A 110785-nucleotide genomic window follows, 5' to 3' on the forward strand; every position below is an offset into this window, starting at 1 on the left:
TTTGAGGCCGATGACATTCATGTAACCAAGGTCAATTTTTTTGCATGAGTAGTCTAGTTGTTTTCAATATTTTCCAAGCTAGCAGTGGCATCCACTAAGCCTCTTTCAAACAAACACTAGTAAGCGTGCTTTTAAATTCTATAAATCGTTTCCAGACGAAGTGTAGCCAGTGTGCATGTGTGTCAGTGTGTGCATGCACGCTCGTGAGGGGTGTGTCACGAAGCTGACGCGAACGTGTAAAATCGAAGCGTGCCACGCGCACAAACCTCTTTGATGATGATCTTCCCGTTCAGGTGAAGGGTGCTGTTGTTCACCATGCTCACTATGGCCACGCCTAAATTGCACCGAATACCGAAGGAGATGCAGAACCCGAGGCCGCTCATTATGGCGATGATGTAGCGGCGTGGAAGTCCAAAGCACGTGCAGTCGCACAAAGGTGTCTGTTTCTCGTTGATCTGAGCAGGCCGTCCATCCTCGGTCAGTTCGATGTTCTCGCCAGGTTTTTGTCGCTTTTCTATCACTCTGCATCAGTCAGAAGAGAACCGTCAGACGACTACAGTCCAGAAGAACCAACTAATAGGAATCTCATCCACCTTTATTATTAGGCTACTTAAGACAATTGAGATCAAGTGAATCAAGATTTTATTTTGACATATAACTCAATTTGGATTCCCATTTGAATTCCCCACTAGTAGCCTAATTTGCACGGAAAAATTAAGACAATAGTCATTAAAATGTCTTACAGAAATTCTATTTATTTTTCAACGCAAGGATTTTTATGTAAACTCCACATAGGTTTCGTGTGCTGCTGTAAAACACACTACCGCATTGCAGCATCCCTTCACCTTCATCTTATATACATTCACATAGGATTAAGGTCCACTGATATTCACGAACTTCACTAACACTTTATTAATATTATTAGGCTATACCAGAGTCATAAGCAGAGTTATTTGCGTACAGTTATTTACAAGAAAATCAAAATACACATTGTGTCGAGACAAATTCTAAAACTTAATGTGCATCAAATTGTAGTTTATATGTATTTGTTACAAAAATAATGAATTTTATTTAAAGGAGTTGATTTTTATTAACAAGTGGGAGTAAAATGGTTTTTATTTTGTGATCTTTTGTATATGTTAAATGCATTAAACGCAAATTAATTGCACTATAATTGTCAATTCGGTTTGTAATCTCAGAAGACAAATAAGAGACGATGTACCAATATTTTGGAAAATACTCAGAGACGGTCTATAGGCCTAAGCAAACGAAAAAAAAAAACATTAATAGTTGTACTCTGGAGAAAATGTAGGCCTATTTTTATTTCGAAATAACAATTCGTTAAGGCTTGCGAAGCGGTGTTTTTTTCCCCCGGTTATTTTATTTTTTTATTTATTTCTCATATATTTCAAAGATATCTATCTATTTGTATTACGAGACACACAAAAATAATGACTTGATATAAAAGAGCATCAATCAACGTGAAATAATTATGTACAACCCGATTTTTTTTTCATGTGATTTTAATCGTGGTCTTTTTTGCAGGTCTTGCGGGAATACGCAAATTGTCTCTAAAAAGGAATCGGCACTGAAGGGAATCCTCTAGCTTAACGATTACTATTCAATTATAAATGCATTTTAGTAGTCGAATTACAATGACAAACTTCAAAGATATGAAAACTCGCATGCTTCCATCCCCTCCTCCCAAGATTATGCAGAATTACATAATTTTCTTCACGTCTCCATGAGGCGAGACGCCAAAACCGACTGGGGAATCTCTTCACTGTAAATACACGAAACTAGCTGCATATTTGTGATTTTTCTGTTCTTTTATAGCAATAGTTGGCGTATTTATCGATCTAGCCACAACATACAACAAATGTATTATTTTTACGTGAATTATTCAATTTTATAATGTTAAAACATCCTACTTATACAAGTGTCCAAGTGTCTTCCCCGCTAGTTGCTTCAGTCCCTCTTTGCTGGGTATAACACCAGGCTCCCTCGGAGTCTCCATGTCCAAATATGATGCTCCCTCGGTTTCCCCCGGTAGTGTTAAAGTACCATGTCACAGTGTGAGATGACAGAGCACCGGACCGATACCCAGCGGATCAATGATTGAGTAAGACAGATGAGGAAAATTCACGACGGTGGTCACAGAGCGAAGATAATCCGCCTACACAAGAGGGATATCAGAAGGGGTCTGGCTCTGTCTACTCATAATTATAAAGTCATAAACTGACCCGCGCGCTATAAGAGCACGCGACGACATCTCAGATTTGAGTCAACGAATTAATGTAAAAAAAATAAGTTTTTAAAACCTAGGTATGGTTAAATAAGAGCAAAAATGAAAAGCTCTGTCACTTTTTCGATGCAGAGTGCCAGTGAAATAGCTTTAGGAGGGATGTGAATGGCGTTCAGCACCAAGGTCACCGACAGTCTAGCGCTGGATCCCTCCCGTCAGAGTGCCACTGCTTTGGGAGGGGTTAGAGAGGGCGGAAAATCTTCACATCCCATTCACATTTTCTCCAATTTTGTCCTCAGATGATCTGAATTATGTTCCACGTGCGGCAAATGAGAGTTTTTCGGTGCGTCTATAAAGGGCACTTGATCTGACATTCGAAGTCTCTACATTTGTGTTTTTACACCTATTGCTTGTTTTCCATCAAAGACCGTGCAAGCCTCCTGGGGGCGGTGCTATGGAAACTGAACGTGGGGTGTTTCCCCCTCCAAGTGTGTGTGTGTGCTGGTGTGAAAGAAAGAGAATTAATAATTCATACATAGCCTACCTCGTAGCCCCCCTCCCTCTTTTCTATCCTTCAGAGCAAAAAAAAAACTGCTATTGTATGTACAGTCATTTTTATTCAAGTCAGTTTTTAACGGTTGAAGATAATTAAAGGGGTATGCTGAATGCGCATTTTTATAAGATAATTTATATTATCGTATTTATTATTTTAGCATCCTGCTAAATCACAGACCACTTTATAGGAGTAAATCAGTGCAGTTGCAACGCTTTGCGCTCTTAAAAGCTTTACACAACAGGTAGTTTGAGAGCGCTTAGTGAAGCGCACGCGCCATCGTGTGTTCATTCACAGTATTTGCAGAGGACGCCCAACAAGTATAGTATACTTAAATCACTTTATTTTGGCACGTTCTCGCTTTTATAAGATTGATTAATGATTATTCATGAACTAACTTTTTTCCACACGGTTTCATGCAACTCATTCTGTAAACATTTGTAGACTAAATAAAAAGTCGACAAAACGAAACAAAAAACACCCGTATACACATACATCATGACAGCAGTTAAGGCAATGCATGTGACATGTTCTTATTTGGACACAAATATATCTTAAACTAGGTGAATAACTTTTTAAATATTTTATCATGAATAGACTGTAACATTTAACTTTGGGGTACATTTATAACACATTTATAACACAATTTTGAATAAAACTTTGTATACAAGTATATCAACACAATATTCAGAAAATGTCTGTAAACTGTATTTGTATCCATGAAACAATGATGAATAACAGCAAAAAAAAAAAAAAAAAAAAATCACTTGACAAGCTTAAAATACATATGTATAGAATGTATAACATTTGTGAAATGAAATGAACAGGTATGGCTCACAAAATGAGTAGTTCAATTGATAAGTCACTTTAAAAGCCTTTGGCCTTGACGTATGGGAATCTCTGAAAGACTGTTTCACTGAATTAATTTGTCCCAGCAGTTCTGTAATATCAAATGAAGTTATCAGGGTGGATATCGAAGTCCCCGATTCATGGGGAAATGATCACAAAAATCCAAACTAATCCTTTTTGCACAAGTGCATTTTGCAGAAATTAGTTACAGAGAAATAGCATGATGAAAAAGACTAGTGTTCTCCTAGTTACGATTACAGATGAGTGCTAATGTTCATTTAGCATCAGATATGTGGTACGTGCAAACCTTGACAGACTCTTGCAGAACAAGGTGATGAATAAAGGCTTGAGTTTCTGATTTTTGTAGTATCAGAAAACATAGCAAGTCATTATAGTGCTTAATCTGGTCAAATCAATCCTTCCAACCAGATAATAAATCAGTTATATGTTAACTCTTGAGCAATAAATACATCCTTAAAGAAAATCAACAATAGTAAAAAAAAAAAAAAAAAAAAAGATTCATTATATTTTAATATGACACCGACCAAAATATGTGGGTGGCAAGGTACAGCATTAATTAAAAATAATAATAAAATATAAACATTATAAGGAACAAGATGATGTAAGCGCTACAGAAATGATGATATTGTGTGATAGCTATTCAGCTATCAGTGTGTTTCATAAGAGAAAATATCCACTGGACAACAGCATATATTAACTTAAACTGCACATGCCCACAAAAAATGTTTGAAAAAAAAAAAAAGACAACACACTGTCTACATGTATCTCTTTCACAGTCAGACATACAGGGGGAAACAAAAAAATGCAGATTACTTAAAAAAAAAAAAAAAAAAATTATAACAGCAACAAGCTGGACAGACATAAATGCTTATTGCCTTCTTAAAATGTTCAGTTTTTTAATGGTCATAAATGATTATTCATATAAGTTGAATTCACAGCAGCTTGCTTCGAAGGCAACCTGAGGAACAGCAGGCTGTATTCCAGAGGGGTCGGCCACGAAATCTCGGTGATCTGTCTGCAAGCCTTTCTCCTTTGTAAAAGTGCAGTTATGTAAGTGCACTCCAGACATTAGAGAGAAACAGAGGAAAGCGGTAATGTTTTTCCACAAACCTCAAGCAGAAAAGAGACTTTTAGGCGTGTAGGACTTTATAAAAGTTCTGGCAGTTGTTTGGATGTGGGCAGGCGGTTCTTTGCAATAAATGTATGAAGTAGGGCTGCACAATTAATTTAAATTTAATTGCAAAGGCGATAAATCGATAAATCTGGCAATTGTCATGCGTATCTTTCATTGAAGCACAGTTTTGTGACCAGCAGTAAATCTCCAACCAAAGGCCAGAGGGCGCTCCCACGCCGAGACTCCAAACACACCTGGCAGAGAAACCCAGGAAATCCTTATAGAGGTGGCTGAATAAACAGAAGATTAAACTGCTTTCATTAATTCAGCGTGACTAATAAACACAAGACTATGGCAATATATGGTATATCTGAGTTTGTCATATTATAATTTTTATTATAATAATGTATACAATAATGCAATGCTAATTGTCATAGCCTTTATCACTGCTTAGAATACTATGAAATATGTTGCGTGCCCTATTCTGTGTAAGAAACCACATCATGCAAAGAAGTATTTATTTCAAACACTCAATTGACGTTATGAAGTGGGTTTGGAGTAAAAATATGTTATTAAATGTGGTATTTTCACATCCTTTCAGATGGAGTTGCATTTACTACACAGAGCCGTAGTTCACTGACAAGCTACACAAAAATTGCAAAACGATTTCTTTGATTTCATAATCGCCCGATTAAATAATCTGTGATTATTAGCATGATTTTTTGTAGCTTGTCAGTGAACTACAGCTATGTGTAGTAAATGCTGCTCCATCTGAAAGTATATGATGGATATTTACTACTAATCCCATAACCCGCTTTACTGACCCGCTTTAAGATATGCATGACAATAACATTCGATTAATCATACAACCCTAGTATGAAGGTTTCCTGAAGATTCAATTCCTCCATGCTTTGCAGGATATAGTATATGTGAGTAGTCCTGAGGGTTCAGGTATATTCAAATACATTCAGTGAGCACCTGGTGTTTACTTGGACTAGAGGGCAGCAGTGAGGCTGTTTCTGTGGACAGACAGAAACTCTGGCTCAGCTGCATCTTGAGTTTCTCCACTTCGTAGTTGTGCAGGTATTCCTGAACCAGAAAGCGTTCACGCTTTATACGGGCCTTTACTTCTGCTGGCACATCTGGAATCAGCCATGCCACGAAGAATTTCACCACAAATACAACATGCTGAGAAAGAAGAGGAAACAGAGGAACAGTCACTGTGTGCACTGAACTAAGTTTCCACATCTAAATTTCTCAAACTGTAATAAAATTATAGTTATTTTGAATTTCCCTGCATATTCCACTATGTTATCTCTCCGTTTCCTAAATTGAAATTAGAAGCACACGATGTTATGCAAATTTCATACTTCCATGATGATGATGAAGGCTAGTTTAGCAGCCAAGATGTGCCAGAACTGCATGGTGTGCGTGTACTGGTTCTCATGCCCAGGTGGGTATCTGTAGTCCCGATACCTGGAGAAAAAAATCTGTTAATTTACATCGATGTGTAGTCCTAATACAGACGATAATTCTCACCAGGCGGTCACACACCTGCATGTTGTGATGGTAGAGCTGTTAAACCATGATGGGTTTTCTCCAGCTTCAGGTAGGTTATCTTCAGGGATCTGAGAGATGTTGTAAAAGGAGAGGCTGTTGGTGATGTAACCCCTCATGGTGGCCTCTCTGCCTGGGTGGTAGGTGTACAGATAGACCAGGCGAGGAATCATATCTGAGGTGAATGCCATGATGAAAGCCTCAAGTGCAAATGAGAAAGAAATAACAATAGATTTTAAGTATGGTGGAAATAGTGTTTTGATTTGATCAAGCAATCTTGTTAATGTATCTTTCCTTTTGTTAATGTTGTTTATATTAGTTAACTAAATTGAGAATGAAGTTAAATGCCACATCCAGTTTTACACAAGACAGTAAGGAAAGCAGAACAAAACCCTTTGCATTTACATTTGTGACCACGGACAAGATGGCCACCACATTAAGGATCTCTTCCCATGCTCCAATGTTGCGAGCCTTCGCTGCCACTGGCCTTCTGAACTGTGTAGTAAACTTCCAAGCATCCACTCGCACCTCCAGGATGTTGTTGAAGAGGGCGAGAAGAGGAGCCAGTGGAAAAGAGGCTACGAATAGTGTAATGAAGCCAAACTGGATCACTGTAAAACACACAGGAAACAACTGGTTTAATTGATAAGGTACTTATAAATGCTCACCTCTCCCACTGCGCCCATCGCACCGCCTACGCCGCTCGTCCCCCGGGAGACCCCCCAGGATAACTTCCGGCCAGAGCCGTGACTTCCGGCACCAGAAAACTATTCCGGTGAGCCAGCTTTTTGCAGAACTTTTTTGAATAAATGTTCTATGCACTTCGCCTTGCAGCCCCGCACCTTCACCACCGAGGAATCCAAAGTGGCATTTACGCTCACGCTACTGTCGGGCAAGGCCGCCCTATGGGGGACGGCGGTGTGGGAAAATCAACATCCGTGTTGCGCCTCGTTCCACACCCTCTCGGAGGAGATGAGGAGGGTATTTGATCGAGCCGCGGCCGGCAGGGAGGCCGCTCACCAGCTCTCTGACCTTCGTCAAGGTACATCTTCAGTCACGGACTACTCCATCGAATTCCGTACCCTGGCGGCCGCGTGCCAGTGGAACGAGGCAGCGCAGTGGGATCGATTCCTGCATTGGTTATCGACCGTGTGCAAAAGGAGATCTACCTCCTCGAGCTGCCCCCCACACTTAATGGACTAATAGACTTGGCCTTACAAGTTGATGCACGGATTAATCGCCTGGGTCGCCAGCCCAGTCCTACGCGCCATACCATCTCTCCAGTTAGGGGGCGCTCAAGTCGAGAGAACGCGGTCGGTCCCGTTGACGACCACGAGCCCATGCAGGTGGGTAGAGCTCGGCTGTCCCGGAGGGAGAGGGAACGGCGGAGGTCCCAAGGACTATGTTTATACTGTGGAGGCTCGGAACACAACATCTCCTCATGCCCGGTAAAAGAGTCAGCCCGGTAGTAAACTTGAGGCTACTATCGGGTGGGATCTCCGCTGGGAAGTCCTCATCAACATCATCGACCCTCCTTCCGGTAAAACTGCAGTGGAAGAATCACTCTCACGACTGTCACGCCCTTCTGGACTCCGGAGCTGAAGGTAACTTCATCGATTCATTCCTCGCACATCACCTGAACATTCCTGTCCGGCCTATGTCTCTCCCCATCCAGGTCACCGCACTGAACGGCCAGGAACTGCCTCACTTCACACACCACACAGAACCCATCACACTACTCACTTCTGGCAATCATCGCGAAACTCTATCCTTTTTTTTCATGGACTCCCCTGTTGCTCCCATTGTGTTAGGTCACCCCTGGTTAACTAAAAATAGTCCACGAGTGGAGTGGGGTTCCAACACAGTCACATTGTGGAGTGAAAGTTGTCATGAGTCTTGTCTGGTTTCTGCTTGTCCTGTTGTCCCTGTTTCTGTCTTTCAGAAGGAGAACATGGTATTGCCAAACGTGCCCGCAGAGTATCTGGACCTGAAGGAAGTGTTCAGTAAGTCCCGTGCTGCTTCTCTTCCTCTTCATCGTTCCTATGACTGTGCCATAGATTTAGTGCCAGGTAAGTCTCCGCCTAAGGGCAAGTTATACTCTCTTTCTATTCCTGAGAGGGAGGCCATGGAGAAATACATTTCTGGTTCCTTAGCATCTGGGTTCATTTGTCCTTCCTCTTCTCCAGCGGGGGTGGGATTCTTTTTTGTGGGTAAGAAGGATGGTTCTCTGCGACCTTCCATTGATTACCGAGAGCTGAATAACATCACGATAAAGAACACCTATCCATTACCACTCATGTCTTCAGCTTTCGAGAGGTTACAGGGAGCATCTGTATTCACAAAATTGGATTTACGTAATGCTTATCATTTGGTCCGCATCAGGAAGGGGGATGAATGGAAAACCGCCTTTAATACACCCAGGGGGCACTTTGAATACTTGGTGATGCCGTTCGAGCTCTCCAACTCCAAGCACTAATTAATGACGTGTTGAGAGATATGGTAGATCAGTTTATATATGTTTACCTGGATGACATACTGATTTTTTTTAATCTCTCCAGGAACACGTTCAACACGTCAGACGAGTGCTCCAGAGGTTACTTGAGAATGGGCTTTTTGTCAAGGTGGAGAAATGCGTATTCCATGCACAGTCTGTCCCCTTCCTAGGGTATATCGTCTCGTCCGAGGGAATACTTATGGACCCTGACAAGATTAAGGCTGTGATAGAGTGGCCATCTCCAGATTCCCGTAAGGCCCTACAGCGGTTTCTGGGGTTTGTCAATTTCTATCGGCGTTTCATTCGCAATTTCAGCCAACTAGCCTCACCTCTGACAACCTTGACCTCTCCCAGTACTCCGTTCAGATGGTTGGACGCAGCTGAGGCTGCGTTCACTAACCTCAAGAGTCGCTTCGTTTCGGCTCCCATCCTTGTGGCCCCTGATCCCACACGGCAGTTCGTGGTGGAGGTTGACGCGTCAGAGGTGGGGGTAGGAGCAGTGTTGTACCAACGTGTGGTTTTGGACGATAAGGTACATACTTGCGCGTTTTTTTCTCATCGATTATCTCCTGCTGAATGTAATTATGACATTGGTAACAGAGAGTTGTTGACCGTCGAATTAGCGTTAGAGGAGTGGCGTCACTGGTTGGAAGGCTCAGGGGTACCTTTCATCATTTGGACCGATCATAAGAATTTAGAGTACATTAGAACTGCCAAAAGACTCAATTCCAGGCAGGCTTGGTGGGCACTTTTTTTCGGTCGTTTTGAGTTTACTTTATCGTACCGCCCGGGTTCCAAAAATGTCAAACTCGATTCTTTATCACGTCTTTTTGATCCCTCCGCCCGCCCAGTGACTTTCGATTAATCAGTGACCGCCCAGTGACCGAGTGTATTTTACCTGAGAAATTAGTGGTCTCAGCACTCGTATGGGAGGTTAAGTCGAAGGTCAAGACGGTCTTATAAGGGGAAACGCCTCCGTCCGGTTGTCCACCGAATCGTTTATTTGTGCCGGAGGAGTTAAGGTCCGAGGTCGTCCAGTGGGGCCATTGTTCTAATGTGGCTTGTCACCCAGGGATAAGTCGAACTAATGGGTTGGTTAAACAACAATTCTGGTGGCCACGTATGGCTCATGACGTCCGCGATTTTGTTTTGGCTTGCTCAGTTTGCGCCAGTGGTAAGTCATCTAACCGGCCTCCTGATGGGCTTCTTCAACCGCTGTCTGTCCCTTCGAGACCCTGGTCCCACATCGCTCTAGATTTTGTTACCGCCCTCCCGCCCTCTAAATGACGGTCGTTTTGACTGTAGTGGACCGATTCTCGAAGGCGGCACATTTCATTCCCTTGCCCAAATTACCGACAGCCAAGGAGACAGCGGTCACTGTCCTAGATCACGTCTTTCGGCTTCATGGCCTCCCGGTAGACGTGATTTCTGACAGGGGATCTCAATTTATATCCAAATTTTGGAAAGAGTTTTGTAAATTGCTAGGAGCGTCAGTTAGCTTGTCTTCGGGTTATCATCCCCAAAGTAACGGACAATCTGAGCGAGCCAACCAAGATTTAGAGAGGACGTTGCGATGTTTGGTCTCCAAGAATCCTTCTTCCTGGAGTCAACAACTCTCTATGGTGGAGTACGCCCACAATTCATTGCCAGTGTCAGCTATGGGCCTTTCTCCGTTTCAGTGTAGTTTAGGTTACCAGCCACCAGTCTTTCCCAGTCTGGAATCTGAAGTCGCGGTCCCCTCCGCTCACACGTTTGCCCGCGAGACTCTGCTCCGGATGAGGGAGCGCACTAAGGCTAAGGCCGATCGCCACCGGTCAAAGCCTCCCGTTAACGTCATGGGTCAAAAGGTGTGGCTTTCTACTAGTAACATTCCTCTGCAATCCGTTTCTAATAAATTAGCTCCCAAATTTATTGGCCCGTTTACTATCACCAAGATCATTAGTCCGGTGACAGTCCGCCTCAAACTACCTCCTGCGTACAGGAGAATACTCCCCGCCTTTCATGTATCCAAAATTAAACCCGTGTTTTATGCACGTATTAATCCGCCTACTCCGGTTTCCCCGCTGCCACGTCTCGTAGATGGGGAACCGACTTATTCGGTAAATTGTATTCTGGACTCGAGACGGAGGGGACGAGGATTCCAGTACCTGGTGGACTGGGAAGGTTACGGTCCGGAGGAGAGGAGTTGGGTACCTGCTAGGGACATATTTGATCACTCCCTTATTGATGACTACAATCAGCAGGTAGGCCCTTCTGGGAACTCCAAGAGGAGTTCTTAGATGGGGGGGTACTGTCACGGTTGGTAAACCGTGATCTCTGGGTTTTTGCACTTTGTGGTGAAGTCTGTGTGTTTCGCGTCGGCACTGATTAGTTTGTGGGCGTCTCCGTTAATTGTCATCAGCAGCAGCTGTCACTCATTACACTCCCTATATATTGGCTTGTCTCACGTCTTGTGTTTGTGAGAACGTTGTTTAATGTCGCTTCCTCTGTCTGTTGGCTTCAGTGTTGTATGCGTTTGGATGTCCGTGTTTTCCCCGGAACCTCATCCCCTCTCCGCACTTTCACTCAGCAACAAAGACTTACCTTCGGCTCTATTCCCCACAGTTCCTGTGCCATCCTCTCCTGCTGCCTTCTCACCGTCATCACCCGGATTCCTCACCACCATCTTGGATTGTCGTCTTCTCAGTTTTCTGGTGCCTTTGTACTCCTGTTTGTTTATTTACTTTTATTAAATTGCTATACTCGCTATTGTTTCCAGTCCTTCATTCACCCAGTCGTCACACATATGCTCACCAAGCCAGCGTTTATAAAAAAAATAAAAAATAAATCAAAACAGCAAATCTGTTTATATATATATACATATATATATATACATATATATACATATATATTTTATTAATTTCAGTGACTGTGAGCTGAATTTTCAGAAGCCATTACTCCAGTCTTCAGTGTCACGTGATCGTCTATGCTAATTAGGTGCTGAAGAATCATAACTTGTTTTGTGGTAAAAATGGTAGTTGTACTGCTTAATATTTTTATGGCAACCACAAATCTATTTTTCAGAATCCTACTGATGTATAAAGTTAAAAGAAGAACAGCTTTTCATTTCAAATGGAAAGGTTTGTAACAATAAAAGTCTTCACTGTCATCAGTGTAATGCATCTTTAAAGAATAAAAGTATTACAATTCTTAAAAAAAACAAACACTTTGAACAGGAGTGTATTATAAAATGCAATTTGATTTAGAACAACTACATAGGCTATCTAAATGAATTATATAATTAATTGTTTTGGTATATGAACACCAAATAGCTCCAACATGTATAATGGAGTAAAATCATACCCATCTCCAGATACTCATAGAAGAGTCCAAACTGGCTGAAGTTCTGTAGATCGTGGTCCTGCTCCCATCTACTGTATGTACTTTCTGGATGACTTCGCCCTTTCCTGCTGCCCCACCAGTTTCTGAGAAGTCTGTGACACAGGAATTTGTGTGTGTGTGAGTGTTTTTTAGATATAAATAGTGCCTAAAGGACAATTACTAAAAAACATTACTGATATGATATGCTTAGAGGTCAAAGTTCAATGTAAAGCTTACGGCAGCAGAGCCTCTTGGACGTTCCCAACCATTTGTTTTCCAGCCATGACGATAAGCAGCTGTGTGGTCAGCTCAATCAGACAGCCCCCAGGGGCACACTAAATATAAAATGCAAATCGTCATGTTAGAGCTACTTATTCTGACATTCAACAGAAAGAACATTATGTTCTCTGAAATACTGATATTTCAGATGGTCTCACCTCTTCATTTCTCAGCTTGCTCCACTTTCCAAACATATAAGTGTAGTTTCCCGGATAACCCACAAACTTCCCTTTAAAGAAGGCAACATAGAAACAGGAGGAGTAGTAGTTCACAAACTGGAACATAAACATCTTCATGGTCAGCTTGTTCTCATACTCCAGATGGGTCTTGGGGATTTCTGAGAGTAAAAATAAATAAATAAATAAATAAGAGCAAGACAGTAAAGGATTTTCAATACAAAACAAAATAAGGATGAGCAAATACGTGAGGCATAATGTATGGTCAAATGGTCATTATCAGAAAATAAATGCACATGGTTTTGTGTTTTTGCAATGACAATCTGTACACTATCCAGCCTTTTACATAGGTACTAATAAGTGGACACATTACTTTTTTAATAAACTATATTAACTACTGAAACTATAAACTTTATAAACCATTTTCAAGAGATTTAAATGTAGTTTACATGTCAAACAAACTCAATGAGACATGTCTTAACTCTAATTTCTTGTGTGAAGTGAGGAAGCGGTTTTCGCTCACCCATATCAGTAATCCAAATGGCCACTTGCTCATAGAGGAAGTTGAGGATGAGGATAATGACAAAGTTGATGCAGGAAGCAGTGACAGAGGTGGCAAGTTGAGGGGTGATGAGAGATCCCACCAGCTGGATCTTACTGGTGGGGCTGTCCTTCATGACACTGGCAAACGCTGCATAAACCGCTAATCTATAAGCGATTACTCCCATTATACAGGCCACTATCAGACACGTCTGACAAGACACAAAGAGAGGGAAGGACTTAAACCACAACTGATCTTTGATTTAGCAAAGTGTAAGAAATTGGTTGCCAGGGACAAAAGGTCAAATTTACAGTTTAAAAGGACCAGAGGTGGAAAGTAACGAATTACATTTACTCGCGTTACTGTAATTGAGTAGCTTTTTTGTGTACTTCTACTTTTTTAAGTATTTTTTTTAATCTGTAATTTTACTTTTACTTAAGTATATTTTGTTTGAAGTATTGTACTTCGCTACATTTTAAAACACATTAATTACTGAGTAAAAAAAAAAATCGCTCCCTGGAAGGTATGGCAAACTGGCGCTAAAATCACAAGAAAGATGCAGACGGACAAAACAGGCGTTAGTGGTGCAGACACCGCTGAAAACGAAACCCCGTCATATTCTGAAGTTGAACTCAAGGAAATGAAGTGAACCCCTGGCCATATGTATGCTCTATTATGCTGTGTATGCTGTGCTTGCCTAGGGAGACCAAACTAGCAGTTTATAAAATCTCGACAAGACATCAACCCCACGTAAGCATATAGAGGTGAGCTAAATAATTGCGTCATTGCATTGGTGCTTAAAATGATGCTTTGACATTTTAGCAAGAGGTTTTGCACAAATTAGCCAAAAAGATTGGTGCGGAGTGTGCGATATATATTGTCTGCGATAATATCATAATTGTTGTTTTAATGATGTACGCGCGCATTTAGAGTGTTCTTTCACTGTGTGATTCAGTCTGTTGAAATGCATTTAGAATGAAATCAATCAAAATCATTTAGAATCAAAATCACACAAAGAATGCTGTCTTTTCCTCTAAAAATCATAATCACACACACACACACACACACACACACACACACACACATATATATATATATATATATATATATATATATATATATATATATATATATATATATATATAGATCAGTGGGGATTTCTTTAAGACTGCAAGGGAAGCTCAGCTTCCCCTCTAATGTAAAAAAAACCCAACGGTCAAATATATACTATTGTGTATTATGTATTGTGTTAATCAGCTACATGTCGGCTGACTCGATTTTCTTCTCATACATTCCCGTAGCGTCACAGTGCATTTCCCTGTTGAAGCCGAGCGTCCACTGACTTCAATGGGGCTGCTTTGAACAGTTTTTTTCAGTGCTCCGAAGCTAGACGGTCATTGGATAAATGCTGCGATTATGTCCCGCCCACGGACGCTCAGCGTCTCTGGAGGTGAATGAAGACTGGGCTTCCGCGTGATGATTGGAGGATCTGTCGATCTCCTTTTGACTGACAGCGGTCTGCACCATAAGAAGTCGGCGAAGCTGTTTCACGCTCAGTCCCATGATCGCGGATTTCTCAAGTGTATTCGAAAGACAAACTGCGGCAATATTTCTTGATATTTGTAAAATGCAGAACCACCACAAAATTAAATTGGTAACTAAGACAGATTGAAAATGTGCGCGCGCACACACACACATACACACACACACACACACACACACACACACACACACACACACACACACACACACACACACACACACTATAGCCATCTAGTGGTTAAAGTGATTTATTACAATTTTTAAACTGAATTTCCCCAAAAATGGGCAAAAATCTTACATTAAACCTTATAAAATTATCCATGGTATCCCCATGTATGAAAGTTAGAAATCTGGGTCTTTTATGAAGTGAATTTTACCTGAAATGCTTTTTTCTTTTTTTGTAAAAAAAAAAAAGCCTATTTAAATAAATATTTATTTATTTATAGAAATGTAAAAGATTTAAATCCTCCAAAAACTGTACAAAGTTTAGTAAAAACATAAATGAACAGAGTAAAATTATATTTGTAAAAAATTTAAATATTTTACTATTACAAAATGAAATGTTATTGTCTGGGGTCAAAAAGACCCCGAGTGTCACTACAAATGAAGACCATCAGAGGGTTATAATGTAGGCCGAAAATGAGCTTCCCCTCTTTGAAAGACCAGCAGCCGCCACTGATATATATATATATATATATATATATATATATATATATATATACATATTTTTTTATTTTTTTACAACAGGACAGTAAACTAAGAGACTTGCGTTTTAGACACCATATTGCCATTGTTTTTGCTCTATTTCTACAACAAAAATTTATTCCAAACACAGCCACCAAAGCAAAATTTTGCATCTCTGAGCAACATGACAGTGTTTCGTTTCTGAATGAATCAACTGTTTAAATGATTTGGTTCAATCGCAATGACTCACTTATTAACAGTGACTTGCTGACACATACTGGCCATTTTAATTTCACATTTAAAGTATATTTTGATTTTTTTTTTTTTTATAATTAAGTTTTTATAATTTCAAATGAGTATTCAACATTTTATGTCTGGCATATCAAAACATTATTCATGCATTTGTAACTGCAGGTTAAATGCATTCTTGTCCTGCACTAAACAGTGTAATACATCTAAATGCCACGTCCGATGAAGCTTTTGCATTTCCTCTGTATTGAAAAGATGAGTTTGTTGATACTGATTTGCCAGATAACAGCCCAAATGTCTTATTATTCTAAATAACTGATTCCTTTAATTAAAAACAACTAGTTTGAGATTAATAGACCTATCCCAGGGGTGTCAAACTCAGTTCCTGGAGGGCCATAGCCCTAACCCTGCTCCAGCACACATATCATGTAGTTTTCAAATAAACCTAAATAATTAGATTAGCTGGATCAGGTGTGTTTAATTAGGGTTAAATCTAAACTGTGCAGGACTGTGGCCCTCCAGGAACTGAGTTTGACACCCTTGGTCTGTCCCATTTTTGACTCCCTCCCACTGGTTAAAATGTAACTAAGTAATTTTTACTCTGAGTAAATTTTAAATGAGCTACTTTTTACTTTTACTTGAGTGGATTTTTTAGACTGGTACTTTTACTTGTACTTAAGTAAAATTTCATTAATGTAATGGTACTTTTACTTGAGTAGAATATTTTTGTACTCTTTCCACCTCTGAAAAGGACATACAATAATATCTGGCTGCAGAATGTAACTCGCTAATCATATTAAGCGATAACCTATTCTATATCATACAGCTGCACTGTTTGGCTTACTAACTCACCCAAAAGAGAACCGTTGCTCCAGACAGACAGAATCGGGCACACTTGCTGGGAAAAGGAAGATAAGGCTCCATTTCCTGTTTGCATAAAGATTGTGTTAAGTTCAAGCACTATAATTAGACTAGAGTCTAGAGTTCAACTGCAACTGCAAACTTGGTTAATTATAATGTCAATATTTTTTATAAATAAAAACGAAATAGTAATATTAGTTTTCACTGTATTTTAATCAAATAAAATGCAGCTTTGGCAAAGTTAACATGACATCTAAATATTTTTGCCTTTGTAATCTTTCATCTAAACAATAATTTACTCAAACTTAAAACATGTTGCCTCTAAAATCAGTAAAGCTAAAACAACTATGCATTAACAAAACAAATTATATTTGGACTACTTGAAGTTATATGATATTGTTTAAGTAGCATATCACGACTACGACTGCATGCAATGGTGTTTACTTGAGAAACAAACAACAACAAAAAACTAACATAAATTAGAATTTATTCTGAGAACATCTGTGACATGGAACAATAGTTAAAATGGTTGAATTCCTATCAAAGTCCTGAGAGCAAGATTCCCTTTGCCATGGTTATGATGATATGTTTAATGAAGTGGTAGAAACCGATTCGGGCAGAAGACGACAAATGCAAATATTTACTCAGATCATGCAAATTATTTGAAAGATATCGGGCAGATTCTAAGTCACTTACAGTATCAACACTGACACAGGCTAGGCATGCATTTGAAATCTGAAAAAGCATTATGCCTGAAACATCCTGCTAGTGGGAGCTCTTTGCAGTGCAGATCTTTAACTTTTCAACAATTGATTTATGGGTATTCATTATCTGCTCCTTATGGGCATGTCTTCTCTCATATTATCATTCAACCAGAGCATTTATGAAGAACTAAACCATTCATTTACATACTATTTAAATTGCAATATGGAATTAAATGTTTTACTATTATACTCATGGTTTAGTACTTCTATGACATGATTTTTTTCTATTTGGCTTCTGCCTGTCAACCAAACGTTCCTCAATTCTACCACTAATTCCTTCCACTGTCGATTTCTCAAATATCCCAGACAAACTAACTGGCAAATTCTTTGAACTTAACTTAACCCTTCATTAGGTTTCATGTCATTTATATTTTCTTGCTCAAATAACTCAACCTATTCCCTTCTGGGTTTAAGGGTAGCTTATGGTTTTGATTAGAGTGAGGCTCTAGAATGTTTAAAAAGTGTTGGCTCCATGACAAGCAACTGATGTTGATGCAGGATCATGTGTTTAATCATGCCGTGATGTTTGCAGGTACCTGCGTGATGCGGTTGAGTCTGCGGCCTGTGCATTTCAACTCATACTCTGGCCTGATCTGTAGCTGCTGCTGTTCCTCCTCAAAGTCCACAAGGTCCCACTCATACTCCAGACGGGCCTGCCGCCGCTTCCAGAACTCCAGGAACAAGGTCACTGCAAAGCACCCAGAGAAACAGAGCGGAAGAATTAAGAAATACATTATTTAGGAGCATCACGCTCGCACTTAATACCAATTCTATTTAAACCCTATGGTTTCACACCGATTGTTGTTTTCTTCTTTTACAATGATTTTACCCAAACAAAGTCTTACAAAACTTTAGATGCTAAATAAACCATTTTTAATTTATGAGTACACTGTGCACTGGGCGCAGAAATATTCACACAGTGTTGATTAATCAGATCATTGCATAAGCAGAGCTCATTTTGAGGCCTGTGTGAAATGAATTCGGCGTTCAGTAAATGATAATCAAAATGCACCACTGCCCTCAAGTGATTAAACATACATCTTCAGAAAGCATACACAAATTATTCTGCTTCGTTGTAGATTTATCTAGTAAACTAATTCTGTGACAATATGAATACTAATGAATAAATCCTTCATGCACAGTTGCGAATCTCTCATTAGTCATTAGCTCCCGAGTCTGACTAGTAATATCCTTCTAACCACTAGATGGGGCTATTGAGCTAATATTTTAAACCATAAGAGCGCACTCACCCCAAATACCCATGAAGATGGCAAAGAACACCGTCCCCTCGTTATCAAATAGATGAGATTGCTAAAGAAAAAGAGTAATCATTCTATGATAAATAAAAATCATTATTTATGATTTAAATCGTGAATCTACAATGTTTCTGACCCAGGAGGACAGACACGTTGAGTTGAGTTTCCAGTAGCTGCACTTTTTATCACAGAGTGGACACATGACAATCATCCCACCGATTTCTGGGTCACAGATCTCCTTGCTGGAAACAGGGAGGGGGAGAGCAAAGGAGAGAAATGTTACTGAAATGGAGAAGTGAATATATGACCAAAATCTCAGTTCCCCTGTGACTGCATTACATCAGTATAGTAAGTAGACACACCACGGAAAACCTGGGCACAAATGAACTACTCAGGTTTAACAAAAAAAACACCATACCATGAGCAAGTGATTTAGCTCTAAAAACTAGCTCTAGCTCAAACAAACACATCTAGGCTCCAGAGTCCATCTGTCACATTACAGATTGTATGTGCTCTTTATGGGTTTGCTTGTTATACAAAACAGATTTAAAAAAAAATTAATTAAATTTAATTTAAATTAAAAATTATTTCACATTTTCACTCTTTGTTTCTCGCAATTCTGTGAAAAAGTCAGAAATGCAAGATATAAACTTACAATTCGGACTTGCAATTCCGAGTTGACATCAATGTTCTCAATTTATTTGTCATAATTGTGATTTTTTCTTTTCTCAGAATTGCTATTGAAATCTCAAGGTTACGTCTTTTTCCTCAGATTTCATAATCTCATAATTAATCTCAGTTTATTAATATCACATACAGTTTATCTAGTAATTCTGATTTATTTATTTATATTTTCTAAATTCTCAATTTTTAAAAGAAAGTGTCTAATACCTTGTATATATATAATGTATAATGTATATATAATGTATATATTTTTTTAAGAAACATTTCACTCAAACTATCACCTAACACTTATGAGAGGTTATGACAAAAGAACACAAATATTGCCATTTCATTCAATATAACAATATTAAGTTCAACTGCAAAGACCATTACAATAAAAAAGAAACAACAACTTCCTGTCTAATAGTGGCTTAGCTTTTACAGTTATCAGGCACTGTAATATTGGTTACAAACTGCAAAAGGTTATTAAAAATGCATGTAACCACATAGTTTCAAACCCTGCCAGTGTAACTAACCTTGTGATGTTGTCTTCGTAACTAAGCACACCATAAACAAAACAGATCACTCCCATGACTGCAGCAAAAAACAGCATTTCTGTGTAAAAGCCCAGCCAGGCAAAGTAGATACCAATCTTCTCACCATAGTACTTCCTATGACAAAATACAAACAGGAAATGTGACACTATGGTTTGATATGCTGCTCTAGAAAAGTGAAAATCATTTTCTTCTACTAAGACGTAATCTTGCAATCAGCAGTGTATCAAAGATGCATCTGCTCCAGATTTGATTATTGCATGCATTGTGTCTGCAGAGTCCTCACTTGATCAGGTTGAGCGGTTGCTCTTTGTAGAAGCAGAGGAATCGAGCCCAGTTTTTGTACAGATGATACCTCTCACTCTCACACTGCATGTCTTGTGCCTTCTTCCAGTACTTGCACTGAGGAACAAACAGCAATCAGATGCTGACCAAAGACACACACACTTTTAACATGCAAAGGGACTGTCTTTGAGGTTGGTAAGATTTTTAAAATGTTTTCAAAAGGAGTCTGTTGTGTGGAGTAAGGCTACATTTATTTGATTAAAAGCTCAGTAAAATGCTTTTACTGTGTTATTTTATTACAATTTAAAATAACTATTTTTAATTTTAATATATTTTAAAACGTCATTTAATTCTGTGATGGCAAAGCTGAATTTTAGTTTTTAATTTTGAAGTTTTAACATTTGAATTTCTTTGATGAATGGAAAGTTCAAAAGAACAGTGTTTTAATTTAAAATATTTTTTACAGCGTTTACAGAAATGACTTTACTGTCACTTCTGATAAATGTAAGGCATCCTAAAAGGGATAGTTCACCCAAAAATTTAAATGCTGTCATTCTTCATCAGCAGCACCACACATATGTGAGACTAACACAGAAGAGAAGAAATTGTTGATTAAAGTTGTTATTTTTGTTTTCTTTACACATAAGAATTATTCTCGTAGCTTCATAACATTATAACTGAACCACTGATGACACATGGACCATTTCTTAATGTCCTACTACCTTTCTGGGTCTTGAATGTGTCAATTGCATTGAGGTCTATGCAGGTTCAGAAAGCTCTCGGATTTCATCAAAATATTTAAAATATTTTAAAGGAGTCATGACCCACAATTTTCACTTTTCCACGAGAATCAATGTATGTTATGATTGCCTAACGATTATACACTGGCCGGGAAGCCGATATTTAAAAGTGAAGCGTTTGTTTACCTCAGGGTTTGTAAAATAGCCCACGTGCACGCGCACTCAAATACGAGATTTTGATTTCTTCCCCGTCTTGACGTCAAGACGCGGCAGGATATACCATATATGGACACCGCAGCAGGAAGCTCGCCCTTCCCCTCTCCCCCTCATATTCAGTCGAGAAAGATGCTGGAACGTAGTGCACACGTGAGTTGCTCTGTGGTTGACTGCCAGAATCAACATGTAAATGTGTTTTCTCTACCAAGAACGGACCTAGCTATCAGAGACCAGTGGATTAAATTCATTTTTAATGACGCGGTTCCTTCAACCCTTCCACTGGTTTATCGTTACGTGTTTGTGCTAAACATTGTACGCCGAAATCCTTCACAAATTTGGGGCAATATCAGGCGAAGTTGGCATCGAAGCTCGGGAAAAGCGCCATTCCAACAAAATTCCCTGCAATTGAAACGGTAAGACTGTGTTTTTATTGCTCTACTGTGTGTAACAAACAGCATAACTGCTAATGCGGCTATTGTATGCTGCTATTGCGTCGGTCACTAGACAAATAAACGAAAGACTGGAGGTGAAGTAATTATTTATGTTCCCTGTAAACTGACTGCAAAAACGGACTTTTGACTGCATTATAATGATTTCTTAATTCAGAATATGATCAAGATTGCGTAGGTTGATGTGTTCGGGGAATTTGCCAGTTAATAGTAACATTTAAAGCCCCTTAAATGAACGAAATGACTCGGAAAAAAAGTTTTGTTCATTTTGATGAACGACTTTGAACAAGAGAGTCTGGCGTTGCCAGATTGGGTGTTTTTTCCGCTACATATTAAGGCCGGTTTACGGTGTGTTTTAGGTGGGTTTTCGCCTGGAAGGCTTTATAGAAATCTGGCATCCTACTGAACGAAGTTAAACTGAGAGAGCGTGGCGTTCACAGACACCAGAATGGACGAGTTCACAGTAACTTTCATCAGGCAGTAATGCGGTACGTTCAGTTCATGTTCGCCCAAAATATGAACGAGTTCATGAATTATCGTTCAATGAACGCGTCCAGGCACAACTCTGGCGGGAGTTTTAGCTTCGAGGTATGGGGAATGGCTGCTAACGTACTTTGCAAAAAACAAATGACTGAGATCATCATGAATTCGGTTATTGTTTATTTATTGCCTAATGCTTACATGAGGCCCCGTCTAGTTTGTGTGTGTGTGTGCTCACGTCTTATATTTGTGTGTGTGTGCTGTGCTCACGTCTCATATGAGTAACTTTATGTGTGTAGATAGTTCATATACATGTATGTGTGACTAGTACTTAGTATATATGCAAGCGTGTTTCATATGTGTGCGTGAATGAAGTTTGATTTAAGCCCTAAACGGCGCTGGCCGGGAAACCGGTCACGTTCATTCACAACTTGCGCCATGATGTCAGTTTGTAATGATATGCTAAAGCGTTACCTGCTGTGTCAACCCCCCTCCTTCCTGCAACCAATCAACGCGCCCCTCATTTGCATTATTATAATGACCGTCCACGACAGCCAAAATATCGCATCAGATCTCGCGAGACAATAATGCCTACAGAGATAAGGGTCTGAGGAGCTCTGTGTTTATTTTTTTTCCAATTTTCTTTTTTAGAAGGGCCTGAAAGACTATAATACAGCAGTAGGTATCCAAGGTAATACGAGGGTATGACTCCTTTAATTGGTGCTCTGAAGATGAACAAAGGTCTTATGGATTTGAAATAACCTGAGGGTGAGTAATTAATGACAGTTTTTATTTCTTCAACTATCTCTTTAATGAATACAAGTATTAATTTATTTAAAAAACAATATCTTAGTAATGACCCCAAACCTTTGAACAGAGACAGACAGACAGAGACAGATACAGTAGATTAAAGGACATAAATCTCACACTCACATCATGAAGGGGATATGCTGAGGTGTAGGTGCCATTGTTCAGCAGTCGTTTAATTCCTGTCTTATCTTTCTCTATACGGTCTTCCTTGTAGTAAGGGCAGCGGGTCAGGATGTAATACACTATCCTGTTGCGAGTGGAGGGAGGAAAAAATGTGTCCTTGTCATCAATAAGGAAGAAGTCGACCTTGCTCTTGTCAAAAGGTGCAGTGAAGTAGTCCGGCTCTGGCCTCATGATGTTGTCTGGCAGCCGGAAAGGGTGAGTGAGCCACTCCAGGGGAACTTCTCGAGCTTTGGGAATATCACTCGCTTTAAAGGGCACTTTGATCTTTAGCACATCAGCATAAGTGGCCAACACTTCCCACGGAGCGTGAATCTTCAGATAATACGTCTTACGGTCATCTGACTCCTACAGGGGGAGATATTTTTGAGTGGGGAAGTGTTGTATGTGACTATCAAATGCACAAGATCATATCAAATGACATCCTAAAGTAATGTGCACATATACAGTTGTGTAAAAACTTTATATAAAGTTTATATACCCCTTGAAGAATATGCAAATGTTTATAATTAAAAAAAAAAAAAAGAAATCTAATGAAAATTGCATGTTATTTTTTTTTTGTACTGTCATGAATAAGTTATTTCACATAACAGATGTTTAGATATACTTCACAATAAAAAATAATTGATTTTATAAAAATGACCTCATTCAAAAGTTTAAATACACTTGAATCTTAATACTGTGTGTCATTCCCTGGATGATCCAAGACTGTTTTTTTTTAGTTTTTCATGAGTCCAGCATTGTTCCTGAACAGTTCAACTGCCTGCTGCTCTTCAGAAAAATCCCCCAGATCCTGCACTTTCTTTTGTTTTCCAGCATCCTCTGCATATTCAAACCCTTTCCAAAACTGACTGATTTTGCGATTCATCTTTTCACACTGAGGACAACTGAGGGACAAATATGCAACTATTAGAAAAGGTTCAAATGCTCATCGATGCTCCAGAAGGAAAAACCACGCATTAAGATCAGGGGGTGAAAACGTAGAATTTGAAGATCAGGGTAAATATAAATTCTTACGTGCAACTATCTTCTGTAGCTTCTGAAGGGCGGTACTAAATTTAAAAATATAATATTTAAATTGCAAATCTCCATTCTGTTCAAAAGTTTTCCTCTTTTAATGCATTTTTTTTCCTTCTGGAGGATCAATGAGCATTTGAATATTCTGTAATAGTTGCATATGAGGCATATGAGTTGATGAATGCTGACAATTATTTTATCACGTGTTAACGCAGTTTTTATTATTATTGAAAATCAGTTGCTCACTGGCTCTGAATACACATACAGACAAATCATGGGTCACAGGAGGGGATGCTCCCAATCAAATTATTTCGGCTAAGCATCAGCATTCACAAACCACTGTCCACTGTTATTTTTAACAGAAAAGAATGCAACAAGCTCATAATCATGAATTTATAAGCTGGAAATTGGAAATTTCCGATAGCACGTGAAGCCCCTTTTATCTTTTTTTTAACAGCTTTATATAAAATTATTCTATATTGCACTTAATAAAATAAAAGTGCAATATAGAATTATTTTATATAAAGCCGTCTAAGGTCTAAGCTTTGGAGTGAAAAATTAAATGAAATAAAATATAATAAAAGATGCATAATAAAAGTGCAACAATGAGGGGCATGTGTGTTTCAGAACCTCACCGATTTATCTTCAGTCTCCAGCTCAAGACCAGCCTTCTCCAGGTTAGCTTCAAACTCTCTTCTTCTCTCCTGGAGGAAAAACAACGCACAAAAACATCTGGTGTTTTCAACTATACATTCATTCATGATCTCTTTCTCGTTTTTATTACTACTTAAAGGCACAATATGTAAGATTTTATTATGAAAATATCCAAAAACCACTAGAACAGTGTTATATATTTTGCTGACTTGTGTACTTACATTATCCAATTCCTTACATTATCCTTTCCAGAATGCCAATGACGTCATAACCCCTCGATTTCTGGTTTTGTTTTGTAGAAAACATGGAATCACCAAACACGCTCTCTTATATGTTGTGCGTTTTAATAAACCGGTGCTACCACACGGAGTAGCATTATAACAGAACTTTCCAACAACGTATCTAGTATGATAAAACAGCGCTGATTTTATTCCCCACATATTCACGACCGGAAGGAGCTGAAGCGGCTTTGACAGCTTTCAGCCTTACTCTGCTTCATTCTACTACTTTAATGAATCATTAGCTCATCCATGAACATGATTTCTGACTGAGTCCCGTCAGATTGCATTGGCTGTGGGGATGAAGACAAAAACTTCCATGATTCCACACTCTGCGTCATCAATGTTTGTTTTGAATATGCGCCATCTAGCGGCAAAAAAAATAACATATTGTGCCTTTAAAGGTGCCATGTGCAAAAATTGAGGTAAAAATATACAAAAAATGACCTACACGCATCAAAAGTATGAGAAGAAATAAGGGCGATGATGTCATTAAAAAAATGTCAAGTTATAGTGCTGCAGAGATATCAACCTTAATTAGCAGTAGCATTACTAGCCCCGGCCCGACAGGTGTCGTAATACCAGTTTCGGCCATGGGAGGCGGTATGCGGGCAACATAACCACCAGCCAACCTGCAATACACGAATAACTCGCACGGCTTGTGGGCGTACCTGAACCTGATGTCAATCATGTGGAAAGTACAGCCCACTACTTCATTTCAGTTCAGGGAAGAGAGCAGAAGGATGACTTAAGCCCTTGGCAAGGGACCACCACCCGCTACAGGGAAACAACCGCGCTCGGAATCACAAATCAAATCCGATAAGAAAAGGAGCCGAACCAGAGTAAACATCGGCACTGCTTCCAATCGCTGGAGACAACTGATGGACCTGAAAGAAATGAGGTTCGACACCGAACTTGCAACATTTCTTTTGGATTGGTAAGTTAGATGCTGTTAGTATTTCGCTAGAAGTTTGTTTTATATGTTTGTGTATTTTTTTTCGGGAAGTAATAACATAGAAATGTATCGAAGGCTGTTCTATAAACGTGCTAATGTTAGCGATGGCTAACCGTAGCTGCGTTTGATAATTAGCTAGCTATAACATACCCATTTTTTTATATCATAAGTAACCTGCTCTGTCTAGTCTGTTGGTCTCTGTGTCCTCTTTGCTTCGTGGTTTTTCTGTACGTGAGAAAATTGATGTGTTGCATGAAAGCGTGTGAAAAGAGTCAATTGCGTGTGTCTCACGGTGAATGCTTGAGAGTTGGCAGCTCTGGTTACGTTGGTTGGCGCTAGCTTGGTCAACATCAGCTGTCTGATGTTGACCAATGATGTTGACAGAATGCTGTCTGTCAAATTAATTTAATTCAAATAATGTGTATATATGTCACAAACACGCCAGGTTCCTCCTCCACACAATCACGGCGCACACCCTCACCTGAGTACTAATCATCACCACCTGATCCGCATCACCTATCATCCACCTCAGCACCACAAGAGCCACACAAACGCACTCAGTCATTGTCCGGTCACGTTCGCGACAAGATCATTCCTGCGCTAACTATTAGGACTAACTCCTCTTTACCTTCTCTCCAAGGATAACCTCCGAAGTCTCTTCTTCCGTCTTCTCTCCAAGGATTACCTCCAAGATCCTCCTAAAGACCCCACGGTGCGTGTGTGTGGTACCCTCCTTCCCGGCACGGATCCCAGCACCCATCCACTCCTCACTTCCCGCTCCTCTGCTTGTGTCCATTTAATAAACTACATCTTTCATCTGTTACTCCTCTGTCTCCGAGTGATCCGTAACAGATGACCGGACCAGCACCGAGAGACACAAGCATGAGCCTCACGGATCCCTTCCAGGAATTAGTAGATGCACTCCGCCGTACACTTATGTCAGCACCTGCATCACCACCACCAGCGAGCACTTCCGCGGATCCTATCATCCCTCCTTCACCTGCCGTGCACGCCAGTCCCATGGCACGGCCAGCGCCCTACTCTGGTTCGGCGGAGGAATGCAGCGGATTCTTGCTTCAGTGTTCACTGGTCCTGGAGATGCAACCGCTCTCGTACTCAACGGATCGAGCCAAGGTAGCTTTCATTATCTCCCAGTTACAAGGCAAGGCTTTACAATGGGCAGACTCTCTCTGGACCCAGAATAATCCTGTAACCCAGTCATATTCTAGCTTCATCGAACACTTCCGGGAAGTTTTCGGCAAACCTGCCTGGGACTCCTCTATAGGTGAGAGATTATACAACTTGAAACAAGGGAATATGTCTGTCAATGATTATGCCTTGCAGTTCAGGACTCTGGCGGCCTCTAGTGGATGGAACGAACAGGCCCTTCTCACTACCTATCGCCAAGGATTGGAGTCCAGAGTGCGGTTGCATCTCGCTGCATACGAGGATACCATCGGCCTCGAGCGATTCATCCAGCTGTCCATCCACTTCGCCACTCGTATGCAGTCGTGCTTAGAAGAGCACCAGGGCCAGGCGCATTCCTCCTCTCCGCTCTGCCGGCCAGAGAACGTCAGCTCCCCAGAACCAGCCAGCGGTTCAACCAGCTACCGCCTCACTATGGCGGAGCGTCAAAGACAGCTGGCCCAGAATCTTTGTCTGTACTGTGCAGCTCTGGCGCATACAATAGCTGGGTGCCCCGTCCGTCCTCCTCGTCCCATGGTGAGTGCCATCCTTCCTTCACGATATTCTATGAAACCACTCACCACTGTTGTGACACTTACTGCGGCTGATGTGTCTCTTCCAGTTTCCGCACTCCTCGATTCTGAGTCAGCCGGCAACTTCATCTCCGGCGCCTTCTGCCGTCAACTCAGGCTCCCAACCTCGGCCACGCCGGCCGCTTACCAAATCCACACCATCACCGGCAGGCCGTTAAGCAAGAAGTATGTACGCCACTGCGTGGGTCCAATCTCTCTCCAAACTGGACTCCTTCACCATGAGGACATTCATCTGCTGGTTCTGGAGGATTCCACCACTGACGTCATCCTAGGGCGCCCGTGGTTGGAGCAGCATAACCCGGTGATCTCCTGGAAGGCCGGAGAAATCCTGAAGTGGGGCGAAGCCTGCTTTCAATCCTGTATCTCCGGTCTGAGAGACGTCTGAGAACCCCGAACCCATCCTCCCAGACAAAGTTATTGTTGCCCCTATCACTTGGTCTGCCGAAACCCTACCTCCAGCCGAAACTCCTGCCAACGCTCCGCCGGGTTGCCCACCAGGGCACCAGTACATCCCCAGGACACGTCGCACTCCTCTCATCCACGCCACCCATACATCACTTGGCACTGGTCACCCGGGGGTCAATGAAACCCTCTCGTTGCTACGGGAACACTTCTGGTGGCCCAACATGGCCTCGGATGTCAGAAGGTACGTGAGTGGATGTAACAGCTGCGCCATGTCCAAGAGTCCTCGCCATCTACCATCTGGCAAACTCCATCCTCTGCCCGTCCCCAACCGCCCGTGGTCACACCTGGGAGTGGATTTCATGACCGACCTTCCTCCCTCTGACAATAACACATGTATTCTGATTGTTGTGGATAGACTTTCTAAAGCATGTCGTCTTCTTCCTCTGAAGGGTCTCCCCACTGCCATGGAAACGGCAGAACTGATGTTTAACCATGTCTTCAGGTACTTCGGCATTCCAGAGGACATAGTGTCGGATCGGGGTCCCCAATTCATCTCCCGGGTATGGAAAGCATTTCACTCCCTCCTAGGTGTGGCCATCAGCCTGTCCTCCGGCTACCACCCGCAGTCCAACGGGCAGACGGAAAGGAAGGTCCAGGAGATCGGACGCTTCCTCTGTACCTTCTGTCACGGCCACCAGAACTCCTGGAACCAATTCCTGGGGTGGGCCGAGTACGCACAGAACTCCCTCCGTCAAACCACCACCGGACTCACACCCTTTCAGTGCGTACTCGGCTACCAGCCACCCCTGTTTCCCTGGTCTGGAGAGCCCTCTGACGTTCCCGCGGTCGACTATTGGTTCCGGGAGAGCGACAGGGTCTGGGACGCGGCCCATCACCAACTTCAACGGGCGCTCCGTAGACGCAGGACGGCAGCCGACCTTCGCCGTTCCGAGGCCCCCCAGTACCAACCCGGTCAGAAGGTCTGGCTGTCTACCCGGGACATCCGCCTGCGTCTACCCTGCCGCAAGCTTAGTCCCAGATTCATTGGCCCATTCACTATCACTCAGCAGATCAATCCGGTCACCTACAAACTGCAACTTCCTCCCGAGTACCGGATTGACCCCACATTCCATGTCTCACACCTGAAACCTCACCATCCTTCTGTTCTTCCTTCCACAGAACCTGGCGAGATGGAAGCCCCCCCTCCTCTCCTCCTAGATGACGGCGCAGACTACTCGGTCAAGGACATCCTGGACTCCCGGCGGCGTGGTGGGCAGCTTGAGTACCTAGTGGACTGGGAAGGATACGGTCCAGAGGAACGCTCCTGGGTCCCACGCAACGACATCTTGGACCCCTCCTTGCTGGATACCTTCCACTCAAGACACCCCAACCGACCAGCTCCCAGGGGTAGAGGACGCCCACCACGACGTCGGGGTCCCCGGCCCTCAGGAGCGAGCCCTGGGGAGGGGGGTACTGTCACAAACACGCCAGGTTCCTCCTCCACACAATCACGGCGCACACCCTCACCTGAGTACTAATCATCACCACCTGATCCGCATCACCTATCATCCACCTCAGCACCACAAGAGCCACACAAACGCACTCAGTCATTGTCCGGTCACGTTCGCGACAAGATCATTCCTGCGCTAACTATTAGGACTAACTCCTCTTTACCTTCTCTCCAAGGATAACCTCCGAAGTCTCTTCTTCCGTCTTCTCTCCAAGGATTACCTCCAAGATCCTCCTAAAGACCCCATGGTGCATGTGTGGTACCCTCCTTCCCGGCACGGATCCCAGCACCCATCCACTCCTCACTTCCCGCTCCTCTGCTTGTGTCCATTTAATAAACTACATCTTTCATCTGTTACTCCTCTGTCTCCGAGTGATCCGTAACAATATACAACTCAATGTAATATGAACAAAACGAATATGAACATATTCACTGGTAAAGGTGAAGGGGAGTAGCTTGAAGATGTCATGTTTCAAAATCACTTGACATCACCCAACGTTCCTCTGGAGGCAAAACGACCTCTTATAGCAGCGGTTCTCATTTCCAGTCCTCGCGCCCCACTGCTCTGCATATTTTGCACGTTTCTCTTTGTTAACACACCTGATTCAGATAATAAGCTCGTTAGAAATGAACTCATGTTTTTCAAATGTTCATTGCTCCCTACTCTCTGAGCAGGGGAAATCTGTTGAAGTTTACCTCACATCGAAACATTCATTCACTGATTTGTGCTGTGCAGCGTCTTTAAACATGGACAACTGTGACATCATATACCTCTGTAAATCAATACAATTTAAATTCACGTCTTGCACACTTCAATGCACTTTGATTGGAACATATAGCTACGTTCACTTCGAACTGGAATCATGGCTGAATATCCTGTGATGTCCACTTCGCAGGGCATTTATGTTCGAATAGAACAAATGTCTGAAGCGCTAAGAGAAACATTCAAAATGTGCAGAGCAGTGGGGCGCGAGGACTGCAATTGAGAACCGCTGTCTAATAGGCTTCAGCTATGCTCTAGGGTTGTTGTGAAGGTAGGGGCGGAGCATAGAGACTGCCGTTTCTCGTTTGTTACTCTAGAGTAGACCAATTCACTTTATTGAGGCATACTGCCCCGATCTGGTATGGAATGTGGAGTATGACTTGATTTTTTTGCCAGATATGACAGATGGCACCTTTAAGTCACCTATTAATTTAGCTTTGTCTCTGATAACAGTGTGACATTTTAGGTTCTGAGGGTTGTAAACAATCTTTGAACTGCATCTTTAGAGAAAACTCGTATTTCCCACAAGCACCGGTGACCTATGGCTACCACATCTTATTTTATGGAACACCATCTCAAGCGCGTGACACAAGGGATATGACCTTCATTAAGCAAAGAGCTTGACCACGCATCAACCTCTGCATACAGGAGAAAACAGATCAAACAGGTTCATCAGCAAAACCTTCAGTGTTCTCAGCGATTGACTGAATGAAGGGTCTGGCAAGAGAGAAGTGGTTGACCCCTGCTCTTGTTTTATGCAATCAATTTTTAGCATTCAGTTTATTGTGCAATAGCATCAATCTGACTCTGACTCACTGTTTCTCACTGTGCCTTATGACCCAGCAGACACCTCACCCCATCTCACCACTGCACGCCTACACACAGGTCTCCATCAAACTATTTTTGTACACAATGAGCAATATTAAGCATCAGTCACTGTTTGATAGCTTAACAAGGCCAAGTACAGAACATTTGGAAAGAATGCACACAAATTAGAAATCATCCATCAAAATGCATAATGGGATCATGTTTGTGGAAAACAATCATTAAGAGTAGCAAAAACTGGCATGAGTTTGCATTTTGGTCAATGAGTGTGCACGATCAAGAAAAGCTAGAAACATCAAATTCACTTTCTCTTCTTATGTTAGTTTCATGCGGCTTTGAATTACTGTTATACCATATGTATGTATATACATATATATATAGACGTGCATTAATAAAATGACTATGAAAGTTCTGAATATTAGTTGCATACAGCTTTCTTGTCTCCATCCTTGTCGTCAATGTAGGACAGTACAAAATCGATGCGCCGTACACCATCCCTGAAGTACACAGAGTCCCTGTTCTGTCCAAGCTTGTCAATCTACAAAAGAAAAAGAGATTCCAATCAGAAACAGTCCTTCTTTCATACACAAACACATGAGCATGAAGGTTCAGAGAGTTGACTTGTCACAGTGAGCAAATGAGACGTGATGCATGTGATCTTTTCCAGGTGACGAAACCCCAAATAATGGTGTGAAACAGTAAGTGGATGTGATGCTCATGAAGTGTAGTGCATAAATCACTGTAGTGCTCAGGGTAGTGAACACAGGACAAGAAATTTACTGCTGAGTAAAACATCATCCCACTAGCACTGCAGAAATAGCATCATGACAGCGTGAGAGGCTCCAGGAAGAGCTGCAGCGAGATGTGCAGAAAAACCACAGGTACAGTATGAAGAGAACGGTTACTTCTGCAGACAATGTGAAAACAACACACATATACTTAGCTTCAGTATCGAAATGGGGACATTCCATAGAACTCTGCTGTTTTTATGTACAGCTAGTTTAAAATACCATAACCTAACAGAATTTATTTTGCGTGTGTACAATTATTTTAAAGTTATTTTTTAAACAATAAATAAAAAATGGTGATATATAAATATGAATGAATAAAAACACTTTCAATTACAAGTGTAGTAATATTAGGGCACCTTTCTGAAAATGTTTTAAACTAAGAATTCTAACAATCATATATTCATATTTGATATTTATAAAATTTGATTTTATATATTATTATAAATAAACACTCCAGCCATCCCAGACACAGACAAAAAAAAACAGATACCAAACCTGCTGTCATTAATAAAATTATGCAAATTGGCATAAAACCTCAGATGATTAATACTAGTGCAACGTCAAATGTCATACTTGTGCAAACATGCCTTTGAATTACGTTAGCAAGACGTGCTGTTTTTCACTCTTGCGAGACATACACATACCTGAATACATCATGCATAAAAATCCCACAAGCACAGAGGATGAGAAAATACTAACTGTACCTTCAAAACTGCTGCTCCAGACAGTAAAACAAGCCAAAACAGATAAGTCACAAAAACGGTTGCCTGCTTGACATGTCTTTCTAAGGCCATTCAGAGACTGAACCAGGGAAAGCCACTAAACTAATAAACTGGAGGCACTGTGCAATTTGTGAAGGCATTTTATTGCATTCTACTAATTAAATGTGAGACAGCTGAGAGGAGCACTTATTTTCAAAGAGGCACTTTGTTAATCAGCACTACTGGTCAGGTGGGACCTTTGTATCCTGCTCTGTTAGGAAAAGACATGGACGATTATTGATCACTATTGATGTCAGACTGAAAATCACAGACTTCCAATCAATCTATAAAGCAACAACAAATCACCAAATCCTATTTCCACTACAAGGATTCCTAAGAATATCTAGCTATACAGTTTCACATGATCTACTATGCACTAATTCAAATTAATCTCTATTAAGCTGTATCTCAAGCACTACACATTAGGGTCATCATATCAAGGCCAAGCAGATGAGAAAGCACTGGTCTTGTTGGTCCCAACAGCTGTTAAAGAGTAAAAACAGTGACAAAGGACTGTGTGTGTTGGTGTAGTCCAATATCAATGTGTTTATTATCAATGAAATAATAAAATAAAATTCTAATATTGCCTAAATACACCATGTTATTTTAAGTTATAACAAAAATAAATATTCATTATCGATGTAGCTGTTAGTACTGAACAAATGTAATGTTCATCTCTAAAAGTGTAATGTTTAACATCATTTAAGGTACAGTTTAGTCACTTAAAGCAAACTCTAACAAAGTCAGCAATAATCTCTCTCAGGATCTGATCATGAACAGTGTATCCATACCTCAGTTTGAGCCGTCATAACTTTCATAAAGTGCTTCAGTGGTGAGAGCATTCACAAAATGTCCATGTTGTAAGCAGTTTTAGCATGTGCTAACTGTGAGCTGCACCCTCTCTCACACAGAGACCTCTGATAAGAGCGGGTCACTCCCCCTTACTGCAGACAACTCGGGGACACATGCCTTTGCCTGGAGACTCTCCCATGACGATCTGGTTTATACTGTTCTGGGACTGAGATCACAGCGCTGCTCCAGGGATGGAAATTAACTTTTTTTGTCCACTTTCTTGTTTTTAAATGACAATGTGTAACTGCATGTGAAAATTAATACTACAAGATCTACAATACTTAAGCAGTTTATTTAATCTCAAGTCTCAATGAAATACTGACATTTTCTCTTTCAGTGATGCTCAAAAATGCTGCCTATCCAGGCAGTTTACTAGGTTTTGAAACAGCCGACTCTTGCTGAAGCAGCTCATTCTCTCAACTCCGTAGCCCAACCGGATGATACACTGCACTGTTTTCGTACGCATTAATAATGTTGTATTTAATTCCAAAGGAAAGGATTCACCAGTATTTGTATGTGTAAGTGTTTTTTTTTATTTTTTTTTTGTGGTTGAGGGAACACGTCACTGAAAGAAATCTCGGCTCGCAAACTTTTACACCATTGACAGACGAATGCACAGCGTTTTTAATTCATCGTTTTTACGCGTCTCGTCACGCCAGAGCTGTCAAACATGTGTAGTGATACAATGTTGTTCCTACATAACAACTTACAACCCTCTATGGACACCTTGGCAAATTGAATCACCACTGTCTAGTAATTAATAATAATTTAATTTAATTTAATTATAGAACTTTATAGAATATAGAAATATAGAACTTTAGTAATTAGAAGTAAACTTGATAACCATGTTTGAATGCTTATTAGTCGTTTTAACTGAACATTTCAACTGGACTGGTGGTGGTGCTTTTTTGGTCATTTAGTGTTTCAGTAAAAAAAAAATTTGGGAAAAAACACTTACAAAACTCCTGATAAAATAATAAGAATACGACTCCTACTAATAAAAACTATGAAACACACCAAGGATTACTAAGGATTAATGAGCTGCTGGATTCATGAATATTAATTAGGTTTTGTGTGTTCGCTCGAACTGATTTGCTGAAATCAAAACAGAGATGATAATAGGTGAGCGCCAGCCAATGAGATTACCATTTGCGCATTAACTCCACCCACTACCGGAAAACCCAGCTGTCCTCGTTATTTTGACAGGAAAATACAACAGATAATATTGTTTAAATGTAGCACGTCAATCCCCTCTCTCTCTCTTTCTCTATGTGAGTGTGAGAGAAAGCGACGGCGATTTGTGCTCCTTAACACTAGAGTTTACGGGACATTATACAGGTGCGTTGCGCATCCATTGAGAAAAAAAGCACAGATCGTCTGACGGAGAGTCAGAGAGTGTTCGTGAGTGAAAATATCTGTGCTAAACTTAGCCTTAGCGAGTAAAATCAGATAATTGATTAGCCATTGGATAATATTAGACATCATTTAGTACCCAGAAGGAAGAGATAGTCGCATATGAGAGTGATTTACTCGCAATGTAGAGGGTTGACTTACTAGACACAACGCCGCCGTTTCGAGCCCGGTTTATACCACCTTTCTCCACGGAGCTGCTTCGGATGATATTACACTTTATTGCGTGTTGTACACACACCAGGGATGAAAATTTACTTTTTTTTGTCCACTGGCCGGGTGAAACAGTATGCTATTTTTATTTACCCGCCATGGTGGCCAGTAGGTGAAGCGAGATTACCCGCCACAACACAAAAACACCCGCATTTGGCTGGTGGCGGGTGCTAATTTCCATCGCTGCGCTGCTCGTTGTAAAACTTCATTGAATACGGGGCGGCAGTGGCTCAGTGGTTCATGTAGGTTGTCTACAAACCGGAAGGTTGGTGGTTCAATCCCCGGCTCCACCTGACCAAGTGTCGAGGTGTCCTTGAGCAAGACACCTAACCCCAGCTGCTCCCGACAAGCTGGATGGCGCCTTGAATGGCTGACACCGCAGTCGGTGTGTGAATGGGTGAATGTGAGTCAAATTGTAAAGTGCTTTGGATGGCCATGTGGTCTGTTGAAAGCGCTATATAAATGCAGTCCATTTACAAATGCAGAGCTACAGCTTCAACTCTGGATGCCCCTCATTTAACTGATATCACAAGGGTGACTAATTCCACAACCTTGCAGTTAGACTATTTATTTATTAATTTTTCTGCATCCAAGTTTAGTGAGATAATGAAAAAAAAATGTACCATTGCATCTAGTTTGCCAAAACACTCCTTTATTGCTGGCTGCACTTAAATGAAGAAAAGTATCATTAGCAAAGTGCACCAGCAAGAGATACAGAGCAAAGGCATACTATAATTGCTTGATTAAATGATATGGTTTCATGTAAAATGGCAAAATCAATGCTTAAGACTGAGGAAAGGGAGTACTTTTAATGCTGCAGAACAATGCACTAAAAATGTCCAATGTCCACCTCAGGAACAACAAACTTCTTCACCTTTATAATAAACATTAACATTTTCTTAACATATGCAAGTTTGAATATATTCAATTCAGAGTTCCTTCAGTCATGGAAAACACACATCAAAAAAAGTCATGAAAGCTACTGTCAACTTAAAAATCATATAAACTTCATGTTTATTAAAAGATATATACATTTAATTATGTTCTGTTTTAAAATATCCCTTATAGTAAAACCCATTTTGCAAGCCATAATGAAGTTTGATTTGTGGGTGAAATTATTTTGAGTTGGTTCTTTTCAATGAATTATTCAAAATCATTAACAAAATGGCTTTTAAACATTTTTCTTCAGTAACCACAAATGTCATTTTTGTTCACACATTCATTCATAAAAAAGAGTGGGAACTTTTTTATGTTGCTTTTGGTGTGCATTATAAATGTGTATTAGTGGCTAATCCATCTGACCTGTCTTCAAGAGCTATATACTGGACATTTACAACTTCAAATTGGTCCTACAAAAGCTTTACAAGAGAGATGTGAACATTGGCCAGTATTTGAGAGCAGCGGGGTGGAGTATATTTACACATTTAAACTACAGCAACCACAACCAGAATGTGACCGGTTTACCGCATTACAAAACAGCAGCAATCTGTTGCTTTTTCAGATTTCTGAATGAGATGAAAATATCTTACCTCCCGGTGACCAGGCAGCTGTGTCCCTCGGTCAGAGATGGAGTTAATGCTACCATTATTACCTGCAATAGACAGAGAGGAAATGACATCAGCATCAAAACCACAAATGCAATACAGTCTACAGGAAACATGCCTACCTAGAAGAATACTTCAACACACTCTATAGCTTGTCACTAGGGCAGTACCATTAAAGGGACAATTTTGCACTTTATTTAACCCAGAAGATTCAAAGTAGTACCTTAAAGGTAAACAATTCTACTCTTTAGTACTAGTACTGCCCCAGTGACAAGCTGTTGTAACCTTAAAAGGTAAGCTTATTTCACAGTTTCACAGGCAGTGCATGAAAACAGGAAATATTTGGTTAAGTAAAAATAGGGCTTTTTCAGCACTGTAGTTCCTGCCCACATATACTGTAGCTCATTGTCCAAAAGTGGGGAGTATTAATGTGGATTCAAATGACTAAATTGATTCATTCCACTGTGCTTCAAGAGGCGTATTACATTTTCGGAATCTTTTATTTATTTGTCTCAAACTTAAACAGATTTTATAGCTGCTGAAGTGAAACGTCACACAACACATCATTTGATCAGCAGTACATGTCATTTCTGTCTCTGCTGCCCTTTTGCTCTCTCCCCCACACACTTTGGTAGATATTCCATTGGTTAGCCAGGCAACAACTTTAATGCTGAGCAGTCAGCTTTGTGGGATAAAAGCACTTCCTGTGTGGAACATTGAGGCGTAGTGTCCTCCTTTTATACCAGGATACACACAACACATTGCCTGGCCTCTAGTGCATGATATCACAATTAGTAAATGCTGCCAATCAGAGATAGTTAACACTGAAAATTAGTGCAAGTAAGTATATGTTCCATCATTAACAGATTAGATTAAAGTATCTTGTTCTGTTAATTCGATTGTGGTTTATTAAATTTTTATGTCAATTATGCTGCGTCATTCTTCAAGTATTCAGGAGCAACACTGATATCAATTTAAACAACAAAAGCACAAAGCAACGCAGCATTTCTGATAAAAGTAGCTGTAAACATACACTCATATCCAGCCTTACAGCACAGGCATGAATCTAGACAAGTTGACAAACCGAAGGTTACAGCTATAAGGCAATGGAATGAAATAATGGACAAGGGAATCAACATTTCTTTAGACATCGCTAGCGTTTGGAGCAAGGTTCACATTTTCAAATCTGTGACGCCACAGACAAGCACACTTGTCACAACGTGATCTCTGAAAAATGCTGATGCTAATGCTGAATGATGCTGAATAAAGAATATGAAGCAGAAACACAGAAGAAAAAGAAGCAAAGTGGGGGACGTACAGACAAGCAGCACAAGTAGCTCTGTCCGTACCTGTCTGAAAGGTCCTCCGGTAGCCCGTCAGAACGGCACAGCCATCTTAACCCATGAGATAGATGGGCAGGAGTGTAAAGATAAAAGTAATATTTGAAAACCACACAAGCAACTTACTCTACACGTATTTGTCTAGGGGGAATTATGGGTAACACTTTAACCCAGTGCTGGGAGATACACTGGTTCATGCAGTTTACAGTTCATATAGTTACACAACCGGTATGACTTAAAAAATAAAAAATAAATAAAAGGAAAAGTACCTAAGGAAAAGCAAGGTAAACAGGGCTCTGACTGCCTTCAGAAAAGTTTTGATGTTTTTTTATTTTCATCTTGACTCCATATAAAGCATATTAAAATTAGTTACATAAGAGGAGCATTGCTTTGTTTACAGTGGTAATCAAGGAAAGTAGCCATGTTTCCATCCACCTAGTAGACTGCTGAAGGTCTGGAATCCATGGCAGCTTTTATTTGTCAAGGCTAAAAAGAAAAAGAAAAAAAACACTGGATAGAAATGCCAAGATGCGCATCAATTCTAAAAATGCGAGTCGGATTAATTTATTATCTGGTAAGAAAACATGTGCCTAAGCTACGACAGAAACACTTTTACCAAATAAATTCCCTAATGCGCATTTCTGACCCATAATTTTGACCCATACAATGTATTGTTGCATATTGCTACAATAATATACCTGTCGACTGTTTTGTGGTCCGGGGTCACATTTAGCGAACCTAATAAGGAAATTACAGTTATGTTCTCTTCAACTCACTGAATGGAAATGGTGCTTTATTTGCCAATTTTTTATGCAATATTAACATTTTGCATATAGGTTTAATTTGTAATGGAAGGAAACATAGCTTCTCTATGACTGCTGTTCCATAAGTGCCACCTGCTGTCAGTGAGTGAATTTGCATTCTCATTCATCCTGTTTGCTGTTTTTGTTTTGTGCAGATATGTTTTATGTAGTACATTTTCACAAAGTCAGAATATTCTGTTTTTGCCTAAAAATTGTGAAATTCTACAATCGTATTTACTTATCTTTTTTTTGGATAGTGATTAAAATGTAGTGGTCCTGCAAAAAAATCATGTATTCTGATTCATATGAAGGCCCAAGCAGTGTTAAACTGATATAAACCAGGAAACAACCACAATCAAAAACCAGAAAAATGTGCACTGGTATTGGTCTGGTCTCTATCATTTCCATTCTATAAGAAGACCAATATTTGCTCTGAGCAGAGCCAACAGGTGCTTTGGTCTCGCAGGCTTCCTCTGATCGTGCTATTATGGGTGATGATTAGGCCTACTGGGAAAGAAGGCTTTGATAATGGCACCTTTGTGTAATACTTTGAAGCAGAGAGGGGAAAAGCAGCAGTAGTGTTGATAAAACCTGTCTGAATACAAACCTGCGGCCCCCACAGTCATTTCCTAGTAAACACATCAACAGTTTCACTGAATCCATTTCTTTTGGTTCAGCAGATCGACCGAGATGGGCTGAGCTTGTTCAGCAGATGGGCTGAAAATATATTCACAATTCCTCACGTATCACAAGACTCGCTATAGTAGGACTATAAAGTGAACTGAATTTTTATCAGCTGAATGAATCGAGCTTACATCATTGCACTCTTAATGCATGACAAAACACATCACTCTCAACAGGAAAGTGCATTAGGAAATGCCATAGAATCAGGTCAGATAACACAGAATAGCTATTCCACATTAACAGCAACTAAAAATTACAATTCTAAACCACATCTTGTGTCCAGCACAAAGTCTTTTAAGCTGCACAATAACATAGGAACTGTATCTTTATCAACAGGATGCAATTGTATCTCTGAGGAAATGAGGACTTTACATTCACCACCAAAGTCTTACATAGCAAAGCAAATAATAACTACACTGCCCAGCCCTAATATTAAATATGTAGAATGTTTAATTTTCTTATCTATCCGTTGGTGCTCAAGAGTCATAATTATTTAAAATGATTTCCTTAAAACTGAATGATCCCTTTAAGAGTTTTATTTATGACTTTTACTGGGTCAACTACTTGTTCATACAGTATGGCTATCAAAGTGAAAACTAAATTAAAGAGCCTGTTACCATAGCAACAGCTCTCAATAGCTCTCTTTCTAACTTTCTCCTAGTTACTGACAAGCATAGCCTCACTTGTTGGCTGTTGTCTGGAAGTGGTGTGACAGTTAAACCGTTTTAATTCAGATATGTACTTTTGAGAAAAAAATCTAGTAATTTAAATTTGATTTCAATTGAACTCTGGAAACATTTTAGTAGAGTACCTCTGTTACTAAATGCATCTCTGTTACCTTACAAGAGAGGTCAAGGGAAGGAAACCACTCATGCAAACACACAAAAACAAACATAGCAGGCATGGTGTGACAGGGAGGACTCTGACATCTATTCAGGGTCCACATTGGTGTTGCACGCTCTTAAAAGGATACCATGAGGTCTGCCCTGATAAGAGACTCTGTCTTGTGTGCGACAACCCAGGGTGACAATGCACTGGTAAACACTGAAGAGACAGCAGAGCGATTCACACTGTCAGACACTCTATTATGCAGCCCATTGGAAAAGCAAAAGAGTCAATAAATGTTTTTTCTGTAGAAAAAGTATGTTGACAGAAATAACAAAACTTTGCACTGACTAAACTACTTTCTGAAGATGAGAGCTCAGAATGAGCTCCACCTTTCTTTCCTCTCAATTTTGTCTGTGTTAGCTCACTAGTGGCACTAAAGGGATGATTTCCATAAAGCTGTTTTGAAACATTATACACTGTGAAAAACGCTATACAATTCAAATTGAAGTTGGTCAGCCCATTTCATCTAAAAAAAAATCATAAAGTTGGTTAATTTTTCTATTTTATTTGTATTTTTTTATGTAAAAAATGTTTTTAATTGTTTTGTGAACATTCAATTGGACTTAGAATAATCCATCTCAAGTTGTCCAATGAAGGTTGCTTGACCATTTTTCCAAATTTTGTAAGAGTAATTACCTCTATGTAATTGCATTGTAAAACCACCATTTTCTTTCTTTTATTTTGTTTAACCGCACGCAGTAGCTGTCCTTGTGTCATGGTCCACAACAAATTTTGGTTAAACTAAACAGACGCTATCAGCAACCTCCATATCTCAGCTTTGAGCTTCTTTACTTATCGCTAGATCATATTACAAGGTACATGTAGATATATAAACATTTAGACTTGAAATTTAAGATCAAACGTAGATAAAGATAGCTCAGGTTTCCAAATTAGGAGTCAATTTACAATGGGAAAGTTTGAAGTGTCAACTCTAAAGTCTTTATCTTGGGAAATATAGAGTATATAATCACATTCGAGTTGGACCTAAATTTAAGTCTAAAAAAAATACATTCATGTACTATGAAATATGCTCTAGAGATTATTTGCTCTAGAGTAAAAAGACTATCTGAAACTAAATACAATTACAGTGATGCATAGTCATGATATGCATCCTGCCATAACAATTATTATGATAAGAAGTAATATATTACCAATTATGTCTGCAACAGGAAGTTTTAATTACAGCTAAAATGAAATAATGTGCAATACAGACATTGTTAAGCAGCTATAATGAGCTGGCCTTTAGCTTAGCTGTGGGTTTTAGGTTGATTCTCTAAGAGAAGTTAAAACTGTTTTAGACCTGCTTAAATGTATTTTAGGCCAAGTGCTGCTCTTGTTCATTTTACTGTGAATTAAGCACCTATAAATCAAACTAATATTAAACTCACAAATCTTGTAGTGCACATTTAGCTGTGATTGTAGTGTGCTTGTAGCTTACAGCAGTGATATAAAACATTTCATATAAAAATAACTAACTTGGGAGTTTCAAGGCATTTCAGTGCGAAACATTTCCACATATTAACAAAATACAGTGCAAGTAAAATGTACAGTAGTGCCTAAAGTTTTGAGAATTACATAAATATTGGAAATTGGAAAAGTTGCTGCTTACGTTTTTATAATGGCAATTTGCATATACTCCAGAATGTTATGAAGAGTGATCAGATGAATTGCATAGTCCTTCTTTGCCATGAAAATTAACTTAATCCCAAAAAAACCTTTCCACTGCATTTCATTGCTGTCATTAAAGGACCTGCTGAGATAATTTCAGTAATCGTCTTGTTAACTCAGGTGAGAATGTTGACGAGCACAAGGCTGGAGATCATTATGTCAGGCTGATTATGTAAGGCTGGTTAGAATGGCAAACTTGACATGTTAAAAGGAGGGTGATGCTTGAAATCATTGTTCTTCCATTGTTAACCATGGTGACCTGCAAAGAAACGCGTGCAGTCATCATTGCGTTGCATAAAAATGGCTTCACAGGCAAGGATATTGTGGCTACTAAGATTGCACCTAAATCAACAATTTATAGGATCATCAAGAACTTCAAGGAAAGAGGTTCAATTCTTGTAAAGAAGGCTTCAGGGCGTCCAAGAAAGTCCAGCAAGCGCCAGGATCATCTCCTAAAGAGGATTCAGCTGTGGGATCGGAGTGCCACCAGTGCAGAGCTTGCTCAGGAATGGCAGCAGGCAGGTGTGAGCGCATCTGCACGCACAGTGAGGCCAAGACTTTTGGAAGATGGCCTGGTGTCAAGAAGGGCAGCAAAGAAGCCACTTCTCTCCAAAAAAAAAATAAGGGACAGATTGATCTTCTGCAGAAAGTATAGTGAATGGACTGCTGAGGACTGTGGCAAAGTCATATTCTCAGATTGTTTGGGGCATCTGGAAAAAGGCTTGTCCGGAGAAGAAAAGGTGAGCGCTACCATCAGTCCTGTGTCATGCCAACAGTAAAGCATCCTGACACCATTCATGTGTGGGGTTGCTTCTCATCCAAGGGAGTGGGCTCACTCACAATTCTGCCCAAAAACACAGCCATGAATAAGGAATGGGAGGTCCTGAAAAAGAAGGGCCAACACTGCAAATACTGACTCTTTGCATAAATGTCATGTAATTGTCGATAAAAGCCTTTGAAACGTATGAAGTGCTTGTAATTATATTTCAGTACATCACAGAAACAACTGAAACAAAGATCTAAAAGCAGTTTAGCAGCAAACTTTTTGAAAACTAATATTTATGTAATTCTTAAAACTTTTGGCCATGACTGTATATTCATACAAAACTGTCACTGTAAATCCCTCTGTATTTTCAATCACATGGCAGTGCAGTGCCACAGTCCCAGTCGGGAAGCATAATCAAATTACTATTCAGTGAATCACCTATGAGTACTCAGATTAAACAGTCGCAGTGACAGACAAAGCAGGAGGGATTAGACCGGGGTTCCCCAGAAATATCATCTACTGTAAATGATTTCCAACGAAAAGGCCACTTTCCAAACATTTTAGTTTTTCTCTTTCCTTTCAACCACTCCCTCCTACAGAAAACACATTCATGACACAGGCAAACCCCAGCATCAGTTAGAAGAACTGCAGAGCAAAATAATAATAATAATAATAAGACACTTGGGCATACAAACCCACACACTTATGTGAACACAAGTCGTGGACATAAACATACACCTACATGCCTCACACTTAATCAAAGTCTCTCTCAAACCTAAATGCTTTAACAACCATTACTCAACCTGTGCAACAAAAAGCCTCAGGGTGACAAGAGCCAGGACTGATTCATTTCAGCTCAATAATTCATTTTACATTATTAAAAACAACAAGCCGAGTAATATCGAGTGGGATCAAACTACACTGTTGCATGACACATCTGTCACATCACTAAGTGCAGGATATTCTGTTCAGATAATAATCTATTTAGTTGCCATGCTGAAAAACCAGGAACGATTTCCCAGGCCCCGTGTCAAGGAGCCCCTTAAGGTCCTCTATTGCAAAGCCTACTGTGGGTATCATTCCAGATAAAATAAGGATTTTGCAGATTGTTCAAGCAATATTGTAAAGTCCAGTACAATGTATTACACTATTCCATATTCACTCTTTTTTATATCACATTCTTAAAGGAGAAGCCTTGTGTTTCCTAGTCTAAAAATGTCCCGTGTGCAGAGGAACTGAATAAACTCTAAATGAGTCACAACGACAAGAGACATTTTAACTGATTCAACATAAAGACTGTTTGATTCTCAAGTTTAACTGGGACTGAGGCCAAGCCATGTGGCAAGACAGAGTAACGCGAAAAACGAATTAAAGGGGTGGTCCAAGCTGCTCCCAAAACCGCTATTCATACAAATATACGTACCATAAAATATCACGTTTCTCTGTACTTTTTCTAAATTCGAAGGTCTTGCAGGTAAATGAACACCAGGACTCTTTTCCTGGATTTAAACCTTGTTAAAACACGCTTTCGTAATGCAGGATAGAGCACGATGGCAGGTAACAACAGCCTCTGGGTGTAGACCGTAACTTTTCCATGCCTTGCCATTTCAGGAACTTAGGCTATTTTAGTTTTAGCTCAAAACCGCTTATCTGAATATATGTACTTTGTTTATACTTTTTTATTTTGTTATGGCGAACTGACCGAGCGAACACGTAACAGTGTCTCTTTTTTCCCCATCGTTCTTTGATTCTGTCAGCTTAATGAACGCAGAGGTTAGTTATTGTCCTTTACGCTGACAACAACTCCCAAGATACTGACCTTCTCATTATTGTCATACTGAATAATATTATTGTTACACAGCTGTAGTAACAGTTTCCTTACCTTCAATCTGAGAATCCAGCGTGTTGGTCATTTCTATCAAAGTGGCTTCTTTTGTCTTCCCCGTTATTCTCTTCATGATATGTTCGCTCGTTTCTTTTCTCCCACTGGACAATTAAAAATAATCTGTATGTCAACCAGAATAATCTGCCTTTTTTTTTTGGCTGCCGAAAGGGATTTCCGTCTTCAAGCTTTGGGATGTTGGTAGGGAGAATGTAACGGCTAAACTGTGAATCCCTCGCTCGCTTTCTTCTCCATAACATCAATTACTAGAGGAGCAGCGGCGAGCTGAGAAGACGTGATGATGATGATGTCTTAAAGGGGAGTGGCTTTCCGTCGGCATACTGATATCAAATTCGTGAAAATTATTACCGGGCTCTGAGGTCACGTTCTTTATTTCCTATGTTAAGTCACAGTAGTGCACAGTATATATTTTTGATTAAATGCAAAATTAATCTATAAAAGTATACGCCTCTATTAATTTTTCATGTAAAGGAGACTTAAAGGAGATTATGATTCTTACTATAAGCAGTCCTACATATCATTGCCTCAATAAATTTTTAATGAAAGCACATTAGATCAGGTCGCACGTGCCTTTATCTTAGAGCATTTGCTCCCTCTGCTGGTCATTGAGCAGATAGCAAAACGCCCAATCTCCTATAATACCCAAGGACTTAAAAGGGTATTCTGCCACACTACATTCTTATAAATATGTTCTAAAATAAGTAGTTTTGGGCATCTATGGTTCCATGAAGAATATTTAACATACATGGAACTTTTCCGACCCATTATTTTTTGTTGAATGTTCTTCATGCTAAGAAACAAATGATTATTTTAAGAACTACACTTAATATGTCAAATGAATATGAAATCTTTATTAGTTTACACACCAGTCATTACGCACCACCTATATTTATAAATTTAGGTTGAACAAATAAATATGGTGAAAATGTTTATTATTGTTATTATTATTATTATTACTATGACAAATTAATTAAATTAAGCACATTTATTTTCATATTAAACACCACAACATTAATTTATAACATTAAATTTCGGTGTTCAAATAATTGAAGTATTTATTGAATATTATTTGAATATGTAATAATATATTATATAAACGCATTTAGATGTATATATTTGAACGTAACTTACTATTATATTATATTATATTATATTATATTATATTATATTATATTATATTATATTATATTATATTATATTATATTATATTATATTATATTATATTTGAGAAGAATTGAACGACGCAGCTTATTTCTTTCTTGAAGATAAACTACATTACCCACAAAGCATCTCTTCGTTTAGCATGCGCGTTGACTACAGCTAAAGGTATGCTATTGCTTACGTGAACAGCCAGATACGAGTCAAATAACTTGAGTAATCTTCAAAATATGGAAGCTATATTTAAATAATTTAGTTATCGAAAATTTTGTAAGGTCTAAGCGCGTTTTGAGTTTCTTTAGATCACGTTAATTATCACAGCTAACGTTAGGCGGATTACGTTAGCTGCTTGCGTTAGCTTTTAACGTGCGTGATCAGATTATGTTTCTGTGCTCTTGACATTTCATTCAAGTCATGATTTATTTTGTTAAAATTCCTGTATTTTGCTAATTTCTTTAATTTAATAAGCAAGCAGACATACAAAGAGAGATGTTGAATTTGTTTCATACACGCTTAGGAAGAAGAGGACCGCCTCAAGAGGCCACAGCTTTGATCAGGACTCTGGACTCAGCGATTTTAGCTAAAATGAACATATCGCAGTACGTGTGAGTCTACAAGCCCAGTAAGATACCTGCATGCACCCATGTGTCGTTCCACACGTATAACAAATCCTCTGCTTTATTCAGAGAATTGCCATTATGAAGCAAACAAACGTCTTCATATTAAAGAAACAGCGTCACAAGATCTGTAAAAATATCCATTTTAATTATTATTAATGTATTGGAATACCTGTGCTAAATACATGTAACGTGTTGGCATATTTAATAGGTGAAGATCTCACTGCCTGTTTTTCATTCTGGTTTTTACAGGTGTCTCAAGATCCTTTCGGTGAGCGAGGAGTTCTTCATCTATGCTTTTCTTCCGTTTGTCAGTTTATCTTTCATGAGTTGGTAAAAAAATAAAAATAATAATAAAGTTCAAGATCACCATTCTGTTTAGTTTATGAGCACTAGTGTTATGTGCAGTCAATACTTTACATTTACTTTGTTACTCTTGGAGAAACTGTCTGGAGATTCAGGTTTAGTGCATCACTAAGCAAGTATTACATCATTTCTTTTATCTTCAGATCTCTCAGAAGATCTCTCAGCATAAATATCCAGCTTCTAATTGCATCACTTGACCTAACCTCAGAGTAGCAGCACAATGAGTGACTCAAACCGCAAAGAAAAGGATGCCCTCAACAGTCTGTCTAATAGAGATACAATTGAACTCCCAGACGATCTTTCTCTGAGCGACTCTGACTCGGATGAGCCCACTGAGCATTTTAGCAGAAAGGTTGAGGACTTGTCATCGTCCTCAGAGGATGAAGACAAGACTCCGCAGTATTTCCAGTCTGTTCCTCAAGAGAATCCCACCTTCAGTCTGACGGGTGGGAGCTCTGGTTTCTGTGATCGGAGCAGAGACATCTTTGCACAGTTGGATAGTGCTGCAAAGCTCACTTCTAAAGATCTAGGTGAAGACAACATCCTCGACGGCACGTTCGCCCGTCCTGCTCCACCATCACCTCCACAGGAAGCTCAAATGAAGTGTGGTGATCAAGAGACAACCAAAAAACAACCTCCAGGTAAAAAACTCCCTGACTATCTTGCAAACCCTGAGCGTTGGACCCGCTACAGTCTTGAAGATACAGCTGACACCAGTGATCGAGTGAATAGTCAGATCGCTCATCAGTTTATACAAGGTCTTCAAGACAGCAGGAGGTCTCAGAAAGATGTGCTTGAGACTTTCACTCCAGCTTTTAACCAGGATCATGGCAGCCCCAGTGAGAATAAGATTGTGTTCACTAAACCCAAGATTAAAGATCAGAGTGGGAGCAAACTTGATCATGCTAAGAAGGAAGGAGTCGAACTTCAACATTTGGATGACAGACAAGAGGCTGATGAAGGAGAGGATGGTCCTCTTCATCGCGGCTTCAACTCACCGGAGAATAAATCGAAAAAAAGAAAGTGGAGGACTGAAATAGAGGAGGAAGACAAAAAAGTGTCCAGTGTTGTGTTCAACAGTAGCAAGAAAGTAAATCGCAAACACTTCCGTAAAACGCTTGAAGATGATGTTGTCAATGAGTGAGCATTTTGTACATAAATACTTAAAACTGTTGTTTTAATGTTTGTTTTTAAAACAAACTATTTTGTATAAAGTTGTTTGACTTTCCACGTATCTAAGTTTTTGTTGTATAATCCATGAAAAGCTCTTGCTGTAATACTGTACAGGATAGTCAAACTAAATAACCCACATATCTGTAGATTGAAAACCTGTCTGCAGCCTATCAGTGTTTTAGTGTGTGTACAATAGTTCTGAGGTACTGTGTCGAATTTGTATGACCACTTTTCATGAATAAATTTGACTCAGTTATGTACTTTGAGATCACATTTAATAATTGTGCTCTGTCTTAATGTTGGTGAAAATGTCAAGCTCGATGTTTTACATGGACACGTGTTGGTTGATCATGAACAATGCAAATTAGAAGAGGAATTATGTTTCTGGTACAGTAGCAAGGCTATCACAACCATGGGCATTAAGTTTGACAAGGACAACTTCCTATTTTTTTTTTCTTTTTCCCTTTTTGTTTTCTTATATAAAAAAACTCCCACTATCTAAACCAAATTATAGAAGCATGATACCAAGATACATTAACATGATACTATACAATATTGATTATATATATATATTATTTAATTTTTTTTTTACAATTTTTTTTTTTAAAGCAAGTGTTTTGGGTGCGCGTTATAATTTTGAAAATACAGGCGTGACAAAAACTGTTGCGGCAACGTCTGTGTGTAGTGTGAACTGCTTTAAGGAGAAGGCCAAGTTGAGTTTTGATGTCTCGTTATCAGTATTAATATGCGGTATCGACAGTAAAGAAGCCTCAGCCCGCCCTTCAACCGAAAGCGATGACGTATGTGGTCTCACCTGTAAAGGTAAATGGCACGAGCATACCATCGTGCTTGCGGAGCTCTTAAACATAAAAATGCGGAAGTCCACACTCCTTTCGATCGCTCTCAGTTTTAATTTCTCGCTTTAGAGCTGGACATCGGCTATGTGAGGATTAAAGAAGAGACACCGCGGTCAGTCTGCCTATAGCCTGCTTAACCGATCTGCTTTGGGAACTTTGATGAGGATGTTCTTCACTGATCGAGAGGTACAGTGTGTGTGTGTGTTTCGCAGGTGCATAGGTAAAGGTCTCTGTGACTGGTCTTGAAGTCAAATGTTTCTTCCTTTGATCATTGAGAGACTTTTGATCGCTCATGTGAAGAAAAAAGCGAAATGCTGCTTTCGGACTAAATAAAGCTATTTAGAATGAAAAATGCTTTTAAATACCCTTAAATATATAATTTTCAGAACAGTAGACAGAGTAGCAGTTTCAGCACTCACCTTCTCGTAAACATCATTGGCTAATCTTACTGAAACAATGAGTTCCACAATATAGAGAGAGGCAGTTCACAGTAACACTGTCCCATAGCACTGTTTAATGTAGTTATTTACAGTCTTCTGTCAAGCAAGACAAAACCTTTGTTATAGCTATATACTATTTTCTTCGTGAATGACTGTGTACTGGGATGTTAAATAACAGTCTCATTTAAATTATTAAAATGAGTGCAGTGTAGTTATTTCACAATGATATAACAGTGTTATTTAGGAGGGATTGATGACCTCAGAAGATGACGAATTTTCTGAGGAACACTCACTGGACCTGAACATCTTGTTGCTGAGAGCTTTCAGGTGTATGTGTATGCTTCAGAAGAGAGGCTTTGCTGTGACTGTAAACATAATGTGCACTACCATGTTTGTGTACTCTCATGGTTTACTAAAACAATAGTTATTTGTTTATTTATTTTATGGATGAGATGTTTTAGACTCATTGTTAATGGATGTTGTGAGATTTTGAGGGAAATGATCATGATGTGTTCGTATTGCGTGTAATGTGTGCAAAATCTGAATGAATAATGGTATTGTTGTAGTTGAACAGGTTATTTGTCTTGAGGCTGTGCTGCTTTAAATGTCTTAGAGCAAGAAACATACTTTAATTGTAGTGGCTTTAGTCAATGATTATGCAAGGCAGAATCCATGTTCTTAGTGATCCCTCAGTGTTTCTGTCTTTCCGACACACACTCAGATAATTATCATAGTATAAAAGGTTACCCAAAGGCATGTTTAGACCTGTAGTCATACCAGCAGTTAAATCTTCTGTCAAACAGAATGTAAACTAAAGTACAGTAATAAGAAATAAAGCTTTAAAACGCTACCACAAGAAGTTGGTTTATGAAAAAAAAGTTCTGATTATTATTATTTTTTAACATAGATGATTTGTTTCATGTCCTTTGATGTTATGAATAATAAGCATAATCCTATGATATAATTCCCATCCCATTTTTTCACAAGCACGTGGTTTCTGAAAGACTGTAAATAAGCACCACTGAAGTCCAGATGCACTTGGATCCAAAAACCTGACACGGCTAGTAAAATTGATTTATACTAATTTAATGATTTTTATAAAAAATGTGAGCAAAAATCTTCATTGAAAAATAAATAAATAAAATGATCCCACTGTAATACTATGGTCAGTTTGCTTTTTTATAATATAAAGGTTAGTCATTAAGTATCACTGTCCAGCTGTCATTGTAATAACTTGCATGAGGATGGGTTAGACATTTGTGTTTCAATTGAGATAAGGATGGCTTCACAAACAAAATTTCAATTTGCATTATGCACATTTTCCTTTACAGTATATCAGTTAAAGATACTGGGTTGATTACTTTTAAGTAAATACAGAAGTCAGAGGCAGCAGATGTAGAATTCAGTTTCAGACTGAGGGAGTTCACATATACGCTGCAATGAAGCATTGTTTAGAATAATGTATGCATGTAAAGTGTTTTTTACCTATTCTTTGTCATTCCTGTGTATTGTAGGAAGATGTTGCTCTGTATGAGCTGGACAATGGAAATGAGCCTTTACTTACATCACAGGTATGAAAAGAAACCATGTGTTTCTGTGCATTTGTTCACCAACTGGCTTCAATACAACAGTCACCACACTGATATTTCTACATGAGCACATGTTCAGATATGATAAGCAGTACACATGCAAAGCACATGATGAAATCACCACACTATGGTCATAATGTCACATTCACACCACCACTTGCCTTGCATGACCTAAACTTCCCAAGAAAACCACGTGAAAGTCACAGACACAAATGCTGAAACAGTTAGCAATAATACAGTCATCTGATCAATAATTGATATTCCCAGAAAAATAGCATGTCTGCAGCTAGATTCTCTCTTTCTTAACATAGTTTCGGTTTTTGTTTCATTCAGCGTAACTTGTACCTTCCTCGATTATATGACTATGTCCTGGTGGCTAATAAAGTGGAGGATATGGAGGACCAAATCTTCAAGAAGCAGGATGCCTTTATCTGCGAACTGAAACGGAAGAACATTAAAGTGACTGTATGTTGTGTCACCATCACACACATTAGTGTTATGTCATTCAGATTTTTTCTGCTAAATTTTGCTTACTTAGGGCTCTCATTTCTGTTGAACAGAGAATTGAACATGATGATAAGGTATTCTTTGGTATCTGTGCACCTGAGGAGATTTTTACAAGGTACAAGTACTTACTAAAGGTGTCTGATGCCTGTAACTGGAGTGGAGAGCAAAAGTGTGACTTGTCTGTCTCATTTTGCACCAGGTGAGGGCCACAATAATTATCCTCACTTTGTTTAAAATGCATTTGAAATCTGTTGTTCCATTCAAAGCTTTTGTAATGAGTTTTTATTTTTATGTTTCACAGAATCAGGATTGTCCACTTTGTCTTGAACAATACCTTTATAGGATCAGGAGGTACATTTTTTTATGAATAGTGTGATAATAACCCTACATACAATTTATTACATACAATAATCACTTTAAAAGAGACAGAAATGTACATGTTTGTGAAAAATGTTTTCTGTTTTGGAAGAATAAGCATTGTTAAATAATGTCATATTGCACCATTACTATAGGTTAAGAGTGTATAATGTTATCAGTTGTTTATTATTCATTCAACAATACATAGCTCTATTACAGTAACACATCTATATTATACTGTGAATAATAGTATTACTTTTCTAGTTTTCATTAATAACCATTGCTATATAGATGATAAATTTGTCTAGTGCTCTTCTGAATGTTGTTAGCATGATTTTGTGAAAATTTAACTACAATATTCAATGAAATAGCATAGAGTTCTTCATGGCTGTTTGCATTTTTTTTTTTTAATCTGTAATTATTTGTTCTACATATAGGTCTCTGCACTTGTGTCATATGCTATTGATTTGATAGAGTTGATAAAGTTCCTGACAGATAATAGCGTGATGTTATTTTTTAAATAATTTTATTTATTTATTTACTTACCGAATGTGATATACTGTCAGCAATAACAAGCTCTTTTGATTACTTGTCAGTTTAAGTTATGGTGATCATTGCAGTGTTGCTATCAAATATTGCTATAAAAACAAATTTCAACCAAAAAAGAATTATCAGAAATAAACCAAAATGAGTTCAAATCTTTTGTAAATGATATAAGATAAAGATATCGCTAACCCTAGACTACAACTTCCTGCTTAATCAACTTTCTGAAGTAGAAAGTTGACCTAAACTTTGTTCAGTTTGTTTTAAGAAATATAAGAAAGGGACAAGAACTGAGTCTCTCTAATATTGTCAATGTCTCTGTCCATTATTTTACTGTGTAAGAGGGCCTTAGAGAACTGCTGTGTAAAGGTGCTTTTGAGTCCATCTTCTGTCTGCATGAGGTAAGTGTCTTTAAGCCCTTATTTGTTCTATTCATCTACACTGTAGCTAAACAAACCATAAAATAAACATCAGAGCTTTTTATTCTAAAAGGTTGTGTTAAACATTGTTGACTTGTCTCTTCAGAAAAAAGAGCAGAAAAAACTAAAGAAGAAGTGGGCAAGCTGGTTGTCAGTAATGAAGCTTTTTAAACAGCCTGTCACGGATGTAAAGTAAGTACTCCTTGTTTTATCTTCTTCTCTTTTTCTTGATCATATTTTTTTTAACTATTTGTATTTTTTAGGGACTATTTTGGGGAGAAAGTGGCACTGTATTTCCTGTGGCTGGGCTGGTACACACGCATGCTCGTCCCTGCAGCCGTTATTGGTATTGTTGTGTTCCTGTATGGCCTTGCCTTCTTCAATACAAGTCCGCTCATGTGAGTATATTAAGAGCAAACAGATTCACGTGAGTGTTGAGGTGTAGAGACAGATGATATATCAAAATCAGTCAGACCAATCTGATTTTACACCCCATTATCTCTAAATTGCTGTTGGTGTTTGTGTATTGTGGTGTGTTCTTACAGTCATGAAGTCTGTGACTCCAACATCGTCATGTGTCCAAGATGTGACATAAGATGCAGCGTGTGGAACCTGTCTGACACCTGTACATATGCCAAGGTCAGTGAATAAACAAGTCACTGTTTAATTATAATTCAGCACTTTTTTAATTGTTGTATATGATATTCAACAGTTAATAGTGTTATAAAGTGCTGAGTATCACCAAGTCCGCATTTATATGTTAAACAAATACCATTAAAGCTCTAATACTGTGTAATAATATTGCAATTTAAAACAACTAATTTCTATTTTAATAAAATAAAAATAAAATAATAATACAAAAATTCCTGTGATGGTTTTCATCAGTTTTCATCAGTTTTTACTCTAGTCTCCAGTGTCACATGATCCTTCAGAATTCATTCTGATTTGCTGATTTAGAAACAGTTTCTTAATAATTTTGTATAACAGGCGCTTAATAATTTTGTATAACCATAATTTTTTCAGAATTCTTTGATAAATAGAAAGTTCAAAAGAACAGCATAAATTTGAATAAGAAATATTTTGTAATATTATAATTGTCTGTTATTTGTAGTACATATTTACTGAGTAAAAGTGTTCACTTCTTCTTAAAAGAAATCTTACTAACCCAAACGTTTGAACAGTAGTGTGTATTCAAAATTAACGGCACTATTATTATGACAGAATTGGGCTATATTGACACTGTTGCCAGGGGTTGTTTTTCATGTCCGCAGGATGAAGCTACACCAATAATGTGATATTTAGGGAGTCCTGCCAAAAAGCTTGTATTTAACCCCCCAGAATGCAATTTTAATGGGGGAACGCCTCAAAATACGATTGGGCTAGTTTTAGCAGCAATTGGGAAATTGCTATTGAATTGATATTTATTGTGAAAACCTGGAAACCCTGCTGCCAGTGCTTCTCTGTGTTGTCTTGACTAGTTGTGTTAACAAAGTAAATGCTTACCAACAGGTGAGCCAACTATTCGACAATGAAGGGACGGTGTTTTTTGCCATGTTCATGGCAATTTGGGGTAAGTTTTTGTGATTTAGCAAAAATGAAATCCATGTTTTTATGTGATATGACATAGATGTTACAGTACTGTGATGTTGTTTGATTAGCAACCCTGTTCTTGGAGCTGTGGAAGAGACATCGAGCTCTGCATGTGTCAAAGTGGAAAGTGTTTGACTGGTGTGAGGAGGAGGTAAGGGTTATTACTTTTTTCCTCATCACTTTAAGCATATTTAAGGTGCACCTTCTAATGGAGCCAAATAACTCGGTCTATGCACAGGAAGAATTGATTTTGGAGATCGTAAATAACCCCAAGTGTAAGCCGAAAGAGTTCAGACATTCCTACCTGCGCAGCATCGTAGTGCTTCTTTTAGTCACATTAGTGGTGAGAAATGTTCCCTTACTACTTACACATACAAACAAACAAACAAACGATGTAACAAATAATCTTTTATCTTCATTGTGTTCAGCTGGTGGTGATCATAGGTCTGACCCAAGCTCTGGTCATCTGCCGTGTTTTAACTGCAATATTGTTGTCCCAAAGCACGTGGCACTTTCTGCGTGATAATTCCTCCGCAATAGCCATGTTAACTGGAGCAGTGCTGCACTACATTACTATTCAGTTCATGACTCGGGTAAGTACAGGTACTGGTAGATTAACTATCCAATGAGGAAGGAAATTGCTTTGAAGAAAATAATAGATTCATTTCTTTTCAGATCAACAAATGGGTGGCCTTCAAACTGTGTGAATTTGGTGGGTATTAAATGTTGTCAGAATGAAATCGATTACGGTAATAAACTACCTGTAACTAAAACGTAATACCTTTTTATTTGCAGAAAAGCCCCGCTCTTTTGCAATCACAGAGAAGCACTTCACAGTGAAGATGTTCACATTTCAATTCTTCACTCTCTTCTCATCTCTATTTTATGTGGCATTCTTTCTAGGAAGGTAATTGTGCGTATGTGTGTATGCTTTTGGAGTTATTTTCTCTTGTGCAAGTCAGACTAGTCAAAGCATCTCTTTATGCTGTACTTAGGATCAATGGCTATCCAGGAAACTATGTTCGAATTGCAGGGAAATGGAGACTAGAAGAGGTATGTCATACCAGTATTATTTTATATTACATTTATATTTAGAAATGCATATTTAGTTATATTTATGCAGTTGTCAGCCACTAATCTTGAAATCTAATTGCAAACCAAAACATTCTGTGATTTAGTGTCATCCAAGCGGCTGCCTTACAGATCTCTTCATCCAGATGGCTGTTATTCTGCTGCTCAAACAAACAATCAACAACATATTTGAGTTCACAGTGCCGTAAGTGTTTTCTAAAATACTGCATGCATTAAAACCAAATAAGATCAAATCTTCATATTTTTCCAGATTAAAATAAATACACAATTTATTTGACTCTTTGGAATTCTCTCTCGTTTTCTGTCTCTTCTTCTTTTTCTTTGTTGGTGGCCATAGCTGGTTCAAGCTGTGTTTTAAGCGGACGAAAGCCAAGACGATGCGCAGGAAGTGTGGTAATTGTTACCGGAAGGCATGTCGAGAGGAGGAGGGCAACTTCGACCAATGTGACCTCTGCAAGCTTCGTAACTGGATGGAAAACTACGACCTGAATGATGTCAATGCTTTCAGCTTGTTTAATGAGTTTTTGGAAATGGGTTGGTATCTTTCTTGGTTACTGGTCTTCACTAGTTTTACAGCACCAGTGTTTTACTAATATATATGTTCTATGTTTTAGTTTATATTTTGACTAATGCCGTCAAATGATAAATCACGATTAATCGCATCCAAAATAAAAGTTTTTATTTACATAACATGTAATGTATGTATAAATGCACACACACAGTATATATTTTGAAAATATTTACATGTATATTTATCTCCATATAATTTATATTATATATAAATATATCTAATATATAAAAGTAACTTATTTTTCTTAAATATATACATGCATGTGTGTGTATTTATATATACATAATAAATATACACAGTATACACACATATGCTATGTGAAAAAAAAACTTATTTTGGACGCAATTAATCTCGATTCATCTTTTGACAGCACTCATTTTGACATTTAAGTAATCAATTACAATATAGCCACATGCTTTATTTTTTGTGGTAATGTTCCCATACTAAAATATCTTCCATTAACATATCTGTTCTCTGTGTCATTAGTTCTTCAGTTCAGTTTCACCACCATCTTTGTGGCTGCGTTCCCTCTGGCTCCCTTATTGGCTCTTATCAATAACATATTTGAGATCAGACTGGATGCCATAAAGATGGTCAGCCTTGAGCGCCGCCTTGTGCCCAAAAAGACAAATGACATTGGTGAATAGCTACTGTATTTGTGTAGAGGATGATGTGTACAGTATGTCAGTATTCAGCATCAAGTAAACATAATGTGGCGTTTATTCTCCTCTGGCAGGTGTGTGGACTAGAATATTAGAAGCTGTCGGGGTGATGGCTGTCATTGCTAATGGACTAGTGATTGGGATTTCCTCTGACTTCATTCCACGTCTGGTGTATCGTTACCATTACGGACCTTGTGCTACCAACAATAGTACAAGTCTGCAGTGAGTAGGAAATCAAATCAACTTTTTTTTCCCCGCCTTTTCATCTCACCGCAGTTTATTGGCAAAAAAGTGTCAAATCAAAAAGTTTGTTGATTTAAACATATATTTCTCCTGTAATGAGTACATTTATTTTGTCTGACAGCTGTATGACTGGATATATCAACAACACTCTGGCAACAGCATTCATGTCCAATGTGTACGTCAAAGAAGACTTCAAGGACTTCATAGAGCATGGAAATAATATTACGCAGTGCAGGTGACACTTGTTTTGGTGGTTTTGATGTACCTTTTAATCATCAACTTTATTGGTTTGTTCATACGGGTTAATAAGGGAATTGCTTCATGTGCATTGTGTATTTTCCAGTTACAAAGACTACCGCAGTGATGAAGACCAGAGTCTCACCTCTCAGTTTTGGCTCATTCTGGCACTCCGCTTTGCCTTTGTTATTCTGTTCGAGGTACAAATATTTTTATTAGTTCTATGCATCTTTTAATGTGCATTACTGTGTTGATTTTTAGTTAAACATTGAGATCTTCTCTCTCTGCTCAGCATGTAGTGGTGATGTGCAAGTTTATTGCAGCCTGGTTTATACCTGACAATCCCACCAGAGTGAAAAATGAACGGCTAGATGACAAACTGAAAAGACTGAAAAAGGAACTTGAGTAAGTATACTTGAGTAAGACTGAGATATAACTCATTCTTGCAGCTTTGCATTTGTTGTGAAGTTATATTCAAATATTTAGAAGTCAAAGCAAAAAGTCTTCTCTGTGATTCGTATGAACCGTTCTTGTGTTTCTGTCTCTAACAGGGAAGCAGATGCAGTTTATAACAGCAGAAGCACTGAGGTGTGAGTGTTAAAGGATCAAACCAGATTCTTTTATATCAGAGATTTGAAAACCTGACTTCCGTGTGCACAAGAAGACTTTACACAAGGAAGATTTCTGTATTTGAGATCATTATCTCACTTGTATCCATACGCGAGACGTATCTCTTCACTACTTTTAGAGCCATTATTGGAGGTTTGCTGTCTTTGCAGTTTACAGTTTTCCCTCGGGATGCATCATAGCCTACTTGCTCTGCTTCAGAGGGATACACCATACATTTTTAGTTGTATCATAAATTAATTGTTTCTGAGCAAGGAAAGAAAATGAAGCTCTTTAAATAAAGAACTGTGAAAATGTAAATTGAGACAGTTGATGCATTTTTTTTATTTAGTATGAAACGAGCTTAAAAGTATCCATTCATTTTGTTGCCATATTTTTATATTACGATGATTTATATTGACTAGAAGACTATGTTAACCGGATATATTGATATATTCTGGTGTTTACTTTTAAGAAGTAAGAAAGCTTCAACCCGTCTTTGGCTTCACTGACGTTTTTTCTAAATCCAAAGACCTGAAACGGGCATAAAGGAAAAATACGGGAAGTTATGTCAGTGTGTGGTATGCTCTTTATAATGCTGTCAATGGCTTTTCTAAACAACTGTCTTACTCATTAAATATAAATATATATTGATGTTGTATTTTTTATATTGTCTTATTGATGTGTTCGTTAATTATGTTCAATAAATGAAGTAATGGCGTGAAATGTTTAAGTCGAAGTTGGAATAAAACTGTCAGCATTTTTTCCACCGTAAGGTGTCACTGCTGAGTTGCTTCAGACGAAGAATGAGTATTGTATTGCACAAAGAGATTACATAGTTTCTTTTGGTCAGTGTGGTTTGTCTTATTCTGTCAGCTGCTTAAGATAAGCTGTATTAGGTTACTTCTTCTTCCTGATTTTGCAAGAATTTAATAGTAGAAATTATAAATGGAATGTGAAGGAGGTTTGTGTTTTTTCCTTGATATTTGCTCATATTCATAAACCTTCCTAAAATATCAATAAATCTTATTTTATGTATCTTCTTTGAAAAGATGAGCCAGCTGTGTCTTATCTTGTAGCAGAACTCGTTCATTCACTCTTTTTATATAAAACGGCAACTTTTTTGAACTGCTGCTTTCTCTAAGTGTTGCTGAGAGTCATTTCATGTGTGCATATTTCTGTGGCTGCGTTGGGCTTTTCCGTTCAGCCAAATATACTTGGCTCATACCACTCAAACCAGATATGCATAAAATGGGGAGTGCCTTTGTAATTTAGAGACATTATAGGTCTTAATCTTTCTTTTTAATTACCATTTCCCTCTTGTGGATAAAATGCTTTGAATTTAACTTCTGTCCTTGAGAATGTTTTTCTGTTAGGAAAATGCTGGGCAGATCATCTTTAAAAACAAACATCTCTCTGTAGTCTGTTCTCTCCCTGTCTTCATCCACTGAACCCTCTGTCTCTCTGAGTAAAGTCAGGCCAAAGCTGTTTGTCAGCGCTTTACAATTCTGTCTCTATATTAAAGAGAGAGCTGTTTTGGTCAGTGGTGGTTCAGGATTTTCCCATGCACTCAACTAAAGACCACAACAATTGTACACTGACCCATAATGCATTCCAACCTGTTTGCTATTAGCCTCAAGAAGCCTTCAAAAACTAAAGAAGAAGAAGAAAAGAGTTGAGTATGCATAAACCAGACTTTTTACTGTATATCAGTTCCCATTCTGGAGAGTGTGTGTTAAGTGTTCAGAAGCCTCTAACTGCCGTCTGAAATTTTCTTCTAAAATTAGTTTTTTCCTCGGGCTGCTGTGCTTCTGTTGTTTCACTTTAATGGCAGTGAAAAGAACCTATTCATTGAGTGAAATACAGTGAAATTGAATACATACAGTGAAATTACTGAACCTAAACATGGGAGCTTGACAAAAATACTAATTTTAGAAGAAAATTTCATATGGCACATAAATACTTTTGCATTTGAACTCTTCATATAGTGTATGCTCAACATTAATGAATTGATCTATTCATAATTACTATCAGATACCATCATATTACTATCATATGAACATGCTCTGATGCATACATGGATTGATTCAGAAAAAGGATATAAAGTACATTAAAAGCAATTTAGTTCATGTGTTATATTTGTGTGAGTTGGAAAAAAAATTGATTGCACATCAAACTTGAGAAAGTTCTATCAAAATTATTGGTGGTTGCTTGTTTTGCTACTAAATTCTCTGGAAATGACACAAATGTTCAAATATGAATTTTTATTTATTTTCAAAGGCAATAGGTTTGCCATATTTGTGCTTTCTGAGCAAGCCTTCAAAGGTTTATTTCAGATATAATATATTTAGAATCTTTTTTGCACTCAAAATCCAAGGCCAATGTAACTGTAACAACCACAGAAGCCTGCAGCAGTGTTACGTGGAAAGCAAAAATCGAACATATACTTATTGCAAAACCTACAATATCAGTTTCTTTAGTTGTAAACAACTACAACATTTTAGTTCACAGTTCACTTCAGTTTCTCTTTTTAGACTTCATGATTATAGCCTATAAACTGAATTTCTGTGTGCAAAATAAAAATACATATTTAGGATAAAATGGTCAAGCTGGACATGCTTACGTTTCAAAACTATGTAACATAAGCAGGTCTGATGAAAATGAATTAGTCTTTGAATTACTCATAGTAACATGTAGCTACTTGAACTAATGGCTGTTAATGTTTCATGCCTATAAGCTGCCCTCTCTCAAATAGGTCTCGGGTGCATCTCGGCCCGTCTTTTAGACTTACTGTAGTGCTCTGTAAGCATTTATCTCCGGCATGCTGTAATACTTGATGGTGCTGCTGACTAAAATGTATAATCTAGTAAAAACTACAGCGTTCACTCACTCCACTACAGGTCATAATATGTCTGTGTGTGTGTTTGAGAGAAACAGCCTGGTCGCAATCCCTTTTGTGACTTTAGTGTAAAATCCCATGGACATCTAATTCCATCTTGTCCACTGAGTTTAGCACTGAGTCATGGACAATGATTAGATGGTCATATCCTTGAAATCCCGTCTTGTGAAACCTTTCTGTAAAATTAAAAACAGAAAAAGAGAAATGACCAGCAATTCTAAATTAGTAGTGTACACCAGTCTAAATATAAATGGCAGTAGTCATATAATCTCAGTCTCAGACAAGCAAACCTGGGAACTGCTCACAGTCAATTTACAGACCATCTGATGCACTCTACACATAAAAATGACAAGAGCTGGTAAAAAATGACCTCTTTGGTAACAAAGTACTGGCCAGCAACAATGAGCACTTCCGAGGAAGAATAAATCACTGGATTGCACAGTTTGTGACATGCTTGTAATCAAGTTTTGTTTGGGCTTTGTTTTGGATATCTGTGAGTAAAACTGTGCACCTCACTTTGTTTATTGGGTTATATATTTTAAAAAAATCTGCACAATCACATTCTGATCACAAAATCAGTTTTTTTTTTTTACATTCATTACAAGTTTTTTTTATATATATTCACTATAGATTCGAATATGTACATTTACAAGTATTTACAGTTAGTCACTTATGAGTCAGTTGGACTCTTCTTATACGTAGCTGGTCAGTGAGACTAGTCTTTAACTATTTAATACAACAAAACCATGCTAAATGACATGTCTTGGGTGAAAAACGTTTGTTAAGAATTTATTTTGTCATCAGTTTTTGGCATGTGTTCACAGTAAATTCATTTTGTGTAAATATGTCCGAATGTAATTAAAGACATGAGAAAAAAAAAGTCATTTTAACAGTAAAAACACAGAAGACACAGAAGAGTCATGTCTGGTAATCAGTAATGGGTAGTAGGTAAATATTTTTCCAGCTCAGTAATATAACCGACTGAGAGAGCTGATATCATATAGGAGAGCATCTTAACAGCTTTACAGTATCTTTAACTGAGCTGTTCACACACTGTAACCGCCCATTTTATTGACTTTCCATAATAAAACAGCTGACCATTGGCCAAGCAGGCTGATACTTATGTAAATAGACACAATACCCATCAGTGCAAAGTCTGTATACAGTAAGGTATCCATTTTCATATCAAATTTCAGAGAATAGGCCTTTGTCACGTCTACTACTTGTAACTCTGAACAGTAACACCTTCATTTGTGCTTTTAGCTGGGTTTTACTCTAAGACTCACCTGTTTGTAATCTTTGTGAAGTTTGGTGTACTGAAACATGTTGGACAGAACGGTGGAGGCGGCCCTGGCGGCTTTTAGTTTCCCGGGACTGAGACAGAATAAGAAGGAGAAACATGAGAAGCAATGCTGGGACATTGTGCTCCTGATTAAACAGCTAAATAATGCAACAGTGTGTAGTCTACATTACAACAGTAGTGCTATGAGAGATGGCAGGTGAGATCTAAATGATCTCATATAAATTGACAATTTAGAGTATGATTTATGCCTGAAAATGTCAAGAAACCTTGCTGATTTCTTATCATATCAGTCGGGTTATGGCTGAACTTCAAAGCATTGGTACTTTCTCACTTCAGGTTTAAAGTAACAGGGCTGTAAGTAAGCATCATAAAAGAACCAATATCCTGAATAGCGGACTACAAATATGAGTTTTCAAATGACAATCCTTACACTAGCACCTTCAATCGTAAATATCTGATTACAACATTTGGTAAAGCTTTACTAAAAGCCTTCATGTATAATGCATTATAAATGTATTTTTAAAGCAGTAGTTATGCCTTGTAGTGCACTTTATATCTTATCTATTCATTAAACACACTTTTAGAAAGTATAATGCATTGAAACATGCCAGACAACAATTAATGCATATTGACTTTGGTTACAATTATTTATGAAGTGTTACCATGCATTATAACATTAATTATCACTTTATATCGCATTATACATAAGTGTTTTAAGGTAAAGCATTATAGCATAGTATAGTAAATATACAATTAATACACAATTTTGACCTTGTTTTGGCCTGATTCTATCATTTTTTTCTCACAAATTAAAATTTTCACATTTTCACATCCGTCTCCACATGTAACCAATTTCTATCAGCTTTTAAGTACATCTTGCTCTTTTGACTTTTTTCCCAGAATTCTTTGAGGAATAGGAAGTTCACAGGAACTGCAATCATTTGAAATAAAACATTTAGCAACATTCAAAACATTTTTACTGTCGTGTTTGATCAATTCAAACCTCCCTTGAATAAACCTATGGATTTCATAATTTTTTTTTGTCTTTTTACCTGTTGTCATGAGATGTCTTAATGCTGACAAGCTTGGGCAGTCCATCAAAGTAAGTGATATCTCTTGCAGCTAGAGAGCTTCCTGTAACCAAGTTGTTGAGAACCCCACAGACATTGACCACCACGTCACTAGACGGTTCTTTCTGATGTCCATCACTGGGGAGTTTGTTCACCAGAATATTCACCACTTTGGTGGCTAAAGATAGGAAGCGATAACTAATTTAGCTGAAATTACATAAACAAAAAGAGTGAATGATATATGTGTAGTGTGAAGAAGGAGGCGCCCTGTGGCCCATCGGGGGTGGATCACAGTGAAGCAGAGAACTGAGGTCAGGGTGGGGATAAACGGGCGGCACCGGATACTGGAAGTGATACAAGTATGAGTCTGATGGGAGCTGAAAAGAATCCGTTGGAGTAAAAACAATGTGTAAGAAATTCATTTAATACTACAAGGGGGGGTGGCTCACTCTGGGCAAGTGAGGAGAAAAATATAGATTGTTTTTCGTAGTTATCGCCTTGTGCAGTACTTCATGTGGGTTTTAACTGATCCAGACATTTTCTTTGCCAGAATGTGGAAATCTTGACAGGGATGTTTTACACATTAAGCTGTAATTAAAGACAGAGAGCTGGAATAGTAAAAGTCATTCACTAACCCATATCAGCTTTGTTTTTGCAGTGTCGCGAGAGGTTCCTCAGCAGACCCGTGAGAGAACGGAGCTCGGCATCTGTGGGGCTTCGCAACAGGTCAAGAATCACCGGCAACATCCGCTCCTGCTCCAGCGCCACACGACTCAACACAGAGGCCCACTAACAGAGAACACAGGAAAATGGTGAGAGAAGAAAAACAAGAGAGACAGAGAGCAATTAGTTACACTGTCAGCCAAATAAAACGAAAAGACAAATACACTTTTAAAAATAAAGGCTCCAAATGAGGGATTTCACAGAGATATATATGAGTATAGGAGAACAGTGAGAAATGGAAAAATTCTATGGGAAAAACATGCAGGCAGAATAAGTAGGAGAGTTTAAGAACACACTGAACATTACTAAAAGTTACACACTGAACTGAAGTTAAAATTGGCATAACATAAGATAATGTCTCACAGATGAGATTAAATATGCTGTGTAAAGTTCAGTGTCAGATCTGGTATCTCACCCTTCTGTCGCCTGCTGTGATGTTCTGCAGGGCTCCTGCCGCTGCCTCACGTGTGGCTGTGTTTGTTTCAGAGCTCTGCAGGATGCGGTTGTATAGAGCGACTATCTTAGGGTGCCACAGCCACTCTGCTCCTTTTGGGACACGTGCCACTTCAGAGAAGGTGGTCAGGTCTTGATTCCTCTGACGGGACACATTATAAACTCATTGTCTTATAAACTCACTCTGTCTATTGCACTGGAGAGATAACTGCACTACTGTTCAAAGGTTTGGGCTCAGTAAGATTTTTGTTTTAAAGAAATTAATACTTTTATCCAGCAAGGATGCATGAAATGGATCAAAAGTGAAAGTAAAGACATTTATAATGTTCAGTTTCAAATAAAGGTTGATCTTTTTGAAAAACGTTCTATTCATCAATGAAATTCTGGAAAAAAAAGTATCACAGTTTTCACAGAAATATTTTTTTTTCTTATTATTACTTAGACTTATTATTAAGCAGCACTGGTTTTAACATTGATAATAATAAGACATGTTAGAATGATTTCTGAAAGATCATGTGACATTGAAGACTGGAGTAATGGCTGCTGAAAATTGAGTTTTGCCACCATATTAATATTCTTCCAAAACATATAAAAGAAATTACTATATTTTTACTATATTCTTTCAAAAACATAAAAGAAAACACTATACTGTATATTCAAATAGTATCCTATATCAAATCTGCCATTTTAATGAAATATCAGATAAGGTTTGGTAAAAAATTCTCAAGTAAGGCTAATGACATTGCTAATACAGAAGACTGCGGATGAGGGACTGACATCTTTTGCTTTCTTGCTCTGTGGTGTGAAGCAGCCGATGGGGTCGTTGTGTCGCATGTCCTGTGCTCGAGTGGGTCCTTCCAAACGCATCTGAACTGAAGCAGGGATCTCAGAGTACAGCTGGTAGGACAGGTTGCGCAGGACACACACACAGTTTTCAACTCCCTAGAGGTGCAGAATTAAAGAATGAGGATTTCAAATGCTTTTGGAAATTATGTTGTAGATTACAGATTCATTTACAGATTCATTAGATTCATTTTCTAATTGCCATCTGAGAACCAGATCTAAAATGATTTTCACTTGGCAAAGACATAGTCTGTGCAATGGCTCAAAGCTAACATATTACATTTGGATGTTGATTGTCAGGTCTGACCTTGTCCTCTCCTTTTCCCTCCTGTAGGGAGTTTTCGATGTATCCAACCAGAGAGTCTACCAGCCCTCGAGTTTCTCGCATCTGCTGCCTGGTTCTTTCATTCACCGAGCTCAGGTTCCTTCAGTGCGTATAAAAGGGGATAATTTTTTTTTCATGCATTTGTGTTGAAATATTTATAGCAGGTAATTCTTTATTGTGTCTATAATTGTTTCCAGTGGGAAATCTGACATGTTGTATACTCTTTGTCCGGTGTCTTTTACAAACTTGCATATTGCAAACAGTGACAACCAACCATAAACAATCATATTTAAGGTTGTTAACCAAATGAAAATGTGTGGCTGATTTCTGATCAGAAATGAACTCTTATTTTTATTTGCTTTATTTCAGGTACAATTGTAAGAAATATACAAGTACCTGACACAACACACAATAACAGGATAAATACTTATATTCCAAAATATAAAATTTCTAATTTTATAAGATGTTATTTTTTTAATGTTAAAATGAATTTTATGCTCCAACAATTTAAATATCTGGGGCTTTTTACTACAGTCGTTGACATTTTTGCCCCATGCTCTAGTTCACTGTAGACCATGCTGTGCACGCATGTGCATGTAGGTACTGGAACTTAAATGCATTTAAATGCATGCATGTATATGTGAGTTGTGTACCTGAGGCAGCCTGTGGTGTTGTAGAAAATATCGGCCTCAGACGCACTCTGTTGAATGACACCAGCATCTCCTCCTCCAGACAGAGGCACCAGCATTCTCTCCGTCAGCTCAGACAAACCCTCTCTGGCCAGCTTCTCCTTTAGACTGTCTTTAGAAGATAAGTTCCACAAAATGCCTACAGAGACAAAGAGAGAAATTTGTCAAAGACATTTATCATTTACATTATTTAGTCCTCTTTAATGGGTTTAGCTTTTTGCTTGTAAATATAATATATATTCATAAATGCTAATAGACTGTAACAGCTAATAACCTATTACATTTCAGTTATATCACTGTTGTTGTTGTTTTTTAATCTGACCTTCCACTACAGTACAGTTTGTATCAACTTACATATGTGTTGCAACCCAAAAAAATAACTTTAATCCAATTTAACCACCTAAACCGTGTGGTCTGTATAAATAAGAAAAAATCATATGGATGCCATTAAAGGGTTAGTTCAGCCAAATATTAAAATTATGTCATTAATAACTTACCCTCATGTTGTTCCAAACCCGTAAGACCTCCGTTTATCTTTGGAACACAGTTTAAGATATTTTAGATTTGGTCCGAGAGCTCTCAGTCCCTCCATTGAAGCTGTGTGAACGGTATACTGTCCATGTCCAGAAAGGTAAGAAAAACATCATCAAAGTAGTCTGTGGCGAGTGGGGCGGGGCCGAGGGACGTGGGAACTAGGAGTGAGGCCGGCAATGATTGGGCAAATCAGTGACACCTGCGACCCACCGCCGGTCTCGAGTCCCACGTAGGAGATGGAAGGATATAAAACTGGAGCGACGACAGTGAAGGATGAGAGAGGACCAGGCCTGGGCTTTTAGTTGTGTTTTGGTTTTTATTTGAGTGCACCAGTCGTCCGTGAGGGGCTGGTGCGCTGTTTTGTGTTTATTTTTGTAATTAAAATGTTATTTGATTGTCCGCCGGTTCCCGCCTCCTTCTTCCCGATGATTAGGAAGTTTTAATTCATTACATAGTCCATGTGACATCAGAGGGTCAGTTAGAATTTTTTGAAGCATCGAAAATACATTTTGGTCCAAAAATAGCAAAAACTACGACTTTATTCAGCATTGTCTTCTCTTCTGTGTCTGTTGTGTGAGAGAGTTCAAATCAAAGCAGTCTGGATATCCGGTTCACGAACGAATCATTCGATGTAACCGGATCTTTTTGAACCAGTTCACCAAATCGAACTGAATCGTTTGAAATGGTTCGCATCTCTAATACGCATTAATCCACAAATGACTTAAGCTGTTAACCTTTTTTTAATGTGGCCGACACTCCCTCTGAGTTCAAACAAACCAATATCCCGGAGTAATGCATGCACTCAAACAGTACACTGACTGAACTGCTGTGAAGAGAGAACTGAAGATGAACACCGAGCCGAGCCAGATAACGAACGAAAGATTGACTCGTTTAGTGTCAGCCACATTAAAAAAGTTAACAGCTTAAGTCATTTGTGGATTAATGCGTATTGGAGACGCGAACCATTTAAAATGATTCAGTTCGATGGTGAACTGGTTCAAAAAGATCCAGTTACATCGAATGATTCGTTCGCGAACCGGATATGACAAACTGCTTTGTTTTGAACTCTCTCTCACAACAGACATGGAAGAGAAAACAATGCTGAATAAAGTTGTAGTCTTTGCTATTTTTGGACCAAAATGTCTTTTCGATGCTTCAAAAAATTCTAACTGACCCTCTGATGTCACATGGACTACTTTGATGATGTTTTTCTTACCTTTCTGGACATGGACAGTATACTGTACTCACAGCTTCAATGGAGGGACTGAGAGCTCTCGACTAAATCTAAAATATCTTAAACTGCGTTCCGAAGATAAACGGAGGTCTTACGGGTTTGGAACGACATGAGGGTGAGTTATAAAACAAAAAAATAAATAAATATAAAAAGGGAAGTCGTGGCCTAATGATTAGAGAATCTGACTCCCAATTGAAAGGTTGTGAGTTCGAGCCTCGGGCCGGCAGGAATTGTGGGTGGGGGGAGTGCATGTACAGTTCTCTCTCCACCTGCAATACCACAACTTACACGACTTAGGTGCCCTTGAGCAAGGCACTGAACTCCCAACTGCTCCCCGTGCGCCGCAGCATAAATGGCTGCCCACTGCTCCGTGTGTGTGTTCACTGCTCTGTGTGTGTGCACTTTGTATGGGTTAAAAGCAGAGCACAAATTCTGAGTATGGGTCACCATACTTGGCTGAATGTCACGTCACTTAATGACATCATTTTAATATTTGACTGAACTAACCCTTTAAGACTTAATTATTCATTCATAAAACTAAATGGATTTATGTAATAAAACAAATGTGAAAAACTACATTTTTGTTTATAAATTGTACTACTAAATAAATAAAGTTATGTTCAAAATTTAAAACATGTTCATTCATTTCATTATGTAAATAGCTGATGAACTGACATTAGAGGGATGAATATATTAACACACAGTATGACTGCCCAGTCATGGTAAACTAGTCAAGCATTAAAATAAAGTACTGTTGCATATTATTCATCTAGAATAATATGTTAATGTCTGATTAATATGTATAAAAAAAAAAATTTCTCGAACGTTGTTTAGTAAGGGGGTTATTACTACACGGAGCTCTAAGCTGCTAGTGTCTTGTGAGGTTTAAAGCCAACACAGTTAAGAGTACAGAGATAAGAGACCTGGCAACCCTGAGTCCGGCAGGAAAGAATGTCAAGGATTGTTTACTAAGTGAGTGTGGGTGTGTGGGGGGGTGGGGGTGACAGCAGAGCTCACAAAGCACAAAGGCCTCTGGGAGTTTCCTTCCCAATGCATCTGGGACTTGAAGTGATTCCAGGAAACAGCCAGACCACTTTTTTTCTGCTCTCTCTTTGTTTCTCCAAATACACTCGCTGCTCTTAACTCTCCACTCTGCTTAAGTTGGATCACCCAGCTATTGCAGGTGAACTTTTGTACTAAATCGAGACCCGAGTGCTACATTGTATTTGCAAAGAAAAGTGCACGGTCCAAATATTTACCTTGCGCCGAAAAACAAAAACAAAACAAACATACCTGTGATATTTTTGCGTAGCTCATCATCGGGTTCTTTTAAAGCACCAATTAGTTTGCTAATGCCACCGGCTTCGATAAGTGCTGTCTTGTTGTCCATATTCTCATAGATGAGGTTGCGTGTAGCACCTGTCGCATAGCGCTGAACCTCTTGGTTCTCGCTGCTAAACAGCTGTACTAATGCTGAGATGCCCTTCAAACTGCGAACCTGTGCAACAAAAAAACATCTAGTTTAGTTCTGTGAGAAATCATTCTGTGTTAATCATTTTATTGCTTATCCTGATTCCTGTATGATCCCATGTATCTAAATCTCACTTTTGTGCTTTATACATTATAGACAAAAATCGTTAATCTCCTGAACATTTTTTCAGCCCAAAATGGAAACCTGCTCAGACAGCTGTCTATGTTTTGCTATGATGTGCTCTCAGGCAGAATGTTCGTCCCCCTGAGGTCCAGGGTAAAGATTAAGGGCAGGGTGAAGTTATTCTCTCCATCTGTTGTGAGTTCGAGTCTTGGGCCAGCAGGAATTGTAGGTGGGGGGAGTGCATGAACAGTTCTCTCTCCACCTTCAATACCATGACTTCGTCATCGTGCCCTTGAGCAAGGCATCGAACCCCCAACTGCTCCCCGTGCGCCACAGCATAAATGGCTGCCCACTGCTCTGGGTGTGTGTTCACAGTGTGTGTGTGTGTTCACTGCTCTGTGTGTGTGCACTTTGGATGGGTTAAATGCAGAGCATGAATTCTCACCATACTTGGTTGAATGTCATGTCACTTTCACTTTTTAAATATAGAGTTGTCTCTTTGACATTATTTCTTCCCTGGAACATGGTTTATTTTTCTAGATTAGAGTCTAAAAGGAATTTTGATCATTTTGTCTATTGACCACTAAACAGAGAAAGCAACCAACCACTTGAAGAGGATTCCCTCTAGTACCCTATTTTTTACTTAGTTGATTTTTTGTACATAGGCACCTGCCTTTGGTCACACCATGAGCTTTGAGTTTTTAAAACAGGTTGTGAAGTTCATAAAAGTTCATTCTGTTTCTGTCGGATGCTGTTTATCTAACTAATTTTGTAAGGAAGAGCACATCCTGCGTGAACGCCCTTTAATTGCTCAAACAGAGCTCTGCTGTTGCTCTGGACTGAAAGACGCCGTATAAAAAGTAAACAAATTGCTGTCTGCTCAGGATGGACCCTCATGGTAATGGAAAATATGACATCTTAACCAATCACAAAATGGAAAAATATCTCAAGTGAAATGTAAAATGTTTTGAAGTTTAAAAAAAAATCTAATATTCATAACAATATTAAATATATTTTACAAGGACGTTAATAAGAGGTTGATTGACTAGTGTGAAATACATACAGTAATTTGAAATTCCTTAGTTCTCGCATATGTATTATATATATATATATATATATATATATATATATATATATATATATATATATATATATATATATATATATATATATTTTTTTTTTTTTTTTTTTTACCATGGTCTTGGCTTCATTGCTGTGGTAACACTGATGCTGTATGTAGGCTGCTCCCAACATCTGCATGGCAACATCAGTGGAAGAGATGTAACTGATTGCTGTAGTCATGTCCAGGTTATGGATTCTGTTCATTCACACAAAAACCAAATGGAACATGCTTTAAATATATAACATAAAAAATATAATATACTTGAAATGAAACGTTATTTTATAGAATAAAAACTGTTCATTTCATAATTTGAAGCAGAAATGAATACATTTCCATTCAAAGGTTCAAATTTATGAAAATACTTTTGGATTATTACATATTACTATCTTTTTTTTTTTGGGAAGGAAGTTACTATCTACTATTACTATCTTTTTTTCAAAGAGTCCTGAAAAAATGTTTCATAGGTTCCACCAAAATATTATTATCTTGATAATATAATCTTAAAAATAAAGGTTCCTCAGCAATGTCATAGTGGAACTGGTTTTGGTTCCCAAAAGAACATTTCAGTGAACAGTTCTTAAAAGAAACTTTTTTTTTTTCTTATTGTGAAGAACACTAATAATCTAAAGAAACTTTTTGAACCGTAAAGAACCTTTTGTGGAATGAAAAGATTCTATGGATGGTAATGGTTCTTTGTGGAACAATTGATGCCAATAAAGAACTTTTTTTTAAAGTGAAATGTTTCTTGAGCACCAAATCAGCATATTAATGATTTCTGAAGGACTCTGAGACACTGAAGACTGGAGTAACGGATGATGAAATGTCGATATAAAAATGTTGATATATTTTACAATATTACTTTTTTAAATCAAATAAAATTTCAAATGGTAAAGTGTGTTTAAGATGTGCAAATAATTGATGATGTATCATCATGCATTTAAAGCTAAAGTTCTCACCATGCATATTGCATTGTATTAAATGCTTCTACGCTGTACTGTATATCTACACAGGCTTGAATTATGTAGACATGGCATGAAACATAACTAAATGGTGTCAAATAATTTTTTTTTCTTCTTCTTAGGAAATGACTGTGGCAATAAGCTGATCAATTAAAAAATATATATTTTACATTACCCGCCAAGAGCATCTGTGGTTCCATCGGCCAATCCGTCATAAATGTCCACACCACGACCGACACTCTTCATACTATGCACAGACCCTGCTCTCTTCATGGCGCCCTGGTAATGCCCAGCACCCATCATACTGGTGCCCCCAGTGGACATCTGCTGCCACTGCATTGAGCTGCTGCTCAGTCTTTGCTGCTGTTGCTGCTGCACATGACGATTATTCATGCGGCTGATGGTTCGGTGGGAAGGGCCTTTAAATGAATATTGATTAGCCAACTCTGCCTCCCTCCATCCTGTATTGTAACCTTCTCGTGCCATGGTCCCACTGAGGGTGCGCTGTCTTTGCACCACATTGGGTGGAGAACTGTAGCCATAGGACGCCACCCAGTTCCCCACAGGAGATGGCTGCCGTTGTAACGTGAGTCCGGCCATTGCTGCCGCCTCCTCATCAGTCCGACTCAGCGCCCTTGATTCCAATGTTTGCATTTGATTGTAAGAGGCATTCAGATGTGCATCATCATGGTACATGTACGGGCGGCCCACTACAGCGGGCATAGGCACGCCATGGCTGATTCTGTGACGAGTGCCCATTTCTACTGCAGAGCGAGAGGAAAATTCTCCTGCATACTGAGACAGTCGAGGCGTCTGAGTAAAAGGGAGTCATATGAATATAACAATTATTCAAAAAGCAACATTTTGTTTCTGATATGAATGATTAAGTCCATGCTAACTACTCTTGCAGGCTCACTGCTATCACACAGAAGGGGTAACGTGGCCTCTGGTCATGAGGTCTTGGGCTAGGAATGTTTCAGATGCACACTGGGCTCTGAGCTCAATTCCACAGCTTGCTAGTATTGTACTTCACTTTCTAAACACAGCTCCCACAGGAGAACGCAAAATACCGCATCATTGTGTTTGCAGGGTGCAGCCACACAGAGTGTCATTGTCAAGGGATTGTGGACTTTGCAATCAGTCCAACAAATTATTATCCATGGATGGCTTTTCTGACCTGGTTTTAATAGTGCTATCAGTGTAAAATGATTCAAAATTATAGAATTGAACTCAGTAGCTAACATCAAGAACTTGCCGATTGAAATGAACAATGTGATTTCTTTCTGTTTTAAAATTGGAACTTGAAATGATACGGAAATGTTATCTCTGGTCTATTGTAAAGCTTAATCCTTTACTAAAACAAGCTCAGTTAGCATTTGCTTCAGATAAATGATGCAGTTGGAAATGTAGTGAATGTAGTCACACTTACTCCTATTGTTCTGTTGCCATTGTAGATCACAGACTTGGAACTGAATCCAGGGGTTTTGGTCTGGTATCTTACAGTGGACGTGTGGCCGTCAAATTCTGAAAAAGAGGGTAATTAAAATGTTTTCAAGATCTGTTCATGAAGATGTTTATGAACATTTTTGTCTCTAAATTCTTTATAAATTGTGTATAATCTTTACATCTAACTTTTGCTATTTCACTGTTTTCAGAGAAACAAGAACAACCCAGAAAAATGTCTCTCCCAGGTGGCTTTCATTTTGATGGGATTTCTTCCAAAGTAGTACATTGGTCAACAGTGACATAAGACCCAGTGTGTCACCTGATCTATGTTTGGCATTCAGCTCTCTGACTTTGTGCTTCATCGACTTTTAAGAGATGGGGTTTCTATCAGTGCTTGGCTTCTCAACATTGTCTGCTGCAAATAATGCTGGTTAGTTGTTCACATCTGTTAGATATGTGAAAATACATTAGGTTTAAGGCTCCAAAACATGCTCAAAGGAAGTTATTTCATGGGTGAGAGGGGAAGTCTGGTATAACAATCACACGGTAAGAGAATGAAACAGAAGGAAAGCAGGATGACATCATGGGGTGGTCCTTTGTCTTATTTTCAATGATTTGAAGGTCCTTTAGTGCTCTATTCTGTTCGTTACTGTTTTGCTCTCTTTTTCTCTTACTTCCCCCTGTACACTGACTTTTGCAGACAAAAAAAAACGTACAGTAAGTGGTTGATCCCTACATATAAAAGAACCTTATGAAAACATTAAGGCAGTGGGACAGTAACATAAATTGCCTACATTCAACAAATCAATGCGAGTCAGCTCCATCGCAGTACCACTGGACACAAGAAAATACAACAAACCCAGGATGGATTGAGAGAAGTGGTCTTTCCAATGATTGAAATATAAGGTCAACCATATTGCTTTCTCTCCCAGAGGAGAGATGAATTTCAGCTAGAGCTCCATATAAATGTGACAGAGGATGTTGCTCAATAGATGAAAAAAGCAGATTTGGCACTTTCTTTAGCAGGCATTTCTGAAGAAATAAAAGACAAATACTGAACTCATCGGGTTTAAGAGTGTTACCATCTGTCTTAATATTTTATTCATTTCTGCTACATAATTAAATTCATTATACATGACTAACTAAAGTGCTTCCAAAGAAGAGCTCTCATTTTGGCAATAATAATGTAGAAAATGGTATGATAATGCAATTTACATTTCCATAATCCTTCAGAATGTTTAAAAATTCTTCATTAGCGTCGTTATCACACCCTCCTCCTCAAACTGTCGTATCATAAAACACAACTAATTCCTGTTTCCGCCAGAGTTTCAAAGCTGTCTGTAGGAAGTCTGACAGGAAGCCTAAAGGTCCGTCCAAATTAAAGTCAGGGCAAGAATGTCTAAAAGTTCAAGACCTGATCACAGCTGTCTTTGTTTTGATTTACTCTAAAAAATCAGCATTTTTTGAACTGGCAAAATTTCAGACCTTTGAAGTGCATTGTACTGAGATGGTTCCCTGGTAGACAGCAGATAAAGAAGTTTATTAAATGGTAAATTCCTTTAGATTGGGGTGAAGGAGTGTTTAGAGGAAGATCACTTCTGAAATTGAAACATCTGTTTTGTTTCAGAGAGGCTTGGCGTGACTGCGTGTATTCGCTCATCCCCTCCTGTTTTTCAGTGAGTTCAGAGTACATAAAAAACATCTTAATTACTTATGTAACAAAATATAATTGGAAAAGGCAGGCTGTATTGATAGATATTACAATGATGGTGATGATTTTAAATACATATATTATTAGATTATACATAAACAATAATAATAATAATAATAACTATTACAAAAAGCATGGCAAATCTGTCCTATAGCCACATGAGTCTTGTGGCTGGTCCATCTAAAATGTTCCATTACAAACCCATGTACAATAACAACATTCTAAAGTTATTGCTGTTGATACTGATAGAGAAGTGTGAGCTTCTTACACCACATGCTCAATAAATCACCACAATGAGTCTGAGGATGATTAAAACCCATGCAATCCCTACATTCCCTGGGAACTTGGCTGTAAAAACTGAGAAGCAGAGCATTAATCTTGATGACAATTAAATTGCGTGTACTGTGCACCATATTTTTAGGATAATTGCAAAGCAGCAGTTGGCTTTTATATGCGAATGAATGCACCTTCAAAGAAAGACAGCTACTTTATTCAGGGTTATTCTTTTCTGAAATGATTTAACATCCCACATCCTCCCATTCAGTCCCCATAAGCTAAAATAGACCTGGCCTACTGATAAAACACCAAATGGCAGGAAACTCTTTGGCAAAGGACATGGAGGTGTGACCAAGAATGTAGCACAGATCAGGTCAAAAGTGTGTAAGCGGACTACAAAATGAAGAAAAAAAATTGTTGGATTATGGATTTGCATGATAAATTAATACTAAACTATGGCTAAAATAATATATTCATATATATTGACGTATTCTTCTGCATAAATTCTAAATATAATTGCAGGTCCCTAGAAGTTTTTTACAGTGATGCCAAAGAAGACCCATTTTGGTTCCCCTAAAAAAACCTTTCAGTAAACAGTTCTTAGAAAACAGTTTTTATTTAATCTTTAGAAACTTATAAAGGAACATTTATTCAATGGAAGAGTTCCGTGGATGTTAAAAGTTCTTCAAGGAACAATGGACACAAATAAAGAGCCTTTATTTTAAAGAGTGAAAATCTGTCATTTTGTCTTCTTCTTAAAAGTTCATGTCCAAACTCATTCTCAAACATTGACCAGATACAGCTCTCCAAGTCATTTATTGTGATTAGGGTCAACAATAGGGTCAAAGGTTAAATGCCTAACATTCCTCTCGCTATAGCTTATTTTCTGCCAGATTTGATCAAGTGCTACTGGGAACATTGTTTTTATAATCACATTAATAAGACTTTTGATTTGCTATCACAACTGTGAAAAGTAAAATATTAAGAAAGAAATGGACTTTGATGACTTTTTAATGAGATCTGGACATGTCTAGAACAGGGCTTTTCAATTAGTTTTGTTTGAGGGCCGTATTATCAAAATGAACATTTTGTAAGGGGGCCAAGGGGTGGGGTCCTCCAATCTCTTTCAGGGTGACCTATAAAATTTGAAATTAAATTGAAATGCATATTCAGCATTAAAATGAACTAATATACTAAGATCTATAAAAGGTTAATGATAGTGCTGTCTGTGATTTGATTAAAAAAAATTTTAATTGTGATTAGGTGCCTATTAATACACAACAAAAGACAGGAACAGGAAGGGCCATATAAGGGCAATAGAGTCACAAGAGGAGCAAAACACACAAAACATGGACCAGAGTCTGACAATTTCACTTTAAAAGCAGCGTTGTTCCCTTTAAAAAAATATTTAATTGGGCCCGAAGGCCGCCAGTAGAATAGCCCTGGTCTAGAAGTATGATACTATGCTAGCTGATTTCCTTAGGTTCCTATTCCTGTTAATTTGTTATTTTTAATATAATGTTTTGACTTACGTGCTTCTGTCAAGCAATAGTAAAGTTATATTTCAGCCACTTTTTGATTAGAGAAAGCTGTACTTACAGGGGGAAGTGGGGGTGGGGTGCTGGGGAGGTGGAGAGTGAGGATTGCCCTAATTTCTACCTGCCTTTCTAAACCCGAGAAGAAAGTGATACCTTTCCCACGGGTTATCTACACTCCTCCTCCACACACACACACACACACACACACACACACACACACACACACACACACACACACACACACACACACACACACACACACACACACACACACACACTACTCACAATGGCTTACATCTCTAAATCACATGTGCTGAGTGATCCATTTTACACATTTGCATTTGAAAGCACCTATATATCTTGTCAAGGTTTCATTAAAGAACAATGGGCCGGTTTTCCATTCATACGAGCTCATGTAACGTTTACAAGTTTAACTTAATTCTTATGAGGGCCAACATGGTTCAGGAAAGTGTCAGGATATCAGTTGTTCCAATGTCCTGTTTTAGGGGGTTCCCAGCAGAGGAATCCTGTCTCTTATTAACAAAGCAACATAACAAGCTGGAAAACAGTGTGTGCACCTGCAGCAAATGCAATGACTGTGGCCAGAACATGAAGGCCAAACAGATATTTGCATTCTGATGCAAAACAAATCCTATCAGTGTCACTGAAAGTCGAAGCAGAGCTATTGAGTTCACAAGTTCAGCAATTGTAGGAATGTTATGCTTATACATTTCTGACATATTGCTTAAACTTAACAATATATAATAGAATTAGTCATATAGTATAGTATTCATTTTATTGTGTATTTACATAACTACTAGTTTGATAATCTTTAGCGTTGGAATGAGTAAAAATATTAGAATTTTAAATGAGGAAAAAATTGTTATAGAGTCAATAAAATTAAAACAACAACAGTTTATTTATAATCATCTTAAGGGGGGAAAAAATCCCTAATATCTCCTAAAATATGAGTAGCCCAAAACTGTACATCGTAATTTACTAAAGGTAAAAAAAGTTTACTTTTAAAGTTGAAAAGGTTTGCTTAAGACTTACGTTTGCACATTCTAGAACAGTGTAGCTGCTGTTTAAAGCGCACAGGACGCAGGTTAACGGATCATCAACAGGTTCTGCTCACCTGTGGAGGCGTTGAGTCGGGATGAGGATGAGGATTTCTCCGCCATGCGCTGCTGGACCTGCTGCTGGACGCGTCTGGCTCTGGATAGCTGATCCCTCCTGAGATGGTCATCGGTCGGGATCGCATATGTGGTGACCGAGGTGCTGGGCTGTAAGGCGGAAAAGAACAGGCCCTCAGTGGCCACAACAGCGCTCATCATGAAGTCCGAATCTCGCTCCAGTAGGCTAATTACACAATCCAAACTTTTTTTTTTTCTATCCGAAAACCGTTTTCCGTTGCAAACGTTTTTTTCCCCGTCTAATGTTCTTTTCAAAGTATTCCAATATCTACTGAAAGTAATTTGGCCGGGGCGCAGGTCAGCCGAACAGCAGCTCGTACACTTGATCTGTGCAGCTCTGCAGGCAGCTTTGCGCTCAGCGCTACTGTCGTCAAGAGATACAGAGAGTGTGTAGCCGGGGCGGAGCCTCCTCATTCACTGCTCTCAGCACTAAAATACGCGTTTATCAGCCCCAGCTTAGAGTTACAGAGAGTGTATGAGCTCAACCATGCAGATTGCGTCCGCCTGCTATGCTTTAGTCACCCCTAACCTAAAAGTATCATGGTATGACCATGTTTTTACATGATACTACAAGCATACCATGCTTTTCTATGAGTGATTGGTATTTGAATATGGTACAGTTGCAGTCCATATTCTGCTTCTCTCAGAGTAAACTTTAATTACAATGGTTTTTGAATATGCTAAACATTTATGACCATGATAAATATCAAAGTATCACTGTAATACCATGTTTTTGACATGGTGCCATTACAATATCATACGTTTCTCTGAGAAACTGAGATATACCATGCTAATGTACCATGTTATTATCATTTTATAACATCATGGTACTGTCAGTCTTTTGTAATGGTATGCAATGTTGAATTCATTACATTTTAAAAGATTTGTTTAAATTCGGTATATTTTCACATTTAATTTATTTTAACTATAATAAAATGTAGCTGTTAAAAGTGGCTAAGTTCTTGTAGCACAATGGCATTACTATGAGATACATATTTTTTTGTATGAAATCTAAATGAATTAATATATTTGAAAATATATAAATTAAACAACTGAAAAACATAACAAAAATAATTACTCACCATTAACACTGGTTTCATTGTTTGATATGTTCCTTGTTTATTTTTCTTTTGATTTTCATGAACAAGGCTTCACAGTTTACCTTTTATAAAGCCCTTTGCTCGTCTCTCTTTCTTTGGCTTTAACTATTCTGTTTAAAGAGGACTAACTTAAAATGTATCTTACACTCCCAAATTCTGACATAATCTCTCCTCCCAGGAACTTCAATTAATCCTAAAAAAAAAAAAAGATAGGAAGGAAAATGCAGGGTTCTAAAAATCCCACATTGAGGAGGAGAGGATGTGCAAACTGTTTAGTCAACAGGCTGAATGAGATTTGAGGGGGTTTTCAGTTGAGTTGGTTTAAATGTGATTATTTTTGGTGTATATTTAAACGATTAGAAGATCACTGACTCATACAGTAGTGAATGTATTATTTTGGCTGATTGCTTTTTCCACTTACTGCTGGAAATGAGTTGGTAAGATCTCTTTGTTTCAAACAAAGGTAGGCCCATAGTTCAGAAGACACACCCCATGCAGAAGTCCAGAAAATCACCAGAGTGGTCACTATATCCCACAACACTGAAAGTGACAAATGCAAATTTCAGAGATTTACACCTTTGGTATCTATATTTAGAAGTCATTTTAAAAGATTTAAAAGATAAAATTCCATTCTTTAAAAAGAATATGACAAGTATCAGTGGTATTTGATGACAACAATCTTAAAAATACAGTTTTCTTTCTTTCTTTGTGTGTGTGTGTGTGTGTGGCATCAGTGGTTCCATAAAGGACCATATACCATCCATGGAACTTTTCCATTGCTCAAAAGGTTCTTTAAAGGAAAAAAGAAAACCCAATGGTTCTTTATAAACCATTTACAGAAAGCTTCTCGGGAGAACCCAAAAAGTTTCTTCTATTGAATCACTAAGAGTAAACTTTTTCTCACCAACAATGGAATAATGTAGAAAAAAGAACAAAACGAAGATATAGGCTATTATTTGTAAAATACATTTAATTCCTTAATATTTGGGCAACAAAATCAGACCAAAATCTATAATTGATGTGTCAAGATGATGAGAGCTTGAGTTACAGTTGTCAATTTGGGTATCAGATTAGTATGAGATTCTTTCAACACAACAGTAACATTTGATAGTGTTCAAATACGCTGATGTGTTTTAACTTCAACAGTTAATTTCATTAACAACTGTTTCTCCTTCATAATAATTAATAGTTAGAAGATCATGCTCGACTTGTCAGGACCCCCAAAATTCTTACATGCTTCAAATGAAATCATTGCATACCAGAAAAAAAAAAGATATCACAATTAAAGGCATACATTGTCTTTACATTGTAATTAGTATACTATATAGCTGTACACATTACAAGACACTTTCTAAGCATATCAGCATAGGCATTATGTGTTAACAAGACAGGGTTGTATAATGTATGTAAATCACAAATCTGATGGTATTTATGCATCATGGATGAAGGCGCTTCGTATTAGTGCGGTCTAGAAGAACAAGTGCATGACAGACATGTACACAGGCATACTAAGAGAGTAGACACCAGTTTTCAAAATGAATAGCCTACTACCGCAGCGCCACCTAGTGAAGATGACAAGGTATTACAACAACTACATCTGTGATAGAGGTGGCAGTGTGAAGTCAAGAGCTTGTCAATCCTATAACCAACCAAGCCTGTCTTTCTAAACTCACTGTCAATACATATCACACATGTACATACAGACAATCACGCAAACGTCTTGGATTTCCCAGTTGAGTGATATCAGAACACATTACACTTACAGCATAGACGGTTCCTTTTGGAATCAATTTGGATTTGCTATCTAAGTGATTAAGGGATGAGGTGTTTCATTAATAAGGCTAGTAGGTATGTATGAATCCTCTCTATGGCTTGGATCACTGTAAATAAGGCTAGAACTTCAGTGACTGTGGCAGTGAATCTACATGTGGTCCAACTCCTTGTATGACAGCCATCTAGAAAAATACATTACAGTGTATAAAGAGAGCATAAAGAGATTGTAGATTGAAGTGGGCATCAGAAGCTCTAGGTTTACAGCTTTCCACAGCAAGAATGCAGATCTAGGATCAGCTCTCTCCGTATGTGATCTTACATATAAGAAACACAATGATCATAGATCAGTGCCATGCTTAATGCCGATTCACAAGTTAAACTCAACTGTTAACATTTGCGGCGTAATGTTGCACAAAAACTAGTTCTGGATCTTCAAAAAAGCAAAAACCACTGCTGAGGTGAAGGCATGTAATATAAAAGTGAATGATGTAACTTTCTAGAGAATTTTAAAACAGAAATGAGTCATTTTATACACACGCTTACATTAACGCATCTATTAAAGCTTGAATATTATTTGAGCTCTTAAGTTGTTCCAATCAATTTTCTAATCAAACAACCAAATTTAAATGTTGACGAATTGGCCTCATTCACCATTATTTTAAATACTTCACTGTAACCCAGAATGTTGCTGTTTTTTAGAGTGGAATCTAATTTTTGTTGTAAACAACATTATGTTACAAGTGCTGTTGACTGACATTAACTTGTTGATCCACAGATCCCAGTATATAGTACGTTTTGAACCGAATGAGCTTAAATGTATACTTTCCTTGTCCGAATTTCACTCCAGTTGACAGTCCGTGTGATGCAAGTCCGCTAACGTCAGTGCATAATGTCCGTGTGAAGGAAAAGGAAGTATACATGGGTCTTTAATGTTATTAATCCTTTTACTCTCACTTCCAATAAGCACTCTATTCTGACTTGCTCTCTCACCTAGCTAACACTGTTTATTTAGTGGTTTCTCAGGAAGAACCGTGAACATACAAACAGCAGTCTCAGAGAAGAAGATAGACAGGAGTGTTCAATACAAGATTCATGCTTAAGAGCCATACAGGGCTGCAAATATATACAGTTTATACATGTACAAACGTAAAGAATGATATTAACTGATAGCAATAGCAGTACTTCCAAAGTTAACGCAAAAAAACTACAGGCAAATAAATGTATCAATTCTTCATGTGATAATGTACTGTGTTTACTGCTAAGTCTACTGCTATAGCCACAGATCACAACTAGTCTTTTCCAACTACAGCATAAACAATAGCAGACTAGTTGTTGGTGGTTCCACTGCAACATTTGAACAAAAAAAAAAAAAAAAGAAAAGAAAAAAAAAAGCACAAAAATTGTTCTGAGACATCGGGACCTAGGCAGGGTGACTACATTAGGAAACAATGGTAGATACAAAACAAAATAGAAGATGGTAGATATAAAACAAAAAAAAAGTTTTTTTTTTGGCTGATGTTTTAAAGGTAAAACCTTGCCCTTCTGTTTCAGTAAACAGGGCTGTTCCTGATGCTGCAGCAAAGCACCATGCTGAAGATCATCTCGAAGATCTAGAAAGAGAGAGTAAAATAAGGGTAAAATATGATGCAAGCAACCCCATACGCTAGTAGAATATAACGTAACACACAGGCCCATATACAAACACACTCGGACTCACTCACCATGATAACAGCGACAACCAAGGCAGCGAAACCAATCAAATAGATCTTCTCAGAGAAAAGCTCGTTGATCTTGGTGTGACAGTTCTGAAAATTGGAGAAACAGGTTATTGTCATGCTATGTGAGATGATTTGGATGAGAATTCTTCAATATGAGGGTTTACTGAGGAGATGCTTACTACGGCAGAATAGTCTTTAGGACAGGTGTCTGTAAACCATTGATTAATTAATGAAAACATGCCTCCTTTGCCACAGCAGTTAAGCTGAAAACCAGAGATGACAAGGATTAGAAATATGTCTTTACTACGTCTGGACTATCATTTGGTTTGAGAGGAGGTTGTGTTAGCTTGATTAATTGTGTGCTCCTCAGAACATCAGGACCACTTACAGTCTCATGAAAGACCTTCAAGACAGCAACGGCAGCCGGCTTTTTCTCCTCGGTTGCTATTAAGCTTTTGTCAAACACAGAGTCATAGAAAGAGATCACCTCTTTGGAGATCTGAAAAAAGTATATATAAAGTATAATTACAAATATGAAACCAGATGTGTACATCAGCTTGGCACTGTGTATGCATGTTTATCAAATGAAACTGACCGTGTCTTTGTGCATGAAACCCCAGATTCCAGCAGCAACCTCACAGGCAAACAGAATGACCAGGCAGGCAAAGAACTGTGGGAGAAAAAGAAAAGGGACATGCACTGTATGGACAGGAGTCTGTCATTGAATTCATAATGAACAACAATGTGGAGAGATATATTTAAATTAGTACTGTGACTGTCAAACAAATAATCGTCATTAATCGCATCCAAAATAAAAATAAAAAAATGTAATTTTTTTTTTTACGTAATATATGTGTATGTACCGTCTAAATTTGTCATAAATATATACATGTAAATACATATTTATATATTTAAAATATATACTGTTTGTGTATTTATATATACATAATAAATATACACAGTAAACATACATATATTATGTAAACAAATACTTTTATTTTGGATGTGATTAATCGTTTGACAGCACTAATATAAATGTTATACTTTTGATATCTATTTCTGTTACTTACAAATATTCACGTAGATTAATTGCATCAGTTTTTAAAACTGATGTATACAAGGGCCACAAATCTAATAGTTGATCTTAATGCAATAAATTTGAAGACCTTAAATGTTAAATTCTTACATTTTACACTATTTATTAAGAAAGTTCATATAATAATTAGTTAAGCTATAAAAAAGCGTACCTTAATTTACAGTGCAAAAGTATGAGTTGCCAATGTCAGTAACAAAGACATACATTAAGCAATCTTTTAAAAACCAGACTATCATTCAAATTTGATACAAGAAAAATAAAAAAATAATAATAATAATAATTCCTTCATTTATGTAAATGTTTTCTTTAAAAAAGCTTAATGGCACCGAAGATTTGAACTGTGGTATAAAAAGGTAGTTATTAAAATAATGAACAAATTCAGTTAATAAATTCACCTTAAATAATTTTTAACTAAACAAAAAAGCCATACAAGCAGTTTCCTTTCTTTTTCTACAGTGGGGATTTACAGTTCGTACTTCCAATTATTGTTTGGCATCATGTGATTGGAGGAGTTTGCTGAGAGCTCAGGGTTTGTTACTCACTGTTCCGAGAAGACACTGGGATTCCTGTATGGCTCCATAGCAACCAAGGAATCCAACAAACATCATCACAGCACCGACAGCAATCAGGATGTAGATACCTACAAGAAGAGCATGATGTGAGGCTACTGTGTATAGACCACCAGGGCCGTATACAGAATTCCTAAAAGAATTTGCAGATTTCCTCTCAGACCTTCTAGTTACAGTTGATAAGGCGCTAATCATGGGAGATTTTAATATTCACGTTGATAATGCAAATGATACATTAGGACTTGCGTTTACTGACCTAATAAACTCCTTTGGAGTCAAGCAAAATGTCACCGGGCCCACTCATCGTTTTAATCATACACTAGATCTAATTATATCGCATGGAATCGATCTTACTGCTATAGATATTGTACCCCAATGTGATGATATTACAGACCATTTCCTTGTATCGTGCATGCTGCGTATAACTGATATTAACTATATGTCTCAGCGTTACCGTCTGGGCAGAACTATTGTTCCAGCCACCAAAGACAGATTCGCAAATAACCTGCCTGATCTATCTCAACTGCTATTTGTACCCAAAAATACACATGAATTAGACGAAATTACTGACAACATGGGCACTATTTTCTCTAATACATTAGAAGCTGTTGCCCCCATCAAATTGAAAAAGGTTAGAGAAAAACGTACTGTGCCATGGTATAACAGTAATACTCACTCTCTCAAGAAAGTAACTCGTAGTCTTGAACGCAAATGGAGAAAAACTAACTTGGAAGTTTTTAAAATTGCATGGAAAAACAGTATGTCCAGCTATAGACAGGCTCTAAAAACTGCTAGGGCAGAGCATATCCACAAACTCATTGAAAATAACCAAAACAATCCAAGGTTTTTATTTAGCACAGTGGCTAAATTAACAAATTACCAGACGCCACCTGATTCAAATATTCCACCAACGTTAAATAGTAATGACTTTATGAATTTCTTCACTGATAAAATAGATAACATTAGAAATACAATAGCGAACGTAGATTCTACAGCGTCTAACACTTCAGTTTCATCCATCGCACCCAAAGATAAACTGCAGTGCTTTACAAATATAGGACAGGAAGAGCTAAATAAACTTATCACTGTATCTAAACCAACAACATGTTTATTAGATCCTGTACCCACTAAATTACTAAAAGAGCTGTTACCTGTAGCCGAAGAACCGCTTCTCAATATCATTAACTCGTCGTTATCTTTAGGTCACGTCCCAAAACCATTCAAGCTGGCGGTTATCAAGCCTCTTATTAAGAAACCAAAACTAGATCCTAGTGTACTGGCAAATTATAGGCCTATTTCAAATCTTCCATTTATGTCTAAAATTTTAGAAAAAGTTGTGTCTGCTCAATTGAGCACCTTCCTGCATAAAAATGATCTGTATGAAGAATTTCAGTCAGGTTTTAGGCCCCACCATAGCACAGAAACTGCACTTGTTAAAATTACAAATGACCTGCTTCTTGCGTCAGATCAAGGCTGCATCTCATTTCTAGTCTTACTTGATCTTAGTGCTGCGTTCGACACCATAGATCATGACATACTCATAGATCGATTACAAAACTATACAGGTATTCAAGGGCAGGCTCTAAGATGGTTTAGATCCTACCTGTCCGATCGCTACCATTTTGTTTACTTAAATGGGGTGTCATCTCATTTATCATCAGTAAAATATGGAGTGCCACAAGGATCCGTCCTAGGTCCCCTTCTATTTTCAATATACATGTTGCCCCTTGGTAATATTATTAGAAAATACGGAATTAGCTTCCACTGTTATGCTGATGATACTCAGCTATATATTTCAACGAGACCAGATGAAACTTCCCAATTATCTAAGCTAACAGAGTGTGTTAAAAATGTAAAAGATTGGATGACAAATAATTTTCTCCAATTAAATTCGGATAAGACAGAGATATTAATTATTGGACCAAAAAACACCACACAGAATCTTGTAGATTACAATCTGCAACTAGACGGATGTACTGTTACTTCCTCTACAGTCAGAAATCTGGGTGTTATATTAGACAGCAATTTGTCTTTTGAAAATCATATTTCCAATGTTACAAAAACCGCATTCTTCCATCTTAGAAACATTGCCAAGCTACGAAACATGTTATCTGTTTCTGATGCAGAAAAGCTAGTTCATGCTTTCATGACATCTAGACTGGACTATTGTAATGGACTTCTAGGTGGTTGTCCTGCTTCGTCAATAAACAAGCTACAGGTAGTCCAAAATGCAGCAGCTAGAGTCCTTACCAGGTCAAGAAAATATGATCATATTACCCCAATTTTACAGTCTCTGCACTGGCTACCTATTAAGTTCTGTATCTGTTACAAATTATCATTACTTACCTATAAGGCCCTAAATGGTTTAGCTCCTGCGTACCTAACTAGCCTTCTACCACGCTACAACCCATCACGCACCCTAAGGTCACAAAACGCTGGACTTTTGGTAGTTCCTAGGATAGCAAAGTCCACTAAAGGAGGTAGAGCTTTTTCACATTTGGCTCCCACACTCTCTCTGTTTAAATCTAGATTAAAAACGCATCTCTTTCGCCAAGCATTCGAATAATGTATCTCTTAAATTGTGAGTGTAGTTGCATCTGCATTTTTATTCTTTAGCTTGGGTTAAACTAATTTTACTTTGTTGGATCAGCAGCTATGCTAATGATGTCTCTATTTTGTTTCTATGTTTTGCCACGGGATTTACATCCCGTGGTAACTAGGATTTACACAAGCTCCAGTCTGGATCCAGAACACCTGAGAAGAGATGATGCTGACCCTCAGAGGACCCCAGATGATCCTAACCTTGAATCAACAAACAGAACTAACAATTATTGCTACATGTGTGACTGCATCCTATAATTACTATTAATTAATAATATTGATAGTTCATCATCTAGCTGACTACGTCTTGTATTATTATTATTATTTTTATTTTTCTAAAATCCTGTCAAACGTGCACAAACTACTAGCTACTACTAAATATTGTAGAAACATAATTTTCTGTAAAGTTGCTTTGTAATGATTTGTATTGTTAAAAGCGCTATACAAATAAACTTGAATTGAATTGAATTGAATTGATGTGTGTCATCATAAAGGAGAATCCAAGACCCCTCAACAAAACTAGGACCAAAGAGTGAGTCATAAAGAGGTGCTAAATTACACTGAACAACCAAACTATATTCGACCAGTCATCCAGTCTAAATGCTTTTTATATACCGAGGATGCAGTGCTGGATCATGACCAGCAGGAGTCACTGTGTGCTGACTTTGAATGGGAGGTAAGTTTACTTTAGGCAGAAGGAAAACTGCAGAACATTTGGAAGTCATGAGGGGCCAAAATTAACTTGTTGTTTCCATTCCCTCATTCACATAAAAAAGCCTCAAGTTAACAGCAAATCAGGATTCTTATATAACATGACGTGCACTGGTAGAAGGAAAAAAGAAAATAAACAGCTTCTTAAAGAAGAAAGAAAGAGAGCTCCATCTTTCCCCCATGTTTACATCGCTTAGGCTGAGTGATAACTGCTGTAATCATAGCAACTTAGCAGGCCTCACAGAATGAGTGAGCATGAACTATCCTGCAACTTTATCTTTCACTGAGGCAATACCTGTTCACTCTTTACTGAAAGTTTTTATTTATTTATTTTTTTTTATTAATGGGTTAGTACACCGAAAAATGTAAATTAAGTCATTAATGACTCAGCCTCATGTCGTTTCAAACCCGTGAGACCTCCGTTTATCTTTGGAACACAGTTTAAGATATTTTAGATTTAGTCCGAGAGCTCTTAGTCCCTCCATTGAAGCTGTGTGTCTACGGTATACTGTCCATGTCCAGAAAGGTAAGAAAAACATCATCAAAGTAGTCCATGTGACATCAGAGGGTCAGTTAGAATTTGTTGAAGCATCGAAAATACATTTTGGTGCAAAAATAACATAAATTACGACTTTATTCAGCATGGTCTTCTCTTCCGGATCTGTTGTGAACGCGTTCATGACGCTGCTGATGTATGACGCCGCTGACATGTTTTCTAGTGCGCCCAATAACAAAGATAAAACGTCAGCAGCGTCACTTTCACAACTTTCATTTTCATTTTGCACTAAATGTTTCACAAATGATATGGAAAAAAGGTAAATTTAAATTCAGAAATACAATGCCATTTTACATTTTGCACATTAGATTTACTTAAAGTCCACATGAAATCAAATACTTTGTTAGTGCACAGTACTACTCTTGTGGTGAACAGCCACATACAAATTGAAATCGATGTGACTCAACACACTGAATATAAGTGAGCACGAATTATCTTCTAACAGCATCTTCAAATGTTGTCACACCAGTTCACATTAGATTCAGTTTTTCTACATTTTCACTGGTATTATTATGTTTTTGTTATTGGTTTTTGTTTAGTTTAACATCATTAGATGTATTTTATTTTCTCCAGCAATAAATAAATAAATAATCAAGTTCTTTAAGAAAGAGATGGCTCTTTAAAAAAACCTTTGCCTAAATTGTTCTTTGTGCAACCAAAAATGGTTCTTCTATGGCATCGCTTTGAAAAGCACCTTTATTTTAAAGAGTATAGGCACACTACAAAAAAACTGTTCAGCATCACTGGTTTAAAATCAAATGAATTAGCTGTTCTGGAAGTGTAATGCAAAGCCTTCTTTCTTTTTTTCTCCATCTCTTATTAAAATTCAGTTGATCTTGTCCTTCCAGTCTCATGCTCCAGCCTGCACAGCGACACACCCAGGGCACTTTAACTTACAAACTAAATCTCCAGAACATAATTCAATTTTGTTTTTGAAACATCTAAATGTCCTGCTGTCATTTAGCGACAGAGCCCATTCCCTTGCAGGAGAAATTGTAAAAAATCAATGCAATGTGGGGTGGTGCGGGAGGGGCTGACCGAGCCCTGGTTCCATTTACTTAATTGTGGTGTGTAAGGGGCTAAAGGAACTGCCGCCAGGCCATTTTTCAGTTTGACAGGCCTGAATGGAGCACAACGATGTGACTAGCATACTGAACAGCTGCTTAATACACACCAGCTCTCCCTCTGTCACCATTTCACTTTTTCTTTAAACAAACCATTTTCTTCTTGCTTCTACTATTAACTAGCTGTGCAGAGGGTGCTAAGTTTGAGACGTTTCATGTAGTCTAAAACTAATGTGAATAATGTAGGGAATGAGCGTCTTATGACACAGTACACTGAAGAGACCCCCATCTCTTGATCGAGGCACTGACTCCACTGTCTGCATCTCTGTCTGAGTGCATGTGAGTCTCAAAAAAGAGTATTTAAAAATCATGTATGAGTGCAAAGAAAGTTGCCAAATGCAGCTGCTATTTTCATTCATTCTAAAGAGCAGACATCTGGCTCCTGGCCAGTGAAAGACAGGGAGAGAGAGAGAGAGAGAGAGAGAGAGAGAGAGAGAGAGAGAGAGAGAGAGAGAGAGAGAGAGAGAGAGAGAGAGATGGGTGTGTCACATGAGGAAAGGAAAAATGGAAAAAAGACATTAGCATAAAAACAGGAAAATATGAAGGAGAAAAATGGGAAAAGGGGGACTGTAAACAACAGTATGAGAAGAATGAGTCAAAGGTGACTAGAAAAGGAAGTGAATAGGGTAAAAGTGTGGACACCATTTAGCAATTTATCAGAGGAAAAAATCAGTCATTTCAACAGGAATCTACGCAAACAGAAATTCTGTGTGACGGCGGAAAAGTTCCCATTGCAGATTTTGTAATGGATTTAATTTGGTCACATGGATGTTGACTTCATTCATCAAGACACTATGGAAAATAGACAACTGAACTGTATTGCCTGTAAAATTTTCTAACAGGTTTCAAACTGTTTATGCAGAAGAAATCATCAAAATGCTGCTTGCTTTGATATTGATTTCTGATTTAACTATGTGCCACAGTATTGACAACAGCAATGTTGCTGACATTTTGCTAATGTGACTACACCTTAAAGGGATAGTTCACCCAAAAATTACAATTCTGTCATCATTTACTCACCCACATGTTGTTCCAAACCTGAGTTGCTTTCTTATGTTGACCATAAAAGAAGATATTTTGAAGATTGCCGGTAATTAAATAGTTGGTGGTTGCCATTGACTTCCATATTAGGAAAAGATTATAGTATGGAAGTCAATGGAAACCAACCATTTGATTGATTACCAGCAATCTTCAAAATATCTTCTATGTTTAACATAAGAAAGCAACTCATAGAGGTTTGGAACGACATGAAGGTGAGTAAATGATAACAGAATTAAAGTTTTTGGGTTACCTATCCCTTTAAGGGTGAAAAAGAAATAGGAAAGTCAGTGCACACGCTGCAAATTTTAAGCACAAACAGATGATGCCAGAGTTCAGAGTTGAACCACAATGGAAGTAACGGTGAGAGGCAAAACTGCAGAAAGAGAGAGAGAGATAGAGAGAGTGATAGAGAGAGAGAGAGAGAGAGTGAGGGAGGGAGAGAGAGAGTGAGGGAGGGAGGCATGTTCTCAGACATTGGGCTGAGATGTAGTTGGAGGAGGGGTGCTGGGATGTGTGAGCAGATTTTTCCTCCAGATTTTTTCCCTTTTTTTCTAGAGACTGTTTTCCGTAACTTACGTCCTTTGAACACAAAGTAACATCTTTGCTTTTGAAAGTCCAAACATGCACATCTGATTTATTGTAGTTTCGTAGTGAACGAATATATTCAGGATGATCAAGTTAACAAAATAGATTTTTTTTTTTAAATGTTAATGTTAAATAATGTTCAGATTTTTTTTATTTTACTTGAATAAAATACAAATGTAATATGTTACTACATGAAGGACATTTTAGGTTAACATTTGTATTTTAGTGTACACACAACAAACTCTTTCTATAATTTTGTGTTAAAATGCTTAAACATCAGTCATGAACTGTGAAACTAGCCTACAAAAAAATATTTCTGTATAAGAAAAATATTATTTAACACTACTGAATCAACCTAAACACATCAGGTTACACTAATAAATGTGATTTTAATGGTCTGATTAAGTGGAAATAGCTATTTAAGGAAACAACTGCATGTAAGCACTCTTCAAGCTGTAGGCCCGTGGCTAGTTATTCTGGAAGTACATTTGTTGAGTCTCTAAGTATCATTACATCCTTTTCCTGTTTTCCTAATTAATCTTGCCTTTTTTCCCCTGATCATGCTATCACCTCCTTTTCCTCACACTCAATCATCACCATTCACTCCATCTCACAAAGATATATCACCAGGACCTTTGTGTTCCCACTCTCACATCTCTGATTCTGTTCAAGTTTCACACACTCACCCTTTGTCTTGGTTCCCAAATCTTTTTTTAAACAATCACTGTCTGTATTTGATAGTATTATATGTAGCACCTGACAGTAACTTCTACAGTGCAAGGAGAGAGTTGGAAAATGCTGAATTAATACTCTCCTTTCACATATGAAAAAACAAACTTGTTTAAACAAGTCAGGAAGTAACAGCCCAAACTGGATTCTTAAGATATGCCAATCAAATCTGAATAAACAAGACAAATCGAAAGCAGAAAACCTTGAAAAAAAAAAAAAAACAGGTCACAGTACTTCAGGGTCACTTCCTAAAAAGGAAATGTAATGTTTGCTCAACTAAAAAACTAAATTTGACCTTAAGAGTACAGCAAAACAAGCCATTGCATTCTTATGGAAATTAAAAAAAAAAAACTAACTTGAAATTCATTTTGGGTCTGTAAGCCTGAAAAGAGCTGGAAATAAGTACACAAATGCATGTCTGTAGATGTCTGTTGAGTAAGAACATACCAAAGAAAATTGCATTAGTTTTGCATTCCAAGGAAGGCTGACTGCTTTTGAAAAAAATAATGTATCATGTTTCTTGCATTTTTTTGTAATGTTGTGTATGCAATATTACATTACTAATTCTAGCAGTAACAGGATTGATTAATATATGTCTCAATAGGGTTGGATAATTATAATTATTATTTTTTCACTAACTCATCACAGAGTGCTTCCATCTGGCAACCAGCAAAATCTCTTCTGAAATTAATTTGTCCACTTGAAAAGGCTTTCAGTGGAGAAGAGCATAAATCCACATCAGTTCTGTGGTACAAATAACACAAAGACATTGAGCTGCAATGCTAATGCTGAGCGCTGATGGATTTTCAAAGTGATTGTGATCATAGGTACAGGAAGCCATTTGTGCTAATTGAATATAAATGAATTCTAAGTATTGACTGAAAAAAAAAAAAAAAACATTTTAGCTAAGTGTCTCATGAGGCCTGCTGACACAGGTATGCTATCAGACGAAATGTATGCTAAAGGGAATATTTAACAAATGATGTAACTACTTTCAGTATCATGTTGGTCCAAAGGTCTAGCTTTGTATTTAACACAGGACTATTTGAGTTTTGCTTTCAGGTTGACAGCCCCCACTGGTGATTTCCACAGGTTGTTTTCATTAGATTGACATTGAGTTAATTGTTTGCCAAGTGTCTGGTATTGGTCCAAAAATACATTTTCTCTTTAGCCACAACCAGCTTGTTGCTTACTGGGTGGATTTGTCTACTTAAAGAGGCGCCAATAAGACATTCATTCACTATGTTTTCTGTACTAAAAGGAAGTTGTGAGAATTTATCTGGTGAATGAATCACAACAGTATCCTTTCCTGAAAAAAACTACTCATCACAAGAATGTTTTAAACAATAACCAACATTTTTGTGGGGTTGCCCTGCACATTAATTAGTGGTAAGTAGTAGTTTAAATATTATAACACAGTGAATGTTTTGCATTGCATGCCATAGTATCTATAGTTTCTGGTTAAGGTTTTAAGTAAAAAAATTTTTTGTAAATTAGGAAAACAAATACTCTAGGAAAATGTTTTTGAAAGAGGTTTCACCAAGGCTGCATTAATTTTTTTCACAAACACAGTAAAATCAGTAATACTGAAAAATATTGCTACAGTTAAAACAAATAACTTTGTTTTAATGTATTTAAACATGTAGTGTATTCCTTTGATGGCAAAGCTAATTTCAATATGCTGATTCGGTGCTCAAGAAACATTTCTTTAATGTTGAAAACTGCTTTATAATTTTGTGGAAACTGATATATATAAAAAAACAAAACAAACAAACAAATAAAAAAAACCTTACTTTGAATGTAAGTGTATAGCTACACTCATTCTTGAGTTATCACTGTTAAACATGTTCCAGAAAAGAGCCCTATGATTAGTTGGCTAATATGGGTACCCAAAGAGCCAAGAAGATGCTAGAAGATGCACTAATGGCACTAATGTCATATTTGTTTGAGTCCTGAATCCAGTCTTATCTAAACTGTAGTGTTTAAGTACAGCAGCACTCACTCATCTAATTAAGTTGCTATGGATACATCCCTCCCCTGCCATGATGGAATAATTGAGTCACCCGGGTCAGCTCCGTTCCCCTCACTCTCAGCAGCAGGCATTTTCAGGGAAAGGCAGACATGACCACACACCACCATGACGTTAACAATGTGGCAGATGGGAATTGCTCAAGAAAAGATAATAGGAGGGAAAGAGTCTCAAATGTTTGTACAACAGAGACAATGATGAGTCTTTGGAGATTTTCAGTCACAGAGTATGTGTTCACCTGATCCTGTTTCTAGAACATAATGTATTCATGAGTAGTAAATATCTCCATACTGCTTTGTGGAAATTAATGATTGACTTTTATTATTATTTACTATCCATGTGTGCCTATTCTTTAATCGCATACTATTCTGTAGCTATGAGATGAAGTGATGACTTTTAAAGAGACAAGCATAATTCTATTCAAGGCAAAAAGCTTCCCCACCTGGAGCTGCCCACCATTCTTTCTCTGATGGACTTGAGCTCTGGTTGTGTTCTCTCACATTACCCTCCATAAAGAGCAAGGCAGGGTGTGTAGAGCTGCTGGCAGCAGGTTATTTCCTCACATTAAGAGTGCTGTTGAAAGCTGTTATGTTTCATCTGCAGCTCCTTACATGGCATCTTTGCACTTTGCAGACAGACAATAGATTAAAGTATACTTGTTTTGTTTCAACCTGAGTTCTAAATCGGATTCTGTCAATTATCACTTGCATTACGTCATTCCCTTAAAGGAGTCATGACCCACAATTTGCACTTTTCCACGAGAATCAATGTATGTTATGATTGCCTAACGATTATACACTGGCCGGGAAGCCGATATTTAAAAGTGAAGCGTTTGTTTACCTCAGGGTTTGTAAAATAGCCCACGTGCACGCGCACTCAAATACGAGATTTTGATTTATCTGGCTTATCGTTACGTGTTTGTGCTAAACATTGTACGCCGAAGTCCTTCACAAATTTGGGGCAATATCAGGCGAAGTTGGCATCGAAGCTCGGGAAAAGCGCCATTCCAACAAAATTGCCTGCAATTGAAACGGTAAGACTGTGTTTTTATTGCTCTACTGTGTGTAACAAACAGCATCTAACTGCTAATGCGGCTATTGTATGCTGCTATTGCGTCTGTCACTAGACAAATAAACAAAAGACTTTTTCAAAAGTAATTATTTATGTTCCCTGTAAACTGACTGCAAAAACGGACTTTTGACTGCATTATAATGATTTCTTAATTCAGAATATGATCAAGATTGCGTAGGTTGATGTGTTCGGGGAATTTGCCAGTTAATAGTAACATTTAAAGCCCCTTAAGTGAACGAAATGACTCGAAAAAAGATTTGTTCATTTTGATGAACGACTTTGAACAAGAGAGTCTGGCATTGCCAGATTGGGTGTTTTTTCCGCTACATATTAAGGCCGGTTTACGGTGTGTTTTAGGTGTGTTTTCGCCTAGAAGGCTTTATAGAAATCTGGCATCCTACTGAACGAAGTTAAACTGAGAGAGCGTGGCGTTCACAGACACCAGAATGAACGACTTCACAGTAACGTTCATCAGGCAGTAATGCGGTACGTTCAGTTCATGTTCGCCCAAAATATGAACGAGTTCATGAACTATCGTTCAATGAACGCGTTCAGGCACAACACTGGCAGGAGTATTAGCTTCGAGGTATGGGGAATGGCTGCTAACGTACTTTGCAAAAAACAAATGACTGAGATCATCATGAATTCGGTTATTGTTTATTTGTTGCCTAACGCTTACATGAGGCCCCGTCTAGTTTGTGTGTGTGTGTGCTGTGCTCGTCTTATATTTGTGTGTGTGTGCTGTGCTCGTGTCTCATATGAGTAACGTTATGTGCGTGAGTTCATATAAATGTATGTGTGACCACTTAGTATATATGTAAGCGTGTTTCATATGTGTGCGTGAATGAAGTTTGATTTAAGCCCTAAACGGCGCCTCATACTTATACACTGGCCGGGAAGCCGGTCGCGTTCATTCACAACTTGCGCCATGATGTCAGTTTGTAATGATATGCTAAAGCGTTACCTGCGTTGTCAACCCCCCCCTTCCTGCAACCAATCAACGCGCCCCTCATTTGCATTATTATAATGACCGTCCACGACAGCCAAAATATCGCATCAGATCTCGCGAGACAATAATGCCTACAGAAATAAGGGTCTGAGGAGCTCTGTTTATTTTTTTCCACTTTTCTTTTTTAGAAGGGCCTGAAAGACTATAATACAGCAGTAGGTATCCAAGGTAATACAAGGGTATGACTCCTTTAAATCTCTATTTAACTATTCTGTCAAGTACATTTCATATCATGGAATCTGGCTTTGCTTTCAGATCTGCTACCTTACAGGAATAAGCAGCTGTATTTTTTTTCTGACAGTATTCTTTATTGGGTTGCCATGTGTTAGGATGCCACAAATCTGAGTTTTACGTCTTGCCTTCTTGCCCCCCTGACCACTGCTACTCCCATGGTGCCTGAGCCCTCAGCTGTTCCCAGACATCACGCAGGCCACCCGCTGGGCTTTTATAGGGGATGTGTCCTGCTGAAGCACTGGACCTTGGTGGTCAAAAGCTTAAGGCCCAGATATACTTATGGTGAAGTTCTTTTATGTTTTTCTCTTGGGGTAAAAAGACTTCTGTAATACCTGAGCAGCAGAACTTTTAGCGACCAATGGTAGTTCCAGAAAGTTCACTAGTTGTTTCAAACTCCAAACAAACTTAGTTTTGGACCAGATGTTGATCAAAATGACGTCACATCAGTTATTCTAAAAAACAAAAATACAATAAAAAAATAAATCTTGGAAAAAAACTGAAAACCAAAACTTGACTTTAAGATGACTTTCAAAATCTGAAAATGTTATTTAAGACCATTGTTTTTTGTTGTCTCTAAATTCCCCACATACTTAGTAATGTTTTGCATATTATCTGTATAATTTCCAGCTAATATTCAAAATAAAAAATATTAAAATCCTTTATAATGATTATTATATTTTTATGAAATCTTGATGCTTTTTTGAGATTGTTTGATGAATAGAATGTTCAACAGGTTGAAATAAAAATCTTTTGTAACATTATTAATGTTTGTGAAATGTTTATATAACTATTTTGTGAGATAAAGTATAAATTTGAAACTATATATGTATTCTGAAATTGAAATTTACCGCTGTTCATGATTAAAGGCTCAAGCTCTAAAGCTCTACCTCGCATGGACTTATACATGAATCAGTAATAAAACTGACAAAAAGGTGGAGATTGGGTGGTAAAGGGATGCCTGAATAATTTTCACTGGTGTGAGTTAAGCAGGCATTTATACATGCTGACTGTTGCATGGTGACTTGCAGGATTAGAAAAACATGCTCCTCCCAAACCTTTGTTTAAAACTCTTATAAACTAATTAGGTTATAGTTAATAGCTGTTGAAAATGAGTCTCAAATTATATGAAACACAGATATTTTGTTTCAAGCAGCCCAATGAGGGGTGTTAGCAGTACTGTATAAGCTATATTCATTTATACACGCAAGACGGAGTCACATCTGTAACCCTAAATGTTCAGGAAATACTTAACATGACTCACTGTGAATTTCACATTTTCCAAACCCTAAGCAGGGCCACAAGTATTAAACTCTTCCCTTTAGCACACATAGCTGCAAAAATATCTCCAACTGAGCAAAACAGAGATATTCTGCATTCCAGAAGAAATAAATTGTATCTTGAGTGTGTTTATGTGTTTGATGGGGGTAGGGGATTGGGAAAGGGGCACAGAGAAGGAGAACATACAGTACAAACCCTGTGTAATTGTGACTCTTAAATGAGATTTTCCTGTTTCCATTAGTTATACGCTCATTAACAAACATGTCGAAAATACTAAGTTTAACGTTTGGATGAGTGTAAGCCACGTGTTTTCCATAAAGCAGGCTGAAAGTATAACTGAAAAAAAAAACTCTGGCAAGTGTCTTCAAGACCGATGGATACGAGAGGAAAAAGGAAAGAGAACAGTGTTTTCACAAAAGCATTTTTATTTATGTTTTACAGTCTGAGAAAGCAGACACCTGTACTTAAATAAATTATAGTTTCCATGTATTAACTGACAAAATACACAGCTAAGCTGAAAATAAGGTATTTAAAAAGGTGTTTAAAAAGATGAATAGATGATAAAGAATGGTGATATACCACTCTATTTCCTCATAAGTGCCTCTTTTATCCTAATGCTCCAAAGTCTTGCATGCACTTTTATGTGCCAAAAATATTTAGAATATAATTTTTTTTTGTATATTTTATTGAATGTTAGCTGATAGCTGGAAAACAATGTCTTTCATGACTCAACTATGTCAAGCCAACCTTGGTGGTGCCATATTTAGCAATTTGCAATAACAATATTACAATAATAATAAGCACAATGTTGACATTTGCAAGGCATTAAAAGTCATTTAGAAAAATTTTTCAAAAAGATGAGTAAACTATTCCTTTAAATAGTTTTTGTTGACACCTCAGGTATAGATAAGAGATTTCTCTCTTGAAATCCATGAGTCAGTAAATATTAGGTCTTATAATAGCTTTGACATGAACTGGAGAATTGTTTATCCACTTGTTAACCTCTGTGCCTTAACAGACACAACACCCTCCTGAATAAACAAAAAGCTTTTAACAGTCGCCATCAGAAACAGCCCACTTGTGCGTCTGTAAGAGTCCTTGACACTAATATCTGACCTCACAAATGTCCAAGTGAACCATCTATTCAGTTTTCCATGGACGTCAACTGATCTGTAGATTTGTAATTGGAAATTCACTTGTCATCAATCACTGGGAAGAAACCATCTGTACTGTTGTAAAAACTATAACAGAAAACTTTAAAACCTTTACAGATGCAAAACCATTAGCTAGTACTAAAGTGACAATTTCTTCTGTAATGTGTTTCAACTGACTTCTCTGAAATTCTCTGAAATTACAAAATTTGGGTGTGTGTCACTGCTTGGTTCACTGCTCCTCACTAACACAGTTATCCAGTGAGCTATATAAATTATATCTATTTTCATAATTGTATTTACTTTAAGACACACACTGCAAAATGTTTTTATTCTTAGTGTGCCTGTTCACTCAACGAAAACATTGGAAATAGTGACGCAAAAAAACAACACTAAAAATAAAGTTTCGTTATGTAAATTTAGGTACTGATAAATTAAATCAGTCATAAGGAGCATTTCCATTAGAGATTTGCGCAAAACTTTAACATTTTTTATAATTGTCAATACAAATGACTAAAACCTCATTTTCCCCTCTCGCGACAAGTCATGTCGATGGATGTTGGTAGGTTTATATCGCAGCCATCGCGCTAGCCAATATTTTTTTAATTGAAGGAGACGTATGCATGTATCTTTAGCAAAACAGCACAGAGAGCCACTTCTGGTTTTCTTACATGCCGCATTAAATGCTTCTATTGCAGTTTTGCGATATATTCCTTTTTTGTATTGCCTGAAAAACTACCTAATGTGAGCGTACTAACTTTATTGCGATATATGGGAGTTTTTACGAAATTGACATGTTTACATTAGGCGTGTTTTTTCAATTAGCAATTTCATTTTGTGCAATTTGAAGGGTATTGGAAACGCAGCTATTTTAAAGTTCTTCAGCAATGAGCTGCCTCTCAATATTTCAGCTTAACAAATTTTACATATTGCTATTTGCAGTCTAAGTGAAGTGTGTCTAAACATCCACACAGCTGACTTGTTTACCTTACCCACGTTGTGTGCATGAAATAGATGTAGACTGTCAAAATGCACCACCAGAGAATTGCTAACTAAACGTCACTGTTACAGTCAAACATTCCAGCAATTCAAAACCATTCATCTGAAACTGGATTATATAATTATTTTTTTTCTGCCAAATATTTTCCGTTGCCAAAATTTAAATGCACTGCTAATTAGAACTGCTAATAAAACATGTTTGCCACCCAGAGGAAAAACCGAGAACACTCAGATAATCCTGTGTAAAGATATTTTCTGTGTGAAGAAAATTATACATAAGAGACTGTGTCAAACCACTTTATGTGACCACATAAAGCGGAAGGATTTCAGATTGGGTAGAGACTAAGGAATGAGAGACAGAAAACAAATGAGACTCAATGAGAAAAGAGGATAATAATGGGAAATGGAGAAACTGATCCCTTACTAATGTAGAAGGTGCTGGGTGCTTCTGTGCCCTCATACTTCAGTTCCAGAAGACTGCTAGTTTTGTTGTCATGACGAAGCCAGAGAGAAACTCCCAAGATCACACAACCAGCCAGCTATAAAAAAAAAACAGAGAGAGGAACAAACATTTTTTAAAACATTTTATTAATGGCACAAACTAAACCTCGCTGGTCTTTTTGCAAACTATGTGTTGTTTTTTCCTTATATTTAGGCTTTCACATATTTAAACACAACTTTCTTTTTCATCTCGACTCTTAAAGTGGTGTGTGGCTGCATTTTGTCAGTCTCTTGGGTCTATTTCTTGTAGTCTGCTTATTTTCCATTCAACAAAGAGAAAGGAGACATTCTGTGAAGCGGGGGGAGGGAAGGATCTTGTTACAGACCCTATGTAGAGGCCCACAGTGCCGAGGGTTAAGAATATCAAAACATCACTGTACGCTACAGCAGTATGGTTGAGCCCGCTTTTCTCTTCACATGGCTCACAGTGATGAGCATTCAGTTGAGTGAGGCTCATAAACACATGGCATAGTCACAAGTGTGGGTGCTCACAGACTCGCAGCTGGGGGGTGATAGAAAAGGGTGTTAAGGAAATAGGGAGTAGGCAGCTGAGAAGACCATTTAAAGTAGCGCTACAACGTGTGGTATTGTATGCGCAAGCGGATAACAAGCGAAAAAATTTGGGTGGTGGAGGGCCAGCTGCGTCACAAGCAGCAGAGGTTTATTTGGCTTTGTTTATATGGCTTTATTTACAGTGAAATCACTGTCAAATCAGACAAGAGCTGGGCCCTCTGAGAGCAGCTGGATCTCGTCAGGAATGCATAGGCTCTGTGGAGGAATGCAGTGCGCAAATAAAGTGCACTAAAGACCGCCAAGAACTTGGTGGGTGCCGTTAGAAGCAAAAGAGATCTGGCTACACTGCACAGCGGAGAGTACCGGGAATGTGAGACAGAGCAAAGACCATTAGAAGGAATGCTGGGACGGGCAGATCGCTCATCTCTGGCTGTGAAAACAATGGACTTCCTTCCTTTTAATTCTCTTATTCTGTAACCCCTTTCATTTAACAGCACTCGCACCAGTCCTACAGTACATCTGCGAACAGCTGCATCGCCACAGCTTTTCACCCCAGGTCAAACCAAAAGGCATTTGTTGGTGCAGTTCTTACACACCACACCCCCAATAAAAGATCACGAGGGGAGCACTTTCTCTTCTTTCTTAATGCTTTTTCCCATGGTCATTGGTCTTTCACACACCCTCCTCTACAAAAAGTGTTACAACTGTTATCAGTAACTGAAACTAAAACTTGTTTTTGTCAATTAAAAATACACTGAAATAAAAGATAAATAGTATATGAAAAGTTCAACTTAAAAAAAAAAAAAAAAAACAGAAAAGTTGCTTTGCCAACTAAATGAAATCAAACAATTTGAACTTCTAAAATGGCTAAAAATAATACGGAAATAAAGTTAAACTAAAACTCCATTGAAATAAGAAAAATAAAGTAATTAAAAAAGATTATTATTATTATTTTCATAAAATTTTAATAAAAAATAAATATTTAAAATGTAAGTCTAATTCATTTTTTTTATAATAACTGTAATAGTAGAAGTTATAGTATAATAACTATAAAAATATTTTTCATGTCATCTGTTTTATTTAGTGTTTTATCTGTTATTTTATTTAGTGCATTAGCATGCTGGATAGTGTGTGAGACTGTTTATCTATAAACAATTTCTGAATAAGGAATTTTCTCTCCAGCCAAACAGGGGAGAAAGCCCTTTTCCACAGAGGGTAAAAGTGTGAGAGAAAGAGTTCCTTCCATTTCTCTTTCTGTCTTTCTCTCCAAAGGTCAGATAGGTCCATTCCAGAGCCCAGGCAGCCTGCTGCTTAGCAACTGAGTAAACAGAGGGCCAGCCAAAGGGAGAGGTTTTGAAAAGATGGTTCATGGAGAAGCTCTGTCACTTTAAACAACCGTCCTCGGTGGATTCCACATTACATTTACAGAAATATCTGAGTAGGCAGAAGAGATTCCCCTAAACACAAGAGTTTCCAGTTGACTAGAGGTGTTAGGGTGAGCTATAACCAGAATAAGCCATAATTCCTGTGGGGCGATCTGGGGGCATTCTCCCTTCTCACTTTCCATACTTTAACTGAATTTATGTAGGAAAAAGCAGGAAATGCCATTTATTTTGTAGAGCAAAACACAAGGATTAATATAATAATAAGCTATTTGTCATACAGGATATTTGGCCATATAACAAACTATTACGGGCAATAATATGGCAATCCATGCTATAATGCTTTTAAATAAAAGCTGAGTATGCTCATAAAAACTTTTACTGATTGAATTTAAACTTTTCTGTCATTTTATTGTGAATTTTAAAAACATTGAAAAGCATGAACAGTGACTACTCAATCATTGCAGAACTGACAACCACTAAATGCTTGCCATGGTGATGCAAGACTACAGGATAAATCTGAAAAAAAAAAACTGCTTCTCAAATGAGAACGATGTTGGGTGGGATTGGGAAAAAGAAATTATTGGATATTTTGCTAACTGCTTAAATCGTTTCATGTGAGTGACAGGCTGTTGGACTGTAATGATTCGACAACCTTATTGCTCTGCCCTCATGACCATTTACATAAAGTTGTTGTGAGAAGAGATGAGCACATTAATGATTTTGATTAAAAATTAAGAGCGTACATGGTGTGCAGATGTGCAACATTCCAAAATATCAATATACATTTTATGGTGACTTTAACACAAGGACAAAATTTTTAGTTTTTTTTTTTTTGTATAATTCAACTATTTATTTACGAACAGCAACCTCACATAGAAAACATACATGACATTTGATATTATTATTGGACAGAATCTAATGCATTTTGTGATCAAAGCAAAAACTACAGTGTAATTGACAACACAGCTGGCAAGTGACTCAAGACAACCCCAGAGCAGAGTAGTCAGCATGAAGACATACACTTACATTTATGCTTTGAGAAGACATTTATCTAAATAAGTGATTTTTAATTTAAAATTTTGACTTGCTGAGAATTAAACCAATGTCTTTGGTGTTTCTCTAGTGTTTGAACTACATAGTGGCATGGTCATCATTTCCACAAAAATCTACTAATGACCTATTAGGTTTATGGGGTTTTACTGATTTAAACTTGATTGCATAAAACCAGTAAGTTTACCAGCTTTAGCACATGTTTTCAGGGAACACAAGAACAAAAAAAAAAACATATTCCCTCTAGTTCTTATGGTCTAAATATTTGCATAAACAGTGTTTTTTTTTTATTTTATATCATGTTACCCAATTGTTTTACTGTATTTCTGTAGAGCAAAGCACCAATATTTTGAGAATAACCTTCCAGATAAGGAAGGAAGTGTGAGAGAATAATAGCATAATAGAGGACAGTTACAAGATTTGTGCACATACACAAATAGAATCAATTTGAATTATGATTATAGCCTACGTAGGTGTAATGAGTAGGCAATTATTACAGAACTACACACACTTACTCAAATGCATGAGGCTGATTGGTGGAATTTGCATGAACTGTTTTACCAGAAACAAACAAGTCTATGTAAACTATCCATTTACTCTGAATAATTACAATACACAGCTAAAAAAACATGGTAATAAACCATACATCGTTAGTTTTAATTATAGTTTTGCATAAGCCATAGCCTTAAAAAGCTATGTAACTATGTACCATAAAAAACAAGGGTTCCTCCAATCAGCTACATCTTGACTATTAGTAGTAGATTTATTAAATAGTGTAAGGCACCCCTACCAATGGAAAATTTTGCCACTTGTGTGGAGGGGGTGCTGGAGAATACTGGGCTTTTTCTGCATCTGCCCCATTGAGGACAACACTAGTCCAACTCCCAATCCAGAGGCATGCCAGCAATCACCATTACGCTGCACGGAACGTCCGCCAGAGCCCGAGCCAGAGCCAGAGCCCGCCGCAGAGGCCGAGCCTGCTGTGATTAGTGAGCCAGAGACACCCTGGGAGTCCTCGTGGAGATCGAGGGATTGGAGGGAAGCCCCACCCAAACTCCCATGATTGTGTGTGAGCTGCAACTGGTTTCTAGACTTTATTTAGAAGAACTAATGGACATTTTTCAAACTGACTTAATAGACTGGTTTAAGGAGGTGATACCCAGTTCTCCTGTGTCTCTGCTGGTTCCGCCCAGCTCCTGTTATCCAGTGTTCCCTCCCAGCCTCCTTAAAAGACCAGTCAGTTCCTCAGCCCCATTTCTGCTGGTGCCTGTCAGTCCCTCAGCTCACCCTCAGGTCAGTGCCATCTGGGAGCTCTAATCCACCTCGAGACTTCCAGTCTCCAGCTCCGCCTTGGTGTGAGGATCCCCTGACACCACCTCGGTCCTCCAACCCATCGCTCTTCCTTGGCTCCAAATTCCCTCGTCTCCACCATGGCCCGTCATCCCACCAGCTCCAACGGGCTCCCTTGTCTCTCCAACTCCGCATTAGTCAGTTGTTGACCATCCACCACCTCGGGACTCCACTCCTCTGGCTTCGCCTCATCAGTCTGTCCCTCTATCTCTATCAGGCTCCTCCTTCCCTCCGGCTCCGCCTCCATCCTCAGTCGCTCTGCTGTGGTATTCCAGAGGCCTGTCTTCATCTCAGTTGCCAGAACTGCCAGCTCCACCTTGGCCCTCCAGATCCTTGGCGTCACCCAGGCTCCGCGGCTCTCTGTCTCCATCCTGGACCCCTCTTCAACTAGCTCAGTCTCCGTCAGTCGGCCACCTGGTGTCGTCGGCACTATCTCCATCATGGCTCCTGTTGTTGACTCCGTCGTGGGCAACTTTCCTGGCTGGACTCTGGTTCCCCACCTGGCTCCTCCTGCTTCAGGCTCCTCCCAGGCTCCTTCCTCCATCTACTCTACCCTGGCCTTATGGACTATACCTCTTTCCCTTTGCCTACTCCTTCTCTGTCCCACACCCGCCTCCTGAACCCCCCTCCTCCCTCCTCTGGACTATTTTTGTCGTTGCGATGACGCACTGTTCCAGGAGGGGGGGAACTGTCACATGTATGATCTGTTTTGGTTCTGTTTGATGTGGACTATAATATTAAAGACTTATTTGGATTATTCTCATCTCATTTGACTTCCTTTTTTAGAGTGACTGTTACAGTTGATTAATTTTTCCTGTAACATGATGAAATTTAGCATCCACCCTCACACACATACTTCTCCTTATCTCTCACACACAGTTATCAGCCTGTGTAAGGGTCTTAAAATCAGAGCCGCCTTCTCATATTTCTCCCCTTTGTTGCCAGCAGTCTGGTTCTGCTTCTATTTTTGACCCATGACCCAGTGTGAGGTGGTTGTAGAATGCTTGGCATGTCAAAGCATGAGGCTCAGAAGTAGAAGGCCCAGTCCTTCTGTCAAACCTTCACACGCATCATCCATTAACCACAATGTACTGTCAAACAACTCCTCTGGGCTTGGGAATGGAGTCTTAGATCTAACACCTTCTTTATAGGTATTTCTCCACCACCATCTCTATGGGTCAGTTCATTCACACGTGAGGGGTCTCAGCACCTGTTGAGCCTGTACAGAAATCAGCATGGGTGTTAAACCCATTAGCCAGTGGGAAAATATCCATGTACTTTCTGGTGAAGTTGGTTTCTTGTTTTGCCACAAGGTACTTATTAGCTTAAAGATTTAGTTTTTTCAATGTGTCTAAAGGCTCATTCACTTCAAGAACAATAAGTATAAAGATAACCATAACAATTAGATCCCGAACAATATATACTGATATACTGGTATCAGCGAATATGCTGCCGATATGATTTTTTTTTTACAGAACATTTAATGCAGATTATATGCATCTGAATGTTGTAATTACTTATTTTCTCCAGCAAAGCACATTCCATTGTTTGCTACTAGCGACCTAGGACAGTGTAGTGAGAGATGAGCGGATGATCTCAAACTTCACCTGAGTCCGCTGCTTCAAATTATCCGCCTACCATGCACACGCACCTATATTTGATCATCACATTTCAGTGATTCTAATTCTTAAGTTTTGCATCATGGTATGATGAATGGATGGCTTATGTTTACAGAACTCATGCTTATTACATCGGTCACCTCACGTGATGTGACAAAATAAAATAGAATTGTATTGTATTTTGTTGCACAGACCACTCGTAGAATAGAACCCATTATAATCAGATGGTATCTACACTGTATGCAGTAAACTCTTATCTCGTTCTACACTTAACAAAACTCTAACTTAAAAAAGTGAGGAAACCAATTGCCTAAAATTTATTAGTGAAGTAAGTAATGTATTACTTTTGAGTTGGTAAAAAAGTTAACTCAGTTTTTTAAGTTAACTCAACTTATTACATTTTACAGTGTATTTATGATGTGCTGATACAAAGTTCAAATGATTTTCAATGGTCGCTTTGTCGTTACCTGTTGTGGCGCAGACAGGGTGTCAGCATAGTTTGTCAGTACAGTCAGTATCGTAGCAGATTGAAAAGTTTGTATCTTTCTGCAGTCCAATAGACGGCAGTGCGGTGGTGGCTTGAGTCTGTTGGTGATTTAACGCTACGTTGTCACCTAGTTGGAGAGACTAAATGCTAAGTAAATAAACAACAATGTCCCTGTCTTTTACTCTCAAGATGAGCTTATTCGTTTGCTACATTAGTAGGCCCCTATGACTTCTGCGATGCAGAAAACATGGACGGAATCGCCGAATCCAGTCATAAACATGAAATTTACTGTATAATGCGTAATTTCATGGACTATGTCTTATTTTTGAATGAATAAATAAAAAAAACAGTTCAGTACACACACACACACACACACACACACACATATATATATATATATATATATATATATAGACTGTGTCTGTGAAGCATATAAAACATCTGAGATCGGCTCGATTTGAGAAAGGGGAAATTATTTAATGAGATAAAATTTTGGGTTGATTTTTATCATTATAGGGTGGTTGTGTACAAACAATGCCAACACACATTTCAGTTCAAACAACTTGTAAAAGTGCATGTAGTCGTCCGATGACCCCTTTAAAGTGATTCCAGTGATATTGTTTGAGTCGTTACTGGGACAGAAGTGGAGTGGGCTTTGCTATTTTCATAAAATCAGAATGATTATTACAAATTATAATATATATATATATATATATATATATATATATATATATATATATAATACTCATTGCGCCTGGTGATAATGGGCTTAAACGCTGCAACTACATTGTTCACAAAGGCACTTTCTGGGAAGAAAATGGAGGAAAAATTTAGACCCTTTTAATCAACCAGATTTTAAGATGACACTGTAAAATGCTGTATTAACAATTTAGAAAGTGCTGTAGATGAGACATACACTGAAATACTATTCACTTCTAAATAAAACCACCATGACTGATTTCTATTCTGCACTGTTTAGTAAGTGTACATTTCGAAAAGGAAATGAGTCACAAAACCCACTTTGAGATTAAGAAATGGTCAACATGACTTGTATGACTATGGCACGATGAACTAGACTCTCCACAGGGTCTGGCTGGGTGGAATATTTTACTGTCATTAACTTTTCCAGGTTGTTTCGAAACTACCTCGAGTGGGAGGGACCAGACTACGCCAATTGTATTACTTTATTGTGTCGCCGAGTGTGAAAAGCTAAAGAATTAGTTAAACGCGTAACGTTAGTTTTGTGGAATTAAAAAGATTATAAGGAAAAGAACATAGTAAGTTTAACGAGTGTAATAAACACGAGACTAGTCTTTGTGGGGAGTTTTAACAGACGAGAGCTGTGATGAAATCTTTCTGCTCGCCCCTTGTCCGTTATTTTCGCGGCGAGATCAGAAAAGGCTTTTAAAATAGCAGTTTTTTTTTTTTTATCATTTTGTGTAAGCGATTCTATAATAGATGTGTTATATTCTACATAAAACACCTGTAACATTTTTAAAAATAATTTCATTTGCCGTTAATAAGTCATAGCATAATTTAACGCTAACGGGGTCATCTGCGTTTTCCATAACGTTAAGTTAATAAAAATGAGCGGCGCAGTTTAAATGCCCGTTGATAACGACTGAAAACATGAAGGATAAACAATCCTCTTAATACAGAAAAGCAATGGCAGGTACTCAGGCCAGACACAGCTCCGCTGCACAAAATTAATGGAAGACTCACCCAAAAGATGAAATTGAAGAAGAAGAGCATGTATTTGATGCATTTCGTGCAGCCTTCCACGCCCATGGTGTCAGTTTCTGGAGGATGTTTTCAAAGCAGGTTAACGAAGAAGTGTCTCGAAGAAGCAGCCCTTACGCAGTACTCGCGCTGAGTGAACTCCAATCTCCGTGTGTGAGTGAGCTGCTGCTTGGATTCAGTCGACAGATGAAAAAAGGGCAACACCCAATTTCCTGCCCTTTAGAGAGTCCCCCTAAACACGGTCGAATAACAGCATAGAGACCGTACAAAAAGAATCATTATTTAGAAGACGACATACTCGTTCAATAATAGATTAGCTGCCTAATTCACACACAATCCTCAGAATTCAAGGTTTAACCTAAATATGTATGAACATTTTGATCTGTCTCATTATTTACAATGCAGTTCAGAATAAGTGCTTTCTTATCATTTGACAGCACCTATAAAATCGTTTAAAAAATATCCTTCGTTGCAGGTGGGATTGAAATATTAACAATAGGAAAGGTATAAATTACACTTGACATAATAGCCATGTTTACAAGATACTCGCCTTTTATTCATGCAAAATGAGTGTATGTCTCCACCTTGTGTGTGAGAAGGAAACAGCTTCAGAGAGTTTAAACTGAGAAATTACAGCTGGGTGCGAATGTATGATAGCCATTTTCGTAAGGTGCAAAATAGGCCTAAACCTAACAGTTTTCTCAAAATATTGGAAATTAAATACCATGATAAAAATAATAAATACATTTAATTTATTATCCATACATTTCATGCACTTCATTTTTGATTGTCAATAAAATTACCATGTTTTAAATTAAATATAATATGATAAAATTATTAGTGAAAGTACAAATTGCTACAGATTCAATGAGAAGCATATGGTTAACCTATATATATATATTTTTTAATTTTTTAGATAACCTATATAAAAAAATTTGTGGAGACTATTTACATTTTAATTTAAAAATACTAATAAATAAATTAATACATCTATTTTGTCGTCGTCAGTTAAATCATGCGCTTTGCACATTTTATAAACGATTTTAATTTAGCCTATGTTAATCTCTTGGAACAAACAAAAAACAAAAAAGCAATGAAAACATGTAATGCTCTGAAATCATTGACATTTATGTAATTCTCTCTCTCTCTCTCTCTCTCTCTCTCTCTCTCTGGCAGCTAATGTTAATTTGATCTTGTGAATATGTAATACCCCATGTTCTTGTGGCATTTCATTAATAAAGCATAAAAAATGTTAAATCCTGCGCTGTCAAAACACTTTCTGTCGCTAGATGTCATTAATATTCTCGATATAGAATCAATTAACATAGTGACCAGTAGAAAGGTTAGTATCGCATATGCTACAGCCTATCTTATGTTTATCAATAGTTTTTACTATAGCATTGATATCATATTTTATATAATAAATTCGCCTGCAAAGATAATGTCAGAGCTCTTTTAATTATGACGTCTTATTCGAGCCACACAGAAATCTTAGTTCATTCCATTTTTACTATAATTACTGCTATGATATCATAAGTTTGTAATATATAAATGACTTAAATTGCTATTACAAGCAGTAGATGAATGCTGAGGCTATTGAAGGTTTTGGCTGCCCATGGTAATTCCTCCCCTGTTAATGGGTTTCTGACAGTGCCCTTGGGACCATGCATCAACAACCCACCATTGTGAGTGGACATTATCTTTCCTTTGAAGCCTAATTGCTTTTCCTTCTCAGCAGAGCAGGATAATTTGGGATAAATCCCATTATGTGTTTTCTGAGGAGAAGCACATACTGTAATCTGCCTTTAAGTTGTCAGGAATGATGATTAGAAAAAGAAACAGCAAAATGTGAACTGAAAACAGACCTAGTTACCAATAATTTGATTTCTTCGAAAGATTGATTACATAATTATTATAGTGGCATATCCACTTTAAAAACGATTCACAATTTCAAGTTGTTTTGATGCTTTCCAAAGACTACAAGGCCTGATAATTAATATCTGACAGTTAGACTGAAATTCTGCATATACATATTAGTAAATATATAGATTTGCATTGATATTAGAGTTTTAAGAATTTATTTTTAAGGCATTTAAATACTTTAAATTAAGGCATGTCAAATACTTTAATTAAACAAATTTTAAATCTGCAACAATTACAGTTGATGCAAAAATCAATAAGTATAGTCTATCTGCAAATAAATTATAATATTAAAAAAGCACTGCTGGATGAAAAATTAAAACAATTAAATTAAAAAAAAGTAGATCACAGTAGACTATATTTTTATATAATTGCTGTTTATGGTTTAGTATTTCAAGTGTTTGCTTGTTGTCAGAGGTGATTTTATATTATGTTATAAAAACATGAACCATAAAGTGTTTCTAGCTCAAGTGGTAGGGCATTGCGCTATCAAGTGCAAGGTTGGGGTTCGATTCCCCGTCAACATATGATAGGTAAAAATTGATAGCCTGCATGCAATGTAAATCGCTTTGGATAAAAGCGTCTGCTAAATGCATACATTTTTTTTTGTAATTTAAATTTAAAATCGCTTAATTTGATTATAAAAGAAATCACTGCTTTATTTGTCCCCAGATTAAATATAAAGGGTCTGTTCATTTTTATTTTTTTTTCTTAAACATGCCTATATGATTTCTTAAGGGAAGTCGTGGCCTAATGGTTAGAGAGTCGGACTCCCAATCGAAAGGTTGTGAGTTCGAGTCCCGGGCCGGCAGGAATTGTGGGTGGGGGGAGTGCATGTACAGTTCTCTCTCCACCCTCAATACCACGACTTAGGTGCCCTTGAGCAAGGCATCGAACCCCCAACTGCTCCCCGGGCGCCGCAGCATAAAAGGCTGCCCACTGCTCCGGGTGTGTGCTCACAGTGTGTGTGTGTGTGTGTGTGTGCACTTCGGATGGGTTAAATGCAGAGCACAAATTCTGAGTATGGGTCACCATACTTGGCTGAATGTCACTTCACTCACCTTTTTTACTCTGACTCATTATTTATTCTCCGGACTTTCATGTTAGCAAATGTGCTTTATATAGGCTGTTGAGCAGTGCATATGAGGGAAAGAATAGAATGGCGCAGCGTTTTTT

General features: G+C 38.1%; 6 protein-coding genes across 12 annotated transcripts in view; 2 read left to right on the plus strand and 4 right to left on the minus strand.

The window, feature by feature from the left end:
• Positions 1–2304, minus strand: part of slc17a6b (solute carrier family 17 member 6b) — a 14271-nt gene extending 11967 nt beyond the window's left edge. Inside the window, 2 exon segments of the mRNA XM_059530411.1 lie at positions 267–522; positions 1932–2304. Of these exon segments, the coding sequence (XP_059386394.1) occupies positions 267–522; positions 1932–2017 (342 nt within the window). The 5' untranslated portion in view covers positions 2018–2304.
• A 3178-nt stretch (positions 2305–5482) lies between these two features.
• Positions 5483–45003, minus strand: ano5b (anoctamin 5b). 2 transcript variants are annotated; one of them, XM_059530424.1, is made up of 20 exons: positions 44710–45003; positions 38028–38072; positions 36664–36725; positions 31538–31645; positions 24575–24643; positions 22866–23270; positions 20049–20164; positions 19745–19879; positions 18682–18787; positions 18540–18600; positions 17826–17977; positions 16517–16591; positions 13172–13400; positions 12631–12809; positions 12431–12528; positions 12176–12306; positions 6745–6950; positions 6337–6539; positions 6153–6258; positions 5483–5970 (listed from the first exon to the last, which is right to left on the minus strand). In XM_059530424.1, exons 1-20 carry the CDS (start codon positions 44783–44785, stop codon positions 5740–5742), a joined length of 2793 nt encoding a protein of 930 aa, XP_059386407.1. In that variant the 5' UTR covers positions 44786–45003; the 3' UTR covers positions 5483–5739. The 2 variants fall into 2 exon arrangements, with proteins under 2 accessions (XP_059386407.1, XP_059386413.1); XM_059530430.1 differs by lacking the exon at positions 38028–38072 and having other exon boundaries at positions 44710–45002.
• Positions 45004–46020: 1017 nt separating this feature from the next.
• tssc4 (tumor suppressing subtransferable candidate 4) lies at positions 46021–48325 on the plus strand. 4 transcript variants are annotated; one of them, XM_059530468.1, is made up of 4 exons: positions 46021–46056; positions 46406–46510; positions 46758–46776; positions 47027–48325. In XM_059530468.1, exon 4 carries the CDS (start codon positions 47092–47094, stop codon positions 48013–48015), a length of 924 nt encoding a protein of 307 aa, XP_059386451.1. In that variant the 5' UTR covers positions 46021–46056; positions 46406–46510; positions 46758–46776; positions 47027–47091; the 3' UTR covers positions 48016–48325. The 4 variants fall into 4 exon arrangements, with proteins under 4 accessions (XP_059386451.1, XP_059386424.1, XP_059386433.1 ...); XM_059530441.1 differs by having other exon boundaries at positions 46022–46056; positions 47015–48325; XM_059530450.1 differs by lacking the exon at positions 46021–46056 and adding an exon at positions 46144–46163 and having other exon boundaries at positions 47015–48325.
• A 522-nt stretch (positions 48326–48847) lies between these two features.
• ano9b (anoctamin 9b) lies at positions 48848–58284 on the plus strand. Its single transcript, XM_059522567.1, has 24 exons — positions 48848–49087; positions 50856–50912; positions 51264–51395; positions 51491–51636; positions 51739–51788; positions 52680–52738; positions 52863–52948; positions 53020–53154; positions 53302–53395; positions 54266–54326; positions 54415–54497; positions 54585–54689; positions 54775–54939; positions 55022–55058; positions 55142–55253; positions 55342–55399; positions 55525–55622; positions 55776–55972; positions 56496–56648; positions 56746–56893; positions 57036–57149; positions 57258–57351; positions 57444–57556; positions 57703–58284. Exons 1-24 carry the CDS (start codon positions 49061–49063, stop codon positions 57743–57745), a joined length of 2367 nt encoding a protein of 788 aa, XP_059378550.1. The 5' UTR covers positions 48848–49060; the 3' UTR covers positions 57746–58284.
• Positions 58285–60006: 1722 nt separating this feature from the next.
• pkp3b (plakophilin 3b) lies at positions 60007–78030 on the minus strand. 3 transcript variants are annotated; one of them, XM_059530480.1, is made up of 13 exons: positions 77613–78029; positions 72936–73030; positions 71682–72319; positions 70619–70742; positions 69124–69328; positions 66027–66201; positions 65356–65473; positions 64983–65147; positions 64168–64347; positions 63665–63818; positions 63012–63207; positions 61943–62030; positions 60007–60832 (listed from the first exon to the last, which is right to left on the minus strand). In XM_059530480.1, the coding sequence occupies exons 1-13, from the start codon at positions 77809–77811 to the stop codon at positions 60791–60793; spliced, it is 2379 nt and encodes a 792-aa protein (XP_059386463.1). In that variant the 5' UTR covers positions 77812–78029; the 3' UTR covers positions 60007–60790. The 3 variants fall into 3 exon arrangements, with proteins under 3 accessions (XP_059386463.1, XP_059386471.1, XP_059386480.1); XM_059530488.1 differs by lacking the exons at positions 60007–60832; positions 61943–62030; positions 63012–63207 and adding an exon at positions 63214–63396 and having other exon boundaries at positions 77613–78030; XM_059530497.1 differs by lacking the exons at positions 60007–60832; positions 61943–62030; positions 63012–63207 and adding an exon at positions 63216–63373 and having other exon boundaries at positions 77613–78030.
• A 3501-nt stretch (positions 78031–81531) lies between these two features.
• On the minus strand, positions 81532–107862 carry cd81a (CD81 molecule a). Its single transcript, XM_059530511.1, has 8 exons — positions 107672–107862; positions 99469–99583; positions 83900–83997; positions 82857–82931; positions 82650–82760; positions 82441–82524; positions 82265–82348; positions 81532–82153 (listed from the first exon to the last, which is right to left on the minus strand). Exons 1-8 carry the CDS (start codon positions 107735–107737, stop codon positions 82091–82093), a joined length of 696 nt encoding a protein of 231 aa, XP_059386494.1. The 5' UTR covers positions 107738–107862; the 3' UTR covers positions 81532–82090.
• Between the last annotated feature and the right edge of the window lie 2923 nt (positions 107863–110785).

The sequence above is a fragment of the Carassius carassius genome, chromosome 3, assembly GCF_963082965.1.
Source record: "Carassius carassius chromosome 3, fCarCar2.1, whole genome shotgun sequence".
In the NCBI taxonomy this organism is placed as follows: domain Eukaryota; kingdom Metazoa; phylum Chordata; class Actinopteri; order Cypriniformes; family Cyprinidae; genus Carassius; species Carassius carassius.

Bases quoted from the DNA above. Each gene is read 5' to 3' on its own strand.
- ano5b (XM_059530424.1), bottom strand. From the start codon at position 44,785: ATGAAGAGAATAACGGGGAAGACAAAAGAAGCCACTTTGATAGAAATG. The intron at 38,073-44,709 runs GTAAGGAAACTG...TCATGGGTTAAG, and splicing joins GCTGGATTCTCAGATTGAAG to ATGGCTGTGCCGTTCTGACG. The intron at 18,601-18,681 runs GTCAGAAACATT...CTTTTTCTTTAG, and splicing joins CAACGTGTCTGTCCTCCTGG to CAATCTCATCTATTTGATAA.
- cd81a (XM_059530511.1), bottom strand. From the start codon at position 107,737: ATGGGCGTGGAAGGCTGCACGAAATGCATCAAATACATGCTCTTCTTC. The intron at 99,584-107,671 runs GTGAGTCTTCCA...TTTTTTTTATAG, and splicing joins TCTTCAATTTCATCTTTTGG to CTGGCTGGTTGTGTGATCTT. The intron at 82,525-82,649 runs GTAAGTGGTCCT...TCTGGTTTTCAG, and splicing joins TGAAGGTCTTTCATGAGACT to CTTAACTGCTGTGGCAAAGG.
- tssc4 (XM_059530468.1), top strand. From the start codon at position 47,092: ATGAGTGACTCAAACCGCAAAGAAAAGGATGCCCTCAACAGTCTGTCT.
- ano9b (XM_059522567.1), top strand. From the start codon at position 49,061: ATGAGGATGTTCTTCACTGATCGAGAG. The intron at 51,637-51,738 runs GTGAGGGCCACA...TATGTTTCACAG, and splicing joins TCTGTCTCATTTTGCACCAG to AATCAGGATTGTCCACTTTG. The intron at 55,973-56,495 runs GTTGGTATCTTT...CTGTGTCATTAG, and splicing joins TAATGAGTTTTTGGAAATGG to TTCTTCAGTTCAGTTTCACC.
- pkp3b (XM_059530480.1), bottom strand. From the start codon at position 77,811: ATGATGAGCGCTGTTGTGGCCACTGAGGGCCTGTTCTTTTCCGCCTTA. The intron at 73,031-77,612 runs GTGAGCAGAACC...CCTCTTTTTCAG, and splicing joins CCGACTCAACGCCTCCACAG to AATTTGACGGCCACACGTCC. The intron at 64,348-64,982 runs GTCAGTCCCTCA...GTGTCCCGTCAG, and splicing joins AGAGCAAGAAAGCAAAAGAT to AGGAATCAAGACCTGACCAC.